General features: G+C 43.2%; 2 protein-coding genes across 2 annotated transcripts; one reads left to right on the forward strand and one right to left on the reverse strand.

Moving 5' to 3' along the window:
- The first annotated feature begins 18,886 nt into the window (after positions 1-18,886).
- LOC106608634 (protein AF-9) lies at positions 18,887-75,477 on the forward strand. The gene is made up of 14 exons (XM_014206701.3): positions 18,887-19,048; positions 19,652-19,832; positions 51,424-51,506; positions 51,815-51,958; positions 52,804-52,842; positions 53,918-54,046; positions 57,831-58,436; positions 70,271-70,343; positions 70,499-70,552; positions 70,675-70,813; positions 71,169-71,268; positions 71,869-71,925; positions 72,212-72,283; positions 73,876-75,477. The coding sequence occupies exons 1-14, from the start codon at positions 19,037-19,039 to the stop codon at positions 74,005-74,007; spliced, it is 1,821 nt and encodes a 606-aa protein (XP_014062176.1). The 5' UTR covers positions 18,887-19,036; the 3' UTR covers positions 74,008-75,477.
- Positions 75,478-86,662: 11,185 nt separating this feature from the next.
- Positions 86,663-88,416, reverse strand: LOC106608632 (histone H2A.Z). The gene is made up of 5 exons (XM_014206699.3): positions 88,300-88,416; positions 87,930-88,007; positions 87,409-87,522; positions 87,116-87,245; positions 86,663-87,008 (listed from the first exon to the last, which is right to left on the reverse strand). Exons 1-5 carry the CDS (start codon positions 88,300-88,302, stop codon positions 86,947-86,949), a joined length of 387 nt encoding a protein of 128 aa, XP_014062174.1. The 5' UTR covers positions 88,303-88,416; the 3' UTR covers positions 86,663-86,946.
- Between the last annotated feature and the right edge of the window lie 20,095 nt (positions 88,417-108,511).

Consider the following 108,511-nt stretch of genomic DNA (forward strand, 5'->3'; position numbering starts at 1 on the left):
TGGATAAATGGTTTCATGTGTTCTGTTCTTCTTTAGTTATCTCATTATATTACAGCACAGTGGGTAATACTGTAGGTATTATGGTCACTTGTTGGGCTCCTAATCTTTCCCTGGGTGGTGTGTGTGTGTGTGTGTGTGTGTGTGTGTGTGTGTGTGTGTGTGTGTGTGTGTGTGTGTGTGTGTGTGCGTGCGTGCGTGCGTGCGTGCGTGCGTGCGTGCGAGCGAGCGTGCGTGTGTGTGTGTGCGTTCACGCCTGTGTGTGTGTAATAAAATGCAGCAATATGACATGCTAGCAGACGCCTGGCCTTGAAGACATGTGTGTGACTGACTGAGGCTTCTGGGCTTCATCGGCTAAGAGTTTGTCAGACAGATGTTCTTCTGAATAACTTATTTTGAGGCCTAAAGTAGGCTATCACTTTTTATTCTTTAAACAGTACGCTAGGAGTTTTTTGTCATGCTGATTAGCCTTAAAAACATGCACAACCAAAGTTTTTAACGTTTCTTCGGTCTACAAATCTATGTGTAACTTGATCTGTCCAAAATGTACAGAAATTCCTCCGGGACAATGGATCCACTTCTGACCACCATGCTTCAGAAATTTGAATGTGTGTAGGTGCTAAGCCTCAAGCAAAGATTAATGGAGTTTAGGTTTTACAAGAAACCAGTTAACATAGGAAGCCTTTCTAACCAACAAAGTTCCTGTCAACGCCTACAAATGGCCTGGCTATCATTGTAACAGGATCTAGCCTTGTCTGCTGTGAGACTGGACGGCAAAACAAAGAGGCAAAAAAACGTTACCAGGAAGAGCGCCAAAGCCAAATAACCCTCTTCTGAGGCTTATGCCTGCCCTCGCCCCTCACCCCCGTCTTCCCCCTACCTCTCCCTGCCACCTGGGGTTTGGGGAAGGGCTGGCGTCAGGCAGACTGTACCCGGGCTAAGATCTGGCCACGGGCCCACTGGCAAACAGAGGGCCTGTGGTGTTTCCAGTCACAACAATCCACAATGATGTTCAATTAGGTCAGAAGAGGAGCTCCTGGGGAAAAAAAGAATGTCTAGTGGTTGAAGAAAAGTGGATGAACTCCAAACCCCTGGTGGAGCTGAAGACCCCAAAGAACCTTTCATGAAAAGTGATTCATGGATTACAATAATGAGGAATCCCACTCTTTAGAATCATAAATCTGAATGTCAAGAGAGATTGGATATGACCTTTGAACCAACCAAAGGTTGAGGTTAAAACAACACACTTGAAGTGTGGCAAGGAGAAACTGCCTGCAGACAGACAGGCATGATATTGACCATTGCCCCACCTCAATCATTGCACGCATCACTGAGTGCTCCCGAAACACCAGGGGAAGGAAGTCTGTCTCTCGCTCTGTTAACTGAGAGCGTGACTGACCAGCTTGCCTTCCACAGACTCTTAGGGACAAAGCGTCCCCCTTCCCTTTGCCTCCCCCCTCCCTCCACGTCCCACAGCTTAATCTGTCTGACCATCTCTCTATCCCTGTCCTCAGGTTCCCTGTGGCTTGTCTCGGCCTCCAGTTCAATGCGGCTCATCCATCAGGCCTTCTTCTTTCTCTCTAGACAGGCCAGACAGACCTAACATTACCTGCTTTCACAGCCAGACAATGGAGGGAGCGAAACTGACAAGACTGACCTTGCCGTTGTTGAACTGCAAGTTCACTGGCAGTGGCAGAATAGAGAGCGCTGGGTTGGAGGGTAGCGGGGCGTTAAAGGGACTGTTTGCTCCAAAACCAAAGTTTGTCAGATGTTTTCAGATATCAAAGTGATCCAATGTCGAGATGAGTCCACAACCGATGGCAATGGTGGTGTAGAAAGTCTATATGAGTTATATAGCTTACATCCTAATGAATCAAAAATGGAAGTACTGAATAGAATTAGGAAGATAGTGCTTATCTTTTCCGTTCATTTGGGATTGAGGCCTACAGCTGGATCTAGCCTGATGGCGTGCAACATGAACACATCTCCACATTAGACCAGAATGAGGTCAGAAAACCTCTGACAAAAAAAAAAAATATCCCTTTAAGTGTCCCATTAACTTTGGACTGTACGTTTAAGAACACACCTGTCTGGCAATGTGTGCAGGTTACACTAACTCCCAGATGAACCCAGAACACACAAAAGGAGGTGGGGGTTGGGGTGAGGGAGACCCGACAGCTTTAGTGCCACACCAAGTCTGAATCGGAAATTGGTCAGATGCACGGGAGAAGCCTGTCTGGTTTCGAGGGACCAAGGAGGTTAATGGGACAGACAGACATACCCAGGACGTAATCCTGGGAGAATGCGGCCCACCTGAAACCCCCTATCCCCCTCCTCATGGTCCCGCTGGGTAGTTAAGTGGCTTAGTGTCTCTGTGGCAGATTGCGCGGGGGCAGCGGCGGGCAGACAGTCAACAATGGGCACCTAGTGGGTATCCTTCATAAATCCTGCAGCATTTAAACCGGCCCGGCATTTAAACCAGGCTGGTCCACCAATGACGGGCCTGCGGCGCCACCCTGGTGCCCCTATCATATTCATCTTCTCACCAGGGAATGACAGGGAGCGAGACTGAGAGGAGAGGTAAAGAAGGGAAAGGAGGGAAAGGAGGAGGAATATAGAGAAAGGGAGGGATGGAAAGAAATACAAGGGGATGCTGTGAGAAAACAAAAGTGAGGGAGAAATAAATAAATAAAAGGATAGGCCTAACTCAGTGTATTTATCCGCCACTCTGTATTTGATACATTGGACCTGGGATCTTCGCAAAGGTGCATATCAAAGACCAGGGGACGGAAAGGAGGGTTCTCTCTGCAAACTCTGAGAAAAGCATCCATATGTGTTCTGGGTATAGCTAAGAGATTTTTATATTTTTATTATTTCATGCCTAGTATTGACGGGACTCCAGATTCCTCTACCCCTGGTGGTTCATATCCATTCATTCTCAAAACCGGAATCCCCATGTCTGCCTTGGAGAGTTGTATGCTGGTTAGATGGCTCAAGGTGCACACCTACTTACTCTATGGCTGTATGTATCAAGCATCTCACAGTATGAATACTGATCTAGGATCAGTGTAGCCTTTTAGATCATATTTAACATTATTACATGGACAGGGGGGACCTGATCCTAGATCAGCAGTCGTACTCTGAGACATCTTGATACATACAGCCCCAGATCACTAGTGTAGGAGTAGATGCTAGCCTTTTGTACCCCCATGATGCAATTCGACCCTACCCCCAATTCATGCTCCTTATTCCTGACACCTTAGGTGACGCCAGAGGGGGTCATGATTCATGGTCCATTGCTCCGCTATGAAATTAAATCAGAGCTGGGCCTTAACAGCCTATCAGAGTAGGTTGATGTTACCCAAATTAGATATTAATCACCATCAAGAGGATGGCTCGGCCAGAGAACAATCCTATGGAGGGGGTTGGTATGCTAACTTACTAGCATCGCTCCGAAGGGAAATGATTCTATACTTCCCAAAGGAAACCCTATTCCCTATAACGACTACTGTTGACCAGCCTTGGTTAAAAGTAGTGCACTAGGGAATAGGGTGCCATTTGGAACACAGACATGATCTATAGTCACATGATTGCAGTAGAAGGCAGAGTACTCACATATGACTATGATATCAGTGCAGCATTCCCATGACTTCACAAAGGACTAACTCAAATATTACTACTCAGAAACAGAATTATTATGACCTCATGGTAGTATTTTCATGAAAACCCAGTAAGAAATTACTAATGTACAACATCAGTAGTATTTTCATGAAAACCCAGTAAGACTACTTACAACAAGTTATGACATAATATTTTGACTATCATGGCTACTAAATGTTATTATGACATCATGATATTATTACCACTACAGAAAGATGTTATTAGGACAAAATTGTCCATGGGTAGGCCGTCATTGTAAATAAGAATTTGTTCTTAAATGACTTGCCTAGTTAAATAAAGGTAAAAAATTACATAGTGGACTTAAAATTCAAGTATACTGTATAGTATCATATATATTCCAAGATTCTCCTTTCAAATAATATTTCTTCATACTAAAGTTGTGTGGCATTTTCACAGGGAATAACCAAGACTGGATGATGATACTGTATAATAGTGTAAAGACAAGTGTAGTGAACTGACCTGATGGAGTAGGGACAGGTGAGGTGGACTGACCTGATGGAGTAGGGACAGGTGAGGTGGACTGACCTGATGGAGTAGGGACAGGTTAGGTGGACTGACCTGATGGAGTAGGGACAGGTGAGGTGGACTGACCTGATGGAGTAGGGACAGGTGGAGTGGACTGACCTGATGGAGTAGGGACAGGTGAAGTGGACTGACCTGATGGAGTAGGGACAGGTGGGGTGGACTGACCTGATGGAGTAGGGACAGGTGGTGTACTGACCTGATGGAGTAGGGACAGGCGAGGTGTACTGACCTGATGGAGTAGGGACAGGTGGGGTGGACTGACTTGATGGAGTAGGGACAGGTGAGGGGACTGACCTGATGGAGTAGGGACAGGCGAAGTGGACTGACCTGATGGAGTAGGGACATGTGAAGTGGACTGACCTGATGGAGTAGGGACAAGGGGAGTGGACTGACCTGATGGAGTAGGGACAGGTAGAGTGGACTGACCTGATGGAGTAGGGACAAGTGAAGTGGACTGACCTGATGGAGTAGTGACATGTGAAGTGGACTGACCTGATGGAGTAGGGACAAGTGAAGTGGACTGACCTGATGGAGTAGGGACAAGTAGAGTAGACTGACCTGATGGAGTAGGGACATGTGAGGTGGACTGACCTGATGGAGTAGGGACAAGTGAAGTGGACTGACCTGATGGAGTAGGGATAAGTGAGGTGGACTGACCTGATGGAGTAGGGACAAGTAAAGTGGACTGACCTGATGGAGTAGGGACAAGTGAAAGCTTGCTCCTTTGTCTCTCTGGTCCACTTGCGTCTGGAGAAACCTTCCTATCACTTTTATCAACGCCTGCACATTTCTGTCCACAATAAACAGAAGAAAAAAAGAATAAGGCCAGGGATATAACCAGCAATTTACAGAAAACCTATAACCTATACCAGTGGTTCCCAACCAGGGGTACTTGGACCCATGTACATGGCCTATCCACAGGGGGTACTTAAGAAGACTCATGAAACCATAGGCCTACTGGTAAAATGCACATGAGGGGGTACTTCAGGGTTCTCCGGGCAGAGATAAATTCAGTTTGTGGAACAGTAACTGAAAAAGGTTGGGAACCACTTACTTACAGTATACTGTGTCGAGGACCTTCATGATATTGGTGAGTGCACATGGGGAAGAAACAGCTCCAATCTTCATTTTGAAAAACATTTAAACACTGGCCCACGGATCACTATACAAACACCGCATCTCTGTTACGTTTTAATTTGACCCAAAAATATACTATTTTACATTGATGACTGACAGTCTGAGTCAGTCTGACAAACACTCAGACACATCCCTCTTCATCTGGGATGTTAAATACCAACCACTCCCTCTCAGTCTCAGCGCACGCTTCACGACTGACTCAGTAATAGAAGAACACTGTACATTTACACAATGATGTTAGACGGCGCATGCCATAATATCCAAGGCGGGAAAGGTCACAAGCTGATTGACGTTCCATTTCCTGCTGTGAAGGCCATTACCTAAGCAAGATCAATAGTCAGCAGCAGCAGCCTGGGGAGTAGCAAGGACAGCGTGTCCCTTCCTCAGTGAAATGACTGTCATCACCTTGTTTACAGCGAGAATGCCCATGGTGTGTCCGAACAATGTAAAGAGAACAGGGCAAGGTGCCCAGACTCAAATAAATGACCATCGTTAAATGTGTTGACATTCGTGACAGACCTTAATGAATGTGATGTAAAAAAGAATACAAATAAAATAAACGCACAACATACGCATCAGTGTCATACAGTGAATCATAGTAACCATAGTGATGATTCTGCACGGATATGATCACTAGGCCTATACACGTGGAGTGCACTGTTTTTTATTTTCTTCCTATAGTGAATAATATAGTGTGATTTATGTGATTGAGTGACGTCTCAATAAGGCTTATAGGAGAGCTAGGTTGAGTTTGCTGTGTACCAGGATGTCCTTATCAGTGTTGAACCACAGAGAGATAGAGGAGGGACACATGTCTGACAGTATGGATAAGATCTGTTCAGACCCCTACAGGGTGGGGCATGGAGGCTGTCAGGAGGTTGAGGATGCTGTTGAGTACAGGTCGGCGTGGGCCTGCTCTACCAGGAGCACCCCGGCATCACAGGGCCTCTGGCCATGCCTGCTTGTAAGGGAGGGAGGGAGAGAGAAAGATTAGGCCTAGAAGATAAATGTTCCTGTTTTTGTGCTTTCAAATAACTTAAAACTCAAATAGAATGGAGCTCTACTGTTGGAGACAAAAGCACACAACAAAACAAAGATTATTGATTATTGTCTGGAAAACCAAACTTTCTGGCCATGTTTCAAAGATATATTTTACACTACATTTGTACTCCTAGCTCCCAGCGGACTGACATGACAACCTATGAAACAGTAGCGATGGCCAAACTGTAGCCGTCTGCTGTGTCATATACAGCTAACCTAATGTGCTGTGTACCTACGACGAAGAACAGCCCTCTAGCAGGTACTGTACCTGCATCCATCTGAAAGATCACCCCTGCAGTGTAAACTGAAGCTCTGACAGGTGACACTGGCCTGCAGCCACTGACATCATTTTTAATGCATTTAATGCATTGTTCACGAGACACCTTGACCTTCCCAAATACAGAAAGATGACAAGCTCCCAAGCAGTTTGCTAGTTGCTACATTGAATGCATTGCAACCTCGACCATCTCAGGTTGTCTTCCCATTAAAGAAGGACAATGAGGCAGAGAGGACAGATGAGTGGAGTGGACTGACCACTAGATGGTTACTCTCAGGGCCTAACCCTGGCTGCCTGGCTGGCTGATAGCCAGAGGGAGATCTGTATGTTATCTGAATAGAGGGGGAATACGAGAGACAATGTAGCCCCCCCCCCACTGCACCCTACCCTACCCCACTCCAGCCCCCCCCCCCCCCCCCCCCCCCACTGCACCCTACCCCCCCCCCAGCCCCACCCGTTCCCCCTATATTAAAGAGCTGATAAGTGACAGGCCGACAGTGTGCAACAGCCAATTCACAGCCTCTGACGCGGCTATAACATTCACTCCCAACGACTTAACAAAGCAGCCACAGCAAAATCCACACTACTGCAGCCCAAGCTTATGACCCGGTAAGGTCCTCATATTCAATGCTAAAAGTTGACTTCTGACAACTGTCTTCTACAAGTTGGTGTTAATGGTTGAAACTGATCGTAGGCCTTTCTTTGTTAAGTGACTTTGACTTTGTGTTAAAAAAGAGGATAGAATTCACCACAATGTTATTACACTGCACAAGGTGTTCCGTTCCATAAATGACATTTTGTTGTGAAGGGATTGAAATGTAGAACAAAATTGTGTGCGGTGTATAGTTAAATGTGCATAAGAGACAATAAGAGGAATAAACTAACATTCATATTCTTTGAGTGGAAAAACACATTTGTGGTTGTTGAATTAGGCCTGAGACAGATGGTGTTCAATAATTTATGGCTTGAAATGACGACATTCAAACATTTACCTTGCTAGTCTAGTCTAGCTTAGTGGCAGGTAGCCTAGCGGTAAAGAGCGTTGGGCTAGTAACTGAAATGTCACTGGCTCAAATCCTGAGCCGACTAGGTGAAAAATCTGTTGGATGTGCCCTTGAGCAAATCACTTAACCCTAATTGCTCCTGTAAGTCGATATGGATAAGAGTTTCTACTAAAATGTTAAATGTAATGTCTATGTCGAGCTTTGACCTCCAGATAGTATAAAAATCTATGTTATTTCACTTGTGCTGCATAGCAAATTTTCCAAACTCAAAGAGGGATAATACTCAGCAAAACACATGTAAATGAAACTATTCCAGGGGTTTCTAGACTGCCTTTAACTTGTTCACTAACAATGTAGACAGGCCTGTACTGCTAGCTCGGCATTGCTAGTGTAAACAATGTTACATTGTTTAAATGGTCAATCCTGTGCCTTTGAAAGTGACAGTCCTGCCGCTTGTGGATAGCAGAATAATAGCTTGTTGCTTGTCCTCCAAAACGATGTAGTTACTGGTTAAGGCAGGCAGAACACATAGGACATTCTCTTTACATTTTCAATGGGATACATATCCTAGAATCACCACAAACTCTACCGACAGTGTAGCATTGACTGTGTAGTGGCCTAATTGAACTATCTGTCTAACTGTTGCGCCTGGGGTTACTAGAGAAACAATAGATTTCAGTGGAGGCTGCTGAGGGGAGGATGGCTCATGATAATGGCTGGAATGGAATCAATGGAATGGTGTCAAACACAGCCATAATACTCCATTCCAGACATTATTATGAGCCGTCCACCCCTCAGCAGCCTCCACAGATGTATAGATACAGTGCCTTTGGAAAGTATACAGACCCCTTGACTTTTTCCACATTTTGTTACATTTTAGCCTTTTTCTAAAATTGATTAAATAAATTTAAAAAAATCCTCAGCACTCTACACACAATACCCCATAATGACAAAGTTAAAACAGTTTTTAGAAATGTTTGCATATGTATTAAAAATAAAAAACAGAAATATCTTATTTACATAAGGATTCAGACCCTTTGCTATGAGACTCGAAATTGAGCTCAGGTGCATCCTGTTTCCATTGAACATCCTTGAGATGTTTCTAAGACTTGATTGGAGTCCACCTGTGTTAAATTCAATTGATTGGACATGATTTGGAAAGGCACACACCCGTCTATATAAAGGTCCCACAGTTGACAGAGCATGTCAGAGCAAAAACCAAGTCATGAGGTTGAAGAAATTGTCCTTAGAGCGCCGAGACCGGATTGTGTTGAGGCACAGATCTGGGGAAGGTCCCCAAGAACACAGTGGCATCCATAATTCTTAAATGGAAGAAGTTTGGAACCACCAGACTCTTCTTAGAGCTGGCCTTCCGGCCAAACTGAGCAATCAGGGGGTTGAAGGGCATTGGTTAGGGAACCTGATTGTCACTCTGACAAAGCTCTAGAGTTCCTCTGTGGAGATAGGAGAACCTTCCAGAAGGACAACCATCTCTGCAGCACTCCATCAATCAGGACATTATGGTAGAGTGGCCAGACGGAAGCCACTTCTTAGTAAAAGGCACAACAGTCAGCCTAGAGTTTGCCAAAAGGCACCTAAAGACTCTCAGACTGTTAGAAACAAGATTCTCTGGTCTGATGAAACCAAGATTGAACTTTTTGGCCTGAATGACAAGCGTCACATCTGGAGGAAACCTGGCACCATCCCTACGGTGAAGCACGGTGGTGGCAGCATCATGCTGTGGGGGTGTTTGTCAGTGGCAGGGACTGGGAGACTAGTCAGGATTGAGGCAAAAATGAACGGAGCAAAGTATAGAGAAATCCTTGATGAAAACCAGCTCCTGAGAGCTCAGGACCTCAGACTTGGTTAAAGGTTCAACTTCTAAAAGGACAATGACCCTAAGCACACAGCCAAGACAACGCAGGAGTGGCTTCGGGACAAGTCTCTGAATGTCCTTGAGTGGCCCAGCCAGAGCCCGAACTTGAACCCAATCAAACATCTCTGGAGAGACCTGAAAATAGCTCTGCAGCAACGCTCCCCATCCAACCTAACAGAGCTTGAGAGGATCTGCAGAGAAGAATGTGAGAAACTCCCCAAATACAGGTGTACCAAGCTTGTAGCGTCATACCCAAGAAGACTCAAGGCTGTAATTGCTGCCAAAGGTGCTTCAACAAAGTACTGAGCAAGGGGTCTGAATACTTACGTAAATGTACATTTCCGGGGTTTTTTATGTTCTAAAAACCAGTTTTTGCTTCGACATTATGGGATATTGTGTGAAGTTTGATGAGGGAAAAAAACGATTTAATCAATTTTAGAATAAGGCTGTAACATAACAAAATGTTGAAAAAGTCAAGGGCCCTGAAAACATTCCGAATGCACTGTATATCTATAACATCATGATGAGTTTCCTGGAACAGAGCTAAGTTCCCATATGCCAAAGATTGTCTATTATATTGACAAGATATTCAAGTGACCGATCTAACAACGGAAATACATGTCCTCAAAGATGGAAGGCAGGCGTTAAGAGGTGAGATCAGGTGGGACCATTCTAGCCATTGAGAGGGCGGATACGTGTGAACAACAGGCCATAGAGCTAGGTAGAGGACTTTGTATCTGTACCATTTGCATCTGGGACAGCATGGGCAGCGCTATTGAGTCTATATCCATTTTTAAGTAGTCAATTTTCTTCTTCATTGGTTGACTGCTCCCAACTCATAGGAATCCCCACCCAGTTGATTAATTTAAAATGGTGGAAGCCCCCAATTGAAATGTCCACGCTAAAATGGGTTATATTCATGATGAGTCCTCAATGACAAGAGACACAACGCCGATATAAAGTTGTATTTGGGTAAGTTGCTGAAATGCCTTGTGCGTCCATTTATATCAGTCCATTCGTAACAACCTAACAATTACGAAACTTGTATTCAATCAAATAAGCCTCATGTAGCAAATTTGCAATTACATTATTTATTTACCAAATTCGACACTCTCATTCACCTCCATTAAAAAAAAAATCCTCACCTTGTGGGCATATTTTCGTGAACAGATGTTGGGCAGAGTAAAACCTCTCGGTCTTCCTCTGTTGATGCTTGCAAATACAAAATATATGTAGCTGAGCTAGCTAGCTATCAAGCTACAGCTAACTTTATGTCTTAGGCCACTTTCACTTTCAGCTAGGTTAATAATTTTGAGGACTTGATAACTTGCAAAGAACACGCACAGTTGGCAGTACAAACTAACAGATCGTATGTGTAAATTATAACTACATTTTATGCATTTGTCAAGCTTGTTAAGTTAGCTAGCTGGCCACTGTTAAATAATGTTAGCTAGCTTGTAGAACTTCTGCAACATCACCAGTGCACACAAAAGCATATTCCAGTTGAACTAAACACAAAACATAGAGTATTTAAAACTTCTATACTTTTACATTACAGATTTAAACTTTCAAGCTAAAAAAGTTAAAACAATATCATAGAGATAGATAGAGGACATCTGGACATCTGACTACAACAGGGTCACCAGGAGAGTTCAGCTAATGAAGATGTAAGTACCACCCAGTTGACTACATTAAAATGATGGAAGCCCTCAATGGCTCTGCCCATGCTAAAACAGATTATTTTTGGCCACTAGAGATCTCTATCGTTCTCTATGACCAATATCTATATTTTCAGACTGTACCTCTGGTCCAGATCTGCCAAAAACACAGTTACGGTGTGCAGTAAAGGTCACATGGGTATGGGAAACTAATTAAGAGTTCCATACGATGTCATTAAATCTTATTTGAATTAAGAATGAAGTTATAATTAAATAAATAAGATTCCTATTTTTCTGACATTCATTATTATTGCATACATATATTTAAATGTGCATTGATTTGGATCTAGCTTTTACTGATGATGATGATGAGGAGGAGGAATAGGAGGAGGATGATGATGATGAGGAGGAGGTGATGGGGAGGAGGAGACGGGGAGGAGGATAGGGGGAATCATTGGACACACATCTTGTGCTTCCTGTAAAACACCAAATTGCCACCCCCAAAATATTTTGTGGTGTTAGATCAACATTTCACTAAAATGTGGTTTTAGCATGTTTTTTTCATGGTTGTTTCCTTCATTTCAGCATGTAAGATCATAACTGAGATTGTGTTTTTAACTGCAGTAAATTGCTGTTATCATTAAAAGGAAAATGTTTTTCAAATAGCATTGTTGATAAGAATGGAAAATCAGCTTTCAGGAAATGGTTGTGTGAAGAAATGTTTCTGTTCTGCTTGAATTTTAAATTAACATGTGCCCCCCCCACACACATTGACTCTGCACCGGTACCCCCTGCATATAGCCTCGTTACTGTTATTTTAGTCTTTCTCTTTAATTATTTGTCATTTTTATTTATTGTTTACTTGAGTTTACTTGAGTTTAAAACTGCATTGTTGGTTAAGGGCTTGTAAGTAAGCATTTTACTGTAAGGTCTACAGCTCTTGCATTCGGCGCATGTGACAAATACAATTAGATTTGATTGATTTGTAACCTTGAACAAAGTAGGATCGTTGCCTTGGGATTGCCTTGGGTTTCGGACATTTCAAGTCGAATTTCTCTGTGAATGTGCTGGACGAGTGGCTTGGCCAAACCAGTCCTCACAGAGCATGATGGTGTTGATAAGTCCGTAGGCTAAACAGGTGAAAACAGTGCAATTGAATTAGTCCTTCTGTTACATTAAATGTCTAGGAAAACAAAATTAGATTTAATCCTAAAATGTAATTATATCATAATGAATCATAGCCACTGTCATCGGTGTGTTCGCTTGGGATAGTTTTTTCAGCAAACATTCGGTGTGCCATCCAATTTTTATCTTATTTTATTTTTTCCTTTATTTTATTTTTTATTTTTTTAAATTTTAATTATCAACCCCTCCACCATCCCCCCTCTGCAGGGGGACAAATATCTTAGTTTTTTACATCTTTTTGCTACATTTCACATACACAATTTACATACATGGTACCCCGGTCATCCTACAATCGAAGCTTGATGCTCTCAATCTCAGACAAATTATCAATGAACCCACCAGGTACAACCCCAAATCCGTAAACATGGGCACCCTCATAGATATCATACTAACCAACTTGCCCTCCAAATACACCTCTGCTGTCTTCAACCAGGATGTCAGCGATCACTGCCTCATTGCCTGCGTCCGTAATGGGTCTGCGGTCAAGCGACCACCCCTCATCACTGTCAAAACACTTCAGCGAGCAGGCCTTTCTAATCGACCTGGCCCGGGTATCCTGGAAAGATATTGACCTCATTCCATCACTAGAGGATGCCTGGTTATTCTTTAAAAGTGCTTTCCTCACCATCTTAAATAAGCATGCCCCATTATTTATTTTTTTTAACCAGGAACAGATATAGCCCTTGGTTCACTCCAGACCTGACTGCCCTTGACCAGCACAAAAACATCCTGTGGCGTACTGCATTAGCATCGAATAGCCCCCGCGATATGAAACTTTTCAGGGAAGTTAGGAACCAATATACGCAGGCAGTTAGGAAAGCAAAGGCTAGCTTTTTCAAACAGAAATTTGCATCCTGTAGCACTGACTCCAAAATGTTCTGGGACACTGTAAAGTCCATGGAGAATAAGAGCACCTCCTCCCAGCTGCCCACTGCACTGAGGCTAGGAAACACTGTCACCACAGATAAATCTGCGATAATTGATCATTTCAATAAGCATTTATCTACGGCTGGCCATGCTTTCCACCTGGCTACCCCTACCCCGGTCAACAGCCCTGCACCCCTCACTGCAACTTGCCCAAGCCTCCCCCATTTCTCCTTCACCCAAATCCAGATAGCTGATGTTCTGAAAGAGCTGCAAAATCTGGACCCCTATAAATCAGCAGGGCTAGACAATCTGGACCCTCTCTTCCTAAAATGATCCGCCAAAATTGTTGCAACCCCTATTACTAGCTTGTTCAACCTCTCTTTCGTATCGTCTGAGATCCCCAAATATTGCGGTCATCCCCCTCTTCAAAGGGGGAGACACTCTAGACCCAAACTGCTACAGACCTATATCTATCCTACCCTGCCTTTCTAAGGTCTTCGAGAGCCAAGTTAGCAAACAGATCACCGACCATTTCGAATCCCACCGTACTTTCTCCGCAATGCAATCTGGTTTCCGAGCTGGTCATGGGTACACCTCAGCCACGCTCAAGGTCCTAAACGATATCATAACCGCCATCGATAAGAGACAATACTGTGCAGCTGTATTCATCGACCTGGCCAAGGCTTTCGACTCTGTCAATCACCACATTCTTATCGGCAGACTCAACAGCCTTGGTCTCTCAAATGACTGCCTCGCCTGGTTCACCAACTACTTCTCTGACAGAGTTCAGTGTGTCAAATCGGAGGGCCTGTTGTCCGGACTTCTGGCAGTCTCTATGGGGGTGCCAAAGGGTTCAATCCTCGGGCCGACTCTTGTCTCTGTATACATCAATGATGTCGCTCTTGCTGCTGGGGATTCTCTGATCCACCTCTACACAGACGACACCATTCTGTATACTTCTGGCCCTTCTTTAGACACTGTGTTAACTAACCTCCAGACGAGCTTCAATGCCATACAACTCTCCTTCCGTGGCCTCCAACTGCTCTTAAATGCAAGCAAAACTAAATGCATGCTCTTCAACCGATTGCTGCCCACACCTACCCACCCGTCCAGCATCACTACTCTGGACGGTTCTGACTTAGAATATGTGGCCAACTACAAATACCTATGTGTCTGGTTAGACTGTAAACTCTCCTTCCAGACTCACATTAAGCATCTCCAATCCAAAATGAATCTAGTATCAGCTTCCTATTTCGCAACAAAGCATCCTTCACTCATGCTGCCAAACATACCCTCGTAAAACTGACTATCCTACCGATCCTTGACTTCGGCGATGTCATTTACAAAATAGCCTCCAACACTCTACTCAGCAAATTGGATGCAGTCTATCACAGTGCCATTCGTTTTGTCACCAAAGCCCCATATACTACCCACCACTCGCTTCATATCCGTCGCCAAACCCACTGGCTCCAGGTCATCTATAAGTCATTGCTAGGTAAAGCCCCGCCTTATCTCAGATCACTGGTCACCATCGCAGCACCCACCCGCAGCACGCGCTCCAGCAGGTATATTTCACTGGTCACCCCCAAAGCCAATTCCTCCTTCGGCCGCCTTTCCTTCCAGTTCTCTGCTGCCAATTACTGGAACGAACTGCAAAAATCACTGAAGCTGGAGACTCATATTTCCCTCACTAGCTTTAAGCACCAGCTGTCAGAGCAGCTCACAGATCACTGCACCTGTACATAGCCAATCTGTAAATAGCCCATCCAACTACCTCATCACCATATTGTTATTTATTTTATTTATTTTGCTCCTTTACACCCCAGTACCGCTACTTGCGCACTCATCTTCTGCACATCTATCACTCCAGTGTTTAATTTGCCATACTGTAATAATTTCACCGCTATGGCCTATTTATTGCCTCACCCCCCTTTATTCTACCTCATTTGCACACACTGTATATAGACTTTCTCTATTGTATTTTTTGACTGTATGTTTGTTTATTCCATGTGTAACTCTGTGTTGTCGTATGTGTCGAACTGCTTTGCTTTATCTTGGCCAGGTCGCAGTTGTAAATGAGAACTTGTTCTCAACTGGCCTACCTGGTTAAATAAAAGTGAAAAAAACAATACTTTTATATAAAGCAGTCACATAACAATAATACATTACCAAACATAAGCACTTTAATCCCAACCCTCAGCCACTCTCAGACCATCCCACCTATCACCATAGACAACCTCGTTTGGTTTCCATGCGCCATATCTTTTTTATTAGTTCTGTGTTGTTTTACAAATGTTGGAACCTTTCTAATCATATAGTATCCACAGATTGTGAGCTAAAGATGAAAACCTTTCCTATGAGTATTATTATATTATTTATTGACTGACTATGGCCTTCCAAATCGCCCAACACTGCTACTTGTAAGGTGAATTTTAAGTGCATGTTGTGATTTTTTTTAATCATTCCTGAACCTGTGGCCAGAAACAAGCTACATAGGGGCAATACCAGAATAAATTATCTATTGATTCTGTCTCTTCACAGCTTAAATCTACAGAGCTGAAATTGTTGTATGCCAAAAATATATGTAGCATTCTGTTGGAGGCAAGAATTTTATATGATCATTTAAATTGAAAAACCCTAAGTGTTGAATCAAGTATAGTTTTTTTGTACCAGTTCATAAACCATATGCCACGGAATTGGTACATCGAAAATCTCCTCCCATTTATTTGCAACCTGTATGGCGCAGCTGTCAACATTTTTGCCCTTAGATGAAACTGGTATATTCTTCTATTTATGCCAGTTCCTTTCAGCCAATTTATATCTTTAATATATGGCAGGCAAACAAGTTCCCCACTTCTCCCTTTTCCACTTGCCTCCTCCATTTTTGTGGTAATACTGCAATCAGTTGGTTGTAAATTTGGATTGAGCAGATATTCCCATACATTTTCGATAACTGCATATGTTACATAACTCCTCCATTTCTATTCATAATATCATTAATAAATATAATTTAAAAAAAAAATCTCATTCCATAAAGAATGTTATTTTTTAACCATAACATTTGATGTAATATTTGTTCTATCTTTTCTGGAGGATAAAACTGAAATTGTAACCAGCTTTGTGTGGCTTGTTGAAGAAAGGGAGATACTTAAAAAAAAAATCATTTTCAATTTGCCGGAAATGAGAAGTTGTAATCTGTATGAAGACAAAAAAGGCAATTTTTTAACAAAGGATGAGCCTTTCTTAATAATCTACTGGAGAACCTTTTTGGGGTTTAAGTATAAGTTATGTATGAGTGAAGCTTTTAGTTAAAGGTTTAAAGCTTTAATATTTAATACATTTAGCCCCCCAAACTCATATTCATTATATAAATAGGCATGTTTAATTTTGTCTGGTTTAGCATTCCATATAAAATGAAATATTTTTTGCTTACATGATTAACGAGTAATCTGGATTAGGCAGTGCCATTAGTAAGTAAATAAACTTTGATGGGACCAAAGAGTTAATCGATGTGATTTTTCCATAAATAGACAAGTATTTACCTCTCCATGGTTGCAGAATCGGATCTATTTTTGCTAACTTTCTATTGAAATTAATTGTGGTAAGTTCATTTATATTTTTTGAAATGTGAATACCAAGTATGTCTACTTCACCATCCACCCATTTTATTGGTAAACTACAAGGTAGTGTAAACACTGCATTTTTTAACGATCCAATATGTAGTATGGTACACTTGTCATTTACATTTACATTTACGTCATTTAGCAGACGCACTTATCCAGAGCGTCATAATTAGGTTTTAATCCAGAGGGGCTAGAAAAGTGATCAAGATCTTCAATGAGACTGTGCAGGGATCCAGATTGCGGACTTAAGAAAAAACTGGAGTCATCGGCATACATTAACACTTTTGTTTTTGTCCCCTGGATTTCTAACCCCTTGATGTTCTGGTTGGATCTAATTTTGATAGCTAGCATTTTAATGGCCATAATAAATAGATATGGAGACAACAGACAGCCTTGTTTTACTCCTCTTAAAAGCTCAATACTTTCTGAGAAGTAACCATTATTTACATCTGGGTTTGCTGTACATAACTTTAAACCATTGTATAAGAGATTCACCAAAATTAAAGTAATCCAGGCATTTATATATAAATTTGAATCGTACTTTATCAAACACTTTTTCAAAATCTGTAATGAAGACCAGGCCTGGTATCTTCGATGTTTCATAATGTTCAATTAGTAATTGTCATATATTATCTCCAATATATCGTCCATGTAAAAAACCTGTCTGATCAGCATGAACAATATCTGGTAAAACCTTTTTTATTCTATGTGCTATGCATTTCGCCAGGATTTTCGCATCACAACATTGAAATGTTAGAGGCCTCCAGTTTTTTAAATGGACTGGATCTTTATACTTACCCCCTGGGTCCTGTTTTAGTAGTAATGAAATCAGACCTTCTTGTTGAGTACCTGAAAGTCTACCATTTGTATAAGAGTAATTAAAACATGATAATAATGGATCTTTGAGTAAATCAAAAAAGGTCTCATATAACTCAACTGGTATACCATCAAGCCCTGGTGTTTTTCCAGACTGAAAATATTTTATTGCCTCAAAAAGTTCCTTTTTGGCAAGTTGGCCTTCACACAGGTCTTTCTGTAAATGTGTTAATTTTACATTATTATTATTATTAGGAAATAAATCATTTAGTGGAAATGGAGGAGACTGAAAAGAAAACATATGCTTGGCACCATGACCTCTGCTCCCTGCAATTGGTCACCTTTTTGTCCTCGCCTCCATTCTAGTGAAATTAAGAGCTTTCAGATTAGGGCACCACCTGACCTTGATCTTCAATAAAGTAATTATTACCTCTTTAACAATAATCCATGTGTTCAAGCAGAAGCAACATCAAGTTGCCCCAGCAATGACAGTAAAAACAATCGTTTTTCAACGGGGAATGATGAACAGTCTGCTTGTTGTCAAATCCAACACTTCTTAGGTCCATATGGTGAGGTCTTTATTTTGCTGCTGGCACAACGGAAGAACACACACCTATTGAAAGAAAGTGGAAACTGACACCTTGCATTCATCGATTTCTCAGTTAGAAATTGTATTTAACTCATTCAGATCATACTGTATGTATGTAGGCAGGATCATAATTTGTGGGCTATTTGGAGTATAGTCCAAAATCAAGGTGTTTATTTACTTGGTTGTCACATTATGGGCGGTGATGATGGAATGGGCATTATAGGAGGGGATGGTCAAATAAAACATGAATTGTTATCTATTTTGGGGCTCAATAATATGTTTTTTGATTTGATAAGAATGGTGTATGAATGATTATGTTGATTCAATTACTATTTGGGGAAATGTTTGAATATATTGACATCCAGTTGTCGGCTAATTGATACTTGAAAAAAACCATCTAATAGCAGACTGTTTATCATGTTGGATACATTGGATAATGTTGCAGTATCAGTACTAGTCATCAATGGTTTGAAGGCATGGGGTAATAATCCCTTGCCTATGTGGGGAAGTTGTGAGGTGGTTTTACCATGCATTGGTTCTCTGCGCGTGTGCGTTGTCTCATTGGTTCTCTTCCCCCTGCTCTGTCTGTCTCTTGTCAGTGCACAAAACAGCGCATGCGTCTTACTTTGCTCCTCAGTCTGAAACTCGGGGGTTGAGTTCAATTAGGAGAGACCATGTCCGCCATCAGCCATTTGCACTCCTATATCTTCTCATTTAGAACAAATTGTCGATGAAATAGCGGTTGCACGCGGCCTCAAGAATGGCCACGTCGGTGAGTACACTGCTCGCGACCATGCTTAGGCAGGGTGTGTTCCAACGTATTGTTTTCTCTGCTCGAACAAGGCGGTATAGCCCGGCGCGTCTGAGCCGAAGATTTCCAGACATATTGATATTCAAGTACAGTAGAACTAACGTTAGTTGAGCAGCGAAGCGCGTCTAGAATGTTGCATATCTCATGTATAAAGTATGTTTGCGAAAGTGATGCTTGGATAGTAAAATCATGAAAAAAGTCTACACTGGCAAATTACAGTCTCCTTGTAATAGTTTTTCGGCGTTCAAAATTATTTTGCCGTTTGTAGCCTAGGCTACTTCATGAACATAAATACATGAATGTTTTTATAGTGTAGGGAAGGCTATAGACACCTTGCTTTCTTTGCTGAAATGCAAAGCAGGATAGAGTGCAAGTGATTATGAGTAGACCTATCAAATCGGAACATGTTAACGTGTGATTTGTTTTATTTAATTTATTCCACGCATCTATTGAGACAATGTATGGTTTTACTCGTGGATAGATAGATGTAGGTAGGCTGTACAGCATGCAATGATGCCAGCCTCCGATTGGCAACAATATGTGATATGACTTTGGATGTTCTAGGGTGCTGTTCAGGTGAAACTAGAACTCGGACATCGTGCCCAGGTCAGAAAGAAACCCACCGTGGAAGGCTTTACGCACGACTGGATGGTGTTTGTCCGAGGACCAGAGCACAGTAACATTCAGCACTTTGTGGAAAAAGTCGTTTTTCACCTGCACGAAAGCTTCCCAAGACCAAAACGAGGTAGGCATATAATTTACCCTGCCTTTTGAGTTTTACTGACATAAAATAATAGACTGCTTGATTTGTAAAGCAAAGCTTATAGCAGTAGCCCACCACTCCGGACAAATTAAGCCTATTGATTTGTGTGCGCGACCATCCTTGGCGGTTCATTGAAAATACTTGTTTTTGTTATAGCCTTCACTTTGCAAAGTTTGTAAATGGACCCCCCCCCCCCCCAAAAAAAAACCGTGCTTAATTCATTTGAACATGCCCACCTGTAGCGCATGCAGAATTAATTAGATGCGCTATTGGATCATTTATACTGTAAACATCTTTGATCGTCATAGGATAGAGTTCCCCTTATGTGTATCTCTACAATTAAAGCATAACCCGAGGGTTTAGATTAAAGCATTATTGGGTTTTTTTGTAAACCAGTTTTAGTAGAATAGGTTACTAATTCCACCCCACAAGTTTTATAAGAGATTGGGCAACCCAAATGAAGGTGAGAGTAAACTACAAACGGTAACAACGTTGCTAGGTGTGGCATTGATAACTAGAAAGGCTAAATGTGACCACTACCCAGCATTTGGTGATGGTAAACATAAGAGGGCTTGTTCAAACAGTGCAGAGCATAGTGGTTGTTTAAGCTTCTGGCATGGCTGGAAGGGATCAATTATAGTATTTGTTGGTTTGGTATTTTTACCTCCTTTCCTGCTGGTGTGTTTTTAGTGTTGTTTGGTGTGACAAATGCAGAGAAATGTGCCAAAGTCGATGCCTTGGAGAGACCCTGTCATATTCATTACATGCGACTCAGATTACCAGGGAACATTTGCAGTTTATTGGGAACAGTTGTAAGATCATGCTGTAGTTAAACCATTTCATTATTTACTCTCCTTTTAAAACGATAACCCCACTACTCTCAACAGTCTGAAGAATAGTCATTGCATCAACAAAAATATGCATTATGCAATGTACAAAATGGGTTCATAGCCTACAGAGGTGCAGGAGAACCACTATCTTTTACTAAATAAATAAAGTATTTTGAGTAGGCTATTCTTTTGTTATAACTCTTAATCTTTTATGCTTTCACCCCTATATAGTATAAATATTAGTGACTTGATTGTCTGTTTTTGTAGGCTGTTAAACACAACCTGCCAGTGTCTTCTAGTATCACAGAGTGATGTTGTTGCATAGGCAGCCCTCTCATAGGCTACACATCACATACCTGTTACGTTATCCAGGGAGTTTTACAGTTCACAACATGGTGTCATTGTGATGTTTACCAGTATCACCAGTAAGTGTCCCACGCGTTCCATTGACAGCTGGCCCCTGTGTGCTGTCATGATGTTACCAATACCCTATAGAAGCATAGTGATCTGATTTTCACTCCTATTTCTAAAATTCAAAAATGTCACACGAATTGTCACAGTTTTGACCGGATGAATTTCATAGCCTATTACAATATTCATTAAAAGGCTGGTAGATTTGAACACAAGACAACCGTAGAACCAGCCAGCCACCACCATAAGGTTGTTTTGCTGGTGCTGCATATGCTCGGTCTCTGTTCACTGGTGCAGGTAGGCTACAGTCTGTCGTACATGGTTGACTGTACAAACCCCTCTCTGCCAACCCCCCCCCCCCCCCCATCTCCCCCCTCCACACATACAACCCACCAAAGGCTGCTTTTGAGTCTGCTCTTTAGTCTGCTCTTTGTGGTGCAAAGAGACAGAACAGCCTGCTAGACTAGTGCCAAGGAACGAGTTTGAAATCAGTTAAAAGAGAGAAGCTTTGTTTCTTTCACCGCGAGAATACTGAAAATAACTATGTAATTGTAAGCTGTCTTGCTACTGGACTTTTGAATACAAAAATAAACAGTTGCTGGTAAATGTTTAGTTATTTTGTCATAACACCAATGTCATGTACTGTTTCATCTGTAATAGCTGAGCTACAGAGCTTCATTTGAACATGGTGGCAAGTGAAATAGAAATGTACGATGTATTTGGTTACGAATCCACCTTAACCATCAGTTTCCTGCTAAGTCATTTAGCAAATCAGTGTTCTGTCAATAAACTGGAATGTCTGGCCATTTACATGCGTGTTGAAAAGAAACCGTATTTTTCCCATTTCAACGGGCATAAATCTATAGTGTGTAAATAGAGGAGAGGGGGTCAAGGCAAGGGCTAGTATACGAAGTGTTGCTTGTATTTGACGCTCCAAAGTGCTGCTTCAATGCATGCAGTGAATTCTTGAGGCGTATGTAACCGATCTCTTCCCTAGTCTGAACACCTGACCGGAGAGGAGAGTTGGTGGTTAGCGAAAGTACTTATTATCATCCAGTACTCTGATTTATGACATAGGAATAGATGCAGTTCAAAGTCCAAAGCTCATGAGAACAGATGATGTGTTTTATTTCTACCGGTGTGTGTGAACTTCAAGCTAAACGCGTACCTGATATGGAAACAGCGCTGCGTGAGATGCATGTTCCGAAGAAGGCCCTTTGATGACGAGGTGAGCCCAGTGAGAGTACCCCCCCCCCCCCCCCCCCCCCTCTCACCCCTTCTTGATAAATATTGTGCTGGGCCTGGAGAAAATGTCCCAAAAACCCATCAGAAAGATGCTTAACCTCGTGTAAATCACTTGATGACACATGCCATGAGATCCTAGCCCAGTCTCAAGGAGGTGAATGGTATTCTGGTACTTCTGTGTGTTTTCACATGGTGACAAATTGCCAGTCTAAGTACTTCCTTATTTCTTAGGAAGGGTTTTGTATAAAACGTAGACGCAATACATTTGGGTGCGTGGGTAATGAGTGACTTATTTCTTTTGAGGCATTTTTTGGGGAAATGAGCAGTGTTTCCATCATTGGGTATAGTGGTTCATTGTTACCCTCTTGTCGGCACAAGTGCTGTCTCACTTATCAAAACGTGGTGTTGCCTACAGTGACATTCGTTACTTTTTTAAGGCAAGCTCAGGGTTTTCAGGCTAGGCCATGGTTTTAAATTCTTCCAGCCTTGCTTAAACTCGAGTGAAAATGAAAGCGCATTTGGATCTTGTTAACAAGGATGATGTATTTGCAGCTTATCGCTGAATTTGACCAATTGGCACTCTCCTTTTAGGCTGAAACCTGCCTTGGCAAGTTCATGCTGTATCATGGTTAGCAAACTACTGTCTCACAGGTCTTGTTCTGAAACTTGGTGGTATCTCGACCTGTTAGGGGAGTTTACCTGTGTTTTGATAGTACACCTACATTTGACAACAGTAGAAAGATACTCTTATGTTATGTCAGGATACATTTAGCTTATGTAGAATTGAATGAATCGAGCTTGACGACTCTTCAGGAGCAGTGTGGCATCGGCACCCTCTCTGTTCTGTTGGGTACATGAGACGTCCACAAGCCGTCTTCAGCCCGGCTGAAGCCCCCCACCCCTACCCCTCCGGTACCTTTGATCAACATTGGGCCCCTGACGGGCGAAGCCAAAGGAATTGAGGGGAAACCTTGTAGCATAGACAAGCATGTGTTTGACAGTTTTAATACTAACAGTCTCGCAGAGTGGTCTCATAAGGGTGCAGCTGCCTGCCCCTACTCCTGCAGAGACGCACAGACACTCCTTCCAAGGAGGTGCAGCTCGGCATTAGGTCAAGAATGTGCAGCTCTGCATTAGGTCACTCTTCCTCTTTCTTCCCTCTTTCTTTCTTTCTTTCTTTCTTTCTCACTTCTCTCTTTTCTTGTGAGGCGGCTAAACGCTGGCTATACTGTTTTAATATAGTCCGTCTTGCAGCTGTTATGGATTACACCGGTGCCTTCTCCTCACTTGAAAGGGAATCTTTTCACTCACCTTGCTTTGAAAAATGTATTGTGGATGGTTATACTTTTTAGCCATCCTAAATGTGAAAAATGTGGCGTAAATGTAGAGTAAGGCAGGCTATATGTGAAAACTAAAATGGCTAACATTTGTCACAACAGGAGTGGTCAGTTACTGTCCCTATTCTCCACTGTGCTGCTCTCTCGGTTAAAGCTTCCAATTTGGAGTTTTATGGCCAGCAAGACATTTAAACGGACCTGAAGAAAATGGCTATGATTGGCTGCCATGCTGTGTAGCCTTGGAAACCTGATATTTAGTGCTGTGGGAAGGAGTGTAAGACCGACCCCATCCCAAAATAAATGGACTGGAACACGGTTTGGTCGGCCATTTTTACATTGGGCTTCACCTGTCAAGCATACATGACTTGATTCTGTCATTGTATACTTCTCTGAACAAAATGTATTTGTATCATGGTAAAGTAGTCTATTTTTGCATAAAGAATGATAAGTCGGTGCATCATGTAGGCATATTCATGATATTCATATTCACCGATATTCAGAATGACGAGGGATTCATTTCTTTCACTGGCCATTTTGCCTGCCATTTCAGGTTCTGAAATGAGCACTTACTCATATGCAGTGTTTTCTGTAAGGGTGCTCTCACCTGCTTCAAAGCCAGTGGGGAAAAGCTGGCCTTTTCCCATTACTCCTCAGTCATAATCGTAATTCAAAACCTCAGTGACAGTTTTAAGGCCTGATAGTAATATATCATGACTGTTGGCTCTATGGGAAGTTTGATTTATTGATTTTAGGGAGCTGAGCGGGTCACATTTGTGTCACTCTCTAAATATATTTCCCTGTGGAAAGATGCCAGTGAACTGATGGTTCACACCGGCAGAGACGTCAACAAGGTATTGGTCAAAACGGGCTCTCGGAGCGTTGTTCCGAATCTTAAATCTTATCCTCTATTCCTATTTTTTTTTTGCTTAACCAGCCTTTAATTTTCTACTTGTTTGGACGGTTCTAGCTCACATCACTTTCACTCCCCTGGCCATGATGTGGTGCTTAGGAAGCGAACTGGAGACTTTGCTGTAGCGCTCCGCTCACGTTCCCCCACAGGTGCACTGATTTTCAGTTTCAGTCCGGGAGGGGAAGCTGCTTCTTCTCAACACATTAAAATTAATGATGCAACGGTCTGTAAAGTCACAGTGCCGCTTCATTATCGCCGGCAGTTGGGTCCTGGCGTTCAGGTGTTGCCGTGGCGACGGCCGCTGCGAATGGCATCGCTGTCGTGTCGGTGGAGCTCACCAACCTGGAAGTTGGGTCTGGACTGGAACCAAGAATGGGCTATTTTTGTATTGAGCTCCAGTGGCACTCTATTTGGCACTAGCACTCTATTTGGTGCCATTTAATCAAATCAATTTTGTCATATGCTTTGTGAAAAACAGGTTTTGACTATCAGTGACCTGATTTATTTACCGGTCCTTTTCCAACAATTCAGAGTTAAAGATGAGAAAAAACACACAACGAAAAATAATAACAAGGTAAAATAACATGGCTATATACAGAGTGTACCAGTACCGAGTCAATATGCAGGGGTATGAGGTAGCTATGTGTGTATATATAGGTAGGGGGAAATTTGAATTGGTGCAATAATGGGTCAATGCAATTTTATTGTGTTTTGAGATGCCTCATAAGATGTGCAGGTAATATTTAATGAATAGTGTCACTTAAAAGGGATACTTTGGGATTTTGCCAATGAGGCCCTTCCTCAGAATCAGATGAACTTTTGGATACCATTCATTGTCTCTGTCAAGTATGCAGGAAGTTAGAGGTGGTTTCACAAGCCAATGCTAACTAGTGTTACCATAGACTTCCAGTCAGAATGCTATCTGAAAGCAGATACCCATAGACTTCCAGACATTATGCTCATGCCAGTTAGCAATTGCGCTAGAGCTAGTTAGCAACTCGCTTCAAACTGCACGCTGAGAAATAAAAATGGTATCCATGAGTTCATCTGACTCGGGGGAAGTAGATAAAGGGCCATTCAGCATTATGGGGGCGGAATGGGGGAGTTGACCGAAGCGTTAATAGATCTTTCTGTGGAAACAGACTGACAGTGAAGGGCTCTTTTCAGGCTCTTTGTTATTATTCTGTAAAAGAAGCTCTCCGATAACCAGATTAAATAAACTAAGCGCACACACACCTGCCCTATTCCCTCCATAGTGATGGCTTAGCTTAATGATTGGGTCAGTATGTTGGACCCTTGGGCCTCTCCTGAGCCCCTGAAGTTGTAGCATGAAGCCTTAACTTTCCACATCCTCTCTTTGCGTTTCCCCATCATTCTTTTGTGGCTTGTGTGTGTGTGTGTGTGTGTGTGTGTGCACATACCACATAAGTCAAATCACTGGAGTAACCCATACATGATCTCCTCAGGCTAAAACATGTCTTAGATGTTGCGTTCCTTTGCTGTGGGTTCCCGAATGTGATCTTGTCTGGCTTTGATATTGATGGCCATATTGTCTTTGTCTGCATCGTAGAACATTCTGATTCGTTTAGGGGAGTCTGGCTTTGGAGATTGTGGTAGCCTACATGTATGGTTAAATTTGTAGTCAAATTTGAATGTTCAAGTTTGTCAGGTGAATGTGTGCGTGACTATGCCGGTCTTTTACTAGTGGTAATGACTTTCTGAAGGGGTATTACGAGACAAATGACTTTCAAAAGTGTTAATGGATCTTAACCCTCTAGAGTCTAAGCCGGGTGTTGAGGGGTCTTCTAAGCTAACATATGCAATTGTTTTAAGATGGTCATACCAAGGATAATTTAGATTAGATTTTTGACACCTTAAGGTATCAAATATATATAATTATTTGATGAAACATTGAATTTGGCCTTACTGCTATTAGCCCATAGAAACACATTGAATAACCGATTCATACATGGATAAGCAGATGGTAAAAAAAAATCTAAAGGAAGTTTGTTTTGAAGAGTCTGTCCTATATCTGAGAGAGATGAGTTCAGTAAACAATTTATTTTTGACACTGATTTAAAGACCTTTTTTTTTTAGGCGCTAAACTACTTCCATATACTTTTTACTCGTACCGGGTTACCTTCAGGCGGGGCTTGTGGGCATCCATGTATGTGTTCGTGAGAGACTTCCCTTTCCATAGAGGGGTCATATGTGACCGACAGGCTCGATTCGGTCTTATGTAGCAACATTTAAAAAAAATAATAATAATCACATTGGATGAAAGCTAGAAAATTGTATATCATACACTATAGTTGAGGAATAATAGAAAAGTAATTCTGCTTTGAAAGTTGATAACCTCACTTTTGAGAAATGGCCCTTGGTACACCTACTGGAGAGCTCTTCTTTGTCTACACCCATTCAGCGTCATTCACACCCTCTTAAGCTTTAGCCCCACCCATCTCTTTAAGGATTCACATGTGAGGCCATGTACTAAACAACCAAAGATTTCAAGACTAAAAGCCTGTTTATACTACAGGTCTGTTTTTATAAATTCAATCTGGGCCAGAGTGTGCTCTGCGAGTTCGTAAACTCAGTGTTGTCAGATTGTCTGCTTGTAAATTCGGAGCGCTTTGCTCTGAGTGTTCATAGCGCACACTGGACTCTCTGGCCGAGGAGTAGGGTTGATCCGGAGTGTTCTGACCTCACAACAGGAGTCAAGCACCCAAGCTAACATTGGCTAGCTACTTCCAGACACACATGAGAGAACAGTTCACTCTGACCATTTTACTCGCCCTAGCAGTGCTGGATAGGCTGTTCTATGTTATCCAGAGCGTTGGTGATTGCAACTGCTGCTGGCAACATTTTAATGATGCTTTTTGCCAACGTTTACTGACACTGGCCATATTCAATGGGTGTTGCGCGTTTCTGAATTTGTCAGTTATTCTGCACTCTGGTACACTCAGACGAGAGTGCTCTGAAATCGGAGTAGATGGCCAGAGCAAATGTACCAGCTATGTCTATCTACAGTCGTCGCAGTGACATTCATGAACGTTCTATTGAAATCGTTACTTGCATAGTGGAGTCTTTTTATTTTTTAGACTAACCAACCAGGTTCAATGTTAGCTAGCTAACATTAGGCTATAACTAGCAATGCGAATAACTATGAGATACGAATAATATTACTATGCAGATCATACACGTAACATTAGCTAGCGAGCCAGCCAGCTAACGTTAGCTAGGTAGCTAACAGTATGCTTTAACTTGAAATGAAAACAACTTTCTGACAAAATTGGAAACGTGTAATATCTGCAAATGTAGCTAGCTAGACTAGACTATCTTACCCATATATGTGCAAGGATGCTTCTCCCTCTCACAGATGCCATGGTTGCTCTTAGTTTGAAGATGTAATCCGGAGGCGGGTGTTTTATACCACAGCCTTTTGCGTGTTCTCTTTTCGACTCTGATTGCAAATATGCAGACAAACGCCAGAATTTTCTCCTTAGCTATCATACTCTAATTCCACAGGGCATTCCACTGATTTTAAAACTTGGTCCTCCCATAAAGTGGGGAGCAACACTTTTCCAGTTCTACTACGAGATATCTTTCAAAAAAGCCGCGTTAGAAAGGATTACCTACACATACTGACCAGCTCATGTTACAGACAGAAGCGTGCTACATGGCAGACCAATCCGAACTTCTCTCGGCATACCCAGCTATTATCTCAGTCAATCATGGCTAGCGGGAAGGTTCCTGTCTTTATCTGTGGCTAAACCAACTAGGCTCGTAATTTAAAAATATATTCGTATTTGCATATGGCATACAAGTTTGTTATTAAGGAATGTGAAAGTTCACATGTTCCAGACAGCATTTCTGCTAAAAAACGCATTTTGACAAAACAAGTTTTTAAATTTAAATGGCTCTCCTGTGAAGAAGTGATGCGCAACAAACACCTAGTTTCCTGAAATGAGACATATAAGTGGTCGGACGCTACGTACCGAAGTTGGCAGATTGGCGGTACCGACTTCAGATGAGTCGCGTAACTTGTGGGGGTCGTAGAGCAAAACCACCGACATATACTACCGGTCAAAAGTTTTAACACCAACTCATTCAAGGGTTTTTCTTTATTTTCTACATTTGTAGAATAAAAGTGAAGACATCAACACTATGAAATTATACATGGAATCATGTAGTAACCAAAAAGTGTTAAACAAATAAATATATTTTATATTTGTGGTTCTTCAAATAGCCACCCTTTGCCTTGATGACAGCTTTGCACGGCATTCTCTCAACCAGCTTCATTAGGTAGTCACCTGGAATGCATTTCATTTAACAGGTGTGCCTTAAGTTAATTTGTGGAATTTCTTTCCTTAATGTGTTTTAAGGCAATCAGTTGTGTTGTACAAGGTAGGGGTGGTATACAGAAGACAGCCCTATTTGGTATAAGACAAAGTCCATATTATGGCAAGAACAGCTCAAATAAGCAAAGAGAAATGACAATCCATCATTACTTTGACCTAAATATCTTAATCAATACGGGAAATGTCAAGTACTTTGAAAGTTTCTTCAAGTGCAGTCGCAAAAAACATCAAGCGCTATGATGAAACTGTCTCTCATGAGGACCACCACAGGCATGGAAGACCCAGAGTTACCTCTGCTGCAGAGGATAAGTTCATTAGAGTTACCAGCCTCACAAATTGCAGCCCAAATAAATGCTTCAGAGTAACAGACACATCTCAACATCAACTGTTCAGAAGAGACTGTGTGAATCAGGCCTTCATGGTCGAATTGCTGCTAAGAAACCACTAAAGGACACCAATAAGAAGTGACTTGCTTAGGCCAAGAAACACGAGCAATGGACATTAGACCGGTGGAAATGTATCCTTTGCTTTGGAGTCCAAATTGGAGATTTTTGGTCCTGTGTCTTTGTGAGACGCGGTGTGGGTGAACAGATGATCTCCGCATGTGTATTTCCCACCGTGAAGCAATGGAGGTGGTGTGGGAGTGCTTTACTGGTGACACTGTCAGTGATTTTATTTAGAATTCAAGACACACTTAACCAGCATGGTTACCACAGCATTCAGCAGCGATACACCATCCCATCTGGTTTGCGCTTAGTGGGACTATCATTTGGGAAACTCCTTCAAGACTGTTGGAAAAGCATTCCAGGTGAAGCTGGTTGAGAGAATGCCAAGAGTGTGCAAAGCTGTCATCATGGCAAAGGGTGGCTATTTGAAGAATCTCAAATATAAAATATATTTTGATTTTAAACTTTTTAGTTACTACATGTTTCCATACATGTTATTTCATAGTTTTGATATCTTCAATATTATTCTACAATGTAGAAAATAGTAAAAATAAAGAAAACACCTACTCAAGGGTTTAACTTTTGACCGGTAGTGTACGTGTTCGTAAGATTCACCTTTCCATCGAGGTTTGATAATAGTTTGTAGGCCAAACCGTTTGGACGCTACAGACGTTTTCGTGATAAGATCGATTTTCGAGATGTCTCATGGTCTGACAAACATCGCTGTAGCTCTGCCATCTTTTCCCACAGATGCGGAAAGCCGGCATCGGCGGATGCAGTGGAATGAGACGCAGGCCATGCAAAAAACTGATTTCTAGCTTAAAACGACAGATTTTTATGGGGATTTAAAAAAAAATGTATTTCGTTATCTGCGGGTCCGGTATGAGCTGAATCAGGAGGAAGTGTTAATCACTAAGCAAGAAGTGTGATGTCTTTTACGCTACCCTTTCCCATACAGGTACGGGATGCACGCGCACACCAAGTATTCAGACCCCTTGACTTTTTCCACATTTTATGTTACAGCCTTATTCCAAAATTGATGAGGGAAAAAACGATTTAATCCATCTACACACAATACCCCATAATGACAAAGCAAAGACAGGTTTTTAGAAATTTTGACATATAATATCAGTATTTTTTTTTATTATTTACATAAGTATTCAGACCCTTTACTCAGTACTATGTCGAAGCACCTTTGGCAGCGATTACAGCTTCGAGTCTTCTTGGGTATGACTCTACAAGCTTGGCACACCTATATTTGGGGAGTTTCTCACATTCTTCTCTGCAGATCCCCTCAAGCTCTGTCAGGTTGGATAGGGAGCGTCGCTGCACAGCTATTTTCAGGTTTCTCCAGAGATGTTCGATTGGGTTCAAGTCTGGGCTCTGGCTGGGCCACTCAAGGACATTCAGAGACTTGTCCCAAAGACACTCCTGCGTTGTCTTGGTTGTGTGCTTAGGGTCTTTGTTCTTTTTGAAGGTGAACCTTCACCCCAGTCTGAGGTCCTGAGCACTCTGGAGCAGGTTTTCATCAACGATCTCTCAGTACTTTGCCTCGATACTGACTAGTCTCCCAGTTCCTGCTGCTGAACAACATCCCCACAGCATGATGCTTCCACCACCATGCTTCATTGTAGGGATGGTGCCAGGTTTCCTCCAGACGTGACGCTTTCTTGGTTTCATCAGACCAGAGAATCTCATGGTCTGAGAGGCCTTTAGGTGCCTTTTGGCAAACTCCAAGCGGGCTGTCATATGCCTTTTACTGAGGAGTGGCTTCCGTCTGGCCACTCTACCATAAAGGCCTGATTGGTGGAGTGCTGTTGACCTTCTGGAAGGTTCTCCCATCGCCACAGAGGAATTTAACACAGGTGGACTCCAAGTTGTGGAAACATCTCAAGGATGATCAATGTAAACAGGATGCACAGGAGCTCAATTTTAAATCTTATAGCAAAGAGTCTGAGTACTTTTGTAAATAAGCTATGTCTGTTTTTTTTGTTGGTTTTTTGCTTTGTCATTATGGGGTATTGTGTGTAGATTGATGAAAAACATTTAATTTAGTCCATTTTAGAATATGGATGTAACAAAATGTGGGGAAGTGGTCTGAATACTTTCCGAATGCGCTGTACACACACCAACATTGAGCGCACACACACACACACTCTGCACACAATTTCTACACACACAATTTCTACACACACATCTCAGCTGAGGTAATTGGGTCTCCAGCCCTGGGGCTTGACATGACATTCTTGGCCTCAGACTGATTATTTCCTATTGGAGATGTGCAGAATGTAAACCATTGCTCTCCCCCTCATGATTTGGGAGGTCTGTCAGCAACACCCTCCCCTGCCAGAAGCCTGTTTGGTTTCCCCCTCTTCTCTGCCTGTATCCTTACCTCAGCGTCACCCCCAAGACCACAGTCATGCCAGAAAGGCATACATTCTTCCCTCCTGCCAGCCAGCTGAATGTTGGCTCCACAGATTTTAGTTCATTTAGTTTAAGGGGGCACGAAGTTGTGATTTGAGAGACAGGCTTTTGGCGAAGTTGAGAAACCGCAGAGAATACAGTGCCGTCAGTTGTAGTTTGGCAATTGACATCGGTCCTTCTTGGGTTTCGAGTGTCAACTGTTTGGATTTGAGGCAATTTACCTTTTTTGGCATTGAACCCCTCTTTACTTTTTAAAGATGTTGTATACATTTTACAATCCAAGATTGTTTCATAGTAAAGGTGTTTTATTAATCGGGGAGAGACCGGAAGTTGGTCAACGGTACTGGGAATTTGAAGACTGCTAGAGGTTAGCAACTGCTCGTGTTATGTTGGGTCCTTCAGTTCATTCTACTGTTTCCTAATGACCACAGCATCTGCACTGTCACAAAGCTCCAGTATTCCTTGATGTTCCCAGCACTGGACAAAGCCCCCTCTGCCGCTCCTTCCTTGTGCCCCCCCGCCCTTCACTGTATAGCAGAGGTACCATCAGCCGCCCCATGGCCCTTCCTCCTCCTCTTCGCCCCCTTCAGCCTCTGGCCAGAAATCAAAGAGCTGCAAGAATTTGCCAGTAATTGTTTTACGACTCGGCAGAAATCATACCTACTTGTATAGGTGGAGCACAAAGGTCCCGGGCCGTGAAACTGCAGGCTGCCTGCCGCTGCTGCTGTTCTTGCTGGCATGAAAGGATTGGGAAAGGGGAGGAGGTGGGGATGGAGAGGGGGGCAGCCGCCTGAAAAACAGGAACTGAGCCGTAAATGCTCACTCTGCCCTGGTTTTGTCAATGAAAGCGAGGGTGGTGGTGCTTTATAAGGGCTGTCTGTTGCCAGGTCTTTCACTCTTGCTCCCTGCTCATGCTTGCCATACATTTTTTAACATTTGAAAATTTTACAGAAACTAAAGCTGGAACATTTTAGTCAAGACTTGCTGCTGTTAGTGATTGCTTCTCATGTTCAATAATGAGCCAAATGGCTTGGCTGAACTGGGATATGAGCACAAGGAGACATTTTAATTAGTGTGAGATTAATACACTCCTGCCATACTCTTATGGCAATTTGTTATTCTTGGGTACTGTCTTGATGGACTAAACTGATTCAGTGTTTGTGAAAATTGAGAGTGGGGTCTAAACGAGTGGCCTCACGAGAAACGTTGATATGAAAAATGGTTTCGGTTCCATTTTGGCCTCCAGGTTTCCATCAAAGACTAGGTTTTCACAAGATGATTCCAAAGGCGTGCAATGTATAATAATCAAGAGGGGTGAGGGACTTGATATGTGGTGGGCACAGCAAGGATACAGGGCAGAAATCCGACCTGCTGCTTCGACAACGGGGAATCCTTCAGTGGCCGTTGTCAGTTTGGCAAGCAGTGAGAAGCTTAACTCAAACTCTAAACATGGCTGGGAACTCAACTCCACTCAAATTGTCATAAATCCCACAAACCGCAGGCTCAATAATAATGTCAGAGGAAAAAGAAATAAGATGTTTCTTTTAGTTTAACAGTTGAATTTTTGGCCAGAAAAGGGTTTTTCCCTCTTGTTTATCATATTTCTTTGCAATCGGTCACTTTTTCAAAGACCGGCCGGTCACTGCCTTTTTAAAAGAGGAATAATAAACGATTAGTCTGGGTATTTTTTTGGCAGACCGTAATTTAAGTCATCTTTTGTCATGCTCCTTTTTTCCATTCACAATGGTTGGAAAGACTGTTTTTACTTGTAAAATATGAGAAGTGTACAAGTTGTCAGTTGGAAGTGTTTTCACACAGCAACTTGTGCCTAATTTATGAAGCTTTAATAATGAGTAGCCTTTTTTTTATAAAGGCATGTATAAAAAGACTATTGAAGATTTCTCATTTTATGCATTGTTCGACTAGGTCTATCATGAGTAGGGCTGGGATAATTAATACCAGTATCGCGATACTCGTTAGTATCGTGGCAAAGAAACAAAACACGAAGCGGATTTAACTTATTTTAAAACAGCCTTAATGTTGTAAACAAACATCATTATGTTGTCATCCAGAGTCACATTTATTTTCCAAGCTATAGCAAACTATTTTACATTCAGGAGGTTTTTAAAGGAACAAAGAGTTTGGTCTGCTTCGTGTTTTATTTTTTTGCCGTGAAAGTTTGCGATACTGGTATAGTCCCAGCCCTAATCGTGAGCATGACCACCTTGTAATTTGCTTTAATCAATCCCCATATGTATGCAGTGTAGGCCAATTAATCTTCCCCACCTGCACCGCAGGGGCCTTTTCTCAATTAGCGCAACTCCTTCGTCTTCTCTGAAAAAAGTCAAAGGTAATCGAGGAGAGGGATGAAAATAAGCTTGTATGAAATGGGACTCTCCTTCGCCACTTGCGCATCATCAGGCAAATTACTTTTTACAGGGGTGGATCCCAAAATAAATGTGATAAAAACAAAGTTAGTTGTGCAAGGTATTTTATAGATAAAACAATAAGTAGCGTATCATTTTTTTTACGTGTGCATGCTTTTCTCCGACGACAAAACAAAAGCTGATTTCAAAGGAGGTGTGGCAGATTTCAAAACTCTTCGGTGAAGGACTGGTAGGATGCATACACGTGACTATCCTCGATGAAGGGTGACTATCGAGGAGGGGGCGACACTTCCGTTCGCCTACTAACCAATTGTCATCTCCGCGACCACTTATCGGTTTCTGGGTCACTGAGGAGGAGAGCGGGTGGAGGACTGACTTTTATCCAAATGAGGAAAGGCCAGGGAGTTGAAGGTGAGTGGGAAATACTTCCTGGTCCAGAGAAGTTTGGGGGTAATCCTAAGGCAGGGTCGCCCAGAGAGCAGGCCTGAATGGAGGCAGCGATGACAAACAGGTGATGCAACACTGGCTTTGTTCCATTTCACACGATGGCGATTGTCTGCGTTTCCTCATAGCTTTGTTGTCCTTCCATGTAATATGTTTTTAAAGGATAGTTCACCCTAATTACAGAATTATATATTGGTTTCCTTACCCTGTAAGAAGTCTATGGACAGGGTATAACAGCAATCCATGCTTAGCTTTAGTTTCCTTGTTATTATCATGTTCAAGTCATCTAAGTGACTTTGAGCTTCACAATCAATTTTAGATACTTCCGGATGATTCGGACATGGTGCGCAAAAAATGCTAGTGTCGGTCCAATGACAAATGCTAAAATGTTAGCATTTGGAAACTGTGCCAGAAAAATAAAACCAAAGCATGGATTGCTGTCAGTGTAAAGAAACCGATGTGTCATTTTGTAATTTGGGTGAACTATACCTTTAACCTCTGCCAATTTAGCCTTCAAAGAAGTTGCTAGTAGAAGAAAGGAAGCTGCAGAATGGATGGCTGTTTTAGAGGAAATTGTAACATTCAAAAGCACAGATTTTATGAGAATATTTTTGGGGGGAAGATATTTATGAAATCTCCCATCCTACCTTGGCTATTCCAGTGGGACCATACAGGACCAAGGTCTGTGGTTGTATAAAACCCACTGCATTTGAAGAAACCGGACACGTGGAAGTCAATGGGACGGTGAAACAGAGGGCCAGAGGTTGAAGAAAGAAACAACCTTGTCTGAGAGTGCTTTGAAGGCTGGGGGAGCAGATTGAACTTGGAGAGTGATGGAGCAACCACCAATGGCCTCGCTGACTGATGGCCAGCTGGTGCGCTGACAGCAAGGCGCTCTGGGTAAAATATGGCAGAGGGAGGATTTGGTGTTCTTAAACCTTTTACAAGCTGCGGAGCTCAGTGAGGTGCACTGAAAACAATACTGTACAGGAAATTAAATCACCTTGCAAGGAAGTGAGACTGGTCAGTGCGGCCACCATTAATGGCCTTTTAATTAGAACCATAATGGAATTCTACCCAGCAACTGATCACCCTAGTATGGTGCCAATTACGGGATGTGAGTGCCCTGTTCCTAATAAATATCTTGCTGTCGTTTGTTGATTGGGGATGGGGTCGGTGTTGGGGGTTTTGCGATAAAGGAATGTGTCTCCTTACCATCTCCGCTCCTAATGGTCAATTACCTGGGATGGCTGCTGGCATCAGGGAGAGATCACAAATCTAAGAGGGGCTTGGTGGGGCTATACCTAGTTCAGTCCAGGTCCCATGCAGACTGACTAACCCAATCTGTTTGCCCAGTAACATGCCTTTGTTGGCGCAACGACGTGGTGTTGCACACTAAATGCATTGTCTTGCTGTGAATGGAAGTTCATTGATTTTGAGAAATAATAATCATAGTTTTTAATGAACAAGTCTTTCCAATATTGTTAGAACTATTCTTGAAACAAACAAAAAAAGATGCTCTTGTTTGGGGCTTACTTTGATGAGGTCAGCCATGGACTGTTAAGCTTAGTGTTAGGAGAGCGTTTTCGCCCAGTGCTTGCAGCTGTGGATGAGGATATGTGTTCACTGTTCACCCCTCTACATCAGCGTTGGCCTGGCCGCTGAATCATCATTCAGTACGCTCACATTCAGGGTTTTGGATCAGTAGAGGTAAGGAGAGGGGTGTATAAGTTGCACCTTCAAGATCTAGGCTAAAGATCAGTGGTCTATTTCTGAACCGGGGGTTCGGGGTATAGGTGCAGGAACCATGGGGAAACAAAGGCAGGAGGGGGAACTTTTTAATGCTGTTGTCATGGAGTAGGCCAGCCTATTCTCATGAGATCTAACCATCATGCCCCTAAAATGCTCTCCTCACACCGATAGTGCCATTACTATAATCAGGTAGAATAGTGACTCGTGATGTTGTAGAGCTCTGGCGGTAAACCGAAAATGATCGACATTGATCACTTATCGCAGGCATTTCGCTCATTACGATGAGTAGCCTATAGGTCTACTACAGGAATTAGACGTTTTAAATTAAATGGGTTTTTGTTAATGGGACAATTGATGGGTACAACTGTCAAAGTAGTAGTTTAAAGGCTAATTTTAAAAACAATGGTTGTGCACATTGATGATAAACTAATCATTATCGTATCAATTCAGGCGATTTTTAGCGCGATATGGATTTTTGTCCAAATCAACCAACTCTGATGCTTGAGGAAGTCGTCCAGTGAATCTGAGTGGCAGATGTTTATGATTTGGTTACGAGGTTTGTATTGTTCATGTACTCCCCCTGAGAGCTGCTGCCATGACACCCTGAAGCTTCAGGGACACAACCCCCTCCCTGTCTTTGGTGTCTTCCCATGTGGTAGGCAGATTTACACCTTTGTGTTAGAGTCCCCACCCCCCATATGGCGAGGTGTGCTTTGTGGAAGGAAGTGCTCTCATCCCTGGTTCTCCCCCTCTTTCTTGTTTTCCCTCCTCTCCTCATTTCTTGTTTGTCTGAGGAGTGTGCCATTTGAGCGTCTCTCCACTAATCCAAACGTCCACATTGGCAAACGGGAGCAAATTGCCTTTACAAAGAGTTGGGCACCGACAGGAGGCAGGAAGGAAACGGGGATGACTGGCTGAAATTGCTTTGATTAGCGCATGAGTTGCCAGGTCAGGATTGGTGGTGGTAGTATTTTTATACAGCGCTTTTCATTACAAACTAGAATCCCAAATTCACTTAGTAGTAGGGGTCAAAACTACAAGTAGTAGTCAATCAAGTGGTTGAAATAGTGGACAAAACTACACTAAACAGTACTGGCTTAAACTAGAAGGTAAACTTGACAAGGGTTGGCATGCTGATGACTCAGATATTTGTGTAGCCGCCTGCTTGAGGAATTACACTGGTGTTTGATCCAAGCATAGATGATGATGATGATGATATAGTCCTAGATGAATGTTTAATGCCTATTCTTTTCAGATCACAGTAGTGAAATTCTACTTTCCTCCCCTTTTTTGATTGGACAGACAAATAGGTTGTGGCCAAGAAGTCCTATTGAAAATGCTTAGATTTTCCTGTAATCAGTCTTGGGCTGCTCGTGGGCTTGTACAGCGGTCTGCAGTGCAGCCAGTCATATAGGTCAATAGTGCAGAAGAAAGAAGGCTGGAGAGGAGAGCGTTGGGGCTGTGGTAATTAAGTAGTCCATGCCTGGGACCAATTATCGGCAAACCGATTTTGTAAATGGCTTGTTATTTCAGGTTGGCTGCAGCTCGGCCAAATGAAAATGAATGAACAGATTTGAAGGCCTGACCACCCCCCCCCCCCCCCCCCCTGCACTTGAGCATTGTACAGTTCTGTCTGCACTCTTCAGTCAACTCCTTTAAGGCCATAACCTTCCACCGTCTGATGTTTGGCCCCGTGGCCCTTGCTTGATGAGGGGATATCCTGGATGACACCTTTTTTGCAGTGTGTGCTGATCCTAAGCGCTTAGCGTATGGCCCCCTGTGTATTGAGTCCCTTGCTAACTCGATTAGTCCAAAGAGGAGCAGGTGACCTCTCCTCGGGGGGCCCCACTGGACCCTGTGTGGGGCACCATGACCCCGGTGTTGGAGGGAGGATGTTCATTAGCGGATTGAGGTCTCACCCCTGCGGAGCGTCTGATCATTACTCTCCATAGGTTGAGCAACTCACCACCACTAAATCGTCTCGACGCAAGCAGACTCGCTGTTCCGCCGCTGAAGTTTGTTTTCAGGAGATAAGCAGTGTTCCTTTTCACGTCTCGATGCAAGCAGACTCGCTGTTCCGCCGCTGAAGTTTGTTTTCAGGAGATAAGCAGTGTTCCTTTTCACAACTTCATTTGTCTCTGGTGGGAGTTCACCATTTGGCATATGACCATTTGGAAACCTTTGAGCAGAGCATAAGTTGTAGCCACATGAAACAAAGCTTTTGTCAACACTTGTTGTAAGTATTGTTTCTTGTAGCAAATTCAAAAAGACCCATAGGAATGACAACCTTAAAGTTAACTTGGAGGCATCTAAAACAAATCCATTCTTCCAGTTGGGAAGACCTTTCTGCATACATACAATGCAATGTAATATTGTGGTATTATACACTTTGTATTGTAAATGTGTAGTGATGTAATTGTTTAAATCTTGTTTGGACCCCAGGAAGAGTAGCTGCTGCCAATGGCGATCCAACTAAGTACAGCATGGTCTGTCATTCAAGACCTCGCAGCTGGGTCTTTCGATTAAAAAAATGGACATCGTTCACTGTGGCTTGATGGCCTTTTTCAGACACTAGAATCTAGATGTTCTAATTAAACGATGCCACACACAGTTCGTGCACCTATTGTGTTTGTTTAAAGGCGAGGCTGCTGAGTCATGGATAATGCAGTGTTTCAGCTGAGTCACGGACCAAATGTTGTCGAATTGAAAGGGTCATACTGAAGACTAGCTTTAAAGGACTTGTGTTTTTAAACTGTTAGCTTTATCATTGTTGAATAAAGCTTGAAATTGAATTGTACCCGCATGTACCTGTTGCATCAATGGAGGCTACTCTCTTTTCTATTGTTCCTTAGGCAGACGGAGGCCCTGTCTGAGCTAGAAGCTCTCCTTTACCATATTATGTACCATATGGAGTTTGACAGCATGTCTTCTTTGACAGTGTTTTATTCAGCCACTTTGACCGATCGACTTGACAGATTAAAAAAAATATATGTATTTTCTCTTGAAAGTGCCTTAGGGTAAAGTCTTGCGTAGTTTAAGTGGATAAACTGTATTCTAGGTATCTTAAGTGCATCTGTTAGAACTCAGATGGATGATGGTTCTAATCCCAAGTACAATACAGTAACGGCACCACGTTAAGTTAACGCTCCCCATTCAAGGTGAAGGGGCGCAAATAGGGGAGGGCAGGGGTTTAGAGGGAAATCAAAGATTTCATGGGCGGAAAGCGCTGTTGGTGAAGTAGATGCAAGACGTTTTCTTGACGATTTTATTTTTCCAACCTTTTTCTTTTACAGTTCAGTTCTGTGTCATCCAACTTTGGCTCATTACAACTCAGTCGCTGGGGAAAGGACAAATGCATTGTTCTATGATTGGCATCTCGGCTTGATCTGCGGGGGGAAAAAGTGAGTGCCTCGGGCTTGCTCAATAAAAAGGCTCTCCCTTCCAAAACTTTGTTGTAATCGTTGGCAAAGTTCCTGTTACAGGTCAATGAGTGTATTGTGCACCTCGCTCTTCCAGTCGCTCCTTTGCATGTACAGTGAGTGACCTTTTCAACTTTGACTAGGGAAACGTAGCCAAGATGGTACCACAAAGCCAACTCCCCCACCCTTTCCTGTCTGATGTGACGCACACAGAGAGGGTAAGATAGCCAATGTATTGGCTTGGTAGATCAATGCATTTGCTTTCTCATGAAATTGATGAGTTCCTTCTAGGGTCACTTGTTTCTAGTATGTTTTAGGAGCACACTGCTTCTAATGGTGATCTGCATTGCACAGGTTGCTGTCCAGTTTAGTTGCAACATGAGACTTACCATGCAACAGGGATCCTGCATTGAAATACTGATAAGCCTACTGATTTAGGCTTCGCGAGCAAGTACACCATAACGGAAGGCCAAGTACGTCAAGCGATAGGACGGCCACCTGCTGCTTTTAGCGGTTCGTCGTCGTTGTGTGTTGGCGTGTAATACTTTTTTTAGTGGGTGATAAATGAGTTGATGAAATAGTTTCAAAACATTGGGGTTGTGGTGATTTAACAAAGCCTACAGAGTGTGGTTTGATTCGACATGTTAGAAACCCCAACTGCTGCAATACAATAAGCAGGCTGTTCGTTGGTTGATTGATCCATAAAATGTAAATTACAGCTTCCAATGGCTATAGGGGATTTCAAGACTGGTGGATGGATTGTTGAGCTTTGCTGTGTTAAATGATTGGGGAGATCCTGCCTGGGCAATGAGGAGGGAGACACTGTGGGAGGTAGACCAGGTGTTTGACGCTAGCTAACCCTCCGAGGAACCACCCTCCAGACGGTCTCACAGGTCCACACACCTGCTTCTTTACTTGTTTCACACCCACACAGGAAAAGGAGCTGGAGGCTAAAAGAAGAGAACTGCTCAAGACTATCCTACACTGTTTCTGGGTGGTGTAGCTCATCTTGTCAACCCAGGTTCTACATAAATAAGGCCAGTTGGTTACTGTGAATGGAATCTTTTGGCCGCATGTAATTGAATCTGACCTGACCGCGCAATTAATCATAACTTACAATATTTGCTTAGTGTTATTGGGTTCTGGGGCAGCACGTACCCCAGCGGTGAGGTCGACCCCCATACCCCAGCGGTGAGGTCGACCCCCGTACCCCAGCGGTGAGTCATTCGGAGCTGGTGTAATGTGAGCAACTGGCATTCTGTCTGTCGCTGCAGTTTGGCTCCGTAGCTTTCTGTTTCTAGGCTACTTCCAGCCAAGACTCTTTAGGGGACGAGTGCTGTTTTGACCATTCTGACAATGTTTTTATATTTACATTTTTGTCTGGTTTTCTATGAGATTTGGCACATTTTGAGTGGTTGGCATACACTGGTGGAGAATGCAGTCATTTTTAAAACCCCTGTTTTGTTTATCCTTGTTGGTTGTCCATGTCATACTGTGCCCTGCCATTTTACTGCCTTTAGTAGACTATTGTTTGACTGAACTGACAATGGCAAGCCCCAAATCGTTATATGTATGTGTGTGTCAGTTCAAACAAACAATGGTTCCTCCTTTTAAAAGTTGCGAGCTTGGACTTAGAGTTACCCATCATCACAGCTTCTTTGCTCCAGACCACCACAGTTAGAGCACTCAATATGCATTTGGGTCCCAAGGTTTTTATATGACCAATCATATCGAGTGGTTCCAATGACGAATTTTGACACGAGCCACCCTTGCCTTTTTGGCGTTCTTCAACAAAGATGGCTGACAAAGCATTACGGTGGAACCAGATGTAAGTTGTTATAACGAGTCAAGCAAAACATTTACAATTGAGAGCAATATGTTAGTTAATGTAGAGACAAACGTTTGTACATATTTTTTTTTGTCAAATTGAATTCACGAAACTTGCTAAATAGCGATTTATCCGACTTGCTAACATTAGCTAGTGTTAGGAGAATGAATTTGTAATTTGTGTTTTAATGTTTTAGGGACTCCTGAGAGAACCAGCAAACCAGGCTGTTGTCTTGTGAAACAGTGGATGTAAAGAATCTAGCTAGCTAAAGCATTTACTGCAAATTGAATGTACAATTGTGTAAGTTTGCCTTGCAATGCAGCTGAAGTAACATAGCTAGCTAACTATTTACTTGCTTATTGTGTAGTGGAGGATAAAAATAACTGTATGCCTATGGATGTGTAGCTTGCTACAGTATGTAGCCGGTCTGTGTATGGACCCTAAAACAAATATTCATACCAATCTATGAACCTCAGTTATCATAGTTGTATCAACTTCAAGTCTGAATGGCATTAATGAAGCCTATGGATAGAGTAGAATATAATAACTTTATTGTGCCAAGGATGCAAGTCCTATATACACATGTACTGTAGTTATTACCATGCATGAGATTCCCACATTGTAGCCTGTACATTGAATATATTCACTGATCATATACTCTTCCTTGGCAAATAAAGGTGCGGTTCAGGTATGAATCTCTGAGACATTATTTTTCAGTCATATCAAACTCCATTATTTGAATGATGCTGTGTCTGCATGTATGTATTACAATTATACACTTCAACAGTGTTTATCGCTCCTGGGATATCAATGATTACACATTGTAACTATGTAACTATGTAATAGAGTAGAAACATAATTGATTTGTAATTCATATATACAGAGAAGGAAAAAAACAATACATATCCAAGTCCCTTCATCTGCTTTAATCTGAGGACACAGGATAGTATTTCAATGAGATACTTAATTTCAACCAGTGGAGAATGTGAAACGCTTTATTGAAAAGTTCATTATCCAGGTGTTATAAATGCATTATAATTAGGATAATTGTAATATTATAAATACAAGTTCAATCTGTACTTCAATGCACATATGGTGTGCATTATTAAACGAGGAAGAAAGACGAGGTGGGGAGAGGGGTGTAGAAGACAGAAAGGGAAAGAGGTAAGAACAGTGGCAGACAGCATATGATTCATGAATTAGTGCTACCCTAATATTCTCTCAGTTCATCACAATTGCTGTGTCTTCTAACCAGCCTTGGGCCCCCAGTTGGCCCGAAGGTTTTCTTAAGAGCGGGTGAGGTGGCGATGACGGGATTGGCTTCCTCTATCACATCAAAACATACCTGCAGACGAGAGAGCATGATTAAGCCTTGTTTTTTTTATTGTAACACGGTCAGTCATCCTAAATCAGGAGGTGAAATGCAAAACTGACCTTGGATCATTTAACTCTGGGACAACTACACCTCTCTCTGTATTTCAATGTAAAGCATCTCTTTAATAATACTTCCTGTTGACCCGACCAAGTGACCTCTCACCTATGATCATGCTGTGCCCTCTGTCAGCCAGTTAAGATGCGGGAGGGGTTCACCAAAACAGCTGATAAAACCTAGAGGATTTAGGGAGAAGGGGGAGAGGGATGAAGTGAAGAGACTTATTGTGTGTGTGGTCTCACCTGGTGTCCACAGAGTACTTTATGCTGAAAAGCAGACACGAGGACAAACGATAGAAGATGATGTCAATAGAAGATACTGTATGTGACGCAGACACCTATCTGAGTGTACCTGGGACATTTAAATATAGAGGGCTATGTGTCTCACCACTTGGTTATTGCAAGGCTAACCCCCAGGGAAATCATGACTTGGCAGCAACAGATAATCCAGTGAAAATGGCTGTGTTTATGTGGTGTAAATCTGAAAATTAGCAGCTGACATCTTAAGGGTTTTTTAATGAATGCATGTGAGACAGGTTCCATGTACAACAAGACAGGCAGAGAGAAAGAGAGAAAAAGAACACAGAACAGTTTAATTACCTCTGGTTATGGATACTTTTGCCAGAAATAAAGCTTCCACGGCCTGTTCCTCGGACAGTGAACATCTGACTATCTACATTTTCGACCCCTTGATCAGCTCGCTCTCTGAAAGTAAAGAAAACAGCTTATTTTTTTTTATAGATATGAAAACAATAACTGAGAGATGACCATTCGATCTAAAGCAGCAAATGTCATTTTCAGGGTACGTCAGTACAGCCCCGCGCTGCTTACCAGAGTCCTTCTTCGTAGGTGTCCGCTATGACTTCCTTTGTGTCGGAAAAAGTTGCTTTCAGAACAATTATTTTTGATTGAACATAAAGGTTTTGCTCTCGACAAAAAGACACAAATGTACCTCCATAGCATAAAACAATTTGCCTGTGAATAAGCACACCTTCATACAACGTGCTACTGTCTGCAGAATTCCTGACGCACAACCGAAGATGCTGCCATATCCTGTCAGCACGCCCACAAGCGAGCCACTCAGGAGCAGAATAATGACGCGTGGAAGTGGGAAAGGAATGAGATTTGTTGCAAGTTGAGGAGGGCGGCTAATAGCTGAACAATAGACTATTCAACCTTTACTAAAGAATAGTCTAATAGCTGAGCTAGGTGTGAAAACCCATTCCTCCTATCACAGACCAGATTTGCCCTAACGACCAAGGGGTAGCTTGCTACTCCATGTAATAAAGTAATGACTTTTCAAATAAGTTACCTTATACATTATGTTGGCTGACAATTTGTTAGCTACGCTGTCCTTACGAACCACATACCGGTACATACTGCTGTAATGGTATGCTACCTAATGTTAGTAGTTACACATCAAACTTGCCTGTGTATTAGCCTAATAGGCTAATTATCTAACTACCCAACGTTTATTGACTTGATTATTCTTGTCATTCTTAGCTAAATGGTATAGTCGTTGTGCTTTCTCAATGGACATTTGGGTGCTTTCGTAAATTCGCTCTGGCTATCTATAGCGCTGAACACTAGCGCGAGCCAATAGCAAATTAATGGAATCGAACATTCGCAGAGCCTGTTTTGACTGGAGTGATGCTTAGAATTCCATTAAAAATGTATCCTTTTTATTTTACCACTACAATCTGTTCACCAGACGAAACTGGGGAGAAAAAAAAAACTTGTTTAGAAAGTAAACATCCGCACCTCTGGTGTCAGCTGTGCTTATGTCTGCGTAATAAAAAAGTAGGGATTTGTTTTTACTTCTATTTCTGGTCTAGCGATCGATGACAAACAAGCTCGCTGCCCGGACTTACATAATTAAAGAGAAGATTCTCTTGATTTAAAATGGTGCCCGTGTAACAGTTTTGCTTCCGTTCCTCTCCTCGCCCCTACCTGGGCTCGAACCAGGGACCCTCTGCACATATAGACAACAGCCACCCTCGAAGCATCGTTACCCATCGCTCCCCAAGGGGAACAACTAATTCAAGGTCTCAGAGCGAGTGACTTCACCGATTTTTGAAACGCTATAATATTAATCAAATGAATTAAGCCACATTTCTTAATCAATCCCATATACTATGTTATTACAAAAAAAGGTTTTAAATTATCTGGTAATGATAATACGGAATGCCATCAAATGCTTCTCAAAGATGCCCTCTGGTGGTCAAACTAGCAATAACTTGCAGTAACAGACGAAATAGGTGAGAATTAAATGACATGCCACAGAATTCTGCAGCAGCACGCAGGGTGTGCCGCAGTAAGTTTTTCTTGTGCATTTTGCTATTTGCCTCATGACTCCTGCATGCTTTGCTGACTGAACTTTCTTGTTTACCCAACCGTGGGACAGAGTTTGTTCCCACACTCGGAACTCTGACTCTCTATTGGTTACAGACTTTTGGCCTCCCATCCTAATCTAACCACCTCTCGCTGGCTTTGTATTCGTGTTACCTGATGAAATTGCTGTACAATATGATCTTGTTCCCATCTAATGCACATTCAGATGTCATAAATCAACACTGCAGAGCTCTCCCTGTCCTCAGCCGTGCCTTGATTGTATTACTGCTGATGATATCTGGAAATGTGCATGTTTACCCTGGCCCATCTACTGTTCCTAGCCCCAATTCTGACTTGTGCTCTGATTATCTGCTTCACTGATTTCTGCTCTCGTAAAAGCCTGGGGTTTCTGCACGTTAACACTCGAAGCTTATTACCTAAAATGGATCAATTGAAAGTGTGGGTTCACAGCTCCAATCTAGATGTGTAGTCATTACTGAGACGTGGTTAACTTCTTTGGGCTCAACTCCTATTAACGGGATCGATTTGACAACATCCGGTGAAATGACAGAGCGCCAAATAAAATAAAAATCATACATTCACAAGTGCAACACACCAAATTTAAAGCTTAACTCTTCCAAAGGTGGGAGAGTGGCACTTTACCAAGGATCAATTTCAGTGCTCGGTTGTCTCCACCAAGTCTGTCCCCAAACAATTTGATTTGCTGGTTTTAAGCATTAAACTTTCAAATAGCACTTTGTTGACTTGCTGGGTGCCATCATCCTCCATCAGCACCGGCCTGTACCCTACCTGCCCTAAGCTCTCTCCTGGCCCCTTACACTAACTCTGAATTTGTCCAGCTAGGTGACCTAAACTGAGACATTCTTATACCACCTGACCAAGTCCTAAAGCAATGGGACAGCCTAAATATTTCTCAGATTATTACCAATCACATAAGGTATGGCTCCAAACACCCAGAAAAGACTACTCTCCTCAACGTTATCCTTACAAATAATCCTGATGGGTAATAATCTGTTTCCTGTAATGACCTTAGTGATCACTGTTTTACAGCCTGTGTTCGTAATGGCTGCTCAGTGAAACGACCTGTCCTGATTTTGTCATAGACGCTTGCTAAAAAACTTGAATGAGCAAGCCTTCCTTCATGAACTGGCCTCTGTAAAATGGTATAGAATCAGCTTGATCCCCTCTGACACAAACGCTTGGACCTTCTTTTTTGATATTTTCAGTGGTATTGTTAACAAACATGCCCCATAAAGAAAGTGAGAATTAAAAACGGGTTCAGCCTGTGGTTCGACTGTGATCTTGCAGAGTTACTTCACCTGAAGAATTGCATTTAGCGACAGGCTCGGCACACGCATACTCACACGCATACTGACTGGCTCTCGTTCAGGCAAATGAGAAATAAGTGCACTCAGGCTATCCGGAAAAAAAGTTTGTTACTTTTAGGAGCAGTTCTCTTTCTTTGGGTCTAACCCCAAGAAGTTCTGGAAAATAGTTAAAGACCTGGAGAATAAACCATCCTCCTCACAGCTGCCCATGTCCCTTGATGTTGATGTGATTGTTACTTACAATAAGCACATGGCTGAGCTCTTTAGTCACAACGTCATTAAGTCAGGATTCCTATTTGACTCAGCCTTGCCTGTCCAACATTTCCTCATCTCCCACCCCTTCTAATGCAACTAGCCCGATTCTCCTCTTTTTCCCCTGTCCCACTACAAAGTTTCACCTTGCAGGTGGTCACTGAGTCCGAGGTGCTAAAGGAGCTCCTTAAACTTGACCCCCAAAAAACATCTGGGTTTAGGCTCTTAGGCTTGGCAATGATAGGGGCAGCAACCTTATCTTTGACCTTTTTTTAACCTGTCTCTCCTCTTTGGGGAGGTTCCCATTGCTTGGAAGGCAGCCACGGTTCATCCTTTATTTTTAAAGGGGAGATCAAGCTGATCCTAACTGTTATAGGCTTATTTTTATTTTTGCCCTGTTTATCAAACGTGTTGGAAAAATAATCAACTGACTGGTTTTTTTATGTCTATAGTATTCACTCTGGTATGCAATTTAGTTTCCGCTCAGGTTATGGATGTCACTGCAACCTTAATGGTCCTCAATGATGTCACCATTGCCCTTGATTCTAAGCAATGTTGTGCTGCTATTCTTACTGACTTGGCCAAAGCTTTTGAGACGGTAGACCATTCCATTCTTGTGGGCTGGCTAAGGAGTATTGATGTCTCTGAGGGGTCTTTGGCCTGGTTTGAAAACTACCGCTCTCAAAGAGTGCGTTGTATAAAGTCAGAACATCTGCTGTCTCAGCCACTGCCTGTCAACAAGGGCGTACCCCAAGGCTTGATCCTAGGCCCCACGCTCTTGTCAATTTACTTGAACAACATTGCTCAGGCAATAGGAATCACTCTCATCCATTTATATGCAGATGATAGTTTTATACTCAGCTGGCCCCTCCCGGATTATTAAATGCTCTACAACAAAGCTTTCTTAGTGTCCAACAAGCTTTCTCTGCCCTTAACCTTGTTCTGAACACCTCCAAAACAAGAAGAATGGTAAGAAGAATGAATGCCCCTCTCCCCACAGGTGTGATTTACTACCTCTGAGGGTTTAGAGCTTGAGGTAGTCACCTCATACAAGTACTTGGGAGTATGGCTAAACGGTACACTGTCCTTAGCACATATCAAAGCTGAAGTTAAATCTAGACTAGGTTTCCTCTATTGTAATCGCTCCTCTTCCACCCCAGCTGCCAAACTAACCCTGATTCAGATGACCATCCTACCCATGCTAGATTACGGAGACGTAATTTATAGATCGGCAGGTAAGGGTGCTCTCGAGCGGCTAGATGTTCTTTACAATTCGGCTATTAGACTTGCCACCAATGCGCCTTATAGGACACATCACTGCAATCTGTAAACTGGCCATCTCTGTATACCTGTCGCAAGACCCACTGGTTGATGCTTATTTATAAAACCCTCTTAGGCCTCACTCCCCCCTATCTGAGATATCTACTGCAGCCCTCATCCTCCACATACAACACCCGTTCTGCCAGTCACATTCTGTTAATGGTCCCCAAAGCACACACATCCCTAGGTTGCTCGTGTTTTTCAGTTCGCTGCAGCTAGCGACGAACGAGCTGCAACAAACACTCAAACTGGACAGTTTGATCTCAATCTCTTCATTCAAAGACTCAATCATGGACACTCTTAGTGACAGTGACTGCTTCGCGGGATTTATCGTTATCTCGACCTTCTTGCCCTTTGCTGTTGTCTGTGCCCAATAATGTTTGTACCATGTTTTGTGCTGCTACCATGTTGTGTTGCTAACATGCTGTGTTGTCATGTGTTCCTACCTTGCTATGTTGTCTTAGGTCTCTCTTTATGTAGTGTTGTCTCGTCGTGATGTGTGTGTTGTCCTATATTTTTGTAAATATCCCAGCCCCCGTCCCCGCAGGAGGCCTTTTGGTAGGCTGGCCATTGTAAATAAGAATTTGTTCTTAACCTGTTGGGGCTAGGGGGCAGCATTTGCACGTCTGGATAAAAAAAATGTACCCGATTTAATCTGGTTACTAATCCTACCCAGTAACTAGAATATGCATATACTTATTATATATGGATAGAAAACACTCTAAAGTTTCTAAAACTGTTTGAATGGTGTCTGTGAGTATAACAGAACTCATTTGGCAGGCAAAACCCTGAGACATTTTCTGACAGGAAGTGGATACCTGATGTGTTGTATTGACTTTAAACCTATCCCATTGAAAAACACAGGGGCTTAGGAATATTTTGGCACTTCCTATTGCTTCCACTAGATGTCACCAGCCTTTACAAAGTGTTTTGAGTCTTCTGGAGGGAGATCTGACCGAACAAGAGCCATGGAACGATGATGTCCCATTAGACACCTGGCGCGCGAGTTCATGTTGGGTACCCTCGTTCCAATACGTTATAAAAGAGTATGCATTCGTCCACCTTGAATATTATTCATGTTCTGGTTAAAAAAGGCCCTAATGATTTATGCTATACAACGTTTGACATGTTTGAACGAACGGAAATATATTTTTTTCCCCTCGTTCATGACGAGAAGTCCGGCTGGCTTACATCATGTGCTAACGAGACGGAGATTTTTGGACATAAATGATGAGCTTTTTTGAACAAAACTACATTCGTTATGGACCTGTGATACCTGGAAGTGACATCTGATGAAGAGAATCAAAGGTAATGGATTATTTACATAGTATTTTCGATTTTAGATCTCCCCAACATGACGTCTAGTCTGTATCGCAACGCGTATTTTTCTGGGCGCAGTGCTCAGATTATTGCAAAGTGTGATTTCCCAGTAAGGTTATTTTTAAATCTGGCAAGTTGATTGCGTTCAAGAGATGTAAATCTATAATTCTTTAAATGACAATATAATATTTTACCAATGTTTTCTAATTTTAATTATTTAATTTGTGACGCTGACTTGACTGCCGGTTATTGGAGGGAAACGATTTCCTCAACATCAATGCCATAGTAAAACGCTGTTTTTGGATATAAATATGAACTTGATAGAACTAAAAATGCATGCATTGTCTAACATAATGTCCTAGGAGTGTCATCTGATGGAGATTGTAAAAGGTTAGTGCATCATTTTAGCTGGTTTTATGGTTTTGGTGACCCTGTCTTTGACTTGACAAAACATTACACACAACTCTTGTAAATGTACTGTCCTAACATACTCTAAATTTATGCTTTCGCCGTAAAACCTTTTTGAAATCGTAAAACGTGGTTAGATTAAGGAGATGTTTATCTTTCAAATGGTGTAAAATAGTTGTATTTTTGAAAAATTTGAATTTTGACATTTATTTGGATTCAAATTTGCCGCTCTTGAAATGCACCTGCTGTTGATGGAGTGCACCACGGGTGGCACGCTAGCGTCCCACCTAGCCCCAAGAGGTTAACTGACTTGCCTAGTTAAATACAATATAGTGTACTTACCCCTCCAAATGAGATGAAATGGGCAATGGAGCCCATTGTACATTGATAAAGCACTAAGTAAATGTCCAATCTGTACTGGCTATGGTTATGCTGCTCATACTAATCCGTAAAGACTAGCAAAAGCTAAAATAATTGAAATGGAGTTAGTAAGGCAGCTGAAAGGCAAATTGAAGAGCAACTACTATCAGTAAATACATATTGACTCCACATGCAGACAAGCTGGCAGTCTTGCTGCAAAGCCCCCTGGGATGTAGAGAATGACAAATGGGTGTCTGAGGTTGTCACCTGACCTGAAGCGCAGGTTGTTTGTCCTGATCAGCCTGATGGGAACTAAGTGTGTCGTGGTGTGCTGTTGGGAAGATCCAAGTCTTTGGGATGTGTATTTCTATCTAATATAAGCCCAGGGTTTCTGGTATCGACATTGCGTCAGATTATTGGCGGAAATTGTCTTCATGTTTTATAATGAGATCCCATGAGAGAGCGCTGCATTTCATGTAGTGTCTTGGCACTGGCAGTGTTGAGTTGTAAGCAAGTGCTGCTGGCTGGCAGCAACAGATTCCAATTCCCATTAGTGCCAATGTCTTGTACACACACACACACACACACACACACACACACACACACACACACACACACGCACACACACGCACACAAAGGGCTTTCTGTTTGTAATCTTAAGGTCGCCTTGATGAATATGCATGGTAAAATACCTATTATATTAGAGCCATGCTAGGAAATGAACTGCTACCTTGAGACTTGGTGCTGTTGTCACATTCACATTACTTTTTTTTATTAAAGGAGAGGGGAGAATCACTCCCTTTCCTATTCAAGGCTTTATTGACAGAAACATTAGAAACAGTGGAAGATCGGTGAGACGGGAGCACACAGGGACACACTGCTCCCCAGATATTTTATATATCCTTGAGGGACTCTATGCACACACTGGCATTTGTTACATAGGACACGTCACACCTTTACAAGTGACGCCTGCGTTGAGTGAAAAGCTGATTTTCCTCCCCTTCGTTTCAGTGTGTAAGGATCCACCCTATAAAGTGGAGGAGTCTGGATACGCAGGCTTCATCTTGCCCATTGAAGTTTACTTCAGAAATAAGGTACATTTTTAACAAGGTTTCGACGCGTATTGCTTACTGAAGATCCCAAGCTGTGAACATATGGCTTAACCAGATTTATGTACCATTGGTGACCATGATCGTTGGTATTTTTTTTAAATGATCTATGTTGAGCGTTTGAAAAATGTCACACATTTAATGTGGTCAGTGCTGATGTTGATCTTTTATGAATTCCATATGGTTAATTAACAAATTTGCTTTTGTATGACTGTTTACCATTTTGGACTTTAGTACGCAACTGACTTCACTCCTTTCTTTTGTTCCTACGGATGTCCCACTGCTCTTCTCAGGAAGAACCTAAGAAAGTGCGCTTCGACTACGACCTGTTCCTACACCTGGACGGCCACCCGCCTGTCAATCACCTGCGCTGCGAGAAGCTCACCTTCAACAACCCCACGGAGGAGTTCCGCAGGAAGCTGCTCAAAGCCGGCGGGGTACGGCAAGACTGGAGGGTGGGGGAGGAACATCTCAATAGCAGGTGTTTGTCCAAATAGCCTTAAGAATGGGTAGCCATACTGGATTTACAGGCTTGCTCCATCCCTGCTTGAGGTAATCATCAGGACAAGGGCTGGAGCAAAGCCCTGAATATCCAGTATGGCCACCCATGCTTAAGGCTATTGAGATAAACACCACCTGGAAAGGTAAACGATTTAAATGACAATTCAGAAGTTAAATGGAGCGTAGACCAATGAGTAGCTCTTTTTTTTTTTTAAACGACCTTGCTGGCAACTAGGTATCATCCATGTCGGTCACACATCAGACCTGCCATTGGCAGGAAAAAGGGCTTATCAGGTCAGCCATTGGCAGGCAAACCACTCTCACAGTCATGTTTTATGACTGGAATGAAGTGCTTTTTTTGTTTACACACACGTTTATTCTTTCTTCCCAGTGCCCTCCAGAAAGCCTTGTGCCCACATAGGAATGTCCATTTTGGAATAGATTTCTTAATTATTTCAGTGGACAATATCTTCAGGAACTTATGGAATTTACAAGATTAGGGGTGTGTTTTTATTTTTAGCAGGCCCCCCTGCCATGCTCATTCCAGTAACACACCAATGCTTTATGGCTGTGCGCACAACACCGTGCACTTTAACGTAGATTGGATTCCTTTTCAGAGGAAATGAATAAGATTGGCAACAGATGTGCACTGAATGTGATGTGGTCTAATTGAGAGACTGGTTTGTCAGTCACATTTCTTCAGCCCACTGGATGTTTTCAGGCCTTCTCCAATACAGCTGATTGCTGTGTGTACACTGATATGCTTTTTGTGTGTCCACAGCAACGGGATCCTAACAAAAGAAGTTTGGAAGACTCTAAAGTAAGACTTTGTGAACTAGCGTTCTCTTCAAATTGAAACATTTACGTAAGAATGTGTTGATTTTGTATCTTCCCCAATGCTATGACTCTCTCACTATGGCAATATAGACTTCTAAGCATGACCCACAGTAATATTTGGGACCTTTATCCAATACGCACAGTTGGATGAGCTTCTATTATTTCTGAGACTTTCCGCATGTTGTTGACCCAGTGTTTCCTCTGCCATTGTAAAGGCGGAACCCACCCCGTGCCTTGCTCTATTGTCCCCCTCTTCTATTGGAGAAAGGGTCATGGAAACACCGGAAGGTGGGGAAAGTTGTATGAAAGGAAATGCTTACTAAGTTGTTTTGGTGCTGACTCACAGCAGCTCATTTCAACTGCAGGGCACTGGAGCTTCTGAGAAACAGGCCGCGTGTTCTCAGTGGCGCTTTAACCCTTTGTTAACCTCTTGCTGCTAGGCAAGACATGAAACATTCATTCTTCCCTCGGCTGCTATGTTGAAGTGACACCGCAAACAAATGCACCCTCAAATTTAGACCCACAGTGAAGCAGCTGTGTTGTCTTTTCTTCGCGTGCTCACTGTCATTCCATGCAAAGCAATGACTGCCTGTGAGGGATTCCAGGAACAACGTGCAGTGTTAAGTGCTCGAATGTTAAGTTTATTGCTCTTGGCATCGACGAGACCACTACGATAATACGTTAGCCTGGCCTAAGTTTTTGTCCAAACAAAAGCGGTCTTAAGTTCCACACACAATCCACTATTATAAGCAGGAATTAAGAAACTGTCCAATTGATGCAGTACTTTCAATTCAAATAGATTCATAAAGCTCTTCACTCCCAGACTGAGCGCACAATAAGATACAAAACTCAGTTTTACACATGCTGATCAGGACAATATAATTCTGTTAATGTCTTTTTTTTTATTGTAGTGTTTTGTTGTCTTTACTGTTATGTTGCTTCTGTTGTAGGTTTGATTCCCACATCTGCTACATTTCTATATTAAAATGGGTGTCACCTATGATCTATAAGTCACTTCGGATGAAGGCATCGGTTTAATGACCCCATTTTGCTTCCAGGTGATGGTAATGCAGGAGGGCTCCACGTCTCTGTTCGGCCAGCATCTCAAGCTGCCCACCCTCCCCAGCAGCTCCCTGACATTGACATTGTCTGATGCTAAGAAGAGCAAGGCCTTCCCGGGGTCAAAGGTCAGTGGCGGTCTCCAGGTACAGCCCGGGGCTAGACAGTCTCCCCGTCCTCCCTCTCGTCCCCAAAAATTCCCACTTCTTCGAAGTCTCCCCCAGCTTAATCCCTGCATAGTTGGCTAGGTTCAAAGATGTTGAGGGTATTTGAAGTCTGTGGATTTTCAAGAGATGCTCGACTTGGGCTTATGCAAGGTATGCTACTGATAGCGCTTATAGCAATGGCCATAATGTATCCATTAGGCAGTATATAAAAGTCCCTAGTTTTAAAGCCTGTTGAAACTTGGTACGCATCAGTGTTTCATTGTGATGCAATTGTTCTCTAGCAGTCTCAGAGAACCAACTTTCGAATCATGGATGGAAACGACATGTATATGGGGTCTAACTGGCATGTTGCTTTCATTAAGTGTTATTTTTAGGCCCTTTAAATGTTATCATTTACCACGGCCCGGCAGAGCCCACTCCTGCAAGGGCCGGGTTACGAAAGGCCCGGTGCACATGGAAACGGTTTCCAATCCAAACAGACTGTGTGTGATGGATTACTGATGGAGCAGAGGGGTCACACACACACACACACACACACACACACACACACACACACTTCCACTAACATCCAATGGCAACCCACCTACTGTTGTCTCCTCTCCTTCCGGATCACTTGTACCCCACATGGCTTTTTTTAAGTGTTACTGATTGCTATGGCAGTCTGCCTTTTTATACTTGACTGTAAGTGCATTTCTATAGGCAAAACAAAACTGCTGAAACTCGTTATTGCACATTACTCGTTGAGCTGTTTTGGAGTTTTTTTTAATTGCCTTGACAGTTCTAAGCAGAACTGTTATGTACAGCGTTGTAATATTCTCTGTACATAGTGCTGAGTGGCAGGTCATTATTACAAGGAGACTAGTAAAGTACATAATGCACACATCCATATACTCAATTTAAAATGTTACCATCTTAAGTAACATGGAATGTATTTGCTGGTGCTTGGCATGAAAAGTTCTTTAGAACAGTGAAATGCCTGCAGATCGTATTAACTTGCAAAGAATCCTGTGATACTCTTAGGACTGTAGCCGTTTGACATTCAGCAAACGTTGACATGTGCATTTCCGGGGTACCTTCGACTTTGCTCAGTCCATTCACTTTCATGGCCTCTCTAGGTTTACATGTTCTGGGTGCATCTATTAACGTGCCAGGCTTTTGGTATTGGGGGGGGGTTGGCTGGTATTGATAGAGCATCACTTTATCTCCACCTTTTACTGGTCTAAAACAGTTTTGTGTGAGCGGGTTAGCAGCTAGAGGTTCAAGGGGTCAAGGGGTCAGGAGCAGATAGACTAAATCAAAAGGTTTGGGCAGGTCATAACACACCCCTACCGTCTAGACGTGCTTAATGGCTTTAAGACATCTATGAAATATTGACTGGGGGCCAGAAGGCGTGACCCCGGGACACACGGGTCACGTCGTTTAGTTGGAGAAAAGGAAATGCACTCGCTTCCACCTCCAGGTTTTTTTTTTTTTTTTCACCGTCCGCGCAAATGAAGGTCGCGCTTACAGCTGTTGAGTCTTCCCTCCCTTCCCCCACATTCTGGACAAAACAAGTTCCCAGGTCTCTTCTCAAGCAAACTGGAATCCCTTTTTTTCTTTTACCTTGTTGTTAGACTCTTCATTGACACAGCAGTCCAAGAGCCCCAGGGTGGCTCAAGGGCTTTCTCTAAAATGAATGAACACTGATTATTAGGATTCCTTTGATATGCTATGGCCAGACTTAACATTGTCTTTGCTCATTTAGTTGTCAGGGGTGTATAGATTTGAGCATTGTAATCAAGCCCCCCCACGCTAGAAGCCAAGTAAATTGTCCCCGGTAGAGAATTATTTTTATTTTTTTATTTTGACCCCAATAAATCTCACTGTGACGTGGCAAACCTCTAATTTCATTATCCCTACACATTTCCCTGGAATATCTAGTCAACAGTCTAGACTTTAGACTAATTTCAGTGGTACGTACAGTGCCTTCAAAGTATTCATACCCCTTGACTTATTCCACATTTTGTTGTTACATCCTGAATTCAAAATTAATAAAAAAAAAAACAATCTCACCCATCTACACACACATAATGACAGGGAAAACTGTTTTTAGAAATGTTTGCACATTTATTAAAAATGAAATACAGATATCTAATTTACATATGTATCCACGAGTCAATACATGTTAGAATCCCTTTGGCAGCGAATTTACAGCTGTTAGTCTTTCTGGGTAAGTCTAAAGGCATTCCACACCTGGATTGTACAATAGTCCCAGTGTCTGTTGGAAAGCAGATTGAACTAGGTTTCCCTCTAGGATTTGCCTGTGTTTAGCTCTATTCAGTTTATTTTTATGCTAAAATAAATCCTCAGTCCTTGACGATGACAAGCATACTCCTAAAATGATGCAGCCACCACCATGCTGGTGGTGTCCCAAACATAACAATTTGTATTTAGAACACAGTTAATTTCTTTGCCACATTGTTTTTAGTTTTACTTTAGTGCCTTATTGCAAACAGGATGCATGTTTTTGAAATATTGTTATTCTGCACAGGCTTCCTCTTCACATTTGTCAATTAGGTTATTATTGTGGAGTAACTAGAATGTTGTTGATACATCCTCAGGAGAAAACTATCACAGCCACTAAACTCTAACTGTTTTTAAAGTCACTATTGGCCTCATGGTGAAATCCCTGAGTGGTTTCTTTCCTCTCCGGCAACTGAGTTAGGAAGGATGCCTGTATCTTAGCAGTGATTGGGTGTATTCATATACCATCCAAAGTGTACTTAATAACTTCACCATGCTCAAAAGGATATTCAATGTCTGCTTTAAAAACGTTATCCATCACCAATAGGTGCCTTTCTTTTATTAGGCATAGGAAAACTTCTCTGGTCTTTGGTTGATTCTGGGTTTGAAATTCACTGCTTGACTGAGGGACCTTACAATTATCTGTATGTGTGGGGTACAAAGATGAGGTAGTCATTAAAAATTTGTTAAACGCCTATTGCACACAGTAAGTCCACGCAACTTATTATGTGACTTGTTAAGCAGAGTTTTACTCCTGAACTTATTTAGGCTTGCCGTAAGAAAGGGGTTGAATACTTATTGACTCAAGACATTTCAGCTTTTTATTAATTAGTAAAAATGTATAAACAATTCCACTTTGACATTGTGGGGTTATTGTGTGTTGGCCAGTGACATCTTAATTGAATCCATTTTAAATTCAGGCTGTAACAACACAACAAGATGTGGAAAAAGTCAAGGGGTGTGAATACTTTCTGAAGGACTGTATGTACAAAAGGCCTTGAGGTCAAGAAGTTAGTGTTCGGCCCCTACCATCTGCTCTGGGCACCCGGGAGTTACTATTAGCCAAGCTTTTTGACCCACGTTGTTGCTAATCGCCAGTGTGTCAAACAGACTAATTAGGTGTTTGCCCTGTCGTGTCCACTGACCCTGAAGTGGGATTTCTCCATTCATCAACTTCCCTCTTGCCAGTCCGTAATCCTTGGAGCATTAGTTAGGGCTGAACTAACCTTTCGTTATTTACAAAGCTTATGTAATGTTATATGTAATCCAAATGATTTAAGATGTTTCACTAACTATCAATAAAATGTTAACCTATCCACTAAACTTAAAGGTAGCTCAAAACCGAACTCGAGCAAGTTGTTGCAAATCAAGAGTCAAAGTTGATAGGATCCTATAGATGGTCTATCATCAAGTTATCTAAATAAATTGAGACCTAATCTTTGGCCTGTGCTTTTTGCCGCAGGACAGCTCCAAAGGAACTGGCGCCCTCCTCACCACCACCACTTCTAACAGTAGCAGCTCATCCAAGCTACACAAACCCTCAAAGGACCACAAAGACAAGCCTATAAAAGAGACCAAAAGTGCCTTCCGAGACTGTGGCAGGGAACCCAGCAAAGCCTCCAAAAATTTCTCCAAGAAACCCAAAGAGAACCAGCCTCTTCTTCGTGACAACCCCCCCATCCCCAAGATGGGCTTCAAGGAGCCCAAGGCCATGTCCAAGGAGCACCGGCAGGACGGGGGCTACTCGCACGGGGCCGGGTCTGGGGCGGGGACTAACAAACGACTGTCTGTCACTGCCTGCGAGGACCACGTGACCAAAAAGCGCAAGAAAAACTTATCGGAATTGTCTTTAAAACCGTCAGGGGGCTCGTCCCTGTCGCACGCCCAGTCCCACCACTCAGATAAGAAACTGCTGAAGGACAAATCCCAGGTGCAGCCTGCTAAACTGCGGGTGGACGGCCGCGAGGTGCTGGGGGAGCGCAGAAAGGCGTTGACGCTGCCGCCTTTCCCGGAGCTGATGGACGTTAACTACTCTGACATGGAGGACAATATGTCCACCAAATCAGAGGTGAGTGAGGCCTTTTTGTACTTGGTGTTTTTGTTGGTTGGTGTGGTCTGTCTTGACCACATTGGAAGTAAGTGTTGAATTATAGTTTCATGTCTTCTGGGCTCTACTTTGTAGCTCCTACAATTTTATTTTAGTTTTAAAAAAGGATTGATTCAGGGATGTGTAATTCCAGTCCTCGTGGCCAGTGTCTGATGGTTTTCATCTCTTCCTTCGAATCAGTGAGTGGTGAAAACCAGGTGTACCTTTTGAGCAATCCATGACATTAATGGATCGATGAATTGTTCCATTGCTTTCTGTTACTGTTACGGCTTCACATGCAGGAACAACAGAGAGGAGGCAATCTTAAACATGGTGGGTATTCAGCTGCATATGGGCTGCTTTTGTATGGATGATGGTAACAAGGAATGGATACCTCCTAAACCACCACCCATCTCCATGAATTTCCCACCCGGTGTTCCATTTTGACAAAGCCCAAAAAGCTGCCCATGCCAAGCAGCTTTTTAGAATGTTCTGCAAAATGCAGGATGCAGTTGCATTCTGAAGAGAGCGAAAAATTGACAATTTGCTAATCTACGCAAAGAATTAGTTCTGGGAATGCTTTTTTTGTACTGCATTCTAGATCCTTTGGAAGCATCATGTTGCTGATGGAGTCAAGATGGGGGAAAAAATCTGAAATACCCCTTCTCTCTTTCACATTGGCCGTGTCCCAATACATGTACTTGCATTCTAAACTGTAGGCGTTTATTTTTTTATATAGTATGTGAAATTTTGAGAATGTATGCTTTTAAATGCCAGGATGTCATACTCATTTCGGATTTTCATCTAGTAGAATTCGCTGCACACTATTGAGAACGAGAATAGTTTTTCGAGACCGACGTGTTTGACAACCACTGATGATCAACTGTACCAAAATGAACGAATGGCGGCAATCAACGCAATGGTGCATTAATGACACATTCTCAGTAGGATGATACTAGTATGCTGATATTTGTTGCTTACTGCATTTGTTTTTACTTAACAGTACGTTCTAAACAGTATGTAGTATGATTACTACACAGTATGCAGTTTAAGTAGTAGGCAAGCCTAGATTTCAGACACGACTCCTGCCTCTTATTTAAAACTTGAAATGAATCCGTCGATCTTTCAGAGGGTTGCCAGCTCCTTACGTGTTCAGTGAAGAAACTCGGAACACAAAGCAGGGACTGTTTTATTAGCAGAAAAGCAAGCTGGGTTTTACGACACCCAAGGAGAATGGGAAAAGGACGCCATGAATAGCCAAGAGTTCCTCTTTAATCTTTTGCCTTTAGAAAGGAGGAAAAAGGGGCCAAACATTCTGCATTTATGGCAGAAAGCATCGCATTGTCCTTCTCTGTTTGCTTTCAACTGTTCTCTTTCATGCCCATGGCGTGTTCACTGGCCCCACTCCAAATACATTACACACACACACACACACACACACACACGCTAATCTCCCTTAACCATTTCCCTGCCAGAACCAGCAGAGGCATTGCAACCTAAAGCCAAACGTGTCCACGGGGTGGGGTGGGTGGGGGATGTAGGAGCTGTGTGTGATGGTGGGGATTTACCCTACAGTACTGGTCTTAAATGGGAAGTAGGGTGGGTGCAGGGTGAGTGGAGACAAATGCCAGGTGCTCAGTCCTCTCCACGGGCTGCCATGACGACCCTGGTGGCCCAGTCCTGGCTAGCCCTACTCGCGTCCTTTTGATCTGGGCTTCCACCATGCTGTGTAGGCCTGGGGTAAACAAGGAACCACCAAAGTGGAGGGAGAGAGTAGTAAGAAGAGCGGAAAAAGCCTCAAGGCCCCACCAGTACACACGGCTAGATCATATGAACGGACTCGTAGGTCAGGCTAACTTCCCTGTCATGTAATTGAGACAGGCTCTGCATCATGGACGTGTCCATTTGTTAGCGTTTGCCTAATTTTGTGCCACAGTAAACAAACTAGTCCCTCATCTATATGAAATGTGTAGGCTGTGTGCACGTCACCGTCCATGCTGTCCTGCTCCTTTCTCAGAGAAACAGTAGTAGTTTGCGGCTGGTTTTGTGTTTGTGGAGTGCTACACGTCTGCGAGTTAAAAGTAGTTTGTGTTAGATTGACCTACTCCACGACCAAACTGAAAGCTCACAGAACCTTAATTCACATCAAAACTAGCTTGTTTGCTCAACCTCCTGCTGAATCGAGAGCAAATTAACAGACGTTTTGGCCAAGTCCAGCGACGTTCATCTTGTGCCTGTCTCACACTTTGGGACCCTCTGAAAGAGAAGAGAGGGCAGATTGATTAGAGCAATCTACGACTAAAGTCATGTTTATTGTCCTTTAAGAGGGCTGCTTTGGTGGCTTTGAGCAAGGCAAGACAAAAGCCCCTAAAGCAGAGTGGCGGTGAGATTTACGACGTACTGAAGAAGCCTGGACCCATAAACCAATAGACCAGCTGCATGTTTGTTGTCTAAGTTGACGGCCATTGAAGTTTCCATGCCTTTTGACCTCGCTCTGTACCTAGAATGGCTCTGTACCATGCCCTAAGGGGCGAACTGTCTATTGGAGGCTCGCGCTCTCTATCAGCACTCTCCTCTCTCTCGAGCGCTCTCTCTCTCTCCTTGCTTGTGCTCTCTCGCTCTCTCGCTCTCTCTCTCGCTCGCTCTCTCTCCTTGCTCGAGCGCTCGCTCTCTCTCTCTCTCTCTCTCTGCTCGAGCGCTCGCTCTCTCTCTCGCTCTCTCTCTCGCTCTCTCTCTCGCTCTCTCTCTCGCTCTCTCTCTCGCTCTCTCTCTCGCTCTCTCTCTCGCTCTCTCTCTCGCTCTCTCTCTCGCTCTCTCTCTCGCGCTCTCGCTCTCTCTCTCTCGCTCTCTCTCTCGCTCTCTCTCTCTCTTTGCTTGAGCGCTCGCTCTCTCGCTCTCTCGCTCTCTCGCTCTCTCGCTCTGCTCGCTCTCTCGCTCTCTCGCTCTGCTCGAGCGCTCGCTCTCTCTCTGCTCGAGCGCTCGCTCTCTCTCTGCTCGAGCGCTCGCTCTCTCTCTGCTCGAGCGCTCGCTCTCTCTCTGCTCGAGCGCTCGCTCTCTCTCTGCTCGAGCGCTCCCTCTCTCTCTCTCTCTCTCTGCTCGAGCGCTCCCTCTCTCTCTCTCTCTCTCTGCTCGAGCGCTCCCTCTCTCTCTCTCTCTCTCTCTGCTCGAGCGCTCCCTCTCTCTCTCTCTCTGCTCGAGCGCTCCCTCTCTCTCTCTCTCTCTGCTCGAGCGCTCCCTCTCTCTCTCTCTCTCTCTCTCTCTTTGCTCGAGCGCTCTCTCTCTCTCTCTCTCTTGCTCGAGCGCTCGCTCGCTCTCTCTTTCTCTCCTTGCTCAAGTGCTCGCTCTCTCTCTCTCTCTCTCTCCCTCCTTGCTCGAGCGCTCGCTCTCTCTCTCTCTCTCTCTCCCTCCTTGCTCGAGCGCTCGCTCGCTCTCTCTCTCTCTCTCCCTCCTCTGCTCGAGCGCTCGCTCGCTCTCTCTCTCTCTGCTCGAGCGCTCCTCTCTCTCTCTCTTTGCTCGAGCGCTCGCTCTCTCTCTCTCTCTCTCTCTTTGCTCGAGCGCTCGCTCTCTCTCTCTCTCTTTGCTCGAGCGCTCTCTCTCTCTCTCTCTTTGCTCGAGCGCTCTCTCTCTCTCTCTCTCCTTGCTCGCGCTCTCGCTCGCTCTCTCTTTCTCTCCTTGCTCAAGTGCTCGCTCTCTCTCTCTCTCTCTCCCTCCTTGCTCGAGCGCTCGCTCGCTCTCTCGCTCTCTCTCTCTCTCCTTGCTCGAGCGCTCGCTCGCTCTCTCTCCTTGCTCGAGCGCTCGCTCGCTCTCTCTCTCTCTCTCCTTGCTCGAGCGCTCGCTCTCTCTCTCTCTCTCTCCTTGCTCGAGCGCGCTCGCTCTCTCTCTCTCTCTCTCCTTGCTCGAGCGCGCTCGCTCTCTCCTCTCTCTCTCCTTGCTCGAGCGCGCTCGCTCTCTCTCTCTCCTTGCTCGAGCGCGCTCGCTCTCTCTCTCTCCTTGCTCGAGCGCGCCTCTCTCTCTCTCTCCTTGCTCGAGCGCGCTCTCTCTCTCTCTCTCCTTGCTCGAGCGCTCGCTCTCTCTCTCTCTCTCCTTGCTCGAGCGCGCTCTCTCTCTCTCTCCTTGCTCGAGCGCGCTCTCTCTCTCTCTCTCCTTGCTCGAGCGCGCTCTCTCTCTCTCTCTCCTTGCTCGAGCGCGCTCTCTCTCTCTCTCTCCTTGCTCGAGCGCGCTCTCTCTCTCTCTCTCCTTGCTCGAGCGCGCTCTCTCTCTCTCTCTCATTGCTCGAGCGCTCGCTCTCTCTCTCTCTCTCCTTGCTCGAGCGCTCGCTCTCTCTCCCTCTCTCCTTGCTCGAGCGCTCGCTCTCTCTCTCTCTCTCCTTGCTCGAGCGCTCGCTCTCTCTCTCTCTCCTTGCTCGAGCGCTCGCTCTCTCTCTCTCTCCTTGCTCGAGCGCTCGCTCTCTCTCCTTGCTCGAGCGCTCGCTCTCTCTCTCTCTCCTTGCTCGAGCGCTCGCTCGCTCTCTCTCTCTCCTTGCTCGAGCGCTCGCTCTCTCTCTCTCCTTGCTCGAGCGCTCGCTCTCTCTCTCTCCTTGCTCGAGCGCTCGCTCTCTCTCTCTCCTTGCTCGAGCGCTCGCTCTCTCTCTCCTTTGCTCGAGCGCTCGCTCGCTCTCTCTCTCCTTGCTCGAGCGCTCGCTCCTCTCTCTCCTTGCTCGAGCGCTCGCTCTCTCTCTCCTTGCTCGAGCGCTCGCTCGCTCTCTCTCTCCTTGCTCGAGCGCTCGCTCGCTCTCTCTCTCCTTGCTCGAGCGCTCGCTCGCTCTCTCTCTCCTTGCTCGAGCGCTCGCTCGCTCTCTCTCTCCTTGCTCGAGCGCTCGCTCGCTCTCTCTCTCTCTCCTTGCTCGAGCGCTCGCTCGCTCTCTCTCCTTGCTCGAGCGCTCGCTCGCTCTCTCTCTCCTTGCTCGAGCGCTCGCTCGCTCTCTCTCTCCTTGCTCGAGCGCTCGCTCGCTCTCTCTCTCTCCTTGCTCGAGCGCTCGCTCGCTCTCTCTCTCCTTGCTCGAGCGCTCGCTCGCTCTCTCTCTCCTTGCTCGAGCGCTCGCTCGCTCTCTCTCTCCTTGCTCGAGCGCTCGCTCGCTCTCTCTCTCTCCTTGCTCGAGCGCTCGCTCGCTCTCTCTCTCCTTGCTCGAGCGCTCGCTCGCTCTCTCTCTCCTTGCTCGAGCGCTCGCTCGCCTCTCTCTCTCTCCTTGCTCGAGCTGCTCGCTCGCTCTCTCTCTCTCTCTCCTTGCTCGAGCGCTCGCTCGCTCTCTCTCTCTCTCTCCTTGCTCGAGCGCTCGCTCGCTCGCTCTCTCTCTCTCCTTGCTCGAGCGCTCGCTCGCTCGCTCTCTCTCTCTCCTTGCTCGAGCGCTCGCTCGCTCGCTCTCTCTCTCTCCTTGCTCGAGCGCTCGCGCTCTCTCTCTCTCTCCTTGCTCGAGCGCTCGCGCTCTCTCTCTCTCCTTGCTCGAGCGCTCGCGCTCTCTCTCTCTCCTTGCTCGAGCGCTCGCTCTCTCGCTCTCTCTCTCTCCTTGCTCGAGCGCTCGCGCTCTCGCTCTCTCTCTCTCCTTGCTCGAGCGCTCGCTCTCTCGCTCTCTCTCTCTCCTTGCTCGAGCGCTCGCTCGCTCTCTCTCTCCTTGCTCGAGCGCTCGCTCGCTCTCTCGCTCTCTCTCGCTTTCTCTCCTTGCTCGAGCGCTCGCTCTCTTTCCTCGTCCTCTCCTGGCTCGCGCGCTCGTCCTCTCCTGGCTCGCGCGCTCTCTGTGCTCTCCTGGCTCGCGCGCTCTCTGTGCTCTCCTGGCTCGCGCGCTCTCTGTGCTCTCCTGGCTCGCGCGCTCTCTGTGCTCTCCTGGCTCGCGCGCTCTCTGCTCCCCTGGCTCGCGCGCTCTCTGTGCTCCCCTGGCTCGCGCGCTCTCTGTGCTCCCCTGGCTCGCGCGCTCTCTGTGCTCCCCTGGCTCGCCAGCTCTCTGTGCTCCCCTGGCTCGCCAGCTCTCTGTGCTCCCCTGGCTCGCGCGCTCTCTGTGCTCCCCTGGCTCGCGCGCTCTCTGTGCTCCCCTGGCTCGCGCGCTCTCTGTGCTCCCCTGGCTCGCGCGCTCTCTGTGCTCCCCTGGCTCGCGCGCTCTCTGTGCTCCCCTGGCTCGCGCGCTCTCTGTGCTCCCCTGGCTCGCGCGCTCTCTGTGCTCCCCTGGCTCGCTCTCCTCTCTCGCTCTCTCTCTCTCGAGCACTCTCCTGGCTGGCGCGCTCGTCGCTCTCCTGGCTGGCGCGCTCGTCGCTCTCCTGGCTGGCGCGCTCGTCGCTCTCCTGGCTGGCGCGCTCGTCGCGCTCGCCCTCTCCTCTGCTCGCGCGCTAGTCCTCTCCTGGCGCTTGCCCTCTCCTCTGCTCGCGCGCTAGTCCTCTCCTGGCGCTTGCCCTCTCCTCTGCTCGCGCGCTAGTCCTCTCCTGGCGCTTGCCCTCTCCTCTGCTCGCGCGCTAGTCCTCTCCTGGCGCTCGCCCTCTCCTCTGCTCGTCCTCTCCTCTGCTCGCGCGCTCGTCCTCTCCTCTCGCTCTCTCGAGCGCACTCTGTGCTCTCCTCTCTCGCTCTCTCTCTCAAGCGCTCTCTCTCGAGCGCACTCTCCTGGCTCGCGCGCTCGTCGCTCTCCTGGCTCGCCCTCTGCTCGCGCGCTCGTCCTCTCCTGGCGCTCGCCCTCTCCTCTGCTCGCGCGCTCGTCCTCTCCTGGCGCTCGCCCTCTCCTCTGCTCGCACGCTCGTCCTCTCCTGGCGCTCGCCCTCTCCTCTGCTCGCGCGCTAGTCCTCTCCTGGCGCTCGTCCTCTCCTCTGCTCGCACGCTCGTCCTCTCCTCTGCTCGCGCGCTCGTCCTCTCCTGCGCTCGTCCTCTGCTCTGCTCGCGCGCTCGCCCTCTGCTCTGCTCGCACGCTCGCCCTCTGCTCTGCTCGCACGCTCGCCCTCTGCTCTGCTCGCGCGCTCGCCCTCTGCTCTGCTCTGCTCGCGCGCTCGTCCTCTGCTCTGCTCGTCCTCTCCTGCGCTCGCCCTCTGCTCTGCTCGCACGCTCGCCCTCTGCTCTGCTCGCGCGCTCGCCCTCTGCTCTGCTCGCGCGCTCGCCCTCTGCTCTGCTCGCGCGCTCGCCCTCTGCTCTGCTCGCGCGCTCGCTCGCCCTCTGCTCTGCTCGCGCGCTCGCCCTCTGCTCTCGGCTCTCCTCTCTCTCGGGCTCTCCTCTCTTTCTCTTTCAGGATGGTTTTAACGTTGCTCTCTTCTTTTTACAAGTGCCTAGTTTTTGGCTGGACAAAAGAGAGAGAAGCGTCTTGATTTACAACAGAGGCCTCTGACCATGCATTTGATGTCGATGAGACACCCAGACAGACAAACAGGCTGTAAAACGCTCCAGAGGGAGAGAATCAAAGATTCTTGCATGACTCCCCAGGACCACACAGGGGGCTCGGTTTTAGTGCACCCCACTCGCCAGCCTGACACTTGGCAGCTTCGGGTGGGTTGTGGTGTGTGTGTGTGTGTGTGTGTGTGTGGTAATGGACATGTGTTGACGCTTCCACAATTGGAATGGAGATGCCTTGCTGCACACCTCACAAGCCAGACAGGAAACGGAAGCCATGCAGTGATCAACACCTGGAAAACCTCCAATCCAATGAATTACTTCCATTTGTGTCCTCTAGAAAATAGTTTTGCCTCTCCATTCAGGCTCCATTCGAGCCCTTATCAGCTGAAAACATTTTTGCACTAGCCATGTCCTGGCTGTAAATCACTGCATTGTGCTGCCTTGGCTTGGTTTTTCCAAGGGGTCATCTGAGAGGAATGTAAACAAATTAATTCAGATTAACTTTAATGGCTCCTTCAAATGTCCTTTTGGGCCACCCTCCAAAGAGGATTAACTTAATGGTTAATTATTTTCTCTTTCTCCTGAAAGGAACCATCAGCTTTAGCCCCTTTTGTGCTGACTTAAAATAGCGGGCAAAATGTACAACTACTTGTTGTAGAGCGACTTGGATATGGAAGTTGGTGTAATCAGTGAACTTCTGGTGACATTTGGATTGCAGTATTCTATGCACACATCTTCCTCCCTGTAATAAAATGAGTGTCAGTAAGGATATGACTAGGTGATGATCTATATACAGTTGAAGTCGGAAGTTTACATACACCTTAGCCAAATACATTTAAACTGAGTTTTTCACAATTCCTGACATTTAATCCTAGTAAAAATTCCCTGTCTTAGGTCAGTTAGGATCACCACTTTATTTTAAGAATGTGTATTAAATTGTTTAACTTGGGTCAAACGTTTGGGGTAGCCTTCCACAAGCCTCCCACAATAAGCTGGATGAATTATGGCCCATTCCTCCTGACAGAGCTGGTGTAACTGAGTCAGGTTTGTAGGCCTCTTTGCTCACACACTTTCAGTTCTGCCAACAAATTTCTATAGGATTGAGGTCAGGGCTTTGTGATGGCCACTCCAATACCTTGACTTTGTTGTCCTTAAGCCATTTTGCCACAACTTTGGAAGTACGCTTGGGGTCATTGTCCATTTGGAAGACCCATTTGCGACCAAGCTTTATCTTCCTGACTGTCTTGAGATGTTGCTTCAATATATATACATAATTTCCCTTTCTCATGATGCCATCTATTTTCTGAAATGCACCAGTCCCTCCTGCAGCAAAGCACCCCCACAACATGATGCTGCCACCCCCGTGCTTCACGGTTGGGATGGTGTTCTTCGGCTTGCAAGCATCCCCCTTTTTCCTCCAAACATAACGATGGTCATTATGGCCAAACAGTTCTATTTTTGTTTCACCAGACCAGAGGATATTTCTCCAAAAAGTACGCTCTTTGTCCACATTTGCAGTTGCTAACCGTAGTCTGGGTTTTTTATGGCGGTTTTGGAGCAGCGGCTTCTTCCTTGCTGAGTGGCCTTTTCAGGTTATGTTGATATAGGACTCGTTTTACTGTGGATATAGATACTTTTGTACCGGTTTCCTCCAGCATCTTCACAAGGTCCTTTGCTGTTGTTCTGGGATTGATTTGCACTTTTCACACAAGTACGTTCATCTCTAGGAGACAGAATGCGTCTCCTTCCTGAGCGGTATGATAGCTGCGTGGTCCCATGGTGTTTATACTTGCGTACTATTGTTTGTACAGATGAACGTGGTACCTTCAGGCATTTGGAAATTTCTACCAAGGATGAACCAGACTTGTGGAGGTCTACAATTTGTTTTTCTGAGGTATTGGCTGATTTCTTTTGATTTCCTCATGATGTCAAGCAAAGAGGCACTGAGTTTGAAGGTAGGCCTTGAAATACATCCACAGGTACACCTCCAATTGACTCAAATTATGTCAATTAGCCTATCAGAAGCTTCTAAAGCCATGACGTCATTTTCTGGAATTTTCCAAGCTGTTTAAAGGCACAGTCAACTTAGTGTATTTAAACTTCTGACCCACTGGAATTGTGATACACGAATTATAAATTAAATAATCTGTAATCAACTGTTGGAATAATTACGTGTGTCATGCACAAAGTAGACGTCCTAACCGACTTGCCAAAACTATAGTTTGTTAACAAGAAATATGTGGAGGGGTTGAAAAACGAGTTTTAATGATTCCAACCTAAGTGCATGTTAACTTCTGACTTCAACTGTAGCAGTGGTTCTCAAGCTGTGGGGCGTGGGATCGTCTTTCCCAGGGGAGACCAGTGATCAATATATTTGAATTGGTTTGTGTTAAACTCGGGTAATCTGATGGACGATGGTCTGACTCAACACAGAAAACTTGAGTTGTTGATTTGCACGTGCAACTGTGTGAATGTAACAGGTTCGCTGTGCATGCGGCATCTCCATTGGGATTTTTCTAGACTGTGTACATGTCTGGCCCCAGAAATGTGTTGCCTTTGCATTTTGGGAATTGAACAGAATCCCCTTTTATTGTGAGTGTACTGCACAGTCTACCTTTTGTTGGCTGCCTTCCTGCCCATCTGTGTTTGTGAGGTGTGAATACTGTTCTCAGCCTAAAGCATTGTAAATCTACGGTCATTAGGTTGTGTATGTGTGACAAGCCCAGATTTACGGGGGAAAAGACGGTTAAGCCCATCAGGATGGAAGGTAGAGAGAAGATAATGGGAATAACTTTATCTCAAATCACCTCACGTTGCGAAGTGTCACTCAATTCAATTTCAATTAAATTTAAAGGGCTTTATTGGCATGGGAAAAATGTTTACATTGCCAAAGCAAGTGAAATTGGATAATAAACAAAAGTGAAATAAGCAATAAAACATTTACAGTAAACATTACACTTAGTTCCAAAAGAATGAAGACATTTCAAATGTCATTGTCTATATACCGTGTTGTAATGATGTTCAAATAGTTAAAGTACAAAAGGGAAAACAATAAACATAAAAATAGGTTGTATTTACAGTGGTGTTTTGTTTTTCACTGGTTGCCCTTGTCTTCTGGCAACAGGTCAAAAATCTTGCAGCTGTGATGGCACACTGGTATTTCACCCAATATATATATGGGAGTTTATCAAAATTGGATTTGTGGATCTGTGTAATGTAAAGGAAATATCTATCTCTATGGTCATACATTTGGCAGGAGGTTAGGAAGTGCAGCTCAGTTTCCACCTCATTTTGTGGGCAGTGTGCACATAGCCTGTCTTCTCTTGAGAGCCAGGTCTGCCTTTGGCGGCCTTTCTCAATAGCAAGGCTATGCTCACTGAGTCTTTACATAGTCAAAGCTTTCCTTAAGTTTGGGTCAGTCACAGTGGTCAGGTATTCTGAAACTGTGTACTCTCTGTTTAGGGCCAAATAGCGTTCTAGTTTGCTGTTTTTTTGTTAATTCTTTACAATGTGTCAAGAAATTATATTTTTGTTTTCTCATGATTTAGTTGAGTCTAATTGTGTTGCTGTCCTGGGGCTCTGTGGGGTGTGTTTGTGAACAGAGCCACAGGACCAGCTTGCTTAGGGGGCTCTTCTCCAGGTTCATCTCTCTGTAGGTGATGGCTTTGTTATGGAAGGTTTTCTGGATTTTGATAATTAGCGGGTATCGGGCTAATTCTGCTCTGCATGCATTATTTGGTGTTTTACGTTGTACACGGAGGATATTTTTTGCAGAGTTCTGCATGCAGAGTCCCATTTTGTGAATTCTTGGTTGGTGAGCGGACCCCAGACCTTACAACCATAAAGGGCAATGGGTTCTATAACTGATTCAAGTATTTTTAGCCAGATCCTAATTGGAATGTTGAATTTTATGTTCCTTTTGATGGCATAGAAGCCCCTTCTTGCCTTGTCTCTCAGATCGTTCATAGCTTTGTGGAATTTGTCTGTCCACTGATGTTTAGGCCGAGGTATGTGTCGTTTTTTTTGTGTGCTCTAGGGCAACGGTGTCTAGATGGAATTTGTATTCATGGTCCTGGCAACTGGATAAAAAAAATTTGGAACACCGTTTTTTTTGTCTTACTGAGATTTACTGTCAGGGCCCAGGTCTGACAGAATCTGTGCAGAAGATCTAGGTGCTGCTGTAGGCCCTCCTTGGTTGGGGACCGAAGCACCAGATCATCAGCAAACAGTGGACATTTGACTTCAGATTCTCTCCCTCTTTCTCTACCACTGCCCTACACCTTTTGTGGTAATTGTATGCTCCCCTAACTGGACTCATTGGCTGCTGATAGCATCACTGTCCTCCCTCAGTGTTTTGTGCACACTGTGTTTGCACCCTACGCGATGGGCTTTGTTCACTCTGCGATCGCTGGTGTTACCATGTAGTATATCTCTAATAGTTTATGGGTCTCTTGTCTCTCTCCCTCTCTCCTTTTCCCCAGTCGGAGCAGCCCAGTCCGGCCAGCTCCAGCTCCAGTTCCAGTTCAGGCTTTGCAGCCAGCCACAAACGGCAAGGTAACCCCAGAACCTATGCATACACACCTTTTTCCAGATCACCCAGAAATAACTATACATTTTTTGGGGGGTATTGGTCACGACAAAGGGGTGGCATTACATTTTGAATCACTTCCACTCACTTCTATGCGTGTGTTTTTGTTCCATGGACACAGTGGCCGAGTTCGTCCGCAGGAAGGTAGGGGCCGTCCCTGGCACAGCCCACACAGGTATACTCACACCTGACTACAGTCCTGGGATGGAATCACAAGACTAAGCATGATGAGTTGACAGTGAAATGTGTATATGAAGTTGTGAGCTCCTCTTCACTGACTCTCTCTCACACACACAGTGTTAGGTCCTCTTCGTTCGATAATCCATGACCTGCAGTCGGAAGACAATGAGGACGACTCGGAGGACGACGACGACAACGACATGGACTCTGACCTGGAGCGACCGGTGCACACGCACATGACACACCGCCATCGCCGGTAGGTAGCGCCTGGCCATTGTCATGGCCCTTCTGGCCCCTCCCGTTGTCGTGTTCAATAGGGCTGTAATGAACTGGCAACTCGGGTACCACCTGCTATTGTTGTGCCCTTGAGCAAGGCTCTTTATCTAAAAATAGTTTCAAGGACCCTGCTCTGACCTTGTGCTGCTCCTAGGTGTGTGTGTGTGTGTGTGTGTGTGTGTGTGTGTGTGTGTGTGTGTGTGTGTGTGTGTGTGTGTGTGTGTGTGTGTGTGTGTGTGTGTGTGGTTGTACAATTGGATGAAAAACAACCTCAGACTAATTCCTATTTTAAATAATAGTTGTATTGTAATTCTTGTCATCCTCTTTGTCTGCAGGGTCAGCTTGAGTGACGGCAGTGAGAGCGAGAACAGCTCAGCCCCCTCTCCCCCCTCTCGACACGAGCCCCCGCCTTTACTAAAGACCAGTAATAACCAGGTAAGACCAGGTGAAATGATAAGCAGTTGTCAGAGGATTGTTTCTTACATGTTAACAGTAAAATAAACTGGTATCCCTGATGTTGAATATTTTCACATCCTAGAGTAGCCAAACAATAGTTCCCAACCACAATTAGTCCAACGGAATTGACCAAATACGGTTTTTCCCCCTTTTATGTAAATATTTGTATGTAAATACTGTATTAGCATAAACACTTTGCTGGGAGGAAACCTTCTAATGTGTAGTTTGCCATTTTGCTCCTCATTATGAAATTCAACACGGCTGTTATTGTTATCCAATGCTGCTCGTAGGGAAACATCTGTCGTATTAGCATCCCGTAATTCCCATGATGCATTTCCTTCATACGCCAACCACACTGTTATGTAAATAATGACTGTTGTGTGAACAAATCAGCGGTTTCCCAGCGAGCACGTATGGTAATTCCTTATCTGGGTTGTATTCCTTAGGAACAAAACAGAAACAAACCGGTTGAAACTGGAATGGTCCTTCTTGAACTAGTCCAAAAGAAACAGTTGTTTGCCATTGCGAAACGTTTTTGCTACGTTGTGTACTAATGAATACAACCCTGATGTCTCGCAGATACTGGAGGTGAAGCAAACGAAGCAGGATAAGAATAAAAACATCGACTGTGACAAGGTGAGTAGCTTCCTTGCCGTTGGGTTTTATGTAGATTAGGTCATACCAGTGGAGTTACATTGGGTGTAATCTTACGCTGAAGAAGTCTTCATGTTCACCGAGGCTCATGTAAATGGACAGGACACAGACACTCTTCCTTGGTCATCCAACCCGTTGCTCTCTCTGTCATAGTCCCAGATGGTGTGACTAGATAACAGGCCTGGGTCAAATACATACTTGAAGGTTTGCTTGATTTAGCTTGAGTTTGCACTTTTGGAACTATTGAATTGGTATCTCACTCACTCAGGCTTACCTGGATGAGCTGGTGGAGCTACACAGACGACTGATGACACTGAGAGAGAGGCACATACTACAACAGGTGAGGTTTAATACGTGTGTGTGTGTGTGTGTGTGTGTGTGTGTGTGTGTGTGTGTGTGTGTGTGTGTGTGTGTGTGTAGTACATGTGTTTTCAGAAAACAACCTGTTTGCAGTTCATGTTTGCATAGAAGATGTTACTTGCTAGGGTGGTTTTGTTTGGGCTTGTATGTCAAACAAATTCATACTGTATGTTACTCGACACATTACAGTCCAGAACTTCATCTATGTGTGTCTGGAAACGATAGATTATTTGGTTAACCTTTTTTCCACTCCGTCTAAGAGCAAACGTCCTCTTGTTTATGTTCACAAGGCCTATCATATGACAGCATTAATGGCGATTCCCAGCCGCAGTTGCCAAGGAGCGGCCTCGCTCGTTCTCCTAATGAAAAGTTTGGCTCCGAGCAGCATCGGTGGAAAAACTCATCCCCAAACAACATTAGCAAGTGGAGCGCTGACTCGTGGCGTAATCAAGCTAATCCTCTGAGCGTTTAGAGTTCGGAGCGGCGATCCACGTCCTCAGAAAACGAGACATGGGAATGATTAACTTTCCAACCTCCCAACACTGTTTTTCCTCCCCAGTCTCTCTGTTTGGGAAAACTACAAATTTAAGAATGGGCTTATGTCATTGTGGAGTCTTTTTAAAGTAGATTGTCTGTCTGCCCATGGGAGATTTTTTTTGTATTTTTGTCATTGTGATGAAAACCAAAAATGGGGACTGTGTTTATATCCAATAGAAATTAATCTGTCATGGCAAATGGAAAATGGAAGTATCAGCCAAAATGCTGTCCTACATGACCAAAACCAGGTCTGAAAAATCTTGGTGTGGTTCCATCTCTGCGGATACAAGCGGGGGGAAGGGGTTGTTGCGACTCGACTTGCAAGCGTCTATCTGCTGTGTCATAACAATGGGCGGAGTCTCCCTGCACTCCTGAATCCGGCCTGCGCTCGGAGGGAGGAGGGGAAATGTGTTCCGTCTGGCACTTTGTAGTGTGAACCGGATCTCTCTCTCACTCTCACACACACACACACACACACACACACACACACACACACACACACACACACACACTCCTATCGGAGGAGAACTAGAACCAATAAGACACCAGCCAAGGAAAAAGCATCATTCCCATTAGGGTCTCTCCCTCTCTGATACAGGGTTCTGCATGCGAGGGATGGGATAGAGTGAATTGGGGGGGGGGTCCCCATTCCAAGTTCAACCAACACTAGCCCACCAACCGCTCAATTACTTTTCCCACAAATGTGTTTTTAATAAGTATTGTGTGAGGTCCAACATTGTCTATAACTAGGCTGCTCTCTAAGACAGTACTGCACATACAAAGAAACTCAGCTGCTGGTCAATACAGTTTAATATCAGCTGCTTAGACATACTATATTATCCAAGCAACATTCCTCTTTTGTTTTAGGAAGAGGAGGACATGCATGGAATTTAATTGGTCTGTTTGTTGAATGTGGAATATTCAACGTAAAGAAATGTGTACACTTTCTCCATTCTTGCTGGGATTTGGGTTTACATACTGTAGTTTGAGTGTTAACTGACAGCTTTTCTTTTTGTGCCTTCTCTTGCCTCCCAGATCGTCAACCTCATCGAGGAGACTGGACACTTCCACATCACAAACACAACTTTTGACTTTGACCTCTGTTCCCTGGACAAAATCACGGTACGGAAGCTCCAGAGTTACCTGGAAACCTCTGGGACGTCATGAGGTCTGGGAGCAGCTAGCTGCCACGAGGAAGAACTTTGGATTCTTCCTCTTATTTGTTTTTTTACTTGAACTTTCGCTGTGTTGCAAAAAAGACTACCGGCCGGCCCCTGCCCTGGGTCCTTGTGCCTGGTGGTTATGGTCGGGCCACTCTACTCGTTGGAACCTGGCTCTCCACACGACCAGGGTAGCCCGCGAGCGACACAGACCTGAACGGCGTGTCGCATCACCCTTGAGATGAGTCCTGTCGACCAGGAATATCACCCAGAAAGCCTTGAAAGAATTCCACAGTTAACAAAAACAATTGGGGGGAAGAAACGGAGACCTTGCTCTTAAAACGAATGTGCATATTATTATCATGTATGAGTGTAGTTTTTGTTCTTTGTGACGAATGATGCATGTTCAACACTGCCTTACCACATTTGTCAGTCTTTATTTATTGAGTTTGAGTTTCAGGTGTGCGTGTTAATAGTAGCAAAACAGAATTAGTCTTGTGCAAGCACTTCACAATATGCATCTCTCTGGCTCTGGAAGGATGGTGGAGCAACGTTGAGATTTCAATTATCTCGTGACGGATCAGTCAATCGTCCCTCTCTCTATATGAGGAAATCTGCCTTCTCAAACGGTATGTTATCAGTACCCAATTGTACAAGCTGAGACCAATCATGGACTCACAATTGTATTAATTGCAACAATTTATATTCCATTCTTGGTACCAAAAACTTGAATTGATGTATTGGATGATGACTAGGCAAATTTCAGAAGTGTGCTGCATGTCGTTTTTACAAGCTCTCGGTTGTATTCCGCAGCTCTTGCTGTCCACAAGTTGAAACCAAGTGTGTGTGTGTGTGTGTGTGTGTGTGTGTGTGAGACCAATCTATTGTCAGCAGGCCTGTGCTAAAAATGAACCATTTTGAATCCTGGGATTTTGATGGAAGAAATGTACTCAAAGATATTGAATCTTATTTATTTCACGGGGAAGTCGGTTGCCAAATCAAAGTTGTGTGTTATAATTGAGAAAAAAATCAAACTGAGAAAAACATGTTTTTGTTCAACTTGTTATGGAGGACATTTTCCTTTTTGCTAATATGAGGAATTAAAGTTGATTTGGTTTAGTCTGCCGAGCGACGCCTCAATGGGAATACCAGTGGTCGTAGGTACTCACTGGGCCACACAAAGGCAGGATGTTGTTTTGCTTGACCCATGTCTGCCTTAAGTTCTTGTGTATTCTTAGGACATACAATAAAATGTGTATTTTGTACAGATGAGGATATGTGCAACCTGTGGTGAAAGCAGTTATTGGCACGGTGTGATTTTAAAATGTCTTTTTGTACGTTGTTGCAATGTCTTGTTGATTGACTTGCATTTTGTCCTAATTTCTCCAGTTTAATTTCTAAGCCCAAAGATGTTTGTTTTGTTTGGGATGTCATGATGTAGTCTTTATTTGCATATAAACTGTATATGTGATAACAATGTCATCCTTCATTTTTTTTGGAAGGTTTGAAAGTATACCATAGATTTAAAATCCCAACAAACGTGTGCTTTAGTCAAAGCTGTAACTGCCTTGTGGTGCATCCACATCATGCAGCTAATTATTTCATTCTTTCTTTCTTAGAGAAAGTAATACAGTTCAAATGCAGACCCCACTCACACTTAGCTAGTTAAGTGTGGCCCAAATTTCTTTTTTTGCTTTATTTGGGAGAGAAACAAGATTATTTAAGGAATATCCTATATTTAGTGAGAAGGGGGTGTTAGGAATGGACATAAACACCAACCTTTTCAAAGGGCTATTTAATGCATGGGTCTGTGCAGGAGGGTAAAATGTTACAGAACATTAACATTTAAATATATTGTGCAGAACAGATATCGGTCCTCAGTTCAGCTCCATATACATTGCATTCCCATCTGCAACATTCTGAATGTTTTGCTCTACTGAATACACCCCAGTTATCCTCTGCGTCTAGCAAATTATCTCCATCAGTCTCCTACCTCTTACCTATTAAGATGTACAGGGTGAGGTTGTTAGAGAAATTTGCAGTCTTGAATGTGGACATTATTTTCCTCAGTCTCTGCTGTCAGTTCTACCTGATCAGACCCATTTACTGTGTGGTTTCTCAGACACGTTGCAGAGTTGCAATTCCAAATGCACAGTTGTAATTTCTTTGAGGACACTGGTTTTGTGTGATCCAAGGTTTCGCATTTGTGATGTTTCCTTCTAGTCACTGAACTCCAAGGACAACTTGGTAATTTGATAACAACCCTAGTTTTCTTCAACTAGCCACTGAATATAAATGTCACTATTCTTTTAAACTAAGTGTAGATGATTTCTGAGTAGGTGTTGATTCATTATATTTTGATTCTTGGAGACCTAAAGTAAATGGGTAGCCTTGTCTGAGCCAGAATGGTCCGTTAGTGCAGGACTCCATCTCCTGTTTCTGTAGTCTACAAGTACACCCCCTTGACCAGATGCTAGTCTATTGCTGAGACATAAGAGCAATTGTAAAAGGGGGAAAAGTTCACAAACACAGTTTAATGATGACAGGTCTCGGGTCAGAATGTCAATCCCGTCTTCAATAAGATGACAGGAATTGTGTAGCATGTGGTTTTTAGGTTTGTTAATGTGGTGGTTGGACCTAAACGTTTGGAAGGCATCCAAACTCCCCATTTTTGGCGAGGGGATGGGAAGGTGAAGGAAGTCTCATGCTCAGGCCTTTCATCAAGGGGGAAGGCATTTGTCTCTGTCAAACATGGATCAAAATGGTTGCTCACCAAATCGAAAGCCTTTCAGATCTCGCTGCCAAGATTAGTTGTACTGGGCCCTGTCCAGGAGTATGTAACGTCACAGAACGTTAAGATAGAAATGTATTGTTTCAGATAATATTCTGACATGTAGAATATGGAATCACATCAGCTCTATTCATTAGCCTATATTTCTATCTGCAACACACAATATACCCATATTGATTTCAATCGGTGTGGATGAGGGGAAAAGAAGTGAAAGGGGATACCACTTTAGACTGTTGAGATGCACCCCCTAACAATCTTCCTTCCTGTTGTCCTCTAGAATCAGGGTTTCGTCCAAAATGACACCCTATTCCTTGTGTAGTGCACTGCTTTTGACCAGAGCCCTGCACTATAATGGTAGTAAGGGGTGCTGGACGTGTTACGCCATGGCCACCAACGGATGTGCTAAGCCATGGCCACCAACGGATGTGCTAAGCCATGGCCACCAACGGATGTGCTAAGCCAGCCAACTTAACACAACATTTGGAGCAGCTGGACAGTGGGAATGGTGGCGGTGCCAAGGTATTTCCAGAATGTGATACACTTCTAATCGCGTTAACATGGCTCCATCATACGCCACAATTCTGATTTGTGTAAGAGCCCGAGGCTATTCCCAATTGGCCATTCAGTTATCACACTATTTGCAGGAGCGGAAGAGAGTCATTCCCAACAGGAATCTTAAAGACATTACTCGTTCTAGAAATAATTTACTCGTTCTAGAAATAATTTACTAATGTCACTATTGTTGCTGGGGTTTTTTTTCCTTTGGGAAGTTACTTAATGCCAAGAATGAGATTGAGGTTTTAAATAACCAGAACATCTACTGACTATGTATTTCCTTTTGTGACTTTTTTTAAAGACAATTTCACACAAGCAATTTTGTCTCTCACTCTGTGTGGAACTAGAAAGAAGGGGCTTGCTTACACTTCACTTGTTTTGCTGACATAACTGTTTCAGTAATATCTGAGAGCATTATACTCTGTCACACCATTTAAGAAGAGGATCTTGTTTGATTGTGGTCTGTCTGAGCAATGCTGAGTGCTGGCAATTGCATCACTTCAAAGATGTTCACGCAAGCTTATTTTCAATGGCCTGGTTTATGTATCCGTGTACATGATAGTGCAGGCTACGAGGCAACAGGGCTGAGCTTCAGAGCTTAACCAGCTGCTTTTTGTCACTCGATAATTATGGATTTGACATGGCTGGATCCTTCAATCGTTTTCCCCCTCCTTTCTTCATGACAGTGTGTTTAGATTGTCCACAAGTTTATTTTTTTTTCTCCCTCAGCCATGGTTCTTCTCAACTCTACACTCGTTGGGATTCGCTGCAGCAGACACACCCCTGCGTCGTCCGCAGCAACGACGCCATCCGACGACGAGATCATAATCCCGAGAGAGACGGTGGGGACGAGAGGAGGAGGAGGATGAAGAGAAGTGTTTTCCATTAGTGTCTGCCTTGGGGATCCTAGATGACTTTAAGCTGTTGCACAGTGTCCAGCCACAGAGAGAGGTCGGTGGAAGCAGTTCAGTCATGGCCAGCAGCAGGACATCCTGTTTGAGCTACCAAATACAATTTCCTCAACAACAACAAAAAAAGCAGGATGGGGAGAGACCTCTGAAATAAGCTCCCACAGAAGAGACATTGAGAGATATCGCTCCCTCTCTTCCGCCACCCCTCTGGAAGGCAATCAAAAAGCACCTAAAGGAAGTAATTAAAGCTGAAGGTTGATAAAGTCTCACCTCCCCTACCGTCTAAGCCCCCTCCTTCCCTCCCTAAAGGCATGCTCCAGACTGTTTGCGACAAAGGCCCCCTAAATGCTGACATCACAAAGAAAAGTGTTCCTTTGCATCCACAGGTTTACACTGGCTCCAGTGTTGTTCAGCAGGCAAGAAAAATGACTAAGTGTTTTTAGGATGACCACCTGTAGGTGTCCAATGAGAAGGCTAATTTGTGTTTTCAGTTTGACAAAGTGACTTACAATATGTTATCTGAATTTTGCATTGTGTGCTTTGGGCATGAAATCCATCATATGTAGACAAATGAAGTAACATCTGCTAAAATCGACTCAATATTCAAGTTGCAATAGGCCTACTGTTCACCTAAATTGAACCTAAAGTGTGAATAAGCCATGTCAAGTGTAATTCCAGTGTACCGTGTATTTTCAGGGAGGAAATTGATGGTGAATGGCATCCACCGAAGCATTCCCGCCTCCCATTTGCCAAGAGATTTCATCCTCCCAGACTAATCTGCTATTGTCATTAAATTTGCCCCCAGTGACAATAATTCAAAGGCATTTATCATATGCTTTAGCTTAGTTGTGTCCCGGCTCTTTTTTTTCTCTGTGTGGCCAATCGCGTTGACCTTGCTGTCAGCTCTCCTGTAAAATTCTGGGTGGCAGCTCTGTTGCCCTGAAAGCGGCATACAAATTAGCTTTTTAAAAATCAGATCAAGTTATGTAAAGAACAAAAGCAAGCAGACATCAGAGGATGGGGAGAGGAGGGGAGGGGAGCAGGGCGTGGGGGGGGGAATTCCCCTAGCTCACCATACAGACAGGGGGACCAGACGAGGGCTGCATAAAGGGTTCCCAAACAGCCGGGTCCCCAGACGCCCTGGATTTGATTATTTATCCAGCCCCCCTGCCCACACCCTCCTCTTTCCACCCCCAAACCTTGTGCCATCCCTTCCCACCCTGACAGCCCACCCCAGTCTGTGTGAGCCCGCAGACACTCCCTCACAAACGCACACACACAATGCCTGCCACAAAACCCTCAGAAAAGGAGAGGGTGGGGGGGGGGGGACACAAGGGGAGAAAAGTAGACAAATCTGTTGGAACCCCAACTTTCAATGGAATCTCATCCACTGAAGACAGATTCCAGACCTGTTCTCTCATACTGCTGTCTGTCTGTTCTGGTGACTTGGCCATGTGTAGTGTGCTGATGTATTAGGAAAGCTGAAACCAGCAGCACCTAGCACCTGCCACCAAACTGACCAAAGTGTTGAACTTGAAAGAGGAAGAGAGAACATCTCGAATTCAATCACTATGCCTGTTGACCATCTTTCCCTTCCCTACTGTCTTGTCAAACCACACGTTGCTTTTTACTAATCAGTAAGTATATCCTCCTTCATGATATATTGTGCTGGGAAGATATTATACTTAAGCAATAAGGCACGAGGAGGTGTGGTATATGGCCAATATAACACGGCTAAGGACTGTTCTTAAGCACGACGCAATGTGGAGTGCCTGGATACAGCACTTAGCCGTGGTATATTGGCCACATACCACAAACCCCCTCGGGCCTTATTGCTGTTATAAACTGGTTATCAACATAATTAGAGCAGTAAAAATAAATGTTTTGTCATACCTGTCATATAGGGTCTGATATACCATGGCTTCAGCCAATCAGTGTTCAGTATTCAGGGCTCGTACCACCCATTTTATAATTTTGCATTACTATCATATGAAGACAAAAATGTTTTGTGGGGAGCAATAAAATATAAGAAAAGATTAACAATGAACTTTAACACCAGGATGAGTAGTAACAAAACTGTAATAGCATAAAGAATTTATTCAGTTACTCCAGAGCCATATAGTTATATACTGTATATTTAGATATTTATCTAAATGTTATCCAAAGATAGATATTTATCTAAATATATAGTTAAGCCTACTCCTGTTAATAATGATCTCAGTTCTGTAATACTGGATTCAAAGGTTCATAATAATAGTCAACAGGAAACCCCTGTCTTGCACGGCAGCACTTTCCTCCATTGACAGTAGTAAATTCCCATTCCCATAATCTCGTGATGACACGCTGATATGCACGTTCCATTAAAACTTCATAAAGCTTAAATACTGCCTGTGCCTCTCTCTGAAGGCCCCAGATGTGGAGGATAGTTTCCAGCAGGATGTAGGGAAACTCCATGAATGCTTCCCAGTGGCACCGTATTCCCTATATAGTGCACTATTTTTTTTTTAACGGAGCCCTATGGGCCCTGGTCAAAAGTAGTGCACTCTGTAGGGAATAGAGTGCCATTTGGGACGCAGCCCAACTGTACAGCCTCAAGGTGTGCACTGCTTATTTCCTGCAATGTAATTGAAAACAAATGACCCTTTTCTTTCTCATCTTAATTAACTTAAAGCGGTTAAAGCGGCAATCGGCAGTTGGAACAATTATAAAACGTAACCGCTGTTTCGGTAAAAAGCTGAAGAATGGGGCTGGAGAAATGTAATCACTCATAAATGGAGTTATGGATTGGACGGACCATCCATAATATCAAAATGATAGTTTGAACCATGTTTTCAGGCTACATATTGTGTTTGTTTAGATTTACTTTGTTTACAAACGTTTGTGTAAAACCAAGCTTATATTTTGGGTTCTGATGGGGTATGGCAGTGGAACTAAGCTTATGTGGCATTTATAAGTTATATTCTACAAGCATCAATGGGTACATATCAATGTATATGTCCAGAAATGAATGTATCATCTACAGATTGCCCCTTTAATGGTTCAATGCTGCGGTGCTTTGTTGGCCCGGTTCTCAGTTTGAGAACTGTGTAGACTGAAATGGTCTTGATCGGGAAAAAGGCTCATTAGCCAACTGCTTTTCATCATGGATACAAAACAAATCAATAGGCCAATAAATCGACTGCCTTTGCAGAATAGGATTAATTGAAGAACAACTATTTAAAGGAGTTTGATGTTCTTACAGTGGATATTAGAATGACCTAACATTAACTTGCCACAGTAAAATGCTTCACACTCAGTGTATGGGTAGTATGGGACTTGGTCTTCCATCATCCAATGAAATTGTGAGCTAACCTTATGAGCTGGCTATTTTATTCAACAGCAAATATGTGAAGCCAATTAGCCCGTCCTCCCCATTTCTCCTACCAGGACAAGAGAATCAACCCCTCATCCACCTACTTCACCAATCTCACCAGGCTGAATCAGGCCATGCTGTAATGCCCACAGGCTGACAGACAGGCTGACAACTCGCAGTCTTCCTGCCCTGACAGAAGAAAAGAGATGATCGTATTACTGATGATCCCGGAAGTTTCTTGGCTGGCTGGCTTTGCCCTTAAAGAAATGAGGACGACTGTCTGTGCTCATTGCTGGTAATGAATCAGTTGAAACTCTGGAACCTTGAGAATTGGAGGCACTGCATCTCAGTGCTAGAGGAGTCACTACAAACAGGCTGGTTCGAATCCAGGCTGTATCACAACCGGCCATGATTGGGAGTCCCATAGGGCGGCGCGCAATTGGCCCAGTGTCGTCCGGGTTTGGCCGGCGTAGGCCGTCATTGTAAATAAGAATTTGTTCTAAACTGACTTGCAGAGTCATTAACAGAAATCCCATGCAGCCTTGTATACAAGTTGGAACACTGGAATGTGAGATGGAATCTACACCATTATGATGATAGAAACCCTCATTATTTACTTTACTGATTTTTCAATTTGAGTAATTATTTCTATATAGCCTACACTTTCTCTGAACTTCTAATGCGAGTGGGGCAGGTGTTGCTTCATGACAATGGACGCAAGAGCAAACTGCTCACCGATTTGACACTCCAACGCAGTTCCATCCGCTATGCGGGAGTCAGCTATCGTCGGTTAGCGCTGATCTGATTGAATCTAGGCCCAAGTCATGTTTGTCAATAAAATGTATTTGAATGCCACATTACCAAGAATGCACTGATTATTGTGAGTCAATCTGGTAATGAGCATATATCCCACTGCACGCCTTTAATTTGCTTTCTGTTGACAAAATTGCGTCAAATTAGATTTTCAGGACACAAAGGATGAGGAGCTGTTTCATTTTTCTAATGAATGGGGAAACTATAGCCCAGCTGTTAATTACTGCATGGAGATCTACTGAGGCATATCTCGGCAATATGTCACTCAGCATGTTATGTGGCTTCAAATGCCCGCTGTGATACCTTACAGACAGTGTGGGAGAAAATGCATTGGTGTATTCATTAGTCGCACAGTGTAGCAAAACATTTTTCACCATCGCAATATTTTTGCAAAGAAAACTGTTTCGTCTAAAAGGAAAACATTTTGCAACGAAAATGCGTTTCTATTAGACAAATTCAGTTAGGGACCTCCTGTTTTGTTCCATTTGCTTCCGTTTGTTTCCTAGTGAATACACACCTGGCATATCTTCATGCATCTCTTACATTATCAGGCACTGTCAATTATCAATGTTCATCCTAATGACCGAGTTCTCTCATAAATCAAGAACAATAGAATGTCAATGGACATTACTGTAACCACTAGCAAGTTATCTGGGGTGTATTCATTAGTGTACACCATAGCAAAACGTTCTGCATCGAAAAACACGTTTTGGATCAATTCAAGTAGGTCCCTCCCTGTTTGGTTCCTAGTGAATACACCCCTGGTTTGTGAAAGAGGTAGTCAATATACACTGAGTGTACAAAACATTAAGAACACCTTCCTACTATTGAGTTGCAAGAGCAGGTATTCTTTATGTTTTTTACACTCTGTGTATGGTTTAGTTTATATAGTTCTTGACATAGTGTATGGCTAGGTGCCACCACATTTAAATCTACAAAATGTATAATCATTATGAAAAAGCTAAATTGGAACTTGAAATTGTGGGGGGAATACCTTGATATTGTGCATGTTTATAACCAATTTATAACAATTATTTATCACCGTATTTCCCCCTGCCAAGATATCTCCCTAAATATCTCTGGCGAGTTACTTGGTGAGGAATAATGTGACACTCAAGCCAAGGCCTGCCTTTGTCGTATCGCACACCTGTATAGTTAGTTCACTCCCGGCCCAGTCACAACAGCTGTAGATCTCTATTGTCATTCATGAAGTGTTACTCCTCAAAAGGAATTCTGACTTTTCCACAACTTGGGTGGCTGTGGCTAAAAAGACATGGTTGAATAAGATCTAGATGTTGGTAAATGCTATTGATCTTCAGCAGCAAGTCAAGAAGTGATCCCTTTCTTCAAACAAGCATACATTCAATAGATGCAAAGATCTAACCCGTGGTGACAGCTATGATCTTCATTTTTGCCAGAGACGGTCTATGTTGCTAGTCTCAAAGGACCAACATACACCATGCTGCAATTGTGACGCCTAGTGGCCATTATAAACTAGATCATTTAGAATCATTTATATACCTGAACGTGTCCATCATAGTTATCTACAAGATAGAAGAGAGACACAGTACATCTACTGACATCCATTTAAAAGAAAATCTGATGTAGTTTGATACATTGTGTCAATGTACCACTCAGAACAAACTTGGGCTTTTTGTAGATAGACGACAATAGCCAAACCGTGCTGTCAGTCGGAGCTGGAAATGTGTTGAGGAAATGCAAGAGAGCAGAAAATTCCCACAAACATTTTATAGATATGAAAGCTTGCTTTCCTAAGGTTCTCTCTGGCTGTAGCATTCGTCACGCTCACTGTAGCAATTTCTCCTGTGCGATACAGGCTCACTGAGATAAAGCCTTTCCTGCATATGAGAGTTTTAGGATTTCATTTCTGATGCAGTGACAATAGCCTGGCTGACACGACACACCTGGTACACAGTAATGGAATGCTGAAGACCTCAAGTTTGGTGTCAGACTGACAGGCGCCCCATACTGGCTGAAGCATTTTGTCACTGTGCACCCATATGATTTCTCCCCTGTGTATATGTATGCATGGATATAGAGGTAACACTTCTAACTATGGGGTTGTTTTAAGCAAAAAGGGGTCCCCTAAATTGACAGAATGCCCCCCCCCCCCCACCCCCCGTCTGCACTAATTGTACATAATTTTGGATGAAAGTGGCCAATATATTTCAACGTTATAGCACATCACTGTCTTGTTCCAGGCAGGTATGCATCAGTCACATTAATCTATTGATGTCTTCAACTCACAATAGAACGAAAATAGTTTGTGACAGTTATCAATTAAAATGTTTATTAACATAATTGGTGAAGCAAAGGGAAATTCTAAATTGATCTGGGAGAATCTAAAAAAGTTAACAGGGAAAGACTGTAACACTTCAAAAAGATTGTCATTCACCATGATTTCTAATCTAACACAGGATGCAGTCGAAATAGCAATAGCCTTCAATTCCTACTTTATTGACTCCGTCAGGGTACCGACACAGAACCCCTCCACTGGGTTTCTTGGGCTCAGTGCTAGTGAATGACACTCAACCTGTCTTCATCATAAGGTAGATTTCTGAGTCAGAGGGGAACAAGCTGATTAGCTCACTAAAGAACTCTAAAGCCAAAGATGTGTTTGGGCTGGACTCTACCTTTCTTAAAAACTACAAAGAGTCACTCATTGGCCCCATTATTAAGGTCACCAACACATCTATTGGTCAGGGGGTGTTTCCAAGGGTCTGGAAGTCGGCCATAATAACGGCCATCTTTAAATCGGGTGACCCTGCTGACGTGAGTAACTACAGGCCATTAATATACTACCTGTAGTGTCGAAGGTTGTTAAAGTGTGTAGTAGAGCAACTGATTGCCCACCTCAACAGCCCCTTCACATTACTCTCCATGCAGTTTGCCTTCAGAGCAAAACACTCCACAGAAACGGCCAACTGCTTTCTTCTGGAAAATGTGAAGTCCAAGATGGACAAAGGGGGCGTTGTTGGGGCTGTGTTTCTGGACCTAAGGAAGGCTTTCAATACTGTTAACAATGAGGTTTTCATCACAAAATTGTCCCAGTTCAACTTTTCCCCCAATGCCTTGAGATGGATGAAATCATACCTTGAAGGTAGAACTCAGTGTCAGAGTGAGCAATGAGCTGTTGCCCACTCTTAGCTATGATGTGGGCATGCCCCAAGAGTCAATACTGGGGGCCCTCCTGTTCAGCCTGTACATTAATGATCTGCCTTCTGTCTGTACTGGGTCTGAAGTTCAAGTGTATGCAGATGATAGTGATATGTGCATGAAAGAGCAAACAAGCTGCACAGGATCTCACTACTGTAATGGTCCTGGTTAAAGTGGCTCAGTGACTCATGTTTGTATCTCAATGTGAAAAAAACTCCTTCACAAACTGATGCTACTGAGCCAGATGTCAGGGGAGAAGCGCCAGGTGGTATCTGATTTTAAGTACCATGGCATCATACTTGATTCCAACCTCTTAAAAAGCAGGTGAAAAAGTTAACTCATTCAACCTAGCCAATTCCAGATTTATGCAAAATTGTTTGACTACAGAGCTAGCAAAACTACTTCAAATATGTTACTCCCCCACTTAACTAATTGGGCCCAAGCTTACTGTACAACATTAAAAGCCATTCGGTATGTCTACAAACAGGCTCTCAAAATGCTTGATAGGAAGCCCAATAGCCATCACTGTTACATCCTCAGAAAGCATGACCTGAGTTGGAAACATCTTGTATTCAAGATCCTAAATGGCCTGGCACCCCCTCCACTCAGGACTTTTGTTCAACAGAAAAAAATCCACAAGGTCTGCCATGAGGGGACTATAGTTCCCTTAAGGAAAAGCACCTTTAGTCAATCTGCTTTCTGAGAGCTTCTCATGTCTGGAATACACTGCCAGATGACACAACTGCACCACCCATCAAAAAAAAAAGACATGTCTGCAGCTTGTGAGGTATAGAAACACTTGCTTTTATGGATTGTTGCAATCTGCATACTACGTTTTGCATGTCCTATGTTGCGTTGAGTGTGCTCACTGCTCATTGTAATCGTTTTTAATAACCTGCCCAGGGACTGCGGTTGAAAATTAGCCGGCTGGCTAAAACTGGCACTTTTACTGAAACGTTGATTAATGTGCACTGTCCCTGTAAAAAGTAACCCAGAATGCAGCATAATGGATTTATAGGGCACAACACTTGCTAAATGATGAATACAAGTAAGGAACCATAGGTGCACAATACCTTGGAGCTTTATTCAAATACAACTTCAAAACATGGAAATGCCACAGGTATGCAAAAATGTACACAATAAAAACCAAACCACAGTTGTACCAAAAACATACAAGCCCAAAATAAAACAGCTTCTCTGAAGCCACTTTAAAAAAAATACCACAGATGAGTAGATGCAAGTTCATACATTTAAAAAAGTCCTAAAACACTACCAAGAAAATAATTTTTTTAACCATTTAAGCAGAATGTCCTGAGATGACATGACCCAATGCCACTGTTTACAGGGTTATACAGTCTTCTGCTGTCCCTTCTTTCCAATCAGTGACTTATGGATATGAGGGATGACACCTGAAAAATAAAAAGTAATTAGTGGATGCAAATGTTTTTTTTAAAAACAGGGAGATTGGTAGAGGCAATCCCAGTGGCAAAGACTACAAAATAACTTCTGCACTTACCACCACCAGCAATCGTTGCTTTAATGAGAGAATCCAACTCTTCATCGCCTCTAATGGCCAGTTGCAAGTGACGTGGGGTGATACGCTTGACCTTCAGATCCTTTGACGCGTTTCCGGCCAGCTCCAGAACCTGAAGTTGAGCGCGTGGGTAAATATTTTGGTTACCGACTCTCGCACGAGCACATCAATTAACTTCGATTGCATGCACAGTACTGTATGGTTTTAGCGTCATGAACCGCCACATAGTGTCGTAAACATGCAAAAATTACAGTCGCGATGTCGACCAACGTTACCTCAGCAGTAAGGTACTCAAGAATAGCCGCGCTGTACACAGCTGCAGTCGCCCCAACTCTGCCATGGCTTGTTGTTCTGGATTTCAGATGTCTGTGAATACGGCCCACTGGGAACTGGAAAACAGGGCGGGAAACGTTTTAAAGGCATGCCTTTACCCGGCCGTGCTATCCGTGATCCTTAATACGCCCCTACCCCACTGAAGTTGAAATGTAAAATCGTTAGGTAAAGATTATGGTCGTCCCAAGGATCCCGAATAACACTGCCATGTGTTCAATCAAGTAGCTACCTAGCCAGCTAGTTAGCCATCAGTAAGTCGCGAGCCAATTCAACAAAATTATTTTGAGAATCAACACCCACTACCAAGTAACTCAACTAGCTAGTATCAGGTTACCAACATTTATACGTTCACTACATAACTTGCAAATTAACAAGTAACTGCGCTACCTTGCAACACGTTTACCATAATTGTTGGCGCTGGTGTTAGCATAGTTAGCATGTAATGAATGACTGATGTACTCACCTGCAAACCGGCTCTCTGTGAGCGCGAAATGGCCTTCGTCTTAGTTTTCCCGGAGTCTTTTCCAGCCTTGCCACCAGCCTGTAATATAGAGCCATTGTTAAAGTATAGATATGTATTGAGCAATTGATGCAATATACATGTATTTGTAATTAGCCAGTTTATTCGGCAGCGCGTGCTACGGTTGATAGCCAGGCGACTCGCATTGCTAAGGTTAGTTACCTAACGTAACTAGCTAACGTCAGCTACAGAATAACTTTAGCGAAGACACGTTTCTCGAATACAGGCTAATCCTCACGTTGGACTCGTTCAATAAAGTGATAGATTTAGAAACGAATAATACATTAAAAAAAAAATAAAAAAAATTAAATACCATTGTATAAGATGTTCCTGCTATTTGCAGTTGTACAGATCTTCCACGACTATTTGTCTAGTTTGAACAAGTAGTCCCGCCTCAAATTGCCATGTATTTATTGAGAGGACCTTGATCCGGGACTTTGCATGGAAGAAGCCAGCCAATCAACTCTCGAATACATTTTTTTGGGCATGGCTCTTAGCCAATCACAATGTAAAAGTGCCACTGTGCGGGAATTTGACACGTAATTTCTCATTGCATGTTGGATAAAGTAGTTTCTATTTTATTCTCAATTTATTTAGCAGACTTTATAGCAGAGAATAACATAACATCTGTTTATGCTATGTGTGGACCTAACAGTTTTATTGAAATTAAATAGCCCAAAAATATATCTTAATAATCAACCAAATATCTGCAGTGTAAAGAATGTCTTTATGAAACATCAGTTGATAAATCAATTGATTCCTTGAGAAAAAAAACATGATGGATTACAATTCACAAACTGAAATAGGCCTACTGAGAGGATAACAAAAAAGTCTACAGAGTGCTGGATATCCATCTCATTTAGATACAAACTCTGAACAATGCATATCTCAAAGAAATGTAATGTGCCCTTCCTTTCTATGAACAACTTGTTTGTCAAGTTAAATATAGGGTTTGGGGTTAAAATAGTGTTAGGAGCTAAGCTTAAAATATGCTGAACAAAAATATAAAAGCAACATGTAACAATTTTAACGATTTTGAAATTCATTATGCCCTAATCTAAGGATTTAATGTGGGTGGGCTTGAGAGGGCGTGGGCCTGGGAGGGCGTAGGCCCACCCAAGTGGGAACCATGCCCACCCACTGGGGAGCCAGGTCCAGCCTATCAGAATGAGTTTTTCCCCACAAAAGGGCTTTGTTACAGACATAAATACTCCACCGTTTTTGATATCCCACACCTGTCAGGTGGATGGATTATCTTGGCAAAGGAGAAATGCTCACTAACAGGGATGTAAAGAATTTGTGCACAGCATTTCAGAGACATAAGATTTGTGTGCATAAGGAACATTTCTGGGATCTTTTATTTCAGCTTACGAAACATGTACAACACTGTACATGTTGCGTTTATATTTTTGTTCAGTGTGGGTTAAACTGATTGAAGCTATGGTATACTAGAGATACCTAAAGTTTCTCATGCACTCTCCAACAATCAAGAATTCAAGCATTCCTTCCTTTGTAATGCAGTAAAGCACCAATGTCCTAGACACATACCCTGCCCTTCAAATAAGAGGGAAGGGGACTGTTGATTCTCAATAAAGGTCAGTTAAATGCCTGCACACCTCTGAATATGGTTTAAATGGTTACCCATTTTCCACAGTGACCCCATAATGGTTCTGATGCCAAGAGCTGCCATCATTGGATAAGGAAGGTATTGTGTAGCCATGGCCAAACCCATCCGCTCAACCATCTGCGTGTTTATTTCTGTTGGATAAAGCTCTCTGAACTGGCTCCATTGGGGCTGTGCAGCAAAGCGTCCTGACACACTGTGTTCCCTATGGGAGGAAGGAAAGTGGAGCCACTTCCTTCCCACTTCCTGCCCACATTGGTCAAAATGCATTAACATCAGACATGGGTGGAAACCATTTGGTGAAAGAAGCAAAGTGTATTGGTCACCCTCTTGAAATGTTTGGGTTTTTTTTTTAGAGAAAGAAAGTGGCACATCAACATTGTTGATGACAGAACACAAATAACTTTCCATTTATACAATTACCATCTATTTCAGGGATGTAATTTCCGTCATGCAATAAAAATAGATTTTATGCATAACTGTAATATTTCCATTCCCCCACAAGATGGTAGTAGGTTAATAGTGTTTCCATTGCTGAGAATGACCTTTACTCTTTGCCTTTACTATCAATGGGGGGAGAATGCTTAGGGTCCTATGCTTAGGGCCCTTACAGATAGTTTCTGTTCCAGTACAGCACTAATACTGTAGTTGAAATAGTTTGTTGCAAACCCAATTCCGTATTTGAGATGTTTTTATTTCTCTTCAGTTCTGGCTTCATTCCACTCTGTAATGTATGGCCCAGTTGTGTAGTAACTAGGATATTGTTGACCCATGTATGGCCAAGTTGTGTAGTAACTGGGATATTGTTGACCCATGGACAGTTTCCTCCCATCCCAACTTTTGACTTCTCAAAACATCCTGACCCATTTACCCATTGTGCCGTGGTTTTCAGCTTGTTACTTATTTACAATAGTTAAACATTATCCAGGAGTTGGGAAATTATTTAAGCATTTTTATAGGGCACCAATTGCAGTATGGGTTCAGGACGGCCTAGATTCAGGGCCTCATTTTTTTGCCAAAAGAGACCGTACTGTATGACTCAAAATAGTAGTTGCATTTATCAAAAGAGCTTCAATGGTGTGACATCCTGCTTGGATTTAGAGAGTGCTGTGAAATTGACCTTGTGGCCTCCAAGCACAACACACAAACGTTAGGCATTTCAGGAAAGTAATAGGTTCAGAGGCAGAGACGTCATGCAGTGCATGACATGCACATTTGTTGCACTCATGGCCAAATATGATGTATTTCAATTGATTATTCATAAAAGAAACAATATCTTTCTAAATGTGGAGCGCACAATTGGATAAAACTGAGGGGGCCTGCGCAGTTGCAATGAGCATGACCCAGTTCAGAGGAACTCAAACAACTACGGGGCGGCAGGTAGCCTAGTGGTTAGAGCGTTGGGCCAGTAACCAAAAGTTTGCTAGACCAAATCCCCGAGCTGGTAAAAAAATATGTCGTTCTGCCCCTGAACAAGGCAGTTAACCCACTGTTCCTAGGCTGCCACTGTAAATAAGAATTTGTTCTTAACTGACTTGCCTAGTTAAATATATAAATTTTAAACTAACATCTCCAGGCATAAGCAACATACACAGTCAGGTTTTTTTTAGGAACTCAGTCAGGGTCTCAACTTACTGTTGAGAGTTACAATAGTAGAATACACAAGGTCCAAGTTCATCAACATGGCGTAAGTCATGGCAAAATGGGTAAAATTGCTGGAAAAAGCTTTACATTTTTTTATTTACTTAAAAAGTCTCCCTTAGGGCCCCAAAAAAGGCTAGGAGCAGCTCTGCTCCAATCGAAAGAGCAAATCAATATAGATCCTCCAGGAGCAAACACAGGTCGCCCCAATAAAATGAGGAAATATAACCCAACATGCAACCATTTCAAAGATTTTACTGAGTTATATATTTATAAAATCTCTGACTTTTTTTATTTATATATACACTGCTCAAAAAAATAAAGGGAACACTTAAACAACACAATGTAACTCCAAGTCAATCACACTTCTGTGAAATCAAACTGTCCACTTAGGAAGCAACACTGATTGACAATAAATTTCACATGCTGTTGTGCAAATGGAATAGACAACAGGTGGAAATGATAGGCAATTAGCAAGACACCCCCAATAAAGGAGTGGTTCTGCAGGTGGGGACCACAGACCACTTCTCAGTTCCTTTGCTTCCTGGCTGATGTTTTGGTCACTTTTGAATGCTGGCGGTGCTTTCACTCTAGTGGTAGCATGAGACACACAAGTGGCTCAGGTAGTGCAGCTCATCCAGGATGGCACATCAATGCGAGCTGTGGCAAGAAGGTTTGCTGTGTCTGTCAGCGTAGTGTCCAGAGCATGGAGGCACTACCAGGAGACAGGCCAGTACATCAGGAGACGTGGAGGAGGCCGTAGGAGGGCAACAACCCAGCAGCAGGACCGCTACCTCCGCCTTTGTGCAAGGAGGAGCAGGAGGAGCACTGCCAGAGCCCTGCAAAATGACCTCCAGCAGGCCACAAATGTGCATGTGTCTGCTCAAACGGTCAGAAACAGACTCCATGAGGGTGGTATGAGGGCCCGACGTCCACAGGTGGGGGTTGTGCTTACAGCCCAACACCGTGCAGGACGTTTGGCATTTGCCAGAGAACACCAAGATTGGCAAATTTGCCACTGGCGCCCTGTGCTCTTCACAGATGAAAGCAGGTTCACACTGAGCACATGTGACAGACGTGACAGAGTCTGGAGACGCCGTGGAGAACGTTCTGCTGCCTGCAACATCCTCCAGAATGACCGGTTTGGCGGTGGGTCAGTCATGGTGTGGGGTGGTATTTCTTTGGGGGGCCGCACAGCCCTCCATGTGCTCGCCAGAGGTAGCCTGACTGCCATTAGGTACCGAGATGAGATCCTCAGACCCTTTGTGAGACCATATGCTGGTGCGGTTGGCCCTGGGTTCCTCCTAATGCAAGACAATGCTAGACCTCATGTGGCTGGAGTGTGTCAGCAGTTCCTACAAGAGGAAGGCATTGATGCTATGGACTGGCCCGCCCGTTCCCCAGACCTGAATCCAATTGAGCACATCTGGGACATCATTTCTCGCTCCATCCACAGACTGTCCAGGAGTTGGCGGATGCTTTAGTCCAGGTCTGGGAGGAGATCCCTCAGGAGACCATCCACCACCTCATCAGGAGCATGCCCAGGCGTTGTAGGGAGGTCATACAGGCACGTGGAGGCCACACACACTACTGAGCCTCATTTTGACTTGTTTTAAGGACATTACATCAAAGTTGGATCAGCCTGTAGTGTGGTTTTCCACTTTAATTTTGAGTGTGACTCCAAATCCAGACCTCCATGGGTTGATAAATTGGATTTCCATTGATTATTTTTGTGTGATTTTGTTGTCAGCACATTCAACTATGTAAAGAAAAAAGTATTTAATAAGATTATTTCTTTCATTCAGATCTAGGATGTGTTATTTTAGTGTTCCCTTTATTTTTTTGAGCAGTATATATTTTTTTACAGCTTTTTTGTTACATATACATACATTTTACATACATGGTACTTTTATATATAACAACAATACATTACCAAACAAACTCTTTAATCCCAACCCTCATCCACTCTCAGCCCATCCCACCTATCACCATAGACCACCCTTGTTTGGTGTCCATGTGTCATATATTTTTCAATTGTGCTGTGATGTTTTACAACATTTTGGAATCTTTCTAATCGTATATTATCCACAGATTGTGAGCTAATTATGAAAACCTTTCCTTTGAGTATTATGATATTATTTATTGACTGACTATGGCTTTCCAAATCGCCCAACATTGCTATTTGTAAGGTTCATTTTAAGTGCATGTTGTGATTTTTTTTAACCATTCCTGAACCTGTGACCAGAAACAAACTCCATAGGGGCAATACCAGAATAAGTGATCTATTGATTCTGTCAAAGTCTAAAAACTTGAGATTGTTGTATGCCCCATATACCGAGTTATAGTTAATTTAAGGAAATAAGTCAATTGAAATAAATTCTTTAGGCCCTAATCTATGAATTGCACGATTGGGAGTACAGATATACATCTGTTGGTCACAGACACAGAAAAAAGGTAGGGGCGTGGATCAGAAAGCCAGTCAGTATCTGGTGTGACCACCATTTTCCTCATGCAGCACGACACATCTCCTTCCCGTAGAGTTGATCAGGCTGTTGATTGTGGCTTATGAAATGTTGTCCCACTCCTCTTCAATGGCTGTGTGAAGTTGCTGGGTATTGGCGGGAACTGGAACACGCTGCCGTACACGTCGATCCAGGGCATCCCAGATATGCTCTGGGTGACATGTCTGGTGAGTATGCAGACCATGGAAGAACTAGGACATTTTCAGCTTCCAGGAATTGTGTACAGATCCTTGCAACATGGATCTGTACACATTATAATACATTATAATGCTGAAACATGAGGTGATGGCGGCGGATGAATGGCACGACAATGGGCCTCAGGATCTTGACACGGTATGTCTGTGCATTCAAATTGCCATCGATAAAATGCAATTATGTTCGTTGTCTGTAGATTATGCCTGCCCATACCATAACCCCACAGCCACTATGGGGTACTCTGTTCACAACACAACACCATACACGTGGTCTGAGGTTGTGAGGCCGGTTGGACGTACTGCCAATTTATCCAAAACGATTTTGGAGGTGGCTTATTGTAGAGAAATTAACATTACATTCTCTGGCAAGAGCTCTGGTGGGCATTCCTGCAGTCAGCATGACAATTGCGCGCTCCCTCAAAACTTGAGACATCTGTGGCATTGTGTTGTGACAAAACTGCTCATTTTAAAGTGGTCTTTTATTGTCCCCAGCACAAGGCGCACCTGTGTTATGATCATGCTGTTTAATCAGCGTCTTCATATGCCGCACCTGTCAGGTGGATGGATTATCTTGGCAAAGGAGAAATGCTCACTAACAGGGATGTAAACAAATTTTTGCACACCATTTGAGAGAAATAATATTTTGGTGCGTATAGAACGTTTCTGGGATCTTTTATTTCATCTCATGAAACATAGGACCAACACTTGGTCAGCCATGGGACAAAGGTCAGTCATTTGGGTCAGGGAGTTGGTCAATCATTGTTTGTCAGTGCTGTGATAAGATATTATGTAAAATAATGAATTTGAAGAATTTATCTGCACTGTATGTTAGCTAGCTAGCTAGTTTTAGAGGAATGATTTTCAAATTAACTGCCAATATGCCAACATTCCATTCAAACAATGCAGTTAATCCACAGTCAGTAGATGATGGACTTGTAAATGCGACAAGTACTGATATTGTATCATATAATAGCACTCTCAGCTTTCCAAATCTTTTTTTGGGGGGACTTTAATGTTGGTTTATGTATATTTTAGAGGGTATTTTTTCAAAAAATGTGCATAAAACCCGTATAAACAATATTTATGATTATATGACAACATTTTAGGTTGACAATAATACCATTACACAATTTACAAAATATTACTTTCACAGATCTTGCGGGGGCCCCACGAAACTGTGGTACGCCACTGGCAGCAGAGAAGTAGGAGTGCTCTCTCATTCTCTCACCAGTCCCTTGACAACGGGCTCAATTCACTGGGTTACTCCTGGCATCCCAGCAGGGAGACGTGACTTTCTACACACGTGCCATGCTCTGAATCTATTTTGGTGCTTTTGGAAAAGGTTAAACTGTCTGAAGGTTACAAAGGCCACATTTAGAAAATGAGTGATAAATATCAACCTAGCACTACGGAGAATGAGAAGGTGTGCCTGCACAAGAGGGTTAACATGTTTATAGTTTTCAGAATATGGGGAAATGGATGTTCTATCAGTCAGGTATATGCAGGCGCCCTTTACAGGGTAACATCTTGGTGTTAGTTGTATCATGCCTCTCGCAAGCTTAAAGGGATAGCTCACCGAAATTACAAAATTACATTTGGTTTCCTTACGATGTGAGCAGTCTATGGTCACTGTTGACAATATTTTCTCATGAAGTATATTGTTGATTTATCACTTTAATCTTATATATTTCCAGGGATATGGTAGGTCATTGTGTTTTAAGGTGAGTAAACATATAGAATCTGTTGAAGGTTATCATCACTTAGTAAACACTTCGTAGAATACTTAGAAACATTCCTCAAATGAACATTTACAAGGACACCTTGCTAATGTTATGTACCAATGTGCGTAAGCGAATGGTTATGTAACATTTTTTTTTAGACGCAACTTATTTTGGTGTACTCGAGTCTTGGCAGCAGTGGCGGACAGTGCATTGCAGGGACCATCCTAGCCCGAGGTGATTTTGGGTTGGACGGCGACCTACTTTCAGCATTCAAGAAAACGTCAACAGAGAGACAACGCCCCCCTTGGGTGGCGCCAGAAAAATGAATGGTCCCAAGTCAATGGCCTGTTATAGGGATGGATTTATTAGGTTCACTCGTACTTATTCGGATCGGTACATTCCGGAGGGAACGTCCTGTAAAATGGTCATTGGTCAATACAAGCTACATAACTGGGTGCCAATGTCCAAGCCAAGCCCCCCTCCCTCCCCAATGAAGAACGATCATCACCAGATGTTATTTCAATTTAGTTGGCAAGTACATCTATGGGCCTCTTGGGGGCGGTAAAATTTTGAAGGGCGAGATTAGCTGACGCTGTAAAATAACACATTTCACTGCACCTATCCGGTGTATGTGACAATAAAACATCTTCTTCTTATTATTATTCTTATAATTAGGCATACTGTATAGTCAGCGTTGGGTAGCCAAGGCCTCAAAAGTGGATTAAAGTGCCTATAATATTGGTTTATCAATACTTGGTTGATTAAACCTTTTCTCGGTGCTATATACTATATGCAGAAGAAAAATGTCCAAATCTACTCAGAATGAAGAAAAAATAATAATATCTGAGGCACTTACATCAGAGAGGTTAGAAATATAATTCATCATCTTTGTTTACGTTGTAAACATGTCACTCATTACTGTACTTGAAATGTTATATGTCTGACATTGTGAGGAATTAGACTGTATTTGGCAGAGAGTTGTTGTTTGAGGATTTAGGTTGCGTTGTATAGGTGGTGTGGTCTGTTCTAGAACTGACAGTAGCTATAAAGTCTAGATTAGAAAGTGCATGCCATTCATTAGATTGAGTAAGAGTTCCAATCTTTTTAAATTGACACACGGCAAATAAACTTAAAACTAGTCTAGTTGGTGCATTTCTGTCATATCTAAAGAAGCAGTTGTTTAGGAAAAGAACTGTAAGATCTCTGTACAATTTCAGACAGCGACAAGTAGTAGGGTGTGTTGTGAGCTGTGTACAGTGTTTGAGCCTGTGTAGTAGTGTGTTTGGGCGGAGTGTTTTTTGCCTGTGTAGTGCATTTGGCCTTTGAGAGGAAAGAGTGAGAGTGATCTTGCTCCCCTGTGTGAGGAGCAGCACAGCTCTGGCAGGCATTTCACTGGATCAGCAGACAGTCCTCAGCACCAGGGTCAGGCAGCTGCAGCTGTGCACACACACACACACACACACACACACACACACACACACACACACACACACACACACACACACACACACACACACACACACACACACACACACACACACACACACACACAGCCACACACACACACACACACACACACACACACACACACACACACACACACACACACACACTTACACAGCCACACACACACAGACACGCACATGCTTACGTACACACAAACACACAAAGGCATACAGACACACACGCTTAGAGACACACACACACACACACACACACATAGGATGAGACTGCAAAAATAATTCACAATGGGATAACCATACACATTTCTGAATACATATCATGATACTGCTCACTGGGCACAACTCTGGTTGAATCAACGTTGTTCCCACGTCAGTTCAATGAAATTACGTTGAACCAATGTGGAATAGACGTTGAATTGATGCGGCTGTTTTTTGTGTGTTTTTTAAAAATCCCAACAGCAGCTGTACAAGACTGAGTGAAGGGCTGAACAGTGATTGGGCCTGGTTGTGATTGGAGGAGGTATTTGCAACTGTAAAAGGGGAATAGGGGATACCTAGTCAGTTGTACAACTGAATGCCTTCAACTGAAATGTGTCTTCCACATTTAATCCAACCCACTAGTCCACATCGAGCTCTGCCTCACAGGGTGAGAGACAGAGAGAGCCTGATGATCACTCAGAACAAAGGGGAACGCCACCAGTAATGGACGACAGAGGCGGGTTCTTTATCGTGCCAATGAGCACCCAAGGCTTTTAATGTGGAACCCAGACAGAGACATCCCCCTTTGTTCACAGCTATTAGCATGAGGGTGACCTTCCGAGTCTCTCAGCCCTGGGGAAAGTGTCTGATAGAGCGGTTAAAGGCCTGGCTGATGCAAACAAACCTGCCGCACAGAGGGTTAGTCATATTGTTTCTGGTTACATCTCTCTAGCCCCATCCCTCAGCTATTTACAAAAAAAGTGGTGGGTGACCTCTTTTTTTGTTTGATTTCCCAGATTGCCTCTGTGCTGTAAGACATATCTGCTTTTGAAATGTAACTAAGGGATTCTTGAAAGTCGGGACATTCTTTGTCCGACAGGGAAACGGTATTTTTATATTAAAAAAAGAAGAAGATTTTGATTAATTATTTGAGCTTAAGTGACATTTGGGGGAATTTTATAAAGGGAAAATATTTTTTAAATATTCTAATTAAAAAACAATATTATTAATTTCCATGTCTTGCTCTGTGCCAGGAAATGCCCTTGTCCAGAACAAAGGATCACAATTTCAAGCTCCCCCAAAAAGTGTTTTAAATTCCAAAAACTTGAAATAATTAATATGAACTGATAAAGGATCTCATGCAGTGTCTTGCAATGGCCTTCTCCTACTTCAAATCAACGCATGGTCCTGAAAGTCCATTACTTTTGATAGATTTAAACAAACAATTTTGAAATCACCATGGTCACAACCATAACCTGTCAACTCCATCTCCCTTATAGATTAAGGTAGAATTAAGTTATGGTTCAAATGTGTTAATTTTAATTAGATTTTAGAGTGATAAAGCAACTGAGGAAAAACTAAATTGCTACTAAGTATACCACTTGAATAATGAAGAAGATTATGCAATATGTCAACTCCGTAAAACATAAACTCAAATTTTTTGGTCAAATGTCAACTCTGTCAGAGTACTGATAGAATGGTTGTTTTTATTAGAGATATTCAAATGAATCATTTTCCATATTTTACAAATGTTTCTACAGAACATTTATTTTTAGAGGCAAATAGACAGTGCCTTCGTTGCTGCACAGCTATTTTCAGGTCTCTCCAGAGATGTTCGATCAGGTTAAAGTCTGGGCTCTGGGCCACTCAAGGACATTCAGAGACTTGTCCCAAAGCCACTCCTTAATTGCCTTGACTGTGTGCTTAGGGTTGTTGTCCTGTTGGAAGGTAAACCTTCACCCCAGTCCGAGGTCCTGAGAGCTCTGGAGCAGGTTTTCTTCAAGGATCTCTCTGCCCGTTGCTCTGTTCATCAATCCTGACTAGTCTTCCAGTCCTTGCAGCTGAAGAACGTCCCCACAGCATGATGCTGCCACCACCATGCTTCACCGTAGGGACGGTGCCAGGTTTCCTCCAGACGTGAAGCTTGGCATTTCAATCCTGGTATCATCAGACCAGAGAATCTTGTTTCTCATGGCCTGAGAGTCTTAAGGTGCCTTTTGGCAAACACGAAGCGGGCTGTCATGTGCCTTTTACTGAGAAGTGGCTTCTGTCTGGCCACTCTACCATAAAGGCCTGACTGGTAGAGTGCTGCACAGATGGTTGTCCTTCTGGAAGATTCTCCCATCTCCACTGAGGAACTCTAGAGCTCTGTCAGAGTGACCATCGGGTACTTGGTCACCTCCCTGACCAATGCCCTTCTCCCCCGATTGCTCAGTTTGTTCGGGCAGACAGCTCTAGGAAGAGTCTTGGCGGTTCCAAACTTCTTCCATTTAAGAATGATGGAGCCACTTTGTTTTTGGGGACCATCAATGCTGCAGAAATGTTTTGGTGCCCTTTCCCAGATCTGTGCCTCGATACAATCCTGTCTCGGAGCTCTATGGGCTATCCCTTCAACCTCATGGCTTGGGTTTTGCTCTGACATGCAATGTCAACTGTGGGACCTTATATAGACAGGTGTGTGCCTTTCCAAATCATGTCCAATCAATTGAATTTACCACAGGTGGACTCCAATCAAGTTGTAAAAACATCTCATGGATGATCAATGGAAACAGGATGTACCTGAGCTCAATTTTGACTCTCATAGCAAAGGGTCTGAATAGTTATAGTTGAAGTCAGAAGTTTACGTACACCTTAGCCAAATACATTTAAACTCCGTTTTTTCACAATTCCTGACATTTAATCCTAGTAAAAATTCCCTTTCTTAGGTCAGTTAGGATCACCACTTTTAAGAATGTGAAATGTCAGAATAATAATAGAGAGAATGATTTATTTCAGCTTTTATTTCTTTCATCACATTCCCAGTGGGTCAGAAGTTTACATACACTCAATTAGTATTTGGTAGCATTGCCTTTAAATTGTTTAACTTGGATCAAACATTTCGAGTAGCCGTCCACAAGCTTCCCACAATAAATTGGGTAAATTTTGGCCCATTCCTCCTGACAGAGCTGGTGTAACTGAGTCAGGTTTGTAGCACACGCTTTTTCAGTTCTGCCCACAAATTTTCTATGGGATTGAGGTCAGGGCTTTGTGATGGTCACTCCAATACCTTGACTTTGTTGTCCTTAAGCCATTTTGCAACAACTTTAGAAGTATGCTTGGGGTCATTGTCCATTTGGAAGACCCATTTGCGACCAAGCTTTAACTTCCTGACTGATGTCTTGAGATGTTTCTTCAATATGTCCACATAATTCTCCTTCTGCATGATGCCATCTATTTTGTGAAGTGCACTAGTCCCTTCTGCAGCAAAGCACCCCAACAACATGATGCTGCCACCCCTGTGCTTCACGGCTGGGATGGTGTCCTTCTGCTTGCAAGCCTCCCCCTTTTTCCTCCAAACATAAAGATGGTCATTATGGCCAAACAGTTCTATTTTTGTTTCATCAGATCAGAGGACATTTCTCCAAAAAGTACAATCTTTGTCCCCATGTGCAGTTGCAAACCGTAGTCTGGCTTTTTTATGGTGGTTTTGGAGCAGCGGCTTCTTCCCTGCTGAGTGGCCTTTCAGGTTATGTCGATATAGGAATCGTTTTACTGTGGATATAGATACTTTTGTACTGGTTTCCTCCAGCATCTTCACAAGGTCCTTTGCTGTTGTTCTGGGATTGATTTGCACTTTTCGCACCAAAGTACGTTCATCTCTAGGAGACAGAACGCGTCTCCTTCCTGAGCGGTATGACAGCTGCGTGGTCCCACGGTGTTTATACTTGCGTACTATTGTTTGTACAGATGAACGTGGTACCTTCAGGCATTTGGAAATTGCTCCCAAGGATGAACCAGACTTGTGGAGGTCTACAATTTTTGTTCTGAGGTCTTGGCTGATTTCTTTTGATTTTCCCATGATGTCAAGCAACGAGGCACTGAGTTTGAAGGTAGGCCTTGAAATTCATCCACAGGTACACCTCCAATTGACGCAAATGATGTCAGTTAGCCTATGAGAAGCTTCGAAAGCCATGACATTTTCTGGAATTTTCCAAGCTGTTTAAAGGCACAGTCAACTTAGTGTATGTAAACTTCTGACCCACTGGAATTGTGATACAGTGAATTATAAGTGAAATAATATTTGTGTAAACAATTGTTGGAAAAATGACTTGTGTCATGCACAAAGTAGATGTCCTAACTGACTTGCCAAAACTATAGTTTGTTAACAAAACATTTGTGGATTGGTTGAAAAACGAGTTTTAATGACTCCAACCTAAGTGTATGAAAACTTCAACTGTATGTAAATAAGGTATTTTTGTTTTTAATACATTTGTAAAAATGATAAAAACCTGTTTTCACTTTGTCATTATGAGGTACTGTGTGTAGATTACTGAGATTTTTATTTTATTTAATACATTTTTTAATAAGGCTGTAACGTAACAAAATGTGAAAAAAGTCAAGGGGTCTGAATACTATGTCTGTTTTGAGATCTGTTGTCAAGTCCATAAGAGGCTTGTCAACTCTGTCACTGATCGCTAACCCCCGTAAGATATATTATTTTGTCAATATTCGGAATAAATATTTTAAAAGCTCTTCTGCAACATGTGCTTCAACTATTTAATAATTTGCTGGGCTAGTAGACCTACGGATAATGTTTGCTTTATAAATGTTGTTTTATGTTCTGAATCTAGAAAAACATGCCAAAATGCTAAAGAAGTTAGCCCTGAAGCATTATATAGTGCGATAAAACAAAGCAAAAAGAAGTTTGGATTCGTATTACAAATGTGAACAATCTGATGTTAGAATGAAACAATCAAGGCCTCCAAACACTTGTTAAAAATAAATAGCCTTTTATGGTGTCTGACGGAGTCCAGTTTATTGCATTTTATGAAAGAAAACAAAAATGAGGTTGTTCCTTTACATGGCGTGATAGCTGATACTTTGGTCTATCAAAATGTACAGTACTCGTCAAAAGTTTGGACACACCTACTCATTCCAGGGTTTTTCTTTATCTTTACTATTTTTGGACGGCAAACGGTACCAGAGAACCAAGTCTAGGTCAAAAAAAGCTTCTTAACAGCTTCTACCCCCAAGTCATAAGACTCCTGAACAGCTAATCAAATGACTAACTGGACTATTTGCATTGTCCCCACCCCACCCACCAGTCTTAAGATGCTGCTACTCTCTGTTTATTATCACTTTACCTCTACCTACATGTACATATTACCTCAATTACCTCGACTAACCAGTTCCCCCCGCACATTGACTCTGTACCGGTAAACCCTGTATATAGCCTCGTACTGTTATTTTAAGTTTTGCTACTTAATTATTTGTTAATTTTCTATTTTTCTTTTTCTTATTTTTTACTTCAGTTTATTTTAGTAAATACTTAACACTTTTTTTTCTTAACTGCATTGTTGGTTAAGGGCTTGTAAGTATTTGGCGCATGTGACAAATATAATTTGATTTGATTTTCTACATTGTAGAATAATAGTGAAGACATCAAAACTATGAAATAACACATATGGAATCATGCACTAACCAAAAAAGTGTTAAACAAATCAAAATATATTTTATATTTGATATTCTTCAAAGTCGCCACCCTTTGCCTTGATGACAGTTTTGCACACTCTTGGCATTCTCTCAACCAGCTTCATGAGGTAGTCACCTGGAATGCATTTCAATTAACAGTGCCTTGTTAAAAGTTAATTTGTTGAATTTCTTTACTTCTTAATGCATTTGAGCCAATCAGTTGTGTTGTGACAAGGTAGGGGTGGTATACAGAAGATAGCCCTATTTGGTAAAATACCAAGTTCCTATTATGACAAGAACAGCTCAAATAAGCAAAGAGAAACAACAGTCCATCATTACTTTAAGACATGAAGGTCAGTCAATCTGGAAAAGTTCAAGAACTTTGAAAGTTTCTTCAAGTGCAATCGCAAAAATGATCAAGCGCTATGATGAAACTGGCTCTCATGCGGACCGCCATAGGAAAGAAAGACCCAGAGTTACCTCTGCTGCAGAGGATAAGTTCATTAGAGTTACCAGCCTCAGAATTTGCAGCCCATATAAATGCTTCACAGAGTTCAAGTAACGGACACATCTCAACATCAACAGAGGGGACTGCATGAATCAGGTCTTCATGGTTGAATTGCTGCAAAGAAACCACTACTAAAGGACACCAATAATAAGAAGAGACTTGTTGGGCCAAGAAACACGAGCAATGGACATTACACCTGTGTAAATCTGTCCTTTGGTCTGATGAGTCTTTGTCTTTGTGAGATGCAGAGTAGGTGAATGGATGATCTCCACATGTGTGGTTCCCACCGTGAAGCATGGAGGAGGAGGTGTGATGGTGTGTGGGTGCTTTGCTGCTGACACTGTCAGTGATGTATCTAGAATTCAAGGCACAGTTAACCAGCATGGCAACCACAGCATTCTGCAGTGATACGCCATCCCATCTGGTTTGCGCTTAATGGGACTATCATTTGTCTTTCAACAGGACAATGACCCAAAACACACCTCCAGGCTGTGTCAGGGCTATTTGACTAAGAAGGAGAGTGATGGTGTTGCATCAGATGACCTGACCTCCACAATCACCTGACCTCAACCCAATTGAGATGGTTCGGGATGAGTTGGACTGCAGAGTGAAGGAAAAGCAGCCTGCATATGTGGGAACTCCTTCAAGGCTGACCTTCAAGGCTGACCTTCATGAGGAAAAGCATTCTTCGTGAAGCTGTTTGAGAGAATGCCAAGAGTGTGCAAAGCTGTCATCAAGGCAAAGGGTGGCTACTTTGATGAATCTCAAATATAACATATATTTTGATTTGTTTAACACTTTTTTGGTTACTACATGATTCCATATTTATTATTTCATAATTTAGATGTCTTCACTGTTATTTTACAATGTAGAAAATAGTAAAAATTAAGAAAAACCCTTGAATGAGTAGGTGTGTCCACATTTTTGACTGGTACTGTCAGTGATGTAGGTTTCTTCCTATGTTTTGGCCTTTCTAGGGAGTTTTTCCTGGCCACCGTGCTTCTACACCTGCATTGCTTGCTGTTTGGGGTTTTAGGCTGGGTTTCTGTACAGCACTTTGATATATCAGCTGATGTAAGAAGGGCTATATAAATACATTTGATTTGATTTACTGTATATTTCACATTTTGTTAATATTAAGAAAAATATTTGTGAAAGAAAAGTTGAGATCGTACCATCTTTCAAGAATCTCTGAACTCCATACAATAATTATATGTTGAAACAAGACAAAACTCACTTTTGTATTTAATTGACAAATTTTCTCATCAGAAAAACAAGACTAGATGCTGTGTACATAAACGTTCAAACTTAAATCACATGGTGGAAACTGGTTAGACAGTTCGTCAAAAAGCTATCAAATTAAGAGCACAGATACTGGTTCTAGGGGCGCAAAACAAAGGGTGTACTGCCAGAGCCACAAACGTCTCCAGCTCAGATTGTCCTGGTGTTTACAAAGATGATCTTGACCATTCCCCACAAGACAGCCAGCTAAGACTTAATACCATGTTGATGTACAGTATGACGTATGCACACTCTGGCCAAGTTCATCAAATGTCAATATTCCTGGAACGGGGCCCCGATCTGAGTCAGGGGTTATTCTATGGCCTTAGGCCCTACCCCTCTCCTAAGACTCCTAAATACCCATATCCAATGACTTGGGAAGAGAGACTACTAGTGGGAAACATCGTGTAGGAAGCAGTCACGTTGACAAAGAGCCTGTGAGTGCTCAAGAGAGAGAGTATCCATCATGCCTACAAAACATTTGAGTGGAGGGTGGGGGGGCTCCAGTACTCTTCCATATGAAGCCCCCGCTTCCTGACTTGAGATGTGTGTGCGTTATTTGAACTTTCGTATATACATCTTCCATTGAACATAGTTTTACGAGGTTTGGCCTTGAGGCTAATTACTTTAGGCCTCTGTGTTGAGTGTTTTCACACTAGGACTTCAACCTGGCTTAAAATCTGTTTTCCAGTCATGGCATATCCAAACCTATGCTTATGCTAGTGGACATTATATTAATCGGTTTGGGTTGAGGTAAGAGGTATGGAAGGAGAGGAAAGGAGAGTTTCAAGTATTTACTGTCTTCAATAAACACTGAGGAAACTCCAGCTCAAGACTACGTATGGCTACGACCACACCACAATTAACCCCAGGGAAGGAGCAGGTCAGAGAGAAATATATGCCAAGATAAAACACTTAATTTCAGCAAAACAAATTTGATGTATACATTGCATACTCAAATCAAATTTCAAGAACTTAAAGACAAGAAATCTAAGGATAGTTCACCCAAATTACAAAATGACAAGTTTGTTTCCTTACCCTGACCGTGCTACAGACAGTTATATATAGGTCCGCTAATAATGGACTTTAAAAAAATAACAGATCAGATTTATCAGGGGTTGCTGCAGCATCCCTACTTCCCGCTGCTATGGATCCAAACCTCTCTGCCAATAACAGCAAATGTTCTGTTCTCCCCTCCCTACTCAAACCACTCCTAGCTAAATTCTTGCTTGAGAAATTGCTCTTTGCTAAGAAGCTATTTTTTTCTCTTTTTTTACCATATTAAATTAAAACATTTACAGTAAGGTACTTAATTTTTACACAGAAATGATTTAATATTGAGAGAAAAATGGCTGCATTGACCTTTAAGGGTTTGCAAGGCTCTGTAATGTTAAGGATACATGTTGCCCCATGTATAATTTCGGTTTACAAATTACAGATTAATAATTTGATCGTAAAAAACATTATAACTTTGCAATAGGTCTGGTACTGTAGTGGCCATACATTCTAAGGCCTAGAATCTAGGCCTTATCTAGACCACTGACCCTAAACCCTTCCATCATAAAGCATTCAAAATGGTGAGAAAGTTCATTAGAGTATTCATACTCTGTGTTGTGCCACCTTAGTGAATGTCCCACAAAAGTGACATAGTTAGAGCCCTCAAATTTGGCACCTTCTCATTAAGTGTCCAGTCGAGTCCAGCAACGTTGTCCACAGATCAGCCTAGAGGCCCCCCTACCATTAAAGAGTCAGCGAGAAATGTCACACTCTCTCTGCCTGTTATTAGCCAGGGGTCATCCGGTCATCTGATGTACTTACATAAACATCCCTCTGCGCTATTTACGCACAAGCTGCCACCTCCGAACCGCTACGCCATCTTGACCCGTCATGGAATGCCAGTCGCCTGCCCTAGAGCATGTTTACCTCTGCCTAGGCCCTACAGAACCAGCGTATTCGTTAAGATCATGGACATGATGCGATTGTTCAATGTATCATCAGAGCCACGGGAAGTAGGGGTGCTGAGGGTGTTGCAGCACCCCCTGAAAGATCGGGAATGAAAAAATAATATTAAGAAGAAAAAAAAAAGTATCACAAAAGTAGTGCACTGGGCTTTTACTTGTGTAAGCAGAACGATATAGACGTCTGTAGTGCTGTAAAAAACTTTTTTCAGCATCTCTGCTGTAGGTAACTGTATAATAAAGAACAGTATTTTGCAGGATTCAATAGTTGGAGTTGTAAGAGTTGTTGTCCTGTCATTTTCTTTGGGATTGTCATTCTAATGGAACCAGAAAGAACAAAACCCTGTCCTCAAACATTTACATCAAAAGGTGCAAAGTTACAGTTGAAGTCGGAAGTTTACATGCACCTTAGCCAAGTACATTTAAACTCAGTTTTTCACAATTCCTGACATTTAATCGTAGTAAAAATTCCCTGTCTTAGGTCAGTTAGGATCACCACTTTAAATTAAGAATGTGAAATGTCAGAATAATAGTAGAGAGAATGATTTATTTCAGCTTTTATTTCTTTCATCACATTCCCAGTGGGTCAGAAGTTTACATACACTCAATTAGTATTTGGTAGCATTGCCTAAAAATTGTTTAACCTGGGTCAAACATTTTGAGTAGCCTTCCACAAGCTTCCCACAATAAGTTGGGTGAACTTTGGCCCATTCCTCCTGACAGAGCTGGTGTAACTGAGTCAGGTTTGTAGGCCTCCTTGCCCGCACACGCTTTTTCAGTTCTGACCACAAATGTTCTATAGGATTGAGGTCAGGGCTTTGTGATGGCCATTCCAATACCTTGACTTTGTTGTCCTTAAGCCATTTTGTAACAACTTTGGAAGTATGCTTGGGGTCATTGTTCATTTGGAAGACCCATTTGCGACCAAGCTTTAACTGCCTGACTGATGTCTTGAGATGTTTCTTCAATATATCCACATAATTCTCCATCCTCATGATGCCATCTATTTTGTGAAGTGCACCAGTCCCTCCTGCAGCAAAGCACCTCCACAACATGATGCTGCCACCCCTGTGCTTCACGGTTGGGATGGTGTTCTTCGGCTTGCAAGCATCCCCCTTTTTCCTCCAAACATAACGATAGTCATTATGACCAAACAGTTCTATTTTGTTTCATCAGACCAGAGGACATTTCTCCAAAAAGTACAATCTTTGTCCCCATGTGCAGTTGCAAACCGTAGTCTGGCTTTTTTTAATGGCGGTTTTGGAGCAGTGGCTTCTTCCTTGCTGAGTGGCCTTTCAGGTTATGTCGATATAGGACTTGTTTTACTGTGGATATAGATACTTTTGTACCCGTTTCCTCCAGCATCTTCACAAGGTACTGCTGTTGTTCTGGGATTGATTTGCACTTTTCGCACCAAAGTGCGTTCATCTCTAGGAGACAGAACGCGTCTCCTTCCTGAGTGGTATGGCGGCCGCGTGGTCCCATGGTGTTTATACTTGCATACTATTGTTTGTACAGATGAACGTGGTACCTTCAGGCGTTTGGAAATTGCTACCAAGGATGAACCAGACTTGTGGAATTCAAAAAAATTGTTCTGAGGTCTTCGCTGATTTCTTTAGATTTTCCCATGATGTCGAGAAAAGAGGCACTGAGTTCAAGGTAGGCCTTGAAATACATCCACAGGTACACCTCCAATTGACTCAAATGATGTCAATTAGCCTATCAGAAGCTTCTAAATCCATGACATCATTTTCTGGAATTTTCCAAGCTGTTTAAAGGCACAGTCAACTTAGTGTATGTAAAGTTCTGACCCACTGGAATTGTGATACAGTGAATTATAAGTGAAATAATCTGTGTGTAAACAATTGTTGGAAAAATTACTTTGTGTCATGCACAAAGTAGATGTCCTGACCGACTTGCCAAAACTATAGTTTGTTAACAAGAAATTTGTGGATTGGTTGAAA

The sequence above is a fragment of the Salmo salar genome, chromosome 07 (assembly GCF_965601325.2).
Source record: "Salmo salar chromosome 07, fSalSal1, whole genome shotgun sequence".
NCBI classification, from domain to species: Eukaryota; Metazoa; Chordata; class Actinopteri; order Salmoniformes; family Salmonidae; genus Salmo; species Salmo salar.

Excerpts from the sequence above, each read along its gene's own strand:
- LOC106608634 (XM_014206701.3), top strand. Across the intron at positions 71,269-71,868 it reads TAAAGACCAGTAATAACCAG|ATACTGGAGGTGAAGCAAAC; the intron begins GTAAGACCAGGT and ends GATGTCTCGCAG. Across the intron at positions 71,926-72,211 it reads AAAACATCGACTGTGACAAG|GCTTACCTGGATGAGCTGGT; the intron begins GTGAGTAGCTTC and ends TCACTCACTCAG.
- LOC106608632 (XM_014206699.3), bottom strand. Across the intron at positions 87,523-87,929 it reads CACAGAGAGCCGGTTTGCAG|TTCCCAGTGGGCCGTATTCA; the intron begins GTGAGTACATCA and ends CCTGTTTTCCAG. Across the intron at positions 87,009-87,115 it reads AGCAACGATTGCTGGTGGTG|GTGTCATCCCTCATATCCAT; the intron begins GTAAGTGCAGAA and ends TTTATTTTTCAG.